The 144,179-nt window shown below is 45.0% G+C and overlaps 4 protein-coding genes and 1 long non-coding RNA gene across 5 annotated transcripts; 3 read left to right on the top strand and 2 right to left on the bottom strand.

Annotated features, from left to right (window-relative positions):
- Positions 1-29,699: 29,699 nt before the first annotated feature.
- Positions 29,700-32,988, bottom strand: LOC125745813 (uncharacterized). The gene is made up of 2 exons (XM_049019038.1): positions 32,169-32,988; positions 29,700-31,422 (listed from the first exon to the last, which is right to left on the bottom strand). Exons 1-2 carry the CDS (start codon positions 32,174-32,176, stop codon positions 30,708-30,710), a joined length of 723 nt encoding a protein of 240 aa, XP_048874995.1. The 5' UTR covers positions 32,177-32,988; the 3' UTR covers positions 29,700-30,707.
- Positions 32,989-51,465: 18,477 nt separating this feature from the next.
- On the top strand, positions 51,466-70,752 carry LOC125745817 (uncharacterized). The gene is made up of 19 exons (XR_007398769.1): positions 51,466-51,655; positions 53,868-54,602; positions 56,107-56,504; positions 57,047-61,850; positions 62,030-62,195; positions 62,393-62,517; positions 63,376-63,589; positions 64,891-65,046; positions 65,148-65,231; positions 66,048-66,128; positions 66,515-66,607; positions 66,683-66,886; positions 67,059-67,269; positions 67,859-68,070; positions 68,291-68,503; positions 69,011-69,177; positions 69,267-69,746; positions 69,977-70,213; positions 70,600-70,752. It is a non-coding gene; the product is annotated as an uncharacterized LOC125745817 (long non-coding RNA).
- Positions 70,753-70,851: 99 nt separating this feature from the next.
- On the bottom strand, positions 70,852-76,629 carry LOC125745815 (phosphoglycerate mutase 2-like). Its single transcript, XM_049019040.1, has 3 exons — positions 75,339-76,629; positions 74,533-74,713; positions 70,852-71,021 (listed from the first exon to the last, which is right to left on the bottom strand). The coding sequence occupies exons 1-2, from the start codon at positions 75,753-75,755 to the stop codon at positions 74,669-74,671; spliced, it is 462 nt and encodes a 153-aa protein (XP_048874997.1). The 5' UTR covers positions 75,756-76,629; the 3' UTR covers positions 70,852-71,021; positions 74,533-74,668.
- A 55-nt stretch (positions 76,630-76,684) lies between these two features.
- On the top strand, positions 76,685-82,749 carry LOC125745802 (neurofilament light polypeptide-like). The gene is made up of 4 exons (XM_049019016.1): positions 76,685-80,306; positions 80,436-80,560; positions 81,328-81,599; positions 81,926-82,749. Exons 1-4 carry the CDS (start codon positions 79,299-79,301, stop codon positions 82,489-82,491), a joined length of 1,971 nt encoding a protein of 656 aa, XP_048874973.1. The 5' UTR covers positions 76,685-79,298; the 3' UTR covers positions 82,492-82,749.
- Positions 82,750-92,999: 10,250 nt separating this feature from the next.
- Positions 93,000-139,791, top strand: LOC125745803 (multiple epidermal growth factor-like domains protein 9). The gene is made up of 6 exons (XM_049019017.1): positions 93,000-93,612; positions 109,297-109,498; positions 125,606-125,745; positions 126,327-126,476; positions 133,592-133,861; positions 134,629-139,791. The coding sequence occupies exons 1-6, from the start codon at positions 93,204-93,206 to the stop codon at positions 135,105-135,107; spliced, it is 1,650 nt and encodes a 549-aa protein (XP_048874974.1). The 5' UTR covers positions 93,000-93,203; the 3' UTR covers positions 135,108-139,791.
- The last annotated feature ends 4,388 nt before the right edge of the window (positions 139,792-144,179 follow it).

Genomic DNA, 144,179 nt, shown 5'->3' with positions numbered 1-144,179 from the left:
GGCATTCAGAGGTCTGTACCAAAAGGCACTGCAGGACGCGCTCCCTAAGCCAGTGAAAAGCAGGCTAAGGCAAGTTGTGGGACTTATTACTATGCCTGAGGAGCAGTACCGTGAGCAGCTGATTCACGCTATTGACTTGTACAGAGAGGAGGAGGACTCTGCTAAAGAGCGTGAGAGGGAACTGACAAAGAAGTTAAATCAGATGCAGCTGGAGGAGCTGACCGCTAAAAAGAAAAAAGTCCATGCACCAGTGGTCTCTCCGGACCCCAGCCCCCGGGGGCAGCCTGTGGACAGCCGACAGTCTCCTGTCGCTGGGGCCCCTCAGAACACCAATTGGCCTTCGGTCCCTGATTGGAATAGAGAGAATAGATATGATAGGTGGGGGGATGACCAGAGAGTACCTGATTTCCCACAAATTAGACGATCCCAGTCTATGGAAAGACTGGGGAACAGGCCACTTCAGCTGGTGTGCTGGAACTGTAAGCAGCCCGGACACACCTCTAGAGTCTGCCCAAATCCACCCTTTCAGGGGGTGAGCTCGAGACGCCCTATGGGCCCGGTTAATCCAGGAAGCTCTGTGGGCCCAATGCCAAATAGAGGCAGGGGTGGCAATCCGCAGTTGCAGAATAACAGACCACGAGGTCCGATCAACCCGTGGGCCCAGGGACGTTTATTCTAGGGGTGCCCAGAGAATCCTAAAGGGGGATCTCAGATGCCAATGTTGAGTAAGGGGTCTGAGGCTGAGCCGATGCTGCAGGTTCAAATAAATGGCAAAGTAATACCAATGATGATAGACACTGGAGCCGCCTACAGTTGTGTAGGACTAAAAGATGCCAGTCATATCCCCCGGTCCGCTGAGAAGGTCAGGACCATAGGATTCTTGGGAGAAGTGCAGCATATTCCTAAATCTGATCCAGTGGAGATTAAGATAGGGGACAAAAATGTAAATATGCCCGTACAAATATCAGAGCATATCCCAGTGAATTTGTTAGGCAGAGATGCTTTGTGTCAGCTGCAGATAGACATAAAATGTACAGAGGGGGTGTAGAGGTGCTCAGTGGACAGTATAGCCTTATGCGACAAAATTTGTCTTTCCATAGAGAGAAGTGTAGTTTATATGGGATTGAAGATGTTACTGGAAAAATTTGGGAAATTTTAGAACAGTGGGGCCCATTTATACAGGAACAATATAGCAATAGTTTAAATTGGACACATGACAAACATATTTGTTTGTTGCGATGGGGAAAATTCAGTGATCCTGAAGTAAAGGGTAAGTGGGGTCAGCTGATAGAGTCTCTGCCTGGCCGGGAGAAAGAAAGGATGTGCATGATAACAGACGGGATAATATTAGGCTCTGAGGGAGTAGCCATTCCGATACGGAAAACGAGAATAGTTGGAGAATGGTACAACATACCAGACACGGAGCCCCACATAACGATGGCTTATATTCAGTCCATGCTGCATCTGGGAGAAATTATGCGGCGAGCAAAGCAGGTGGTTTGGGTGCCGACGGTGTGTGTAGGCGTGCAGGCAGCGGCAGGAGAGAAGATGTTAAGGATTCAGGGGAGTGCAAAGGTTGTAGGTGATTTGAAGTTAGACAACAGAGATTCGTGGCTGTGGAGCATGATAGGAGTACAGTGTGATGCAAAAGAAAGTACAGAGGAATGTTGGCAGGAAATGGAAAGAGAAGTGCCTGAGGAGGTGTGGACTGCTCATGATACAGATGTAGGCCTAGTAAATTCAGCTAGCCCAGTGGAAATTTATCTTAAACCAGGGTGCACACCACCCTGTAAAAACCAGTATCCCTTGAAATCTGAGGCCGAGGAAGGTATAAGGGAAACGATAGAGGGATTACTGGATGCAGGGGTGTTGGTGCCTACCATTAGCTGCTGCAACACCCCTCTCTTGCCTGTGCCAAAGACAGGACTTGTGCTTCCGTCTGCCAGGACTTGTGTCCTGGCAGACGGAAGCAGCCATTGGCATACTACAGCATGAAGCTGGACAATGTGGCTCAGGGATACCCACCCTGTTTCCAGGGAGTGGTGGCTGCCTATTTAGGCTATGAAAAGGCCACTGCCATCACAATGGGTTATCCAGTGACAATTTATACTTCACATAAGGTGGTGGACCTTATTGACAAAGGCAAATTTGTGTTGACCCCAGCAAGGCAGCTAGCGTACTTTGCATTTCTCACTTACCCGGATGTGACAATAAAGCGCTGCACTACAGTGAACCCTGCAGACAGCATTCCCCTGGAGGATGAGGGGCAGCCACATGAGTGTGTGGCAGAGTCTTTGGTTTACACTAAACTGAGAGCAGACTTGGAGAGCTCGCCCACTGAAAATAGCGAGATGGTGTTGTTTGTAGACGGCTCATGTTGGAGAGATGGGGATGCCTTGAAGGCTGGGTTTGCTGTAGTTCAGGCACAGGGTGATGATTTTCACACTCTCGTTTCAGAGCCAGTGGCACAACCATGTTCCGCTCAATTAGCGGAGCTAAAGGCTTTGACTGCAGCGTGCCGGCGAGGACAACATAAGATGGTTACAATCTACACAGACTCTGCATACGCACACGATGTATGCCATCTGTTGGGAGCTGTCTGGAAGCAAAGGGGGTTTCGCAAAAGTGACAGCTCTCCCATTCAGCATCATAATCAGATTTTGGAGTTGCTACACACAATGATGCGTCCCAAGCATTTGGCTATTGTTAAGTGTCAGGCCCACCGCAAAGGTCGTGATTTTGTTATTCAAGGCAATGCGGCCTCTGATGCGGCAGCGCAGGTCAGGACTTCTCATCTTTTGCCTATGGTGATTGTAGAGCCTCATACTGACCTTACGGTTTCTGATCTGTGGCCCTGCAGGAGCGTGTGGGCACCTATGAGGCCTCAGTGTGGCTAAAAATGGGGGCCTCTAAGGATGCTAATGGTCTGTATCGCAACCATGAGGGACTTTTGACCACACCTCTGTCTTTGGTGAACATTTTGATAACGGATGCGCATGATCTTGACCATTGTGCAAGGGGGGAGGTGTTACGGAAAATTACACGACAAGGTTTCTGGGCACCACAGCTGCAAGCAATGGTGGATGCAAGGTTGTCAGAATGTGAGGTGTGCATTAAGAACAATGTACGCAAAGCAATCATGGCCCCAGTAGGGCACATTCCAGTGCCTGAGGGACCGTTCAGACACTTGGTGATGGACTATGTGGACATGGGAAAAACAGCATATGGAAAGCGATATATGCTTGTGATTGTGGACAGGTTCAACAGATGGGTGGAGGTAATTCCGTCCAAGGACATGGGGGCGATGACAGTGGTGAAATTCCTGATCAGAGAGGTGATTCCGAGGTTTGGGGTACGAACTGAAATAAGCTCTGATAATGGAGCTGCCTTTGTGGGGAAAGTTACTAAGTTAGTGGTTCAACAGCTGAGAAAAAAACAAAGGTTGGGATGTGTGTATCACCCTCAGTCGCAGGGCATGGTGGAGAGAGTGAATGGCACACTTAAGCAGTAACTGAATAAGATTTGCGCCACCACGAAAATGAACTGGGTAGATGCACTGCCAACAGCCTTGATGGCGTATCGGATGGAAACGCACAGGTGACGCATTTGTTTCCGCATGAAATGCTGACAGGGAGACCAATGCCTGGATCGACTTGGAGGGGTCGTATAAGGGACCCAGCCTAGATCAGCTGGGGATGAATTAAAGTTGTACATGAGGACGTTAACCAAAATACACAAAGCTATTTCCAAACAGGAAAAGGAGAAAGCACAGAAAGAAGACACAGACCAGGAGGAGCCAGTCATCTTTCCAGGAGATAAAGTCTACCTGCGAGTGTTCCGGCGAAAGTGGCACAAGCCCCGACGAGTGGGACCCTTCAAGGTGACACGAGCCACAGCAACAGCGGTACAGGTAGAAGGGAGTAATACGTGGTACCATTTGAATCACTGCACTAGAGTACTGCACGAAAGGCAGATAGTCACTGAAAACGACACAGAGGATGCAGCTGCCCTTGACTCAGATGGCCCTGATGGAACTCCCAGAGGAGCTCCACAGCTTGGAGAGGAGCCAGTTTCAGGTTCAGAGCAAACTGAGGGTCAAGAGAGAGCATCGCAAGCAGACCAGCCATGTACTATAATCAGCAGAGGTTTACCAACTATACTCAGGAGGCACTCGCATCTCTGGGGGAGCAGCTTCAGGCCACCAGTCTGATGGCCTGGCAGAACAGGATAGCCCTGGATTGGCTCCTGGCAGAAAAAGGGGGAGTGTGTGTGCTGTTCGGGGATCAGTGCTGTACGTTTATTCCTAATAATACAGCCCCGGATGGTTCCTTTACTGAGGCTATGAGATAGTTGCAGGGGTTACAGGATGAGATGGCAAGTAATGCAGGACAACATGACGGGTTGTTTGACTGGTGGTATGATATGTGGGGAAATTGGCAGCAAGCCCTTATGAAAGCTGTGCTCATTTTTGCTCTGCTACTAATCTTTTGTTGTGTAGTTCCTCTTGTTTGCTCCCTAGTGGGGAGAGCACTGTCCCGGCAGGCGACTATAGCTGCAATGTCTAGAGTGGTGGGAGGACCGTTTGGAGCGGCATCCTCCTGGACCAACACGGAAACGGATGGCGACATAGACACCTTGGATGCAGTCCTGCCCATAGCTGAAGTTCGGCCGTACCGTGTGTGAATACTCCGGGTGGGAGACCTGCAGCATGCCTGCCTCCCACGACATCTGGGATTTTCTGATTATGACAGACTGTCCGTTATAATAGTCTGCAATGTTGTTAGTTAACCTTTTACTTATCTTTGTATTAGATATATCTGTTTTTGTATTGGGTTTGTAATAGATTTTATAGTCCTGCTATACATGCAATATATATATAGGTCATTTTATGGCGATCCTCCCCTCCCTTCCTGATGTACCCCCTGTGCTGCTGTTGGTTGATTCTCAGTGTTAGTAGTTTGTGAGCCATGCCTGCCATGGACCCCGAAGGGGAGGCGCGCCTGTGGCGGGCTGGGAGTGGAATTTCCCTGGGTGATAGGGTTTTTGCCCTCCCTCCTGGGCTGGATGGACAGGATTGTGTGTGGGGGAAATATATTGAATATTATTTAGCACTATATAACGTAGAATACAAGTATTATGATATTATTAAAAAGTATGCCAAATATCCATGATATTATGTTTACAATGTAAACATTATAATGTAATCAACACAATGTAATCAACTGAGTATGTATTTGCACCTTTTGTTAGTCTGAGTTTCTGTTTATATTACTTTGTTAGTCCTGAATCTATGAATATTCACTTTTATTAGCGTATATTTTATCACTATGTTAAAGGACAAATATATTATCAACCTTCTAGTTAGACAATGTGTAACAGGCTGAAACTGCCAAGGTTTACTACTGAAGGAAGGGATTCGCCTGAGTTCACCAGAAGTTCACGGCTGAGCATTTTTAAAAAACCAAATGGAGATGGTCGCGCCACCATTATGTTCAGCCGAGGGACCAAACGGTAAAAGAAATGATTGACAAACTTATCACATAGGGGTGTGGATTAAGGGAAAAAACAATGATTGTGAATGGATGAAGGAATGATGATGCTTAAGTAACGAGATATTGTAAAATGATAAGAACTTATATAAAAATTGGTGTAAAACAGTACTGGACACACTTTACGTGTCCAGCCTTGGTTGTAACTTCATTGTTGCAATAAAGACTGAATTCTGGATACTACACAAGCGGCCCTCTGACTTCTGATTTGGCGGGGAAGGAGAAAAACCACGACATAACCCCTCAGAACTGGTGTAAGAATCAACTTTTGGGTGTTTATAGTTTCCTGATTCGGGATACAGCAGTGCATTCTGGGAGCCGTCTGTATCTCCCACAGTGAAACACCCAGCGAAGTTAGGAAAAGAACTTATCCCTTGTTCTTTGGTAACAGATGGAGGCGTTTCATCATCACTTCCCTCCTTGCATAGGCATAGGATGAAATGATCCATCAAGGATGTCAACTGGGGTACTAAGGGCAGGGCGTAGCTAGATCTTGGGTCAACCTGTCTGTCACAGATAGATGTGATATTAAAAGTATAATTGCAAAATAATGGTAATATTGCTGTTTTCTGCTAGATGTAGGTGTTGAGGCTCAGAGGGAGGGGGATGAGTGACAAGGGGGTCCAGATCAGTGATCACGATCAGCTTCAGGGGTTGAGTCTGGACCTGGTTGCCTTTCACTCTGTAGCAGGTTTGCAGAGCAATTTAACCTCTAGCTGGGCTTGTGGTTTCGATATCCGGCCCAGCTCTCTGTGGGTGTGATAGGTTAACTTTTATTTGAAAGCTGTATCACAGTAGTTTTGAAAAAATAAAACGGTCATTGAGGAAAGCAGAATTCATTTATTAATACATTAATAAATTCATAATTACAAATATAAAATGTATGATAAAAACAAAGCCTTATTTAAAAAAGGTTAAAATGCCAAAGCTCTGAGAAAAGTTAAAACGTTAAAAATGGGCTGACGGGGTTAAAAGCTTTTAAAGAAAAAAAATGATACCTGCCTGTACATCCATATTTAACTTGCGGTTTACCTGTTGAGCCTTTCTGCTTACAATGGGTTGATTAGTTATGTCTGCGGAGGCCGGAAAGGGGAAACATTCAGCGCAATGCCTCATTCTCAGTAATGCTACCACGGAGGAAGCGTCGTGCCTGGATGTGTTTATTTACATTTCCCCTTTATTCAGGGTGTTACATGGGCAGTTTGCATGGTATCCACGTTGGATTCCTCTCAGTTCTCTGGTTTCCTCCCGCAGTCCAAAGACATGTGGTTCAGGTGAATTGGTGCCTCTAAAAGTACCCATAGTGACTGTGCGTGAGTGTTTCCCCTGTGACAGACTGGCATCCTGTCCTGGGTGTTCCCCTGCCTTGAGCCCTGTTCTGCCTCAGATCAGCTCCACGCTCCCTTTGCTGTACTGACCCTGTACTTAATAAGAATGTTCAAGATAGATGGCTGAACTAACATACATTGAAATGCTTTTTGTATAAGTCATGTCAAGTGATTTGTATTTAAAAAGCACATTAACAAACAATACATGTTGTGCCAAAATGCTGTAAATAGAAAAGCTACAATAAAACTGTCACGCCCGGCTCGTCCGCTCCTCGTGTGTGCCACGCCCCCTGATTACCTACGTGTACTACCCTGATCGTCTCCTGCTGTGTTCGCTTCCTTTGATTAGTCTTTGTGTATTTAAGTCCTGGTCTGACCTGTTCTCCTTGTCCGTCATTGTAGTTTATTGTGGTCATTGTTGTTAGCTGTGCTTATCGATGTCTCCTGTGTCTGAGCCAGCTAATAAACCCCTAGTTCGCCCCGTATTTTGCCTGCCTGCCTAGTCCTTGCACGCCTGCACGCACGATCTCCGTTCCGTCCGGCACTGATCGTGACAAAAACCATGAAATACGTAATACAACCAGAGACATTGGACAAAGTTACATATAATATATAATTTTAGTAATTCAATGGGGATAAGATAAAAGCAGGAGTAACTGTCTCCAGGTCTTTGGCTGAAAGGTGTGATTTAAGCCTGGCTATTGAACTCAGCTGACAGAAACACCCCTTCACAACAGCATTTATTTGTTTGTCAGACTCAATGATGAATCAAAGATGAAACCAAGATTTTTAGTATGTGATCGGAAGTTTTTTGAATGAGGCCCTAATTGTTCTCTGAGATCATGAACAGACCCTGAGTGACCAAAACTCATTACCTCTGTCTTGTTTTCATTAATCTAGATGAAGGTCATTGCTGTCCTGTTCTTAATGTCCTCCAGACAGTTAGAAAGGGCCATCAGAGAGCAGCAGTATCCAGGTTTTAATGGCAGATAGAGCTGCATATCACTGGCATAGCAATGATATTTTACATAATAACATTCACAAATAGAGCCCAAAGGAATCATGTATAGAGGGAATAGGAGAGGGCCTGTATCACAGGACTGGATCTGTTTACAAGTAAGGCCATAGTACTGAAGGGGTGTGGCCATCCCACACAGTGACAAGCCCATTCATTCACCTCATCTAGGCCTTTCACTAGGGATTTAAGGTCCTGGTTTTCCTCTCAGACCTTAGAACACACTGCCAGGCTCAGATTCCCGATCCCACATCCTGCTGAAGCCCTTCCCAAGATCAGACACTAGTTTTGTTTTCCTTGTTCTTATAGTGAAATGATGGTCTTTGCCTTTTATACATCATCACTGTTCTGTTAATTACACATGACCTAAGCTAAGTATTATACAAACCAAGCGTCATTACTTAGAGATATCATGATGTGGAAAATCCTTATTCAGTTAATTATTTTCCCCACAGGTGCTGACAGTGTGTCCACAGTGAAATGGGTCTATGTACAGAGAGGATGATCTGTTACAGTCCCATGTTTCTATGGGATACTAAATACTAGACACAGAGCCTCTGTCTTCCCACCCCCACGTCACAGGAAAGACACAGCTTCTGTACTGACACCAGTATATATTGCAGTTCATTGGCTATAGTTCTTGACAAATATATACAAGATGCCTGTGTGTATAGACCTGCCCTGTCTATAGTTATTTTCCCAAAAAGGAGGTAAATGGATGTTCATCTTTCATATTACCGTAAATGTAAAAAAAAAATAAAGTATCTTCCTTGTCTGGAAAATGTATTGTGTACAGTTCATTGTCTATAGTTCTCTACAAGTCTATACAAATGCCCGTTGCTTTGGATAAAGGCGTCTGCTAAATGCTTAAATGCAGTAACGGTCCTAGCTGATGAGGCGCCCTAGGCGAGCATCAGCGCCGGCACCCCCCCCCCCCCCCCCCAGGCGTAGGGAAACTATAGCGGAACTAATGTTGCGTTTGGGTTTAGGTCTGGTCAGTTTTGCTGGTAACATTTTCGTTTTGCTCAGTTATAAGTGCAGCATTTGTTATGCGGCTGAGAAAGTGTTTTAAGTTATAACGTCAATATTCATGGATATTGGAGTTATTGTATGAGCTGCAGTCATAAGTTAATGGCGTGAGCAAGCTGTAGCCTATTTAGGTTTGTGTTTGGTTATTTTTAGGAAAATGCCTGTGTTTTTACTGATTCATTTTTTGATGTATGTGCTTTATTTTATCTAGTTCTCACGGCATGCTCGACCGGATAGATATGTGAATAAATGCCCGTGATCAGAGATCAACTTGTGTTCGTTATTGAGGGAGGTTACAAGGGGGGGGGCGGCTCATAGGAAAGTTACGTATCATCATCATCATCATCATCATCATCATCATTATTAATATTATTACTTAATAGGCTTTGCTAAGCAGGTAAATTCATGTGGGCTTGTTCTTTTCATATTAAGACGCATTAATACCAACTAGCTTTAAGAATAGTGGAATGTTACACTTTTTTCTTCCTCCGTTTGTGGCACCCACTGGATGAATGGCGCCCTTAGCATTTGCCTATATTGCCAATGCCACGGGCCGGCCTGCATAAATGCATGAGTGGTAACGCAATGGGGCTTATCATGGAGATTACCAGGGTCTTTCAGCTAACATTGCTGGCCTTTTTTGTTGTGTTTTGTATTTGCATTGTTCTGCATGTAGTAGGAGAGTAGTGTATGTTTATTTCGAATGGAAGAATGAAAAAATACCTATATGTGCATTACATTTTGAACATAAAAGTAGGCTGTGTTAAGAAAACCCGCTTCTCTGTCGATTTACTCGTGGCTCGGTCGTAAATACATGTCTGACATTTATAATGAACCAAGACAATAAAAATCGCTTCTCAAATTTGCCCATTTATGGTTCTTTATTTCTGAATGCCAGCTTGTCCCTGATAGACGTTCATTCATTTAAAAGGAGCTCTACCCCGTCCCATGATGGCGGCTCTGTTGACGCATTCGCTCCCATAGACGGCTGTATTCAACGCGACATCCAGTGTTTATATCTCTGGTACTGATCTAGCTGTAGTTAGATTAAATACAGTACAACTCTTCACGTAAACCCGCATTAGAAACAGAGGTAAAGAGAGAGTGTAAGGAAGCTAAACTTAATCCATTATTATAAAAAGAATAAAATACATTACTCCAGATTGCAGTGTTAGTTTGGCCTCCTTTACATATTTTCCTTTCCCTTCACAATTCATTTAGAAAAATAGATCCAGAAAGAGGAATAATTGGAATGTTTCCTTATAGAAACAGTGGGACAAGATAACACTGTGGCCGTTATGAAGCCAGGCGCCGAAAGTTGGTGACGTATCCCAGCTAATAAATGTTATTTATGAGAAAACTACAGTAATGTGGATGTCAGTTCTTCTTTATGCGTGAAGGATGGCGCAATGGCCCTGGTGGACGGCGTGGCCAATGCTGCTGACAGCCTTCGGCTATGATGCAGTCCCAATGACCGAGCTGGAGCACACTTCCACTTTTAGGATTGGATGGAGAAGCAGCATACAAGATCGACAGCAAGACAACTTCACCTGTCCAGCAAACCAACCATGCTGAACTGGCCCCTACTAATGGAAGTGAGATGTACTTCTGCAGGGGGTGTTATAGGGGGAAGAACATCCTTGCGTCTGCCGGAGTGCCCCCTCAAGTGGCTGTGACCGAACTCGATGGATGAATTGGACTGCATGTACTATGGCTATGTTAAATGCCAAAATACAACGAAATAATGTTCAACGAATGTTATTGACATCTAATCATAGTGCATGGAAGCAACTGTGGAGTATTAGTTCTACTATGTGGTTACATCTAAAGCCTGAAATACCTCAATGTAATGATACTTTACGCACTGGGGAATGTATAATGTAACTACACACCAAGCTTAATGTAGATTCCACGGGTTGCCCATAATAGCTGGAGGGGCATAATGGTGTCGTGGATCGCCCAGGGGAAGCCCCTATGATGTCACGCGGGACTCCCCTGCCACACCCCCGCCGGTTTCCCTAGGAGGGAGTTGAGCAGCGGCTGTAGCGCTTCTACACCGGTCCCGAGAACCGGCAGGACCGCTTACCGTTTGCCCTCCTCTACCAGCTGATGCCCGTCGGGGTAATCGGCGAGCCTTTTTATTCGTGTCTGGCACACCTGCCGGTCTTCAGCCCTCCGTGCTAAGTTCCAGCGTTTATTCCCTGACCTGTCTCCACCTCTGTTCTGCCTCTTCCGACCTTTGCTTATAGCCTAGCCCTCTCACTGCCGATGCCGATCGCCTGACCACCTGTCTGTTTTCACTACCTCGATTTTGGATTTTTTTTGTCTCTGTCCTGTTGCTCTCTCTCCCGGAGTTGACGGAGAAGATAAATATTGGACTGATCCGCTATAGCGTCCTCCTTATTTTCCGCAACCCCCGCCGTGATTAATGGACTCTACAGGTAAAGGGAGAATAGCTAGATACCTATACTAACAAAAGGTATGATATACGAGATTGTGCTAAAATTGATAGAGGATATATATGCTCACTACGAACACGTCATACTAACCCATGTTTTGATACGAAGGGAAACGTGTGCTAATAGTACTATTGGCCCCCCCGAGATATGCTATTTGAAGTCGGTCCTCACATCCTTTGTGTGAGTACCATCTACGTCCATGAACATCTACCATACGTGCAGTATTCCGGATGTTAGAATAACACATATATTTGGAAATGGCAAAACAAAACATATTGGTTAAAAATTCGAAAACCTTATGAAAGTATAAACCAAACGCAAATGTCACAAGCAACGCAGTTACTGAATATTTTTGAATGTGTGAAACTAACGTCAATATCTGTCACTGCTTGTTGCACATGCTTGAAAATCAGTCCACTTAAAACTACGTAAATAAAGTCTCACAAATAACACAATAAATCACAACACGCTTAATTTTTCTTTTAACATTTGCGTTCATGGCGCTGTTCTACATTAAACATTTTGAAACGGAGCGACTGAATATTCCAGGTTTCCACTCTCATGCATCTGGTGTGACGTGTTTTCAGACTCTCAGGCTGGCGCAAAGAAATCTTACGGCAAGTTTATTTTACACTAGTATAAACGTAAAATCAGCGACACCAAAGGCGTTGGAATAGTTTGCAAAACCTACAGACTATTTAAAAGGTAACACAACTGTTACATAGGTTTTATATCCGTGTGTCTGGGTGTGCAGACTTGTGGCGAATTGAACGTCTGACTCCGGTCAGCTGAGCAAAGTTGGTAACCTTGGTATTGTGTGTAGGAGATTCGGTATAACTATAATTTCGTTCTCCATTTACATGCCGGAAGTGTCTTTAAGTGTTATGTAGTTTTGCATGAAACGCAAAAATAAAACAAAGCAATTAGAGCCAAGCAGTTGCTGCTGTAGTGATTGAAGAACTTTTGTCGGAAGTGGGATTCGAACCCACGGCTTACAGAATACCCCTTACTTTGGAAAGCCATTTACATTGTGTTTGGAGTCTGAGACCGCTCGGCCATGGGGAAGTTTCCAGTTGAACCCTAAGGAGTAGGTTAAGTCCAGCCTTGGCTTCCAAGCTGACGTTTTTCTACATAGTAGCATATGATGCTCTGCTGCCTTCAGTGAAAGTCCTGACATAATGTCTTTTAACATTTGCGTTCATGGCGCTGTTCTACATTAAACATTTTGAAACGAAGCAGCCGGACTCGTGCCAGCGGTACGAAACGCGTCGAAGTTTCCAATAATAACACAACAATTGCGCTGAGATCACATATACGTAAAAAAAAAAGATTGAGTCAGATAAATGTACCAAAAATTTTATTATAATTATCATTATTATTTTTTACAACCAGTAATGCCGATAGCCCCATTGCATGAAGAGCAATACACCAAAATATTAGGAACATTATACACTCAGCCTATCCTCCTGCTAATATGAGTAGTCACTTTATGTATTGCCTGTGTCAGAACAGTACGGATTAGAACAATCTGTATTACAATCTGTAATGCGATCCGGGCCCTTTAAGGCTGGCTCGCTGCGAAGAGTGGGTGAGTCCGAGTGTGCGTTAGAGCGGGGGTAGCGATTTCAGTCAGAAATTTCAGGGTAATAGGGGCGAAAAAAATGGATCATATTGCCAATGTTGCTCAGAATCGCAGTAGCCTTCCGATGGTATGCGGTGCGTTGCGGTAGATTACTGTGACAAGAAAGCAAACTTTCATTATTACCATTCTGTTTATATTAAATTACGATCTTCCATATTAATCAAGGGATTGTAAAACTGAGAATATTTCAGCTCCAGTAGTTTATATTAAAGTTGCCCGAGTCACAACATGGTCTTTAAATGGCAAAGACAGACATAAATCAAATGTATATGAGCAGCAACATAACTTAGCATCCGGACCCCCCGCGACCCAATAGGATAAGCGGTTTGGAAAATGGATGGATGGATGGAAATGTGATGTGGTGGCGAAGTCGTGCAGAAGTTTTACAACTGCACTATCGATTTATCACTTTATTTAGAAATATAAATTCAGTTCTCATCATTTTTAAAAGTTACTTTCTGTCACATTTGAATTTCAAGGTGTCCCTCACAGTGACACTGAAGGGCGGGGCTACGGGGGGCGGAGGTGGGGGACGCGGTCAGAATGGTATATTAAGAGGAGACCTGCACATGTAAAGTCACTCTACCTCTGCTTCCAGCGAGACAAGAGCTCCAGATTCTGTTGAAGATTTCATCTTTTGTTGAACAACTTCTCAAGAATGGCTTCCAAGTTGTAAGTTATGATCAATTTATTATTTCATTTGAATCTGTAGAAATTGTGGATAAACTTGTTCTACTTTACTGACACTGTGCAAAAGTCTCTGACCACTGACTGCTATTTTTAAAACTTAAATTGCATCCATTACAAAACTAAAACAATATTTTGAAGCAACTTAAGTTTAATTAAATTAATTAAATTAATTAAAGGCGATTGGCTCAGCTGAGCAGTGCATCAGACAGGCCTCCAACATCCAGTCTCTGTTGAACAGGGTTGTGAAAGCAGATGTAGGTTTTCAGGATATATTTAATCTTTGTGATCACATTGCTGAAACTCAAGATGGCATTGGCAACCATCACTTCAATTTAATTTCACTTGTCTTGCTTTCACAAGTTGAGAGAAGACCATGTGGCAAAAGTACATACTCTCCAACTACAGACCAGCAGTTTGAGGAAGAAACTGTGTAAAATAGTATTGTTATAAGGATACTAAATACTAGACACAGAGCCTCTGTCTTCCCACCCCCACGTCACAGGAAAGACACAGCTTCTGTACTGACACCAGTATATATTGCAGTTCATTGGCTATAGTTCTTGACAAATATATACAAGATGCCTGTGTGTATAGACCTGCCCTGTCTATAGTTATTTTCCCAAAAAGGAGGTAAATGGATGTTCATCTTTCATATTACCGTAAATGTAAAAAAAAAATAAAGTATTTTCCTTGTCTGGAAAATGTATTGTGTACAGTTCATTGTCTATAGTTCTCTACAAGTCTATACAAATGCCCGTTGCTTTGGATAAAGGCGTCTGCTAAATGCTTAAATGCAGTAACGGTCCTAGCCGATGAGGCGCCCTAGGCGAGCATCAGCACCGGCACCCCCCCCCCCCCCCAGGTGTAGGGAAACTATAGCGGAACTAATGTTGCGTTTGGGTTTAGGTCTGGTCAGTTTTGCTGGTAACATTTTCGTTTTGCTCAGTTATAAGTGCAGCATTTGTTATGCGGCTGAGAAAGTGTTTTAAGTTATAACGTCAATATTCATGGATATTGGAGTTATTGTATGAGCTGCAGTCATAAGTTAATGGCGTGAGCAAGCTGTAGCCTATTTAGGTTTGTGTTTGGTTATTTTTAGGAAAATGCCTGTGTTTTTACTGATTCATTTTTTGATGTATGTGCTTTATTTTATCTAGTTCTCACGGCATGCTCGACCGGATAGATATGTGAATAAATGCCCGTGATCAGAGATCAACTTGTGTTCGTTATTGAGGGAGGTTACAAGGGGGGGGCGGCTCATAGGAAAGTTACGTATCATCATCATCATCATTATTAATATTATTACTTAATAGGCTTTGCTAAGCAGGTAAATTCATGTGGGCTTGTTCTTTTCATATTAAGACGCATTAATACCAACTAGCTTTAAGAATAGTGGAATGTTACACTTTTTTCTTCCTCCGTTTGTGGCACCCACTGGATGAATGGCGCCCTTAGCATTTGCCTATATTGCCAATGCCACGGGCCGGCCTGCATAAATGCATGAGTGGTAACGCAATGGGGCTTATCATGGAGATTACCAGGGTCTTTCAGCTAACATTGCTGGCCTTTTTTGTTGTGTTTTGTATTTGCATTGTTCTGCATGTAGTAGGAGAGTAGTGTATGTTTATTTCGAATGGAAGAATGAAAAAATACCTATATGTGCATTACATTTTGAACATAAAAGTAGGCTGTGTTAAGAAAACCCGCTTCTCTGTCGATTTACTCGTGGCTCGGTCGTAAATACATGTCTGACATTTATAATGAACCAAGACAATAAAAATCGCTTCTCAAATTTGCCCATTTATGGTTCTTTATTTCTGAATGCCAGCTTGTCCCTGATAGACGTTCATTCATTTAAAAGGAGCTCTACCCCGTCCCAAGATGGCGGCTCTGTTGACGCATTCGCTCCCACAGACGGTTGTATTCAACGCGACATCCAGTGTTTATATCTCTGGTACTGATCTAGCTGTAGTTAGATTAAATACAGTACAACTCTTCACGTAAACCCGCATTAGAAACAGAGGTACAGAGAGAGTGTAAGGAAGCTAAACTTCATCCATTATTATAAAAAGAATAAAATACATTACTCCAGATTGCAGTGTTAGTTTGGCCTCCTTTGCATATTTTCCTTTTCCTTCACAATTCATTTATAAAAATAGATCCAGAAAAAGGAATAATTGGAATGTTTCCTTATAGAAACAGTGGGACAAGATAACACTGTGGCCGTTATGAAGCCAGGCGCCGAAAGTTGGTGACGTATCCCAGCTAATAAATGTTATTTATGAGAAAACTACAGTAATGTGGATGTCAGTTCTTCTTTATGCGTGAAGGATGGCGCAATGGCCCTGGTGGACGGCGTGGCCAATGCTGCTGACAGCCTTCGGCTATGATACAGTCCCAGGGACCGAGCTGGAGCACACTTCCACTTTTAGGATTGGATGAAGAAGCAGCATACAAGATCGACAGCAAGACAACTTCACCTGTCCAGCAAACCAACCATGCTGAACTGGCCCCTACTAATGGAAGTGAGATGTACTTCTGCAGGGGGTGTTATAGGGGGAAGAACATCCTTGCGTCTGCCGGAGTGCCCCCTCAAGTGGCTGTGACCGAACTCGATGGATGAATTGGACTGCATGTACTATGGCTATGTTAAATGCCAAAATACAACGAAATAATGTTCAACGAATGTTATTGACATCTAATCATAGTGCATGGAAGCAACTGTGGAGTATTAGTTCTACTATGTGGTTACATCTAAAGCCTGAAATACCTCAGTGTAATGATACTTTATGCACTGGGCATGGGGGAATGTATAATGTAGCTACACACCAAGCACAATGTAGATTCCACGGGTTGTCCATAATAGCTGGAGGGGCATAATGGTGTCGTGGATCGCCCAGGGGAAGCCCCTATGACGTCACACGGGACTCCCCTGCCACACCCCCGCTGGTTTCCCTAGGAGGGTGTTGAGCAGCGGCCGTAGCGCTTCTACACCTGTCCCGAGAACCGGCAGGACCGGTTACCGTTTGCCCTCCTCTACCAGCTGATGCCCGTCGGGGTAATCGGCGAGCCTTTTTATTCGTGTCTGGCACACCTGCCGGTCTTCAGCCCTCCGTGCTAAGTTCCAGCGTTTATTCCCTGACCTGTCTCCACCTCTGTTCTGCCTCTTCCGCCCTTCGCTTATAGCCTAGCCCTCTCACTGCCGATGCCGATCGCCTGACCACCTGTCTGTTTTCACTACCTCGATTTTGGATTTTTTTTGTCTCTGTCCTGTTGCTCTCTCTCCCGGAGTTGACGGAGAAGATAAATATTGGACTGATCCGCTATAGCGTCCTCCTTATTTTCCGCAACCCCCGCCGTGATTAATGTACTCTACAGGTAAAGGGAGAATAGCTAGATACCTATACTAACAAAAGGTATGATATACGAGATTGTGATAAAACTGATAGAGGATATATATGCTCACTACGAACACGTCATACTAACCCATGTTTTGATACGAAGGGAAACGTGTGCTAATAGTACTATTGGCCCCCCCGAGATATGCTATTTGAAGTCGGTCCTCACATCCTTTGTGTGAGTACCATCTACGTCCATGAACATCTACCATACGTGCAGTATTCCGGATGTTAGAATAACACATATATTTGGAAATGGCAAAACAAAACATATTGGTTAAAAATTCGAACACCTTATGAAAGTATAAACCAAATGCAAATGTCACAAGCAACGCAGTTACTGAATATTTTTGAATGTGTGAAACTAACGTCAATATCTGTCATTGCTTGTTGCACATGCTTTAAAATTAGTCAGAAATCTGTCCACTTAAAACTACGTAAATAAATTCTCTACTTGATGGGCTGGTGCTGAATGAATAGGCCAGCTGGCCAACTTGTGTCTGTGCCACTGACTGGCATCCTGACATATAATGACTTTTCCCCCCTCACTGTAAAAAGTCCAGACAGCAAATTAGTTAACAGTAATTAGTAATCACGTGTAGTTCTCATTTATCGTGATGTAAACTTCAAAACCTTTTCTGCACATTTTAATGATTTAATTAATATTACCTAATTTGTTTATCATTTTCTGCAATCACTGTATGTTAAAGCAAGTTTTAAAACTAGCTGTAAAATTATTGATGCTGTTGTTGAGCTGAAATTTGTTGCCGGAGCCTTAGGATATGCCTCTATACACAGGAGTGAGGGGATGGATACACTATTCTATGGATGCCTCTGAAGAGAATAATTATCCCGATTTTATATTGAGAGAGATGGTTAATTCCATTTTAATGCAGACTGGGTTCACAGCCCCTGTTCTGCCCTTGATCTTTTGCATGCATGCTATCATGTATTAGTTTACTCTGAATTTTGATCACATGTCAAACTAAATAAATTTTGGACTGGATTCCATGTTTTTACGCTGTAAGTTACATTTTTATTTCAGCATAATTATAAGATCCCGCAGGTAGAAAATAAGTCTGTTACTTAATAAATGACCATAAAGTAGTTGCTGCTGTATATATTCCATAAATATACTGAACTGGAGTTCTATGCATCCTTACAAAGTAATAACTGTAAGCGTTCTTTAAGTATGAAAGAGTTTAGGACATTGTCACCTGCAGTGGATGGCCACATGTCCCCATAATTATAACTTTAGATTATATTTCTGCATGACTGAGTATTCACTGAGTAACTGGTAGTGTTGGATGGTATTCACGCCTCATATTTACCATTTATATCAGTCTTCAAAGTGTTTAGATTATTAAGGCTGGTCTTGGTTGTTTTCTTGCCTGGAGAAACAGAAGTTTGATGCCATGACGCCACAGCAGCTCGCCGTTCCTGTCAGTACGGTGGAGGTAAGAGTTTGAAACGTTCATCAGCCTGTCAGCTACGCATCTCGCCTGGATACAGGACTCAGCTTTTATTCTTCCGTAATACGCCCTAAGCCCCTCACTCTACTCAATCTCAGTGCTGTTTGGTAGTAAATAAGTCATTGTCACTGACTGCCACAGATTACGGAAATTAAATGGCACAAGTGTAACCCTGTCATTTTAAAGAGGGTAAACTCTGATCAGGAAATTTACGATGTCAGAATAAACTGATTTTTTAAAAGAACTAACTAATGTGCCCTAATAAGGAAATGCATACAATCAGAATAAAATATCTGTGGTTTTTAACAGTGGTACAGTAACAGTCTGATAAAGAAAGGTATCAGATCAATATATCTATAGCATGTAATGGAACTTGCATGAATATATTCTCCCCTCCGGAATTCATAGTTCCAGTAGTTATCAGAAATTGCCGTTATTCGGAAAATTACAGACTATGAACAAAAACGGACAATGCAAGAAAATAAAAGAATGTGTATGACGGAACTCTAGAGTATTTTTGCAAGGGTGGGTACTAGCTGGTTTATGTACTAGCTCACATTCAAGAAACACCATAAATGCTACTCATACACAGTTGGGGGGCAGGGGTCAATACATAGACCAAGTCCTTGTGCCTGTAATCGGAAGGTCACCGGTTCAAACCCAGCCTCAGCACGTCTGCGGGTCCTCGAGCAAGGCCCTTAATTCCCCCCAGCTCCCTAGACGCCCCAACAGGTAGCTGCCCTTCACAGACAACTTACTCCACAAAGGGCATGTTGAGGGAGACACAAAAAACGCAATATCCCCACAGGGATTAATAAAGTATTGATTATTATTATTATTATTAGAAGTTATAGACGATGAATTCCAGCTGAATGATGTTAATTTACACATTGCTGAAACTAAAGTGGAACACCTCAACATAAATGATCTAGAAGCAGGCAGTGTGAAGGTGTCCACATCACATGGCGATGTGGTGAAGGGGCCTCTGCAAACAACGTATGGGAAACAGAAGAAAGGAAAGAACCGGCAAAATTACACCCCACTGTCAAAAACGAGAGCCGGTGGCTGAAGCTGAACATCCTTCTCAGCCTGTTATTTGAATTTGTCAAATTGTTTTTAATCATTGTGGGATTAGCCCCATTGAACCCTTCACATACATACTTACAGCATCTCTAATATACTTTGAATTGTAAACATGTTTCTTCTCTACATCCATTTATCCATCCATCCATTTTCCAAACCGCTTATCCTATCGGGTCGCGGGGGGTCCGGAGCCTATCCCGGAAGCAATGGGCACGAGGCTGGGAACAACCCAGGATGGGGGGCCAGCCCATCGCAGGGCACACTCACACACCATTCACTCACACAGGCACACCTATGGGCAATTTAGCGACTCCAATTAGCCTCAGCATGTTTTTGGACTGTGGGGGGAAACCGGAGTACCCGGAGGAAACCCCACGATGACATGGGGAGAACATGCAAACTCCACACACATGTGACCCAGGCGAAGACTCGAACCTGGGTCCCAGAGGTGTGAGGCAACAGTGCTAACCACTGCACCACCATGCCGCCCCTACATCCATTTATTTCTTACCTATTATGCAATGTAAGGGGAATCTTACTAATGCTAATAATTACAACTAATATTGTAACTGTGTTTTGCTTATGTTTGGAAGTCCTGGGTTAAGGACGAGGAGTTTTGTGCGTGCATGCGTGCCTGCATGTGTGCATGCCTGTGTAAGTACCTACCTGTCTGCGTGCCTGTGTACATGTCTGCCTGTGTGAGTGCATGCGTGCTTGTGTGGGTGCGTGCATTCCTGTGTAAGTACCTACCTGTCTGCGCGCCTGTGTGTGTCCGTGTGTGTGCCTGCCTGTGTGTATATGTCTGTGTGTGTGCATGCCTCTGTGCATGCCTGTGCTTGCGTGCCTGTGTCCGTGCATTCCTGTGTGCTTGTATGCACCTGTGTCTCTGTGTGTCCTTGCATGCATGGGTGCCTCTGAGTGCCTGTGAGCCTACCTGTGTCTGTGCCTGCCTATGTGTGTGTGTGTCTGCGTGCGTGCCTGTGTGCGTACATTTGTGCGTGCCTATGTGTGTGTGTGCCTGCCTGTGTGCGTGTGTGCTTGACTGTTTGGAGGAGTGCCTTTATGCATGTGTGCATACTTGCCTGTCTGTGTTCGCGCGCGCTTGCCTGTCTGCCTGCCTACTTACATGCCTGCCTACTTACATGCCTGCCTACTTACATGCCTGCCTGTGTGCACCATTCACACTCATGGTAAACTTGTTAACTCCAATTAACCGCAGTATGTTCCCAGAGGCGGGTGGCACGGTGATGCAGTGGTTAGCGCTTTCGCCTCACACCTCTGGGATTTGGGTTTAAATGTGGCCCTGAACAGGAGAAGCCCCTGCGGCCCTGAACAGGAGAAGCAGTTTCAGAAGATGGATGGTTGGATGGTCCCAGAGTTGTGAGACAACAGTGCTAACCACTGCACCACTGTGCCATCCCCATGTATGGGATATATAGGAGAAAACTGTAACAGGTTATCCAGTGTGTAACATGTCAAATCATATGACCCAGCCTGTTCCTAAAGGGGACTCGAGAGATTCTGAGTTTAAGAGCCAATAAGGCACAGTTTAAGTCTCTGTAGTGTAAAAATAATGTAACAACAAACAGTTCTATCAACCTGTATGAAGCATATGCAAAATCAATGAACAATGCAAAAATAAGTGTAACTGTCCTGCACTATGTAGCGTATAGTATAGTCATATATACTTAGTCAGTTAATTTTTAATTAGTTACAATTTTGATACAAATTACTATACATTTTAGAAGAAAAATGTTCTATCTATAATTTCTCATGTGTCAGTAATGGCTGGCTGCTTTTGCCAGGTTCCATGTATAAAGTAAATAAGGCTGAATTTTACTTAAATATATGTAGTGCAGATATTAGGAAGAACCATCATTCTTTAGAATTCCACATCCTTTTAAGTTTGGTTCTAATTGTGGTTGAGGAATACCTTCTCTTAGCATCCAAGAGATAGCTTCATTTTCGATTTTGTATTTGTCGCTCCCTCGCTCAGACCTTTGTTCTGTAAACTGCTGTTCAATACTCTCAGCTGTAAGCTTTTCGTTGATCTTTGTAAATACCGTTCTGAATACGCCTGGATGGCTCTGGATAGCATCCAGTAGTCCACAGCTACGAAGCCCATCCTGGAACCTATAAAAAATTTTGATACATTGATCAAAAGAGAAAAAAAACATCCACTAATTTTGAATGCCCTATAAACTTTGAACATGGATAATACATGATGAGGAACATGCCTTTCAAAGTGTTTCCTTATCCTGAAGGACAAACCAATTAATGACGTCTTGCACCACTTCATTTTTATTACTGACAGAGATGCTTCGCAGACATCCAGCCAGCATCAGGTGGGTCTCACATCTTTCAACAGCTTTGTTCAGGTTTTTCTTAAACTCTGAAGCCACAACTTGACACTGGATTGAAAACATTTATTTTTACAGTGAATTATTTGTTCATGCAAACATTAATATCAAGCTTTTCAAACGCACATGAGCATAAAGAGAACTGACAAAACGTACTAAAGAATACGTAAACATTGCTATAAACACCATTTTAAAATTGTACAGCAGTCTGAAATGCAATTATTCACGTTCTTCCCCTACCTCTGACAGCAAGCTTTTTAATTCATGATCATGAATGTCCTCAATGTCTGCACTTTCTGCACCTGACACTATGGCTTGATACAAGACTGGAGCAAAGAAACGTGGGGATGGTCCTCCTTGAACTATGCCCATTGCAATCAACTCTCCTGCATAAAAGTAGCTGTTTTCTTTTAAAGCTACCAGAGAAAGATGAGAAATCATGCAATTACATTCTCAACAGTAACCAAAGCCTGACATATATATGAAATGTTTGATGGTTTCCCTCTGCAACACTTACACACATATATGGCACTCCAAAACTCGCTGGTAGTCAGAACCTGTGAACACTGGGCTCTGCCTTATATGTTGAAATGCAAGTCTGAAGAACTCCCTCATTGGGCCACCCATATAAACTGCTTCTACAGAATTTCCCTCATAAGTGAATTTGGCATCAATTCTCTTTCTGGCAGAGAAATTTGGTCTCCTCATTGTGCGGACAGCACCATCCTAAATGTTCTTCCGGTTGATGTTGAAGCGAAGAGCTTCATCCTTATCAATATTCCTTTGCAGCATCTGCAAGACATCCTGCAGCCTGAAAAGACAGTCACACAACCAAACATAAAAAAACACTACATAACAAAATTGCGACATTTGAACATTAAACTCACTTGACATTTCTATCAATGACTCTTCTATAGCTCGACTGATTTGTTCATCCTCTGACTCACTCACATCAGAGCAAACAAGGTCCAAATAGTCCCTGAAAAAATGTGCTCATTTGAGGTTGTTCTTACATTTTCTATCTTTCTGAGACCTCATTTACATTAATCATACCTGTATGTACAAACAGATGGACTTTCTGTGTCTATAACAGTGGAGGTTAAAATCTGCGTGGTGATATCAGCTTGGATGTTAGCTAGTGATTGTGAAGTACAAGGTGCTTCCTCTGCCTGGCATCTGGTATCTGGCTGTTGGTTTTGCTTTACAAGAAGAAGAATATAAAGACATTTTCATTTAAATGATACATTAAAATCACTCAGCATACATCTAAATACTTTAACAAATGCTCAGCGAGTTTTAAAGTCCATTTAACACACATTCAAATAAAGTCTCAGGTGATGCAAGACAAAAAAAGTCTAAATCATGTATTTTACCTTGAGCACTGTTCAACATGCTGAACTAGAGACTGCATGGGAATATAATTTCTACAGGTCTGACATTTTTCCAGCACCAATGCTTGGCCCTTAAGGTAGAAAGCATAACAGTTAAACACAGCATAATACAAACAAGACATATGTAAATCTCTGAACATAACTCTATTTAGTAATTATTTGTAGTAGTTTAAAGAAATTGAAGATATTTCGTAGGAGAAGTGAGATGCTTTCATGAAACATTTACAAGTGTACAAAAAAGGCAAGATTTTTTGTGACTAACCTCATTAAGCTTACACAATCCATCTGTGCTTATGCTAACTTGGACGGAGTGGACGGATATAGTCGACTGCCTGATTCAAACCACTCTCTGTTCTAAGGTATTTCACGCTATATCCATTGGGTGGTATTGGCAGAGGTTCCAAATATATTGATCTAAAACATGCCAAAATTTGAAATCCTCCAGAAGTATTAAGTGGTGGATAAGCTGCATACAGGACATCTCAGAGGTCTTTGTAATTGCCATTTTTATCTGGGAATGTTATTCGCTTCCTACCTAGGCCACAGTTCTGTAAATGACTATGTTCTTCTGGCAAAGGATGGACATCTTTTTCCGCAAAACAGAAGAAGTCATGTGTCCATGACTCTGTTGTTATACTTGCTCTCTATTTCACCCTTTGGTATGGGTCCCTTTGTCCTCTTAAAACGGTCATACAACTGGAACAGCTGGACTAGATTTCTTTCAATCTGGTCCTGTCTAGATGTGTTAAATTCAGAATGTGCAACAAGTGCAGAAAGACTGGCTGAGGTTGACACCCCAGGTGTTTGATTTGACACCAGTGATGTCGCTTCTGCTACAACTATGTCTGAATTTTCAGACTGTCTCATTAATATCCTTGCAGCTTGATGCAGAAGTCTGGCTAACTTTGGAGACTCGCCACTGGGAAAAAATGCACAATACAGTATGTACTCAGTTATCCAGACATAATTAGTCTAATGTCTGTTTCAGCAAAGAGTAGCTGTAACTGGTGATTGTGATCTCACACACTACTAAAACAAAAGTTTAAAGAATAATATAGCATTAATAAAATAATGTCATATTAAAGTGAAAAAAGTACTTTTAAATCACATAGCTTTCTAAATTTTAACGTCAAGATATAGCAAGTTCGACCCAATGAAAAACATAACTTCTAAATACTAAGAAGTGCAGGGTGCTGACTACTTGTCATCTACTTAGATTTCCAAAAGGCTTTTGATGTTGTCCCCCACAAGAGGCTCCTACTTAAACTCAAAGTGACAGGTATTTTAGGTACCGTAGCGACCTGGATTGATAACTGGTTAACAGATAGGAAACAGCGAGTAGTTATAAGAGGCACAATGTCACAGTGGGCTTGCGTTCATAGTGGGGTACCGCAGGGTTCGATTTTAGGACCACTATTGTTCCTAATTTACATAAATGATATGGATACCAATATATACAGTAAACTGGTGAAATTTGCAGATGACACCAAGGTGGGTGGTGTAGCAGATACTGAATTAGTGGCTCAGCAGCTACAGCAGGATCTTGATTTAATTAGTGACTGGGCCGATACCTGGCAGATGAAATTTAACGTCGATAAATGTAAGGTACTCCATCTAGGGAGCAGAAATATAAAGTACAGGTATTTCATGGGTGTCACTGAAATAAAGGTAGCTGATCATGAGAAAGACCTTGGTGTGTATGTTGATGCTTCCATGTCCCATTCTCGCCAGTGTGGGGAAGCAATAAAAAAGGCCAATAGGATGTTGGGGTATATCTCCAGGTGTGTGGAGTTTAAGTCAAGGGAGGTAATGCTAAGATTATACAATTCCTTGGTGAGACCTCACCTAGAATATTGTGTGCAGGTTTGGTCACCATATCTTAAAAAGGACATTGTGGCCTTAGAAAAGGTGCAGGGTAGGGCTACAAAAATGATTCCTGGTCTTAGAGGAATGTCATACGAGGAACGGTTACTTGAGCTAAATCTGTTCAGTCTCAAGCAAAGGAGATTGAGGGGGGACATGATCCAGGTATATAAGATTCTAACAGGTTTGGATGCTGTTCAACCAAATAGTTACTTCAGCATTAGTTTAAATACACGAACTCGTTGCCATAGGTGGAAATTAGCGGGAGAACATTTCAAGCTGGATTTAAGGAAGAACTTCTTTACGCAGCGTGTAGTCAGAGTATGGAATAGCCTTCCTGATAATGTAGTGCAAGCTGAATCCTTGGGTTCCTTTAAATCAGAGCTAGATAAGATTTTAACGACTCTGAGCTATTAGTTTAGTTCTCCCCAAGCGAGCTTGATGGGCCGAATGGCCTCCTCTCGTTTGTATAGTTCTTATGTTCTTATGTTCTGATTACTTCTGTTGCTTAGTTCGATGTTATTTTATTTCCAGGTGTGATGTGCCGAGTATGAAGCTATTCGCCGCATTATAAGTATGAAAAGAAGACAGAATATCAAAAATATCGAGGCAGAATTAATTCAACAAAGTATCAAAAATATTATTCAAGAAAATGAAACACTTCTTGCGACTGAAGGCGTCTGTCGTCGAAAAGCGAAGCATTACTGTCGCCTTTAAATGATGTCACATTTGCGACGTTTTACAGGAGGTAGTTAATCTTAACTTCAGGTTTGTCTGTAAAATATCATAATAAACAAGTAATGTGAGTTTTCAGTCTGCTTAAAGCAAGATAAATGAAGTTACACTTCCTTTAAAATGAAAGATTACAATCCGTGGCAGAGGGGCAGTTTGCAGCACAACACCGGCATTAAACATCAGCATAATTAAAGCCAAACTAAATGAGTTTAGCGTCATTCGGTAATTACATAGCACAATTATATAACTTAATACATACATATAATGTAAGGACTTCCATATATTGCTGACCAGGAAAAACTTTAAGTTCTAACACGCTGTCAGCGCGTGCCTCGGTGTCCCCACAGTGCACCCACAGTCCTTTGCATGCACCGGTGCGCCCTTAAAACTGCAGGAGCCTTCTTACAGGCATGATTTTTATGATCGCGCATTGCATTTGTTTGACTTTATTAGGCTAAAACTTTTGTTCTAACTCAGACTTTCAGTTTCATGATGCAGGCCCCAGGTGCTACACAGTTAATGGTCCCTGAGTGCACCACAGCTTTCGCTATAAAACAATCTCTCTACAGCCATATTTGGGGGCTGCCACAGGGGTGGCCAGAGGTTTCCAAGGAGGGATGTGGCCGCCCCTTGGAGGCGCCCTTGACATTAAGAGGTGGGGAGATACAGTATATTGTCACACTGGGCCTCCTGACCCTTTGGGCCAGTAAGGCCAGTGTCTCTCTCCGGTAGGCGATCACCTCTTTATGGTGTCTTTCATACTGCTCCATCAGGGCTGCCGGTTCCTCCCGGATGCCCCTCAGAACAGATATTTTTTCCACCTTCAGACCTGAGGAGCTCTTCACTACATTGGCAGCGAATGTTTCTGCACCAGTGGGCTTGAGTGCGTGGGGGGAAGGAGGGGCGTGTGGTGACAAGGAAGCAGGATGGTTGGGGTTTGGTGATCTACCAGACTGAAAGGTATTCTGGGGACTCAGGGGACAGTGTCGCCCTGATGTAGAGGGGCCTATAGGAGGGATGGCTGATGTAGAGGAGCCAGGTGTGGAGGTGCCACACATTGAGGAACCCTGGTGATCACACTACAGGGGGACAAATGTTGGTGGGCCAAGAGGAAGTGGCTGGGGAGTAGAAAGCACAGATGTCTGGGAGGTGGGTAGACTACAGAGATTTATGCACCCCGGGACTCCCTCAAGTGCTTCTGAGGTCTAGGATGGCCAATACTCGGTCCTCCCCAGGAGTGAGAGAATGCAGACTGGTGCTCCCCCCAGCCCACCTCACCTGCTCCCTCCAGAGTGCTGCAACCATCCTTTTGGTGATGCTGACATCGTCCCTGCACTTCCTCCTCATACCCTCTGCCAGGCGGCAGCAGCCATGGCCCGCAGAATGTATCTTTTTTCTTTCATCTCCTGCTATATATTTTCCTGATATATATTTGTCTTTTGCAAAGTGCATCGTGGTATAGGAAACGTACCCCAGAGCAGGACTTCAGACTAAACCATTTTCGGGAAGGGTAGGTGTGCTTGGGGTGAAAAAACTTTACATTAACTGGTGAGATAGATTAATTTTATCTGTACTTTTTTGAATATGAAGAATTATATTATTTTGGGGGATATCTCCCTATTTTAATGCTGGAGGGAGCCCCTCCCCCCAAATTTATGCCTGACCCACAAACCCACACACTGTTCACAGATGAGAACAGCGCAGACCCTGCACGGTCATGTTTGGCAACTCCTTCCAATTTTATAGCCCAAACCAGGAGTAAAAGACCGAAATCAGACCCTTCATAAACTTTTCTATCTTCAATGATACTCCATAATGCTGCTTAAAATGAAGCAATGCACGCACAAGTTAAAGCTCTTTTCGTTTTAATGAATGAGGAAAGAAATAGTTTTGGATAAAGAAATGAATGTCTTTTTTTTTCCATGTGAGCATCCTCCTGCAGCCTTTAAATATGGAAAAGTGGCTGATGGATGGACTTCTGAGTGAAACTCATTACCCCAAATTTTCTTAAATTGGCTTATATATTTACAACATGGTGACTGCAACAATAATACACCTACGACTGTGGTGTTCTACCTAGAGCACCACTAGAGGGAGCTCACACATTCTATTGTACTTGCCACAGTAACAACAGTGATGTACAGGAACAGTTAGAAGCCGGTAATTTATATATAAAAAATGTAATTTCATTAATCTGAATGGGTGGGCCCAGCTGTCAATCCCACCCAGGCCTATCCATAGCTCCGCCTCTGTGTCAGTCCATCTCTTTGCAGTCCAAGTTGTACATCTACCAATCTGGACAGCAAATTTACAACCGTTCTGTTTCGGTGGTTATATTTAAGGAATGTCACATTAGTAAATTCACGCTTTACATGAACATTTGAAATGGGCAGAGACAAAATCTGCAGTACAGGCAGACCAATGTCTTTAAAACTCCTTTTTCCTTCAGCACCCTCATACTGCAAAACCTCAATCCAAAGTTCTCCATGTTGTTCATCTCTGTGAAACTGCAACAGGAGAGCTCTCTCCACTGGTTTTCTAATTCACCAAGGGAACAGGAAAGGCCCTCTTTTGGTAGGCTGCCTACTGCAGGTAATCTTACCCGGGGATGTAGCATCTCCAGCTTACTCAAGTGACTCTGGAAGTCGCATTTGATACTGTGTCCGGAAGCAGTCCATGCTGCGCTTAGGAATGACGTCTGTTTTAGTGTAGAATTGACTGTAAATTCCTAGCAAAAAAAACTGCCAGAAAAGTATTGCAAAATTGCTGTTAATCACTGTAAAACCCCCAGCTCCATGGGTGTCCCTACAGGTGGCTGCCCTTTGCTGCCAGGCTTGCTGTCACCTTCGTCTGTGCCCATGTGTCAAGTAGGGCAAAATGGGGTAGGTGAAAATAGAATTTCCCCAAGGGGAGTAACAAAGTACCTTCATTTCATTTAGAAAAGAATTCCAAAATGTCTTTTACAGGTTTTGTCGTATGTAAATTACAGCAATTGTCTTTTTTAAACAGAAAAATAACAATTAACTGTAATCTAGTTTAAAATGTTATCATGTATTCTATTCAAATTATTGAAGTTACCTGGCAACTGGAATTGGCAAATACTATTGATTCCAATGAAATATTTGAAACCACAAAATCACATGAAGAAAACGCACGCTGACCGTTACTGAAACGACCTGGTATCTGTTTCATACCTCACTTTACAACACACAGGACTTTTTTTTAACAATTTAAAGGCACAAGTTATTTTACGTCATGGCCAAGCCACCTTTGCTAGTTTAATGGCAGAAAAATAGTCAAAGCCAGGCGCCTGGTCCACAAGGGATGTACTCAGTCACTGCTGTGTTTATGCTGTAAACATGCTATAAACTAATTTTTTCTAACATTTTCTTTAAGAGCTAGGTGCACTTGCACCTTGGTGGATTGCTATTATATTTGTGGATTTGCCAGGTAGAAGAAAAGAATGCTTCTCTACAGAGATACAGAAACAAATCTGCTTGTACACAATGTGAAAGCGTTTGAGCAGACCATCTACAACAACAGCAGGATTCCACCAAAGTAGAGGTCTGCATTCCCGTAGAATCCATGGCAATTAAGTGCAGGGCAGGACAAACTTTCATTTTTGAATGCAGGAGCACAAGGGAAGTGACTGATATGCTCGCAGTAAAAAGAATGAAACAAGTGCTTTTTGTTATCAAACAATTATTTATTTGCATGAGTAAATAGAAAATTACACAACAAAGTATAGCACGATATCACAACATTACATTGTCTCAAAGCGCTTTAGAGCACCCCCACCCAAAGCCCCCAGTGAGTAAGCCATAGGCGACAGTGGCAAGGAAAAACTCCCTAGAAGGAAGAAACCTTGGGAGGCACCAGACTCAAAGGGGAAGCCCAAACCTCCAGGGGCCGGCAGGGAGAGTGAAAAACACACACATCAGATAACTGCAACAGGTATTCTTCTACATATCCTATACATATGCATGGTACAGTGGTTAGCACTGTTGCCTCACACCTCTGGGAACATTTATCCATTTTCTAAAACCGCTTCTCCTGTTCAGGGATGTGGGGATCAATTTGCCTTTTGGAACAGGCGGTCAGATGGATCCCAGAGGCTACAGGCACGAGGCAGGGAACAACCCAGGATGGGACACCAACCCATCACAGGGCAGGCTCACACACACAGATCATTCACACACAAACACACACACAAAAACTCACCATTCATTCACACACCATTCATAAACACCATTCACACACCAGTCACTCACACAGCATTCACTCACACACACACACCATTCATAAACACCATTCACACACCAGTCACTCACACAGCATTCACTCACACACACACACCATTCATAAACACCATTCACACACCAGTCACTCACACAGCATTCACTCACACACACACACCATTCATAAACACCATTCACACAGCATTCACTCACACACACCATTCATAAACACCAGACACACACCAGTCACTCACACACCATTCACTCCCCATTCACACACACATAGACCATTCACATACACCATATACTCACACACACCATTCACTCACACACGCCATTACCACTCACACACACCATTCACACACCTGTCACTCACACACACCATTCAATCACCATTCTCATACACACACACACCACTTACACACACCATTCACACCCATCATTACCAAACACACTCACATACCATTGACATATACCACATTCCCATTTGATGTGGACACCTTCACACTGCCTGCTTCTAGATTATTTATGTTCAGGTGTTCCACTAATAATTTGTCCACTTTAGTTCCAGCAATTTCCCAATTAAGAGCATTCAGCTGGAATTCACTGTCTACAACCTCTATCTCCACATCCATAATTTCCAATTCAAATTCTGAATTAAAACCCCTCTCTGCAGTCTCCTCCAATTTGACCTCTCCAATTTGTATTTCGACAATTTCAAATTTATCATTTACACCATCTAGCTCAAACTGGCAGAGGTCGACCACTACGGCTCCTATTTTCAGCCTGTCTTGGTGGTCATCTGCAGGCTTTATGGAGACTGTCCTTTCATTTAACACAAAAACCTCTAACCCATACATGTCTAACCCCTTATCCCTCCCAGGCTGGTTGATGGGTGGAGTTGCTGGGGAGCACTCTCCTTCACCCCAGCAGATGATCTCATCCCACTTGTCCCAGGCTGCCCAATACACATCATCCGTCCAGCTAACTGCCTTGGCAATTGGCTTTCGGGTGTGTGACACGATGGAACGGTCAGCCTGGTCAGAGGGTGATTCGGCTGGGGAGCACAGCTCTTCCTCATCTTCCCAGTCAATCACTTCCATCCACTTGTCCCAAGTTGCCCAGTATCGATCGTTGCTCCAGCTGACAGCTTTTGCAATTCGTTTGTTTCTGAATGAGGAAAAACACACAGGCAATACAATAGAGCTGTCAGTCACTCCTGGCACATGGAATTCAGTTCTGCACTGACACCTTCGCAATGAACAACTGCATTATAGCATAGGAAACTAGTTAACTTTCACATACAATTTACATATAATCAAGACAGAAGCCTGGAACAATTTTAAATTTTACTAAATGGCAATATACTGATTTTAGTCACCAAACAAACTTTACAGGTCTTGCTTCACTACTTTTATCTGTGTTTGTTGCAATACATCTGCCCTCTCCTGGTCTGCTGGAATATCATTGCTGTAGGCAGCACCGAGCGCAACCACCCGCATCCTCTTCCGAATGCAACATGAAAGCGCGGGAAAGCGCACGTGCAAAAGTGAAATATCATCTAGACTTTGCGGCACAGGAAACTAGCCGACTTGCACATAAAATTTAAATATAACCAACACAGTAGCCTGCAACAATATTCACTTTATTTAAAAGCAATGAACTAATTTACTCACAAGCAAGCGCAATTATTTACTTAAGCGCAGTAAAGCGCACGCGGAAAAGCGAAATATCAACTACACTTTGCGCATAAAATTTAAATATAATTAACATTGTACCCCGGAACAAAATCACTTTATTTAAAAGCAATATACTGACTTTACTCACCAAACATATTTTAATATACATGCAAATTTGACAGATACTAAATAATAAGAAAAATTATCCGATAAAATGGGAGCAGAAAAGCAACGTACCTCGTCATCTTGGTGCAGAAAACAAGTGAAGCCGCGTCTTTCAAACCGGCAGCGTCCCACGTGCCGAAGAGTCAAATGTAATCAAGCAACACGGCCCACACAATTAAATAATAACATCATAATAATTATAGCTCTTGTATAATTATTCTATATAATATTCTATAATTAGAGGAACAGACTTTTATAAGTTAACTTGTACACCGAGAATAGTATACAACACCGTAAGCATATAACCCTTAAAGGATGATTAATTAAAATTCGCACATTCATCCTGCATAACATAAAACAATGACTTAAAGAGACTTAATATGAAATGAACGCTACTGTCCGAGGGCATTTATCTCCACAAATCGCTATGTAACATAATGTCTTAAATACTCAGATTTTCAGAATGACAGAATCTTAACATTTAAAACTTTGTTTTGCGATACCGATACGTAGTGATATTGGTATGTGGAACAACGTTATGTTACACACGCCTCCCACAATTCAAGAAGCTGTAGTTAGATTAAGAGCGTATTCACAATTTACCCGTTTGCCTTTTACCTTGACTGAGCACGATCCCCCACCCCAGCTGGTCTGCATTCCCCACATTGCAATTAACGATCCTGGCCTCAGCGCTTTTGTTACCGTGGGACTTTGTTATGTTGAAGAAAACATTAGAAGGGAACTTCTGTCGCACAACTGAATGAAATTTATGATTAATGCATGGCAGCATTCTCCAAGTACAGTGGGACGGACTCCCCAACGGACCGAGAGTGCTTGTGATGTAAAATACACTAAGATAATTCAGTTCCTTTAAAGAGCGGTTCTTTTAATACTCTGTATTATAATTTTCGTGTGCTGTCCCCTTAAAAAGCATATCACCAGTATTCCTTATTCAAATTGTCCCATTAAAAACTACAATCCCCAAACGTCAAATTGCATGCTTCTGCATGTCACCTACACTTCAGACTTCATCCTCAAAATCAAAGCAGTATTAACACAAGCGACATGTGCCATCACTTAAAGCCAATGTAACTTTTTAAAAATAAAGTCTGTTTCAACTGGATTTTTACCTAAGTAAAACAACCATTTTATGTTCTATTTATCTTAAAACTACTGAAACAAATAATTGGCTACAATGCAGTTCCGCTGTTTTGTTTGGCACCGTAAATTATGTCCTGCATTCTGTGGAAAAAAATGAAGGCTGAGGAATGTTACGTAACACAGTTAAAATGCAAAAGTTCTCTCTGGTGTAATTCACTGCATAAAACCATGGTCTTAAGTGTGGTGTCTTCTTCATAACACTCCCTGACTTTTGTATCCGTGACCATGAGATAGGGTGGGCTGCTTTTCTTCCTTCATTTTACTAGTGTTCCTCCCTTTCCTCCCAGCCTTGGCTGGTGGTTCAGGCAGCATCACCTTCTTTTAATGGACCCAGGTGTCATTTATTTTGAAGTGCAGAAAATGTTCTAGCAGAGGTCTTAGACAATTTCTGAATTACACAGAACTCTGACTTCTTCTGAAGCTGTGAGAAATTGTTCATCTGTAATTGTTGCATTGATATTTGTTGATGTGCGTGTGCCCTCCTTGAGCAGTAAAGGGGAGATCACATGCAGAGCTGATTTTCTGTAGTTTCTTAGTCTAAATAAAAATAAAATATTCTCTTCATATAGTCTGGAAGAGCCAATTAGTTATTTCTAGAAAAATAAATAGAGCCAATGAAGGAACCAGATGTCACAGTAACACAGGTCACTGTCTGTGGTGCTGGGTGTTGGGCTGGCGCTGAAGAAATAGGATAACTGGCCAAAGTGTCCATGTGCCTCCACTGATTACAGGACATTAGTTAACAGTAATTAGCAATCACTTATAGTTCTCATTTATAATGATGTAAAATTATAAATATATATATATCCATCCATCCATCCATTTTCCAAACTGCTTATCCTACTGGGTCGCGGGGGTTCCTGAGCCTATCCCAGTTCCCAATGGGCACGAGGCAGGGAACAACCTAGGATGGGGGGCCAGCCCATCGCAGGTCACACTCACATACCATTCACTCTCACATGCACACCTATGGGCAATTTAGTAACTCCAATTAGCCTCAGCATGTTTTTGATTGTGGGGGTACACCGGAGTACCCGGAGGAAACCCCACGAGGACACGGGGAGAACATGCAAACTCCACACACATGTAATCCAGGCAGAGACTCGAACCTGGGTCCCAGAGGTGTGAGGCAACAGTGTTAACCACTGCACCACCATATATATATGTAAATATATATATATATTATGGACAAAATATAATCGTGATTTAATGTATCCCTTCTGCTCTTAAAAAAGCGCAATATGTCTGAATGACGAATATGTCTATTACGTTTTAATAATCTTGTTAATATTTGTTTACCTTTTTTTCTGTAATCACTCTATGTTAAAGCAATTTTTAAATCTAGCTGTGAAATTGATGATGCTGTTGTTATTCTGACTGTCTGAACATAAGTGAGGGGATGGATGCACTATTCTATGGAGGCCTCTGAAGAGAATAAATTATCCCAATATTATATTGAGAGAGATGATTAAATCAGAGCTAGATAAGATTTTAACAACTCTGAGCTATTAGTTAAGTTCTTCCCAAATGAGTTTGATGGGCCGAAAGGCCTCCTCTCATTTGTAAATTTCTTATGTTCTAAGACATACAGTACTGTGTGAAAGTCTTAGGCAGTCCAAAGAAATGTTTAAAGCTGTTTATCTGGGTAGCAAGTGTACTTTGACTTAGAATAAATGACACAATTTAACATTAGAACATGTGCAAATTAAGAGTAACACAATAAAAACTAGTAATAACTTCTTCTGTTTTCTAAAGCGTTACTGATATCTAGTTGGATGGCTAGATGAACACCGCTTCAGTTCCCAAACTTCTCCCCAGGGGCACCTCAGCCGTTCCATGATTTTGTTAAATTTCACCAACAGCTCAATTAAATAATTAATTATACTGGTTTAAAAAGTCAGTGACAGATTGACTAGCTGTACTGTATGAGGTGTGCTAGTGGCCAAGTCAAAAAATACATGGCTGCACTGGATGGTCGTTACAAATACTAGGATGATTTCAGCAGAGGTTTTGAAATGGCTAAGCTGACACACTTTGACAGGCATAATGTAGCTGAAGTTCAGCCTGTAGCTGAAGACCCTGCCCCACTGCAGAAGTTCAAGGGAATTCTGCTTTTCCTTCTCCATCACTTCCTGGATGGCCTCTTTCGAAGACCTCTTCATGCACACCCTAGCCAGATGCACTGAGAGGCTTGGCTGTGTCTTCTTGCACACGGGGCAGAGCAGGAAATGCCTGCTCGAAGCACTGGGGATAAAATAAAATAAAAAAAAGTCATAAATAAAGATTAGATTTGATTCATTACTTTTAGTTGAATAAAGAAACAGTCCAGTCATCATCAACACTGTTCGTTTCACAGTGGTTTGGATAAATAACATTTGCATATCCTGATGGCTCCTAGACTGAGTAAAGTAAATAATCACAGCTATTGAAACATGTTAACTAATTACCTACATTTATATTAAAATAAAATTTAATTAATTAAATTAAACTTAAGCTGCTTCAAAATATTATTTTAGGTTTGTAATGTACATAATCATAGCTATTGAAACATGTTGACTAATTACTTACATTTATATTAAAATAAAATTTAATTAATTAAATTAAACTTAAGTTGCTTCAAAATATTGTTTTAGTTTTGTAATGGATGCAATTTAAGTTTTAACAATAGCAGTCAGTGGTCAGAGACTTTTGCACAGTGTCAGTGAAGTAGAACAAGTTTATCCACAATTTCTACAGATTCTAATGAAATGAACAGTCCATTATTGGGATGGCTGAGGTCCTTCACGATCTTCTTGGCCTTGGTCCAGCACCGCCTGCTGTAGATTGAGTGCAGGTCAGGGAGCTCGGTGCAGATGGTGCGCTCAGCTGATCGCACAACCCTCTGTAGAGCTCGTCTGTCCTGCATGGTGCTGTTCCCGAACCAGGTTTCCTCCCAGAGTACGTGCAGATCAGTTGCATTGGGGAGTCCATACTGTGATGCTGAGTGAGTGTAGTAGGAGTTTGAGAGATGAAACTCCTGATGATTTACTCCCTCGGCTAACTAACCAGAACAGGATCATACCAATACCAAAATTATAAGTTTATAAATGTTTTTCACTACACTGATTCATTCAGTTATTTCTGTTTGTTAATTCCACCCCCCAAGCAAATACATAAACAAACAAACAAACAAACAAATATTGAGGGGGGATGTGTCAGAGGTGATAGAATCAGTGGATGAATCTAAAAAAAAAGTCATGATTTTTTTCTCTCCAAAACATAATGCACAAAACCCTCAAGTTAGGTAAGACATTGACATGTTATGACAGTAGCATGATGCAGAGGAACAAACAGAAGGAAAAATCAAACTAAACCTGAGTCAACTAGGACTAATTACACTAAATTAAGTGGAACACACAAAATACCTAAAACCACTTAATAAACAAACAACAAATATTGCATTAGATAAAGTATACTGATGCCTGAGAGAAGTTGTTGTGCAAGCTGCAGCAAGTACGTAGGGCACAGGTGCAGAGACACTACATATAGTGCAAACTAATTTAAAAGTATACAGTACACACAATGATTCCTGAAAAATCAAAATACCGTGGAATACTAATGAAATACTTATCAGGATGATGATGATGATGATGATAGAAATAATAAAGAATTAGTTTAAGGTATTATGCAATTGACATGTACAATTAAAAAAGAAATTGCACCAGACATTTCCTGTGGCAAAGAAGGGTTGCTTTGTGGCATGTCGCCGACAGGATGTCATGGGCAGGAGGGTAGGCAGGCAGGGCAGCACAGGCAGAAGGGCTGGCGGGCAGCCAGAACTGTTTTGCCACTGCAGTTTGTTTTACAGTTTCATCTGCATTTGTTTCCCCAAGGTATAACAGCAGCTAATTTATGAACATGCTGCTTTTCAGAAAAGAAGTTTAATTTCCAGGAGCATGACCAGTGCACACATTTAGTGTTGACGGTTCTTTGTAAAATGGATGTCCTGTACTTTTATTGATCTGTCCGTCCGTCCATCCATCCATCCATCCATCCATTTTCTAACTACTTCTGATGAAGTTCCGGGTTATGAGGTATCCTGAAGCCCAGGCAATATGGGACACACACACACACATAGGGTATACCTATCTTTATGGGGCGAGCTCATTCACATCTATGGGATAAATGCTAACACTAACTATGACAAGCTTAACCCCCACCCTGCCATAACCATAAGTAACCAAGCAAAATACAAGAGATTTTGCATTTCTAGTTTTTCCATAGCAGTCACAGATTTTTATAAAATAGAGTTTTCCCTTATGGGGACCAGGAAACCAGTCCCCATAAGGGAAAAAAACGGCTATTTATCACGTTATGGGGACATTGTGTCCCCATAAGGACAGGTATACCCGCTCGCACACACACACACACACACACACACATACACACACACACATGCACACAGATGGATAGATAAACACAGTTACTGTGGATGTCGATCCTGTATTAATAAGACAGAACTGTCATACTTAATAGGATCATATCCCTAGTTCTACATATGCATAATTATATTTAATACAAATGACACTTTAATGTTAATTTCTACAGCTGAACAGAAGACGCTTCAGAGAGTGGTGAGGATGACAGAGAAAATAATTCTCCAGGCTCTCTCCCATCGGTTCAAGAACTTCACTACTCACGTTGCCACAATAGATCCATTAAGATCGTAAAAGATCCCACGCACCCATAAGCTGTTTGAACTTCTGCCCTCTGGTAAACGTTACCGCAGTATGCATTGCAGAACAACCAGATTTAATAACAGCTTCTACCCCCAAGCCATCAGAATACTAAACGCTAATGAACATAAGTTTATGTGAAGCCCTTCTCTCTCTTACTCTCTGTGCACTTTATTACCACAACTGGTATTAAGTTTACTTTTTATTTATATAGTGCAATAATATAATCAGGAATGGTGCGTCAGTGTGCCCTGTGATGGGCTGGCCCCCCATTCTGGGTTGTTCCGTGCCCCGTGCCCAGTGCTTCCGGGATAGGCTCCGGACCCCCCGCGACCCAGTAGGATAAGCGGTTTGGAAAATGGATGGTGGGATGGATGTATACGTAACTAACAAGGGGACTTTGCGGGTGGTTCAAGAGTATGCCCTAGGTGATACTGCTTCACTGCGTTCAGTTGGCGCTATCTGCAGACATCGTAACACTGTATGGCTCTTGTTCCGAAAAAACATTATCAAAAGAAGGAAAAAAAGAATATTTAAAGAAGACAAAAAAAACATCCAAGGGAAAAAAATTAACAAAAAAATAATATCCGAAGAAGAAGGAAAAACATGCAAAGGAAAAAAAACAAACTTTGTCCAAACAAACTTGACACTGTTGATTTAAGGACTTCAAGACACTGTAAACACAGCGCAGATACCTGTCCACAGTGCATTTCTGCTGATATCTTTCAGGTAAGAGCAGTGCTGATAAATGTCATCAATGAGGTAACCTTTCAAATATGGCAGTTTAAAAAATCTCCTGATATATCATGAACATTGGCTTATCAATAGTCTAAATTGAAATAATTTCTGACATAGGTTTGTTTGATGTTTAATTTTGAGTATTCCATTGGGCTGTGCAAATTAAGTATTTAATTTATAGGCACTGACAAATACTGATTTAACAAATATGTAACCTTTCTACAAAATGAACACTTGTTTGCTAGTTTGAAAATAACAGAATAAACACTGAATATTTTGTAGTTTAATTTAAAGGCACCAACATTTAAACACGGTGAAATCTTTCTTATCCAGAGTTACAATAAAAGCAAATCTGCTGAGACTGCGACTCTGTTCTCAAAACTGTAAGTTCATCAGAGGTGGAGACTTCCAGTCCACAGGGTACAAATCCAGACCAAGATTTTGTTTCAACCAACCAGTAGTATAAGAAGTCACATTCACAGAGCACTCAACTGGTTGGTTAAAACAAAATCTTGGTCTGGATTTGTACTCTCTGGACCTAAAATCTCCAGCTTTGAAGTTCATATGCAAAATAAGCCCACTATTTCACTAAAGCTTCAGGAAAGTCTGTTCAATATAGTACTGTGTTCAAAACCAAATACACAAAAAGACATTTTGCAAGCAAATCCAAACACAAGTGGACACATACACCGGTTCACACTAAGCCATTTCCACACTAATGAATTTACAGCACCACTGGGTAGGAATAAGGCTTGATGCGATAAACCACCTATAACATTATATATCACAGACCTGCTCAAAGAGAAGAGGCGGAAAGCATCAAGGGAAAACTTTCAGAGTGAAGGAACCAAACTGGGCAGGGAATATTGCCCCTCCCCCTGCTTCCCGTGGGCCATAGATATGGGGGCTGAACTCATATACCTGATGTCAGTGTCATGCTGAGAAAAGTTCTGTTGGGCTAAAGAGACGGGAATATGGAGGCTCATGGACTCAGTTCTTAATTAGATTGGCCCACTGGAGCGTCCCGAGGTCCCACGTGACACAGGGTATTTATGTCCCGGCCTCACCTTCTTGCGTGACGCAAGAAATAAAAATAGAATAGAAATAGAAATAAAACTTTATGTAGGTAAACTCAAAACGCCTTCACTAGTCACACTGGCTGACTATCTCAAACGATTATAAAGCAGCATTTTGAAAACTGCTTTTTTAAAATAACAGGTACAACACTTACCTTGGCTTCTGGCCAAATGCCTTTCACAGCTTGGCACTCCAACGAAACGAAATTTGTATTTCCCCCTACCTCGTTGTCCCTTCAGTTCTTCTTTTTTCCCTTTGGATGTTTTTCCTTCTTCTTCGGATATTGTTTTTTTTTGTTAAGTTTTTTCCATTTGGATGATTTTTTTTGTCTTCTTTAAATATTCTTTTTTCCTTCTTTTGATAATGTTTTTTCGGAACAAGAGCCAGACAGTGTTACGATGTCTGCAGATAGTGCCAAACACATAAAGTGCAAAGACAGACGCAAAAATAAAACGAAGCAATTAGAGCCAACCAGTTGCTGCTGTAGTGATTGAAGAACTTTTGTCAGAAGTTGGATTCGAACCCACGCCTTACTTCGGAGAACAGAATACACCTTACTTCGGAAGGCCGTTTACGTTGAGTCGGGCGAATGAGACCACTCGGCCATGGGCCAGTTTCCAGTTAAACCCTAAGGAGTAGGTTAAGTCCAGCCTTGGCTTCCAAGCTGACGTTTTTCTACATATGTGCTTGTGTATCATGGACAGTAAGAGGGGGCAGGCAAGGAGAGAATTTCTCTTTGGTGATCAATAGAGTGTTATTATTATAACGTCTAAAACGTATGATGGTCTGTCGATAAATCAATAACAATATGAATGAAGTCAATGTTTATCTAAAGAAATCAGAATGACAGTATATGTTATTTAACAACCTGAACACAACACGAAACGTTAGCAGTAACATATGATGCTCTGCTGCCTTCAGTGAAAGTCCTGACATAATGTGGTTTAACATTTGCTTTCATAGCGCTGTTCTACATTAAACATTTTGAAACGAAGCAGCCGAACTCGTGCCAGCGGTACGAAACGCGTCGAAGTTTCCCGACTCGACGCTGGAAAAGCCAGGGGCCGGACTGTGGGGGGAAATCAGAGTACCTGGAGGAAACCCCACAATGACACGGGGAGAACATGCAAACTCCACACACATGGAACTCTGGCAAACCACTGCACCACCGTGCCACCCTGCTACAATAAATACATTATAATATGTTAATAAAATCATTTATCTCACCTGTTCACTATCAGTGCCCTGGGATGTGAACACTTCTGCTAAAAAGATGCACAAACTTCTTGCAGTCTGTCATTAGCAAATTTACCCATTCATTTGCGTTCAAATACAGATAATATGTTTTTAGTCTTGTTGTGTGTTGAGAATGGTTATTCCAAAACGCTTGAAGTCAAAGTTTTTTCAGAGTTGTTGGAAGATCTGAAATCTTTGGAAACAGATGGATTAGATGTAGATGGAGAAATAGTAAAAAGGGGTCAGAATTGAACTTGGGTTCTCATTGCATAGGAGGGTTTACAGAAAACTTCAGCTGCTCTCAATATTTTTGCAGGTACTGTGAAGTAACACGAAGTGAGTTTTATGCTGATCCAAATGCCTGTGGTCCTCCACGCACTCCGGAGACGTATGACGCAGCTGTTGCTGATCTCCAGGCTGAAACTATCCAAGACGTTAGAGGAATAAAGGTAAACTCCATCTTCAATACCCTTCAGTCTCTTCACGTATCCCAGCCTGGTCTCCCACCTTGCCTAGGTCATGACCTCTTTGAAGGAGTTGTGTCATATGATCTAGCACTGTACCTGAAGAACATTATAAAAAAAAAAAAAAATGGTTCACATACTCCCTTTTAAACAGGCGCATTAAACAGTTTAAATATAAAGGATCCGAAGCACTTACAAAGCCATGTACTGTCAAACCTGACGGATCCAAATTATCAGGGCAAGCCGTTCAAAACTGGAACCTTTTGAGATTGCTGCCAGTTTTGATTGGTGACAAAGTGAAAAACCATGAGGATGAAGTATGGCAGTTAGCTCTCCAGTTAAAAGACATTGTGGATCTTATTTGTGCTCAGAGCATTTCCTTGTCCCAGATAGCATTTGCTGACATTTTGATCCAAGAATATTTGGAGATGTTGTTTCCTGAAATTCAACTAAAACCCAAGCACCACTATTTGCGGCATTATTCAGCACTGTTGTTGAAATTTGGTCCATTGATGAGGTTATGGACGCTTAGGTTTGAATGTAAACACAGTTATTTTAAAAGATGTGCCAGACACTTGAAAAGCTTCAAAAATATTTGTCAAACTTTGTCAACACGTCATCAGATGTATCAGGCTTATCTTTTAGCTGGGCAAGAATGCCGTGAACTGCTGCAAGTGAAGGAGAGCTGTGTGTTTTATCCCAACCTCTACAGTGACACTATTCAGCATGCAGTCAGGGAGTTAGCTTTTTCAGAAAGCAATACCACAGTTACCACAGACATTCACTACAAGGGCACTGCATATAAAAAGGGACAGTTTCTTGTGTACAGAAATGATGAGTGTATGGAGTTTGGTGAACTTCTACTCATCTTGATTCAAAATGACACATCTGTGTATGTTCTGATGGATATCCACAAAGGCATCTTCCTTTCAGAATACCATCTGTATTCTGACACAGGACAGTCTTGGGTTACAGTGTATTAACATTAATGACCTGCCTGATTTCTATCCTTTGGTATCATACATTCTTGAAGGACACCGAGTCATTCCACTAAAGCACAGTATTGTGGCAAAATAACGTCTAATTAATAGCTCAATTCTCACTGTAAATAGTTTAACATTAATATAAGTGTTACCTGATCCATACCCTGCTCCATTAGAACATAAGAACTATACAAACGAGAGGAGGCCATTCGGCCCATCAAGCTCGCTTGGGGAGAACTAAACTAATAGCTGAGTCGTTAAAATCTTATCTAGCTCTGATTTAAAGGAACCCAAGGATTCAGCTTGCACTACATTATCAGGAAGGCTATTCCATACTCTGACTACGCGCTGTGTAAAGAAGTTCTTCCTTAAATCCAGCTTGAAATGTTCTCCCGCTAATTTCCACCTATGGCCACGAGTTTGTGTATTTAAACTAATGCTGAAGTAACTATTTGGTTGAACAGCATCCAAACCTGTTAGAATCTTATATACCTGGATCATGTCCCCCCTCAGTCTCCTTTGCTTGAGACTGAACAGATTTAGCTCAAGTGACCGTTCCTCGTATGACATTCCTCTAAGACTAGGAATCATTTTTGTGGCCCTACGCTGCACCTTTTCTAAGGCCACAATGTCCTTTTTAAGATATGGTGACCAAACCTGCACACAATATTCTAGGTGAGGTCTCACCAAGGAATTGTATAATCTTAGCATTACCTCCCTTGACTTAAACTCCACACACCTGGAGATATACCCTAACATCCTATTGGCCTTTTTTATTGCTTCCCCACACTGGCGAGAATGGGACATGGAAGCATCAACATACACACCAAGGTCTTTCTCATGATCAGCTACCTTTATTTCAGTGAGACCCATGAAATACCTGTACTTTATATTTCTGCTCCCTAGATGGAGTACCTTACATTTATTGACGTTAAATTTCATCTGCCAGGTATCGGCCCAGTTACTAATTAAATCAAGATCCCGCTGTAGCTGCTGAGCCGCTAATTCAGTATCTGCTACACCACCCACCTTGGTGTCATCTGCAAATTTCACCAGTTTACTGTATATATTGGTATCCATATCATTTAAGTCCTACCAGAACTTCAAGCAGTGAACAAAAACATCCTGGAAGAGCACTTGCAGTCCATCGGAGTTGAGACAAGTGATGATCTACGCTTCGTAACGGAGGCAGATTTGATGACAGCATTAAGACCTGTACAAGCGAGAAAGCTTCTTTCTGCTTGGAAACAGAAATGTAAGTAAAAACAACAGACAACTATTCAAAAACAAAAGTAGAGATGGTCATGGACAGACATACAGTGTGAATCATAATTGTAATTTAAAGACCAAACTCCAGAGAACAGCTGGCTATCATCTGTGGAAGCCTCACCCACCCAGTCGCTGTCATTGCTCTCTGTTTCACCCCAAAGTCTATCATCAACCTCCTCCAGCAGCCCAGGACGTGACACACATTGGGATGACAACTTCGAAATTCCATGGAGTAAACTTCCTGCAGAAGTTATGCATTTTCTTGAGAGGGGGAAAAGGCCTCGCCCAAAACTGAGGAGGCAAATGGTCCGGATTGTTGTGACTGAGATGATGGAAAAATGCCCTCATGTAGGTAGAAAACATTCAATTGACGTTGCAAAAAAAATGGTAGCAAAATATCCAAATTCTCTGCAAGATGTCATAGAGGGTGATATTGTTGGTGCAGGCTACCTTTCCCTTGTCAAACAGTTGCAGAACAGAATTGAAAATGTAAGGCGCACTTCAACACCCAAAATAAGAAAAAGAAAACATCAGACTGACTCAGACCACACAGACGAGATCCCATTAGAAGAAAGAGCAGCAATGCAGGATACATACGGGTGCCTTAAATGGAATGTAGAATTTCTGCCTCTTTAAGAAACTCCAGAGAGCCAACAGCAAAAGATGGAGAAACTCAAGGTGATGTTCCAACATGCTGACGCCAATCCAGAAGAGGTAAAAAGTCTAATGAAGTCCACTTATTACACACAGCGTCAACATGTCAATCAGGGGAAAAGTATCAAATGCCTTAGAGAGGAGTGGCGATTTTGGTTTGATGAACTTGGCATGTCGGTCCACTTCAAGGAACTTCTTGGGATTGACCTCAAAGAGTCATTCACATGAAATTTGGATTTGAAGGGGAAAAGGCTTCTGGAGTACATGACCACAGTTGCTGTCAGCAAAAGCAAGACGTTCCTTCAGACTTATGCAAGGCTTCATGGACCGAGGATACGGGGACCGCAGAGTGGCTGCTCAGATGATGTGAAAGAGATGGTCCTGCTTCTGCTCAACTACTTTGATGAGAAGGAGGAGTACATGCTTTTCCATGTTGAAGATACATGTCTGGCAGATGAGGTACAACTGGAGCAAGTGCCTCTGACACCCACTATTATTGTGTGTGGTAAGTCTGATTCATAGCTCTCTCTTTTTTTTAATTGCACTTTTTATAGAAAGTCATGTGACTGCTGTGCTTATTAATATAACCTGTTAAATAATTTGTTCACAGGACAGTCCTGCTATTCCTCAAGAAGATACATGCTGAGTATTGATCGGAACCTCGTCAGCACAAACATATCCTCCTTCGTTTCTGCACTGTGCCTCATGTTCGGGAGCTACTACAATTTTAACATCCATTATCCATCTGAGCTGGCTTCCACTCTGGAGTTTCTTCAGAGGTGAGCAAATAAGGCTTTCTTATTTCTAAGACCTGAACTGATAACTGAGACTCTGGGATCTGGAGTCTGGCTCTGATGTGGTTGGAGTTCAGGTCTGGCACTGAGTCTCGGTTCAGTTTGGACCCAGATTCAGAGTGTTTTTTTTTTTTTATAAAATAACAGTCTGAATCCGGGTCCAAGCCTGGCCAAGACTCAGGGCTAGACCAAGGGTCAGCTGACGTCTGACTGCTTTGGATTTTAAAATGCAAAAGTGTGATTTATCACTGCAAAAGATACTTGTGAAGGGTGCCAATACTTTTGACCATGCATTGTTCACTTCCCCACAGCATTTTGGTTATATTTTGTCTTGAACGTGGTGAAACCAATTGTTGTTTGCAGTTTGGCCATGACTGTATATATATACGTATGTACTTAATTTTTACTTACTTAGTACTTATATTTTAACTGATCAATTACAAAACGCTTAATATACTTTTATATGTTTTTATTTTACAGGTGTTTCTTCTCCATAAACCGAAAAAAAGGAACCAAAGTAGAGAACAAAAACTCGAAGCATCATCTAAGTGTGAACCCTCGAGTCCTCACCCTGATTCAGGATCTTGCCGACCACGAGTGGCGCTAAGCCTAAGTATTGACTCTCTGTGGACTGTTTGTTTTACTTTGTTAAATCCACAATGTGTACTTAAACCTTTTTCTGGTCGAATACATGAAGCCAATTCATGAATGAATTCATGAAGATGTTCTTGCTTTGAAGGATTGTTCCAGTTTTGTTTGTTTTTTTAACCATGCTGCTACTGCAGTGTTTCTAGACCACCTGTATAGGTTTGTTTCACCACAGGTGGTTTTCCTGATGTGTTCTTTGACCAAGGCCATGGTTGTGGTGACAGCAGGGTGCGTGTTGCATTGCATGGTGATTATGATGATTTTAAAACAAAAATGACATATTGTGCCAAAATTTTAACAGGTTATTTAACTTTTTCTGGTAGAGTGTCTAACAAATGCTTTTTTCATGAACATGGTTCTTGCTTTGCAGGAATGTTCAACAGCTTTATAGCTTTTGATTCAATTGTGTAGTTGCTGTGCGCCTTGCATATTATGTTAGTTGGAAAAAATGCATCCAACTGTTGTCATTTGCTTTATTGGCTGCAAAATACATTCCCCAAAAGTGATATTTTCCTCTCTTGTCTTCTCTCAAGATGTATTTTTGCATGTTTAGCTATAGGAATAGCAGTAATTAGTTTGTTAATTAGGTTTATGACTAAAATTTTACATTAAAACATAAAATACAGCATGTATGTATGTATGTATAATATACAGAGCAGCTCCATTTAATATGCACAGTTTTGACGTTGTTCTACCAGTTTAAATTAGTTTTTTGTTTGATATTTCCCTGTTAATTTTACAATTTGTAAAATGTAAAAGATACAGGAAATAGTCTATTTATACATAACATCATTGTGTGATTAACTTCTTTTTGTAGATTTAAGTTTTTAATGTGTTTCATTTACTGTAAATCAATTTACATATTGCATCTGTAAAGCGAGCTATTGTGCTGCTGTATTTTTTACAGGAAGTCCCTGGTAACCCCAGCTGCCAGCGTTTTCCTGTAAAAACAGTACTTTTGTTTTTTACAGTGTATGGAATATAAAGACAAAATTATGGAATGCCACAAACATTGATAAGTAGTCGAAAGTGATACAAAATTACGAAATATCATAAGCATTGCTAAGTAGTCCTGTCATGAAGAGTGAAGACGACTGTTGGTGTCGGGAGTGGTGGGCGGCGAGTGCCACCTTGCGGACCGCGTAGGAACTGTAGTTTTGAGTTTTAGCCCCCTGCGGTATCTGTAGCTCGTTGTCATAATTAGTGCAGCTTGTTCAGTCCAGGAGCCGTACGTTTGTATTTCGTTAACGTTTGCTCCCTTTACTGTAATCCTTTATTACGTTTATGATTTAAGTTCTGCATTTTAAGTTTTTAAATACCTTATTTATGAAGGATGGCAAAACATTGCGTTCTTAGTGCAGTTAGCCCATGCTAAGTCGGCTGCAGAGCTATTGTGCTAACTCGTTTAAATATCGTTTAAATATAAAAGGCTCTTAATTTATCGTTCCGGAACAAGATAATTGCTGTTATTTGGCGGTGTGTGATGTTTACCGGGAGTTCAATTTGGTTGTTGCAGAACCACACGTATATTCCCACGAAAGCAAGTTGCTGCTGTTAATAAAGGCTGGTGAAACGACGGACTGATGCATTCTGACCGATGCACACTCAGGGCTCATAACGCCATAAGCAAGCAACATTAATAGGCGGCACCTCCTTCTTCACAAGTCCCTCTAATGATTAAAATGCATCAGCAGCTGCAAAGCTATTCACAATCGGACGTGCCATCAACACCCACCTTCACACACGGACTGGGGAGCCCCTTTCAGTCCTGGCAGGAGCCCAACACTGAGTCCTGATAAGTGCCAGGCGATGCACGCTCTATCCCACGGCTGAGCTCCGGTTAGTACTGAGTTCTCCCCCTTCCTTTATACTAAATTGGTGAAAGCGACTGTGTGCGTGTGGGCAGTAAATGGGCTGGCCAAGCTCACCCCTTCCCTCAGGCAATGCACTCTCAGTTCTCCAATTCTCACCTAAGTGGAGTGAAATGGCCTGCAGCTGCAGAGCATACCAAATAACACTTTCTCTTTTAATTTCTAGAAAAACAAGGCAAATGTCCTTGGGTGACGCTCTTTCTTCTTAAAACCAAGATAACTGGCTCAGGATGCGATAAGCGTTCCGCCAAACCAAGTATTGGTAAAAAAAATAATAATAAAAAAGAAAAAGTTATATACAGTAAGTGGTCAGTGAAAAAGATGTTTGTGCAGTTCGACCTTGGCACAATAATATGGTGAATCATGGACGACGTACTTGAATCTCGGGATGATTAGTCCATACACCATCAGAATCAATCATTACCTCAATCTCCTCATATGTATGTCTGCTAGGTGGAGTTGAACAATCACAACTTCCTAGAATATTATAGTATCAGGAGGACAGCGAACGACTCTTATTAATCCTATAATCGTCCGCGAGTTCGTCCCGATACATTTGGTGCCTTGGCCATGGTTCACCATTATATGTTTTGTGCAAGACGTTTACGGTATAACCTGCGGGCATAGATACATAAGCAGGTGTCCCATATGGATAATAATGTGACAATTAAAATTTTTATTGCCGGATGTATGATCACGTCCAGGAAGCGTCGGGCCTTTGGGGACCAGCTTTCAAATATGCTCCACCAGGCATTCTGAGCCGTGGATTCAATAGTTTTTCCCAAAGCTACCAATATCCCTCCGACCACGAAGGTATGCACAGCCAATTAAGTAGTATTATGCTCGAGGTCTTCAGCCATTGGCATTACTTGCAGAGATTCATTTAACAGTTAAGCATGATCCCACAATGATATTCCTATAACGGAATGTAGTGGGCGCCACTGCGCTGCCGTCAGCATATCTTCTGAAGTGTGATTTATTAACACTAAAAGCGCCGTGCTGGTTTGACCTACTTATAGCGCGGCTAGGCGGTCAAAAGACCGCTAAGTCTTTAGAGAGGGACACTGTTACTGACACATAATGACCGCTAGATGGCGCTTTTTGCACAAAGCAAACGATTTGGTTATAAGATCGGGGTTGTTATGAGATCAGGTATGTTGATAGTTTCTGATTGAGTCGACTGAGAAAATCTTCTGAAAAAGACTAGTTTCATAGTATTTGTTTTTAATCTTTATCTTATCTTGTGAAGGTTTGTCACAACTTGGCTTTCTTTTGTATTCAGATTCACCCACTTCAGAGAACTTTGAGGAAATTGGATGAATAAATTTATATAGGCATTATACTGAACATATTGAATGATACATTAAAGAAGCTCATTAAAATTTACGGTCTATAATATATGAAGGCTTTGCGCTCTATTTAACGGTATGAGAAAATTACATGTCACAGCACTAAACATTTTAAACACCTTTAAAGGAATTACTGTATGATTATATTCCAGAGACAGTGGTTCATTCGTTGGTTCGTTCTGACAACGTTAAAACATCCACATTAAAAAGCTGAAGCTCTTAGTCTAATCATTTTTAAGACTGTTATCGTCTTCGTGCTGTTTCAGATTTGGTTCACTGAATATATTTGCTTAACAGTGGGACCACGTAGGCCTCCAAAATGATTTTAGATCGATTACCGTCATTGACAATTAGCACTATACTAACACCTAATGGGAACTGCCATGAACAGGCTAATAGAAATTAGCATCACCAATTTTTAACGTTTAACATGTGGCCTGGGTCCACATCAGACGGTATGATGTCCCTAATGGAAATTCTCCATAAAGAGTTCCAGGCTTTGCGCGAGTCAGTGGAGTACAGCCAACAGCAGGTGGAATCACTCGCTGCAGAGAATGCGATCCTCAGGGAATCGGTAAAATCCCTAACACATGGAATGACGCGCCTTTCAGACGAAAATAAAAGAATAAAAGAAACTATCATTGATCTCCAGGTCCGCAGCATGAGAGACAATTTAGTAATTTCAGGCATCCTGGAGAAAGCAGACGAGGATCCAGAAACAATGGTGAAAGAGTTCATTCTAACTCAGCTAAAACTCCCAGAGGACACAGTAAAAACCATCAGCTTCCATCGAGTTCACCACCTAGGAGGGAAGAGACCCGACGGACGGAGACCCAGACCAATAGTGGCTAAATTCGAGCACTTTAAACAAAAAGAACTGGTTAAAAGCCGTGGCCGGGAATTAAAAGGAACGAACTTTAGCATCAACGACCAGTTTCTCAAGGAGATCCTGGAAAGAAGGAAGATCCTGTTCCCTATAAGGAAAAAATTCTTCGCCGGAGGCTCCCGTGCTGTCATCGCGGTCGACAAACTGTATGTCAGCAGACGGCTCTATTGCCACCAGAATTCCACCCCCTGGCTGTTCTTGATCTGCAACAGGTGATCTGTATCCACACCAACAATCTCGACGTTTTGCAGATAGATCTAGATATAATAATAATTGCCAGTCTAATAAGCTTAAGGTATTGTCATCGTCTCTCTTCTTTTATTATTATTATCCTTTTTTTCTCTTTTTCTTTTTGTCCCTTGATTGCTGTTGTCACTTTGCAATGTTGCTTTGGCTCCTGCACTGTTTTAATTCACTTAAGGCTCCTCCCATGTTTTCTCACTACTTTTTCTCTGCATCACATTTCTGTTACCTTCCCATTTTCTCCATGTTGCCATATGCTCAATGCACAGCATAAATAATGACACAAAGTGTACACAAACATTTAGCAAACATCAAACATCTTAACAGGTAATATAAATATGTCCACACTGAGATTTGTCACATGGAATGTACGTGGAATTGGTTCCAGGAAAAAGAAGCTAAAAAGGGCTAATCGGTTACATGACTTGAAGGCAGACATTGTCTTTTTACAAGAGACTCATATGGCCAAAACATCTGAATATATGCATACCTTCCCACAGTTCCCTCACCCGTACTCAGCCTGCTACAACTCAAAACAGAGGTGTAGCCATATTGATTAACAAAAGGATTAATTTCACCATTAGCAACACTATAATAGATGCAGAAGGTAGATTTATAATACTAAACTTATCTATTCAAAATATTGATTTCTGCATTGCAAGTGTATATGGACCGAACGTTGACGACCCCTCCTTTTTCATGCTTTCTTCACTTCACTTTCTGATCACTCGGACACCACTCTCATTATAGGAGAAGACTTCAACTTGGTATTGAACCCAGAAATGGACAGGCTCAGCACGGCAGTGAACCAAAGGAATTGGCTATCTGTAGATATTGTTACGATCCTCAGTCTAGGGTTGAGGACCATCAGAAAGGTAAAGGGAAAGGAGAGGGGAAAACGAGACAACCAGGGGATGGGAAAAGGGAACACGGGACACAAAGGGATCTTTTTTGTATTTTTTTATATTTATTCACAACACTTTCACAAACAGTAGGGTAAGAGACTTCGGGAGTGACACGGCCAAAACAATAAACAAACGGCACTAACGAACACAGACAATTCCAGCCGTTTACATATTTCGTCGGGTAGCCGAACTGCTACCACGCAAAAGATTTGAAAGCGTCTGGAGCGTCTGCTGCCGTAATTTTGTCAGACGCCTACATGCTTACAGCCGCTGATTTGCAGCACTTTCAAGAGACCACTTTTCACTCCGACGAGAAATCTCATGTTGTAATATCGCGAGATCTCGTGACGCGAACTCGTTACACCCCTGTCTTCCAGTTAGACATCCGTACGTAGGGCAGTGACAATGTTTACCCCGCTGTCTTCTCACAGTGGCCATGATGCCACCGTATCTTTCAGTCCTTCCGCAATGATGTCGCCAGTGTGATCTTCTGGGAAGTAGGATATTTGCAAACAGAAGCTTTGAAGTTGCCAGTGTTCGTCAATGAAATGCACCGTCAGGGAGAGGTATGGCTCAGATGTTCGGCTTGACCATAAATCTGTTGTTGTGGGCAAACTGTGAAACCTTTTGCAGTTTATGCGGCAGAGTTTGGCAACACGAATCATACAATTTAGGCAGTGCTGTTTGACTGAAATATTTTCGGCCAGGCAGTGTGAACCTTGGTCCTAAAGTATCCAAAAGTTGTTTAAAACCATCTCTCTCAAGCACTTGAAATGGCACCATATCTTTTGCGATGTGATTGGCGACGGCGTCACGCCATCTGCTGCTTTTCTTGTCCCAAGGCACTTGTCTTGTGGAATGAGTTCGCTAAAGTTTGCTGAGTGTGTTTTTGTGCTTGTTCCTTGGGTAATTTAGACTCGTGCTGGACAGTTGACTTCTTAAGCTTTTCGTATTCTTCGTATTCTGTGAGGTGGTTAGTTCACAAATGGTGAAACAGGTTAGTTGTCGAGCTTTCACGGCAATCGATTTACCACATAGTCTGCAGATTGCTGTCTTTTGAAAAACATCAGTCTTTTCAAAACCAAACCACTACCACGCCAACGCGAATGAACCACGTCTGGCAATTAACTCTAACGACATAGATTGCGAGGCTGTTTTATCATCTGGCGCAGTTTGTTCAATCTTCGCACCCTGGTCTTGGATTACCCTCATCTGTTCCTTCATATTTCTTGGATTTTTGTTTCCCAGTGTTACTATAGAAAACTATTTTTCTTGTCCTAGGTTTTCCCTGCTTATGTTCTGTTTTGTTCCATTTTGGTTCTGTTTAATTATGCTTGCATTCCATTCGTAATGTTTAATGTTTACTAGTTTTTGGAATTTGTAACGCTCCATAGTTTCTGTGTTGACGCCATACTGCCTTGGTAGAATGCGCTACACAGGTTTGAGTTGAGCATTGCTCTCTTTAAGTTTTTATTTAAGAAATGCAGTCGTTGCTCTGCACTCTTACTCAAGTACAGTTAAGTACTTGATGTTAAGTAAGTGGTGTTGACTTATGACCTGATATTTGTGCCACTAAAACCTAAATATGAATTTTGTATATTTGAATCTGCATTTGCGTGTGGCATTATTTTTGGTAAGATGGGACACTCGTGCTGTGTGAAAGGCTGTCATACTAAATCACATGGTAGAAATGGCAGAAAGATGGACTACAACATGAGATTTTTTTGGTTTCCCACTTGGAAAAGAGGATATGGGCAGCAGGTAGAGGAGGTAACGAAAAGGCGTCGGGTGGCCTGGGTCGCAGCAATGAGACCGAAGGAGATCACTTTCAACAGGATATCTCCGTTAATGCGTGTTTGCTCGCTGCATTTTCACAAATGCGAGTAAGATGTTTTTTAAGCAGTATTACTGAATATGCATTCTAAAGTTCTAAAGTCTTAAGTTGGTGTTTTCACATTGGTTAACCTACGCTAGCAAGCTAACCTCACTACAGAGGGTAGCAGAAATGAGATAATCTGTTCGTGTTAAACTAGCGTTACAGAGTGAATGCTTTTAAAAGACAGAAGTAAACAGCAGAACTGTAATGACACGTTAATCAGTGCATGTACAGTATGTGTATATTCGCGTGCATGGATTATAAGCCACAATGCTGGGTAAAGCTATCACTGTGTGCTGTGTCCTTTCTTAAACATTTAAATTACTCGTGCGTTTTGGTAATGAAAATTGCCTATTACTGATTACAGTTAGACACCTCAAAGCACCAGCCCATGATACGGTTTATTATCATGATATGGTCTGCTCCACCTTCAGTGTATGCTTTTAAATCTAACCAGCAGATCTAACCAACAGATCGATCTTTCATTTTCCACAAAATAATGATGTAACATTATTCCACTAATCTTAAAAAACGTATTTATTAATGCTTTTAATGTCACTGAAATACAAAATAGAATTAATCTGCTCGATTTTTGTTCCACTTCTAATTGTTTTCCCAATATTTTTGTGTAACTTAGAAGTTAGAGTGGGGGATTGCGGTCAGCCATCTGGTAAGTTTATCAGTATAAACTCCACTGCAGTAGATACTAGTTGAATGAAGTACCTACCCCAGAGCATGAGCTAAACACGGTTCAGGAACTACAGTCAGATTGAAATCCGGCGGTGGAACACAATGGAAGTTCCTGGTTCCTTAAAAATGTTCCTATGATGGGAAAGTGACTCTGTTACTGTGTATTACTCTGTTACTGTGTATAATCCTTGTTCCTGTTTTTTCTTCATCAGATTGTGAGGATTGCCAGTCCTCCTTCACTGAGCAGTGTGAGGTCCATGGACCTCCTGTCTTCATCTCTGACTCTCCTGCAGTCATGGGGATCCCTGGCAGGGCCCTCCTTACCTTACCACCTGGTTTAGAGGTTCTGCCATCCAGCATCCCTGAGGCAGGTCAAGGGGTGTTCAGCCAGGGGCAGACTGTGCCCAGAGGAATGCATTACGGTCCCTATGAAGGAGAAGTCACCTGAGGATTCACACAGGAGAGAAGCTCTATCATTGTTCACAGTGCGGGAATAGCTTCACTGAATTACGATTCCTAAAGAGACACCAATGGATACACACAGGGGAGAGGCCCTACCAGTGCTCTCATGCCCTGTGTCAGCAGACATGCAAGGCATGAGAAGAACAGCACCGCCAAGAGGATATACTGGGCGATGCATGCATACCGATCTCCCTCAATGAGGTGTAGAAGGCTGAGGCCACAGAGCCCGAAGATGGCGGTCAGCATCAGCAGTAGCGCCGTGACCCTGCTACGCTTTTCGCCTTCTACAACACCCGACAAGCGGCAGGTCAGCAGCAGGGCCAGGATTAGCGAGGCCACGGCTGTCCCTCCCACTGCCGTTAGTATCGCCACGCCCCACCCAATGCCCAAATCACAAAGGGCGGCGAAGGGCCTCATGAGGAGGGAGCTGCAGCCTGCAGGAGCAGCTTTATCCCAAAGAAGCCAGCCAGAACAAACAGCAGAAGGTTCGGGAAAGCCATTAGTGCAAGAGATGCCGGCAGTGCTCAAAACGCAATGCTGAGTTCACCTGTGGTTTTTGTTTAAATAGGCAAATTTTTTTCATGTCTTACGTAAAAAACCAAGTGATACGTAATCACCAAAAGTTCTAGAACTTTCAAATACAACGTGTGCAAAACGTGTGGCAAGCGTAAAGTTGAATGATAAATGAATTATTATTAAATATTATGCCGCAATGTTATGATAAATTGTGATTTATTCGTCCTCTGATATTTTACAGTTTATTCATTCTGAAGCTCAAAGTGTTGCTAAAATAAATAAATCGCCATAGTCCGTGATTTTGAGTGGCGCCACTATGCATTTGTGTGACGGGGCACAAGATGGCAGGGAAGCCGTCAGACAGCAGGGAAGCTGTCACCCGCAGGGGGGCCAGACACAACAGTGAAGACTTGGTGCATCAGGGGTAGAGGGCAGGATGGTGTGTGTACTGCGTGGCGTGGCATTGTATGGCGGAGGCTGGACAGTGAATGCATTGCATGTAGTAGCACAGCACTGCGTAACAGGCCAAGGATGGGTAAGATTCCTGTGTGTGGACAGGGACAACCTAAATCAGGCGCTGTCATAGACCCCTGACGCCAGGCTGAGGGACTGTTCGGGGTTTGGTCCACTCTCGGTCCCATAGCAGTATAAAGGGTGTATGGTTTTAGAGAATGTGTATGTGGTAAAGGATGTGGGTCTCCCAGGTGCAGTATCCTCATTGAGATAAATTGATACATGGAATTGATTTTGCTCCACATTGACGCATGCAGGTGTCAAAAGTAAACGAAATAGAATTGTTTTTAGAACATCTAATGTTTAGAATTACACTTGGTTCTTTTAGGGTTTTGTCACCCAGTAACAAGTTGTCTTGTTTAGTTTAGTGGTCACCCAGTAGCTGCGTGCTTTGTACAGACGGCAGCTACCTTGCAAACCTTCGCACTCCCCTGAAAGGGACTCAGAGATCGAGAGGGAGATAATGAGGGAATGTAAAAAAAAAAAAAAAAAAAAAAAAAAGGGGGGGGGAAAAGGGAAAACCATCCCCAAGGCAAATAATGGAACGGGTGGCCTGAGACTAAAGAAGGCTTGTAAAAATTGGTATCATCAGACTGGGGTAGATGACCAAAGGAGGGCACTCTAAACATATTGGAGATAGAATGTTGTGAGACGTTATTGGAAAGAAGAGGGAATGTTTGTTGTAGTATGGGAATGTACAAGCCAGAATATTATTTTCGGTGGAAGTCTGTGGCCTTGATGAGGGCTAGGAAACCTAGAGAGCAGCTGATTGATAAGGAAAGTCGTGTAATGGTTAGCAGAGAGGACAGGGGGGCCGATCCGACTGCTGCTGTTTCTCCGCCTGTGGCTGATGCTGATGCTGAGAAAAGGAAAAAGCCTAATGCAGATCTCCTGTATCCGGTCCTGCCTGAAGTGTCCCCTCTTCCACCGCTGATACCTGCACCTCGCTCTCCTGCCCAGGTCCCTCCTCCTCCAGGAAGAGGTGAGCCCTCTGCTCCTGCTGCAGAAGGGGGGGCAGTGGGTCCGATGCCACATCCTTCTGTCTTCCCACGATGAGGAGGATGAGGACGATGACCAACGGAATGATGATGAGGAAGAAGAACCTGTACCCAAAGGCCGGGACAGAGGCTTTGGGACTGTTTTGCTTATTGGAGAAAGAAAACTTTGCCACTTGGTGGCTAGGCAATTCTGAGAGACCGTATCCCTGAAGGTCAAGAACAGCCTGAAAGATTGCATTGCACTGCTTAGTTTTATGGAAGAGGAGGGGCTGCAGGAAAACTGGGAGAGACTGTTGTGCTTGATTACCTCTATGTGGCAGAAGACATGCATGCCGTTTGTCAGCCCAGCCAGGAGAAGAGGTATGTGGGAGGTTCGGTCCCCCATATATCATATAGGGAAAAGGGGTCATTAGAATAGAAGGACTTAGGACCCTGAGTCGCAGAATGTGAGAGAAGGACCGTGTAAGTGTATGTATAGGATGGAAGGTGGATGTGTGGAGATGGACAGGTGCAAAGGTACAAAGTAGATCACTGTGTAGAGGTACAGGGAATGGGGGATGCAGAAGAAAGTAAGGAGAAAAGTGTTCATCCACTGCCAGACTGGTTAGGGGAAGCACCTGATTGCTTATGGGCAAAAGGGAAAAAATGACTTTGGCAGAGTGGTATCAGCTGAGCCTTTGGTGGTCCACCCCAAGTCTGACTTTCAGCCTCACAAGGCCTAGTATCCCTAGAGATGCAGAGAAGGGAGTGAGAGAAGTACATGCAGATCTGGTGAAAGGGGGGCTATTAAGGAAATAGCCTATTCTCCAGTTAATTCTGGCTTACGATTCTGGCTTCCATACCAGCGGAGGCTAAATGGTTCTCTGTCATTGATTTGGCTAATGCTTTCTTTTCTATTCCAGTAGATCCAGATTCCCAGTATTGGTTCGCCTTCACCTTTCTGGGGAGGAGGTGGACCTGGACAGTGATGCCCCAGGGCTACACAGAGTCACCTAGCGTGTATGGGCAGGAGCTGGCAAAAAATTTGGAGGGGTTTACTGCGCCTGGGCATAGCACACTGGTACAGTATGTGGATGGTTTGTTACTTTGCTCTCACACTCCCAAGTTCTGTAAACAGGACACCATAGCAATGTTAGACTTCCTGGCTGAAAATTGGCACAAAGCCTCCAAAGAAAAGCTGCAGCTAGTGTCATAAAGGGTTAAATACCTTGGACATGTGTTGACAAGTAAGGGAAGGTCATTAGGACCAGATCGAGTGGCCTCCATACAGAAGATGCCCAAACCAGAGACTAAACAGCAATTGCTTTCAGTCCTAGGAATGATTGACTATTGCAGGCCTTGGATTCAGGACTATGCACAGAGGTCACAGCCCTTGGTTGATTTGACAGTTGGGCTGAGACTGACTGACAGACAGACTGACGTGGACGTCCGAAGCTGAAGACAGCCTGATTGATTTAAAACAGGCGTTAATGTCAGCCCCAGCCTCTTAGGGGTTGCCTGATTATAGAAAGCCGTTTGTGCAGTATGTGGATGACAAAAAAGGGTTCATGATTCCAATTCTGATTCAGTATCACGGGGAACTACTCAAAGCGTTTGGTGCCTCGAGCATTACCCCTTTGTCTTCGAGCAGTGGCTGTAGCAACTGAGGCGATGATGGCAATTGCAGATCTAGTCCAGTTACATCCACTGAAACTTTGAGTTCCCCATGCAGTGCACGCAATCCTGACACAGGCCAGGACATCTCATTTGACGCCTGCGCGATCGGTGCATTATCAGAATGTTTTGTTAACACAAATGTGACTGTGGAAAGATGCTCTGCTTTCAATCCGGCGACCTTCCTTCCCACGGAGGCGGACGGGGAACCGCATGATTGTTTGCAGGTCATCGACTGTGTGTGCAGACATAGGCCAGATCTGACTGACATCCCACTGGAAGGAGACAACATCCTGTTTGTCGATGGGAGTTCGTTGAGGCTGGAGGACGGATCCCCAGCGACCTCCTATGCCATGGTGATGCAAGACGGATCACTAGTGGACGGAGGGCTTCTGCCCAGACATTGGTCCGCACAAGCGGCTGAGCTGTTTGCACTGCAACAGGCCTGCAAATTGGCTGAGGGACAAAAAGTCACTATCAACACAGACTCAAGATACGCCTTCGGGGTGTGTCATGATCATAGTGCATTGTGGAAGCAGAGAGGTTTTCGCACCAGCACTGGAAAACCTATTCAGCATCATGAGTTGTTGGAACAATTACTGGACGCTCTCATGCTACCTGAACAGCCCACACAAAGCAGACTGATGAAATCAGTCAGGGGAATGACCTCACAGACCAGTGGGCTAAAAGTTTAGCCCAGGACTCCACTGGGTTTGGGAATAAGGTTTTGCTGGCAAAGGATGTTGATAAACCATGTGCTGAAAATGACCTTGTTTTGATTCAAACAGGTGCAACGGAGGCTGAGCTCCGCGGATGGAAACGGAGCAGAGCATGGAGTGATAGAGAAGGCGTGTGGCGACATTCTGGGACTAACCAACCTTATCTCCCTAGATCTGCGTATCCAGGGATGGCCAAAGCCGTTCATGGCCTGGATCATGTGTCCCGTGATAGGATGGTGGCGGCTGTGACTCGGGTGTGGCATGCCCCTGGGTTTGCCGCAGCTGCTGCCCAGTTCTGTGGGAAGTGTATGGTGTGCATGAAATTCAATGTGGGAAAGCGCATTCCAAGTGTCCCTGCAGTGACCCTGAGTCCCCAAAGCCCATTCGATCACCTGCAGATGGATTTCATTGAGCTAACTCCGTGCAAGGGATATAAGTATTGCTTGGTGATTGTGGATCTGTTTTCCAGATGGGTGGAGGCATTTCCTTGCCATCGCCCTGATGCTCTGAGCGTGGCTAAATGTCTGCCAAAGGAGGTGATTCCACGATGGGGCATTCCATCTAAAATCACCACAGAGAACGGTCCTGTGTTCATCGCAGAGACCCTGGCTAAATTGTCCCATTGGATGCAAATTGATTTAAAGCATTATTGTGCCTATCACCCCTCGAGTGGGGGGATTGTGGAGAGAGCAAATCAGACACCTAAACTGAAATTGGCGAAAATTTCAGACGATGGGCCTGCCCTAGGTGGATGCCCTGCCCCTGGCTTTGTTATTCATGCGAGCCAGGACACACCGCCAGACAGGGTTGACAGGAAGGCCGATGCGTGTTTTGTCTCACTCACGATATGTCACACTGGAGACTGTGGATGGGGATTTGCTGACTTATCTTACAGGTTTGCGGCAAGCGATAGGTGCAGCCTGGGATCAGGTTCGTGCCAATTGGAGAAATCCAATTTGCAGTGATTCAGTGACAATATGTCAATACGTTAATCATTAATCAAAGGACAACCAAGTATTTACAGTGATTCAATGATGGTACCAAACTGTGGTAGAAAAATTTTTAATATAACACTTAGAATAAAAGTCGGACCTCTCAGTTTGATGAGGTAAAGGAAATCTTTTATTCTAGCAACTCCTGTCACACTCTGGCACTTGGTACCAAGTCACTCGGAGCACACAGAGCAACCAGTTGATAAACCATAACTCCTAATTCCCAATAAGGACTTCTAAATCCTGATTGGTCACGAAACACCAACAAACCGAGCTCAAACGTATAACAAACACAATTCTCCTACTCTATTGGTTTACCTTGGTGGCAAGGTAAAATCCACCCATCTAGCTCAGTTTACCAGAACATGTCTCGACTGCTAGGCTCCTACTTGAGATATGAATATAGATATTGATTACATGACATTGATTACATGACATTGAACAATACTTGGTTGTCCTTTGATTAATGATTAACGTATTGACATATTGTCATTGGATCACTGCAAATACATGGTTAACATATGATTAATATGAATAACATAATTACTTATACATTTGCACTACCGCATAGCTTGCTATATTTGTCTGCCAGAATTATTTTATAAAGCTATAACAGGCTGTGCACCAGTTGGGGCAGCTTCGAATCTCTTCCTGCAAGTGGTTTCTTCCCCCCCTTGGTTCCGCTGTCTGCCTCTCCAAGGTCTGAGCTTTCCTCTGGGTCTGCGGAACTTACTGCAGGCAGCTATCGCGAAGCGGGGTCACACAGTATTCAAAACAATCTCTTCTTGCCTAAGGCCTAAGACATAACAGACCCAATATGCCAACCTCCCGGGCCTACCAATATACAATTTTACTTCCACATTCCCCCCTTTTGAACATGCGAGATCCGCACAGTTCACAAACAATCAGAGTCCGCAGCGTAGTAAAATTCCGGACAAATGCGTGGTGGGTCGAAGCGGGCTGGTGGCGGCTGGATGGAACCAGCGGTGTTGGCATTGCTGCTCACATTGATAACAACCTGGGGCTGAGGGTCGTAGAGCCAGGCGGGAACAAGAGGATCATCCACGTAGGGAAGAGGGGGACCCCGTAGGAACATACCAGAATTTGCCTGGAAAGACAGAATACTAGAACAACACCTAAACAGCAAGAAGATTAGTAGCAACACTACAAGCAAGATCAAAACATGAAAAACTAAGGTCTGAACACCCCAGATAAACTCGGAATCAGTGAGGAGAACCAATAGTCCCAGCTGTACTCAAACAGGCCATGCTCCTCATGTATAGCAGACATCTGCTTGTGCACCACGTCCACTAGATCCTGCACAGCCTGAGTGGAATCAGGGATGTACGTGCAACATTCTCTCCCCACAATAACACAAACTCCACCTTCAAAACAGTTCATCAAATAAATTACTGAGGAAAGTGTTTGCTTTTACTCCTATTTCTTAGGGTTTTCATCTCTAGTCTCCAGCTCACCATTCTCCAGTACATTTCCGTGGCCATTTTGTCCGATAGTATTGTTGGATTTTTCTGTGCTATAATTTTTTTTATGTTTATATTTAATCCTTGTGTGTTGTATAAATTATTAAAGTAAAAGTTTCTTTTACTTATAATTCCTTTTATTTTTATGTGTGTGCTATTTTGCACTCTCGGTCGGGAGTTGGGGGGTGGCATGGTGGTGTAGTGGAGTTTGCATGTTCTCCCCATGTCATCTCCTGTTTCCCCCCACAGTCCAAAGACATGCTGAGGTTGATTTGAGTTACTAAATTGCCCGTGGGAGTGCATGTGTGAGTGAAAGGTGTGTGCCTGGCCCCCCATCCTGGGTTGTTCCCTGCCTCGTGCCCATTGCTTCCGGGATAGGCTCCGGACGCCCCGCGACCCAGTAGGATAAGCGGTTTAGAAAATGGATGGATGGATGGATGGATGGATGGATGGATGGATGGATGAATAACCCTGCATAATTAGCATGCACTCTGCCTCAGTAAAGTATGGAGCTGGCGCCTGTTCAAACCAGGGATTCTTTGTATAAAAGCATCTGGTACATAAATGTTATCCTCTTTCCTGAGCTGTGTCCTACACAGCGGTGTGTTCACAATGTGACCCCTTTGGCTCTCTTCTCTCCCTACCCTCTTCCACAAGAGCAGCAAGGACCTGGTCCAGCAGGTGGAGGAGCTGAGTCGGTTGCTAAGCGATGCAGAGGCAGTCAGCCGTGATGCTAAACGGGACTGGGCAGTCCTGCGGCGTGAGAAACTGGGGCTGCAGGAGAGTGTCGCAAGTCATTGTGGAGTGTCTTCGGCCTGGACGCGCTGGGGGATGCCTTGGGACACACTGGGGGAGAGCATCGTGAGTGGGTCGTGGTGTATGGTGTCGCAATGCTGGTACCCAGTGTTTGATACTCTTCTATCAGAAATCACCCATTTTCTTACAAATATGACCTGCTGATTGGTGGCAGATTTGAGTTTTGGGTTTTGTTTTGGGTGTATATTGCAATGCTTGGGCATCTTCACACTTCCCCTTCTCAGTCAGCACTAAGAGTGGTCTGAAAGTGGAGGTGCAGACTCTGCGTGACCAGCAGAGGGCAGACAAGGCCCACTTCAAGAAGATGCAGGCAGACTACCAGAGAGCTGCAATTAGCCTTTGGGGAAACTGCTAAGCTGATGGCCCTGCTGGACGGGAAGGTTCCTAGAAGTATGAGTGAGCTATTTGACAAGGAAATGATCTTTGAAACTACAATCCTTGTACTCCCTTAGGAGGGTGATGTGGATTAGATCCACGTTAGACTCATTCTTATGATGCTGTATTGAAAGCAGAACTCAGAAATGTAACTTGATGTGTTAATGGCATGGTGACCACAGCATCACATGTCACTGTGTCCACACTGCCAGGTCTGACCGACAACATGTTGAAACGTCAGGTGTCCAGGTTGAAGAAGGAGCTGGCCCAGGAGGAGGTGAAGAAGCTGAGCACATTCGGGGAACTCCCTGTCAAGGTGGAGCAGCTGATGCAGCAGGTTAGGCCCAGTCTCCTTCAGAACCGGATCCTGGAGTGACCCAGTTCCAGCTGTCTACTCCAGGCATCAGTCTGAATGTCAGAGGTAGTTCAGTTAAACATCTGAGATTTTCAAACAGGCGCAAACAATGTTAAATATTATGGATTATCTGCTTTGCTTGTTCATTGCTTAGGCCAAAGGGGTCTTCCAGTTGCATTAATAAATCTGAAATGGAATTTGATTGGTGGAAAAACAGGGCTGTAGCGTGCGACTTTCTCTCACCATGGTTCTGTGGAGCGTAGTGCCAGTTCACTTGACTTGTTTCTCCTTCCTGCCTTAGGCCAGTGGCTCTCAAGCTTCTACACCATGTAGTACCTCAGATAATATCTGAAGCTTTTTGCATACTGTAGGGGGCTGTTGTGTGGCTCAGCAGGCTGTTTGGATCCTCCAAATTGAAATCTCCATTTATAAACCTCATACCTTGATGGAATTTGTTTAAAAATAACTGTTAATTATGCAAGACAAGTGTTTAGGCTATATAATATTCAAATATTTTATCAGTATATCATCCATCCCTAACTTGCACCATATGGTACATTTTCTTGTTATACCAGTTAAGCAAGTATCTGGAAGGGGTTTGTTTGAAGGGATTTCTGGGTAGGGGAGCTAGCAGCTGGTGGCGGTGTGTAGGAGTGAACACGAAGTTTGTTGTGAAACCTGAATTTTGTCTTTCCCTGCCAGTCAGTGGTCATGATTTGTGACACACTTTGTGCACACTTCTAAGTGTCTTTCCACTTCTGTAGTCTGGAGATCTTTCATCTCTAGCCCAGTATTATGTTATTCCTCCTGGACTCCTCACATATCGGCGACCTTACCCAGGACCTGTGCTCCTGCCGAGCTGAGGCGGCGCTGGTGGCTGCGTGGGAGACCAGCGACACGGCGGTTCAGAAGCTGATCGAGGATCTGCGGCAGGCCCAAGTTGGGCAGGAGCGTGCAGTAGACAGAGGCTGAGCTTGGAACACTTTGCGCTGATGCATAACACTGGGCCCGGGAGGAGCAGCTCCTTGAATCATTGGAGAGCCTCAAGCAGGAGGTTAGTGGTGGTGCTTGTAGGTTAGAGAGCCAGATTAGCTTAATCTAAAGTATTTCAGGCAATGTGGTACTCCAGCAGGAGCCCGCGGAAACCAGGACTAATGGCATGTGGTAAGTTCATTATCGGCTAGACCACCTGCCATACTAAAGGTGGCAGTAGCACACAACGTATTTGATGCTGGTCAGGCCACTGCACCTCAGCATGTTTGATTAATTGGGGATTAGGGATCCCACTTTTTCTGTCCCGATACAGACACCTGAGCTTTGGGTATCGGCTGATACTGAGTACCGATCCAATACCAGTGTTTTAATAAGTAAGCTGTAGGCTTTGCCTCACTGAAAGAGACTGATCATTTTTTTTTGTGCAAGGGAAAACGTGTATATATAATTCCGTACATTTAAACTATATATGCAGTGGAAACTGCTTATAGTGATCACGTCTGTCTAGGTGAAATTGAGCACTATAACTGGATGAACTTTTTTTTTTTTTCCTATGGCTCGACAGATTATCATCTAACATTTGTATATTACCTGACTATAAGGTAATAAAATGGACAGTATTGCTATTTACTAAATTTTACTGACACTTTCAAAATACAGTATAACTGTTTCAAATTATAGTACTATACAAATAAAATGACAATGCATATAATTAAAATATGCCATAGTACTGTACATGTAGCATACTGTAGCTTCTCTGCATCTCATTGGCTTGTTTTTGGAAGTTTGAGTCTCTCTGTCGTTTTTGATTCTGTCCCAAGCTTTGAGTCATACGAGCGGTTAATCACTATAACCATGATCACTGTAAGCGGTTTCCACTCTGTATTTAATTACCTTACTTGATATTTGAGCTTTCAACTTAACTTATTTAATGTTGGACATAAATATCACTAGTTTCATTTTCTCTCGCTTCTCCAAAATTTGGTTTGTGGTCTTTCTCTGCTAGCATTAGGATATTCCATGTACTCTGCACTATGGAGCGTCGTTTGATCAAATTGCTTGTGTTAAGTGATGGTTGTCCCTTCCTCCTCTCAACAGAACAGACATTAGTCTGACAATGTCACGGCTTTGAGTTTCAACATAATGTTGCGTTTAAGTGGTATCTGACAATTTTTATGAGTACGAGCGTCAGTGTGAGCGCAGTATCACCCCGATATCACTATCAGTGCATCCCTACAAATTAATCATGAAACTAGTATGAGAAGTCAGTCTTCAGGTGCTTCTGTATTCAGGCTGTTTGAATGTGAATGTGTCCATCTGTGAATGGAAGTCCAGTGTTTCCCTTTAACTGTGACTGACCAGGTGCAGCAAAGGCAAGAGGGTGAAAGTTCACTGAAGCACAAACTAGCTGAACAGCAGCAGCTGGTGACGGACCTGCAAATTATTCTGACTGAATCCCAAGAGACCAGCAAAAGGAACCAGCAGGCCTTCGGGCAGAAGTCCGATCAGCTCCAGAAGGTGTGTAATTCAGGAATCCAGAATCGCTGCTATCAGACTAACATTGTTATAGTGCAGTGATCAATATAAGGGTTTGAGAAATGACTGAATGCTGTGCCCAGGGTCAACAATTATAGGAGGAGCTGGAAGAATTGAAAGCAGAGAGGAGCCAGCTGAGGAGGGACCTTGAGGAAAATGTCCAGCAGGTAACGCAACTAACTGAGCAGATGTTCCTTTGGGTGAAAATAATATGCACATCTTTCCATTGGAAGATGCATTACCAGAATAAAAGGATTTCGGCCCATATCTCTCCTTTCCCTCCTTATGGTGGGCCTTGATTGACTGTAGTTTTATATCCATCTTATAAATATAAATGTATATGTTCTATAAATGGTAAAGATTTTAACATTGTTCATTTTAAGAATCGATTTCATTCAGATCAAATGAATCTATTTCAATATTTGATCTGCACATTCCTACAAGTCTGTCTTGACAAAAAGGGGTGTGAAGATTTTTGCAGCTATTGTGGTTGCTTGTTCCTTAATATTTACGTTTCATAATGTCTTGTACTTAAACTATTTACTATTTCCAGCTAAAATCAGTACTGTTATCTCTGTTCCTGTAGTTATTTGGGTAAGTTGATGCTGCTGTCATGTTTCAGTATTAGTTTTGCAAATCGTGATGTACCACCTGAATCCGTCGTCAGGTTTCCTAGAATTTGATGTATTCAATATCTGCCTTTTCACTTGTTTGCTCAAAAGAAATGAAAACATGTCTCTGCTGCTAGTGCTTGTCGCTAATTTGACTTTCTTCAATCAGTTGAAGTTTTTGCATCAGGTTTGGTGTAAAAGTTGTTGATCCTTCAAATTCCGGCGTTTCGTAAATTTGTGTCGTTTTTCATGTTGCATTTGATGGGAAATAGCCTTAAGGCAGGTGTCCCGTCTAAGCTGTGAAGTTAATTAATAAAGTAATTTGGAAGTGAAGGGCACGGGTTTCCGAATGTGACCTTCTGACCTCTGCAGGTAAAGCAGCTCGGAGAAGAACTGGAGGAAGAAAGACAAGTGAGACAATTCAAGAAGCTGCTGGATGAGGCTTCTGCCAAGGTCAGTCTTGGTCTCTGTGTCTCATTTAGGCTGTTTAATCATTAACTTGTGCCTTTCAGAAACTTCATTTTGCTATGTTGACTAAAGTAGGGGTGGGGAACTTGTTCCATGGTGGGTAGGTGTGGGTTTTGGGGATGGCCTCTCTTAGCCAATAACAGTGGGTACCCTGGAGTTGAGAACCTGTTTTATTATGGGCTGATGGACAGGTCGTCCCGAAAACCTACACCGACTCGCCATGGACCAGGTTCCTCACCCCTGGTCTTAAAGAGCTGAAGCCATTAACAGTAAAGTTATACTGTGTGACTCGTGAAGCAGACTAAGCTAGGTAATCAGCACAGTGTCCCAAAAGGGGCTGTTCACTAACCCCTGGGTCTCACTGACTCCAGCTTCTCCCGGAGACGAGTCAGAGAAGGAGTGCAGCTGAGGAGTCCAGGCAGCTTCTTTATAGGAGACTCGAGGAATCCGAGAGCCTCCTGCAGGTAGGTGGGGAGCCTTGGCTGGTTGCCTGTGGGAGCCCCTGAAGTCTGGCCTTGATCGCTTCGTTGTCCCATCAGGGTCTGCTCGATCGCTGCCAACTCCTCCGGGAGCAGGCTCTGGGGGCCAGTACTGAGCTGATGGCCCAGCTGGATGAGTCCTCGCTGGTGCAGAATGAGCTCATCTTCCGCACGCTGCTTTCCATCCCCAAAGCCACACGGCAGATCTACAGGAACTTCCGCAAGAACACAGATGACTTCAATGGTTTTGTCTGCCAGACTGCGGTAAGAATGACCTGGCATGGCTGTGGACTGTGTGCTGCACTACATCCCCTGAAATGTGTGAAGTGGGCAGTTCTGTAAGGTGACTGGAGTTGGGCTGAATGTTAGTCGTCACTATGAGGAGCTGTAATGTGCCTTTGTCCTTTTGACGTGCTGCTCATTTGCCTTCCACCAGGGGGTGTATGCTGACCTGGCTACAGTACAGACAGCAGTTTGAGGCTCAAGCTCGTCACGACCTGGCCTGCATGGAGATGTGTCTGCAGGATCTGCTGCTCCAGCAAGTCCAGGGCCCGACACCCATTCAGGGCCTGGCCGTGCTGCAGCTGCTGGATTTGTGGGACCAGCGTGCATCTGAGCTACAGGAGAAGAGGCAGGGCTGCATACAGGTGTGTGTGTCTGGCTTTGTATTTACCACATTGTGGTAAAAGCTGCTGCATTTTTTAGTCTTGGTTTGTATTTTGTTTGGTTACTTGTTAAGGTTAGGGCTGGGTAGGGGTTCAGGTTATCTTGGGTAGGGTTCTGGGCATGCCCGTATAAATGAATGGAGTCCCCACAATGATAGAAATAAACTCTGTGTGAAACCCCAAGCTGGTCTCTGCTGAAAGCAAGTATTAGAACATTTTGGGTTAATAGACCTTAATCTGTGAGTATAGCAGCACCTTGTGGTGCAGCTGGGTACTGAACACAGCATGAGTCAGACAGGGGGGTAAGCGAGGGCCACCACCTGTCCCTTATAGTACAGGATCCTCCTCTATATTACAGGAGGCAGCAGTTTTATTTTATAAGGGGCGGGTGGCGGCCCTTGCGTAAACAGGCCAGGCCATTGGGTTGCCCTCCCATATTTGCGCTTTATACCCCAAATCTCGGTATGGGGGTGCAGCTGTCCCATAATTCCTCAACTGGTGCCAGAAGCGCTTCATTGCTGGGCAGCCATTGATTGTTACTGTATCCTGACCCTGCATTTGGCCCTTCCAGAAGCTGCAGAGTATTCTTGGAGACCGGAGTCAGGTTTGGCCCAGAACTCCGCCTCTGTCCAACCGGAGCTGGCGGAGCAGCGGCGCACCAATGAGGAGCTGCGGCCGCTGTGCGATGGCCCCTCCCCCGACTCAGCGGCGCTGGAACACCTGCTGCAGCGTCAGCTGTCCAGGCGAGCGGCAGCCGTGCAGCCCAGGAAGGAGCTCTACCAGGTTAGTCTGCTTGGAGCCCCATGGGCCACCTAGTGGCGGACTTGGTTGTGGCTATGTAAATACAAGTTATCAGCACTTTCTTTATAATTGGAGTTTTGGTCATTTTTGATCTGCTTTTGTGCCTAGATTCAGGGTCAGCTTTCTCTGCATTTGCTATGTATGTATAGTGTATACACTAAGGGGTGTAACCCGTCTCTGCCATCTCCCTCGCCCCTCCCAGCACCTGCAGGCAGAGTACTTTCAGGCCGATTCTGGGCTGCAGGTGTTCAAGGCCGATGCACAGCGTCAGCTGATGAAGTACCGGGGTCGCAGCTCAGCCCTGCTACAGTCCATACAGACAGACCTTGCGGGCACACAGACGGACGGCACAGGCAGCCTGCAGAACTACCCCCAGATGGTTGTCCAGCTGCAGCAGGCTGAGCAGATGGCCATGGTAAGGATTGGGGTGTGGACATGTTTTTTTTTTTTTTTTTTGGGGGGGGGGGGGGGGGGCTGCACGAGGGTGTGGCCCTGCCCTGCTTGTATGACCTGGTTTAGACGTGAAACCCTTTTTACTGCACGTGCAGTAAAAGCTAGGTTAGTTTCATTAGCTTGGGATGGGTAATTGCAGTGGAAAAGAGCCATTATTCTGTCCAGATCACACTAAAAGCTTGGGTATCTGTCCAGGCACCTGTGAAGTCTTTTTTTTTATTCTTCATTTATCATTGTTTTTGAGTTCATAACTATGCTTTGTCAGGATGCTGGATGTAATTTATGGTTATAAAATAACACATTTTGCAAGTTAAGTACTGAAGTACCAAAAAGAGACCCTTTTCAGGTACTGGTGCCTGACCAGAATTCACTGGAAATAGGAAAATGCCAAATTTTTAGTGCCGATCGTACAGTATGTGGTGCAGTAAAGAAGCGCCTTTGGAGTCCAGCTGCGTTTGTGTCCGTCAAGTCCTGCAGGCCTGTCTGAAGCCCCTTGAGGAGATTCATGAGGCTGCCTGTGACAAAGCCTCCAAACTGGCGGAGAAGGTCCTCGTGCTCAAGCAGCTGCTCCAGGATGTGCAAACCCAGCTTGAGGAGCGACAGAAGGCCATCAAAAGCCTGAAGAAGCAGCTCCAGGTTGGCGTCTCCTAACCTCATTCTGGGGCTGCTGTTGAAGTGAGACAATATTGCCCCTGCTAAGGGGTCACTCTGCTCCTATGTCCTAGGCCCAGGTGAGGAAGGGCGTAGCCCCCGGTACGGAGGAGCTTCAGATGAAGGCGAAGCTCTCCAGAATGGAGCTGGAGCAGAGCGCAGGCCAGCAGCTACCAGGAGAAGTAAGCCAGACACCTCGTCTGTGGTGGAACTTGCTGCTAATTGGCAGTTTTGCCAGGGTTTCCACGATGACTGCACTGCTGGATCACAGAGGATACCCTCAGGAAGCTAAAGGAGATGCTGGGAAACGTGCAAAACCAAGGAGATGAGTCCTGTGAGGATGACGAGGGGAAGCGGGCTGTTTCTTAGCCCCCTCCCCCCAGGTCTGTTCTCATTCCCCTTCCACACTGGCAGTCATTGCAGGAGGGCTGCCCAGTGCCAAGGTTTAGAGTGGAGCTGGTGCTACCCACCTAGTCCAGAGCACTGTGCAGCTGGAGCGAGCCAAGCTGGAGAGTGACATGAAGTACTTGCAGCTGGAGGTAGAGATTGGAGAGGTAGGATAGCCAGACCCATAGGGGGTGCTGCAGTGTCATTAAGATGCTTAGAATGACGCGATTGGCCATGAGATTGAATTGAATGAGGCCCCGGTTAACAGAGCCGCTGTAGCACTTGGGGCCCCGTTTACTTGGCCTTTTGGGATGCCCCACTCCTTAACCAGATGCTCTCCCTGCTGACTCTGGTTAAGTCTAATGTATTGTATGTGACCCCCCCCCTCCCCTCCCAGCCTGGTTTCCAGCCAGAAGGAGATCGCCAAGTGGAAGGGGCATGCCATGCGGCTGAAGGAGACCCAGCGTGATCTGAAGAGGCACGAGCGGCCTTCCCCTCACCCCTGCAAAAGGGGCCAGCTGGCTGCTACTGACGCCCCCTCCCCCATGAAGAAGCCGGCTGCCAGACGTGGCCTCCCCGGGCCCTAGTGTTTGAATGGTTGTGGTTCCAGACACTGCAGTTGGTGTGGGCACGGGTACGTGGGGGTGCACCTTCTCGGGTTGGGGTCACCATGGGGTCACAGCACTGTCACTTTTTCAAGACCTGGCAGCACGACAGAAGACAAGTGCAAAGATTGGTGGCCGATGTCCCCCAGCCAGGCCGACAACTGCATGGCTCAGTGAGACGGAGCCCCTCTCCGTTTCTTTGTGTGTGTGTTTCTTCTGTGTTGAAGTTAATAATAAAACCTTACCACTTTTTCTAATTTACCTTTGTGTACTGTATACATTATATATGGTCATATTTTTTCACTTTTACATGTACCTTAATACTCGTGTACAGCCAGAAGAGGGCAATCTCCCTCCTCAGATGTGGCCGAAGGCTTTAAACAGCGTCTTTCCCCTTTTCTGTGCCCTAAAGCAGCTTGCGAAGCCTGAGGCCCTGATAGCCTGTCCCTGCAAAAGGACACTCTGCTGTGACACAGTAACCTCAGCTGTTGGGTCATCTTCAGCTATTGCACATAGACGGCACCAACAGGAGCAAGTCACGCACATCCATAAAAAAAGGCTTTATTCTTGGACGGCTCTGGCTTGGCTGAACTTGTGCTGCCTGCTCCGGGCTCCCAGTGACTGTCGGGCCTCAGGACTAAACGGCTCCTTCCAGCCCTGAAGTGACTCACTTTTTGACTTTGCCCTGCGCTGCCACAGCCTCCATGGCCTTGCGAACAGTCTCCTCGTCGCCCAGGAACTGCATGGGCTTAACGGGCTTCATGTCCTGGTCCAACTCGTAGACAATGGGGATACCGGTGGGGAGGTTCAGCTCCATGATAGCGGCGTCGGACATGTCTGCGGGGGGGGGGGGGGGGGAGCAAGGATGACCCAGTTAGAGATCGACATGGTCCAGTTCTGACATGGGTGGAGGATTTGCAAAGCGCTTTCCCTTCGGATCATAGACCAAATGGCTGAACCTGTGGCCTTTTTCCTTTAGGTGGCCGCCCCGGCCTGCTGGACTCTGTGACCTTTGTGTGAAGGTTGTTACGTGCCGTAAGGTTCAGGGGGAGGGGTGGCTCTGCAGATCCTGATCGTCGCCCAGCTCCCTTCGACTCCGCCTCCCGGACTTGGTCACGCCCCGAGCTTCAACGCTACTTCCGCATTTATGACTTAAAACGCCATGGCGGGAGAGTAGCAGCAGCTCTGCTCACTGTTGGTTTTGTTATTGGATTGCTTGTGTGTTGATTGCTTGTGTATGACAGATTTCTGGTTTCCTGATCTCTGACTCTCGCTTTGCCCCTTCGGTACCTTGCCTTTGGTTTTGATTGTTTACTGATTTTGATCTCTTGCCTTCCTCCTGACTACTCTCTTTGCCTCGCCCCTTTGGTTGCTGTGTTGCGGCTTTGTGTTCTGTGTGTTCATTTCTGTTAAGTGCGTAGGGAGTGACTTTTGTTTTGCGTACGTGTGGCTTATTCTGTGTTTTGGTTAGGGAGTTAGGCTTAGTCTGTGTCCTTTTGTTTTCTCATCTTTTCATTTCGTTTAGAATTAGTTCGTTAGCGCTGTGTTTATTGTTTTGGCCGTGTCACTCCCGAAGTCTGTTACCCTATTGTTTGTGAAAGTCTGTGTGAATAAACATAAAAAAATACAAAAAAAGATCCCTTTGTTTCCTGTGTTCCCTTTTCCCATCCCCTGGTTGTCTTGTTTTCCCCTCTCCTTTCCCTTTACCTTTCTGACGGTCCTCTACCCTAGACTGAGGATCGTAACAAGGTCGCCTGTGCAACCTGAAGCCTCCCTCGGGCTCCAGTTGTGATGCCTGACCCGTCCGCTCCTCATGTGTGCCACGCCCCCTGATTACCCACGTGTGCTTCCCCGATTGTTTCCAGCCCCGTCTGATTATGTTGCCCTGCTTTAATGTATTTAAGTCCTGGTCTCCCCTGTTTCCATGTCTGTCATTGATGTTAGTTGGCGTGCGATGTTTCCTAGTCCTCGTTGCTTCAATAAATACCCGTTTACCCTGTTTTTGCCTGATCGCCTGCCTCTCTGCCCGTCACCCCGTCCGTGCACCTCACCCGCTATCGCCAGCCGTGACAGAATGACAGACCAAAAGAAGAAAAGTAAGCGGAGAAGGAGGAAGATCCCGGAAAAGCCGATCCGCCTGGGAGCCTGCTCGCTCTCCAGGCTTTGGATCTCGTCGGAGGACGAGGAGGAGGTACCCGTCCTGGCCCCAGCCCTGGGGACGATCCATCGGGGTACCTGCCCCGTGTCCATGTTCTGGCCCTCGAGCGAGGACGAGGAGGAAGAACCCTTCCTCTACCCTTACCCGGAGCCTGTTCTCTCGCCGTCCGTCTTCACGGACGTCGCGCTGCCTCCCGCCACCGCCGTGCGCCAGAGAAGGAGGAGGAAGAGACCAACGATCGCCCTGGGGGCGAGCACCCTCGTCCTTGCATCTCTCCCTGCAAGTGATCGGGAGCGTTTCCTGATCATTGCGAGGGTCCCCGGCGCTGCTAAGCTGCCTCCCCGGGCAGCTTCCCCGGTCCGGAGAACTCGCCGGGCCGCTGCGATCGCCTGGGCGGAGGAGCTCCCTCCGCTACTGCCCGTGGATGTCGCCCCAGGGCAGCCGCCGCAGTCAGCAGACCCTGCTTCCGGGCAGCCGCTGCCGTCAGCGGACCCTGCTTTCGTGCAGCCGCCGCCGTCAGCGGACCCTGCTTCCGGGCAGCCGCCGCCGTCAGCGGACCCTGCTTCCGTGCAGCCGCCGCCGTCAGCGGACCCTGCTCCCGTGCAGCCGCCAGCGCAGTCGCCTGCCCAGCCGCCTTCTCTGCCTGCGCAGCCGCCTTCTCCGCCTGCAGCAGCTCCCGAGGCGCCCCCTCCGCCTGCAGCAGCTCCCGAGGCGCCCCCTCCGCCTACAGCTCCAGTCCCTTCTGCCCTAGTCCCCGAGGATGTCCCAGAGGACTCCATCTTGGCTCCTCCCTCTCCGGAGGTGGAGGAGCTTGAATGGGACCCCTCGGGGAACTTCTTCGTGACTCCTCGTCCCTCACCCCGACGTGCCCGACCCTGACCAAGGGGCCTTATATCTGTGTCCCGTAGGGGGAGAGGGCATAGACGAAGGGCGGGGGTCCCTCCCGCCCGGCCCCCTGGTTTTCCCTCCCTCGCCTGCGCTATGGCTCGCGCAGCGCCTGCGGGTGCTTGCCCGCTGGGTCGGCAGTCGCCTGCTGGTCCCCCTCCAACACCTCGTCCCCTTGCCTATGTCCCTCGTCCGGCGTCTCGTCGGGCTCCTGCGGGCCCCCCGATGGCAGCTCCTCGGTCGCCTACGGGGCCTCTACCTTCGGCCCGTCCCTGGACGGCGCTGCCTGCGGCAGCTCTCCCCTCCTCCGGGCCTTCGCCGAGGTCCCTTCCTGCTTCCTTGTCCCTTTCCCCGGTGGCCCCTCCTGCTCCCTCCTCGGCCCCTGCCTTGGTCCCTCGCCCGGTCTCCTCGGCCCCTCCGGGGTCCCCTCCGGCTCCGGCCTCCCGGCTGGCTGCGGCCCCTCCGGCCGCCTCCCATCGCCCACTGGGGCTCCCTCGGGCTCCCCTTTGTTCCCCCGCCTTCTCTCCCTTCTCTCCTGCCTCTTTCCCTCCTTTCTCTGCTCCCCCTTTCTCGGTTCCTGGTCCTTTTGTTCTGCCCCGCTCCGCTCCTGGTTTCCCGTCGTTCCCTCCCGTCACTCCCGCTCCTTTTGTTCCTCCTGTTCCCTCTGTGTCCCCTTTCTTGGTTTGTCTCTCTGCTTTCCCTGTCCTGTGTCAGCTCCTATCTTACGTCCTGTCCCTTGCCTTGTTCTGCGTCTCCGTCTTGTTCCCGGTCCCTCGTTGATGGTTTTTGGTTCTTGTTTTCTAGGTTTTGGTTCCTGTCTCCCATTCGTCGCCTCCTCCCTGGCGCGCCTTTGGGGGGGGGGGTTCTGTGATGCCTGACCCGTCCGCTCCTCATGTGTGCCACGCCCCCTGATTACCCACGTGTGCTTCCCCGATTGTTTCCAGCCCCGTCTGATTATGTTGCCCTGCTTTAATGTATTTAAGTCCTGGTCTCCCCTGTTTCCGTGTCTGTCATTGATGTTAGTTGGCGTGCGATGTTTCCTAGTCCTCGTTGCTTCAATAAATCCCCGTTTACCCTGTTTTTGCCTGATCGCCTGCCTCTCTGCCCGTCGCCCCGTCCGTGCACCTCACCCGCCATGACACCAGTAGGCAGTGCTTATTAATAGAGTTGCCGTAACCCCGGAATGATACGGCAGCCTCTATGCAGCTGCAGGCCCTGCTCTTCTCTCGCCCTCATACGCCGTGTGACCTCTGACCTTTCCCAAGCGCTCCCCCCGAATCGGCCCTTGGCATCGGCGTCACCCACTCTCCAGGTGCTTGACGATGCCACGGAGACTGTTGCCATGCGCTGCGATGAGAGCATTCTTCCCAGCCTTGATCTCCGGCACGATGTGCTCGTTCCAGAATGGCAGGACTCGTGCGATCGTGTCCTTGAGGCTCTCTCAGCTGGGCAGTTCCCCCTCCTTCAGGCTCTTGTAGCTCCTCGACTGGGGGTAGGACAGAATTATAGCCGATTCACTCTGGTTGTCTGGAGCTGATATCCCAAACCGCTATTGCTCACCCGGTTAGTTAACAAACGTTTGGTTTAGTTCTGAATGCCAGTGACACTCTGGCTCCCAGGCTGTTACGCAGCATTCGGTTGAAATGTACTTTAAGTCCCGTAACCTGGAATCCAGAAAGAGGCGATTTTACACTTGTTTCTGGAGTTATGGTCTTGTGGGTCGCTGTTGTACGGATGACAGCTGTGTGTTAATCACCTGTACTTACCTGTTAATATCTAAGCAACATATCAGTATTCAGACAACATCATTTTTGAGCAGAGAAAAGGACTTGCTCTCTTTAACGTGGGAACTTGAGTTATTGCATTACGGCTCCCTATAGGTACACTGTCCAGACTGAAGCCTCACCAAGATGGACCCCCCCCCCCCAAATGCCTTTAGTTAAGTTCTTCTTGTTGGTTCTTCGAGTCTCTAGGAACAATGATCAAAATGCATTGGTTCCCCTCAGCCAATCCTTGCACTACGGTGGTGTGGTGGGGATGGGGGGGGGGGTGGACGACAGCCAATCCTTAACCAGAAATAATGGGCTGCTGTGCCGGCCTCTCGCTCTTACCTCACTGATGGTCTTGTAATAGGGGTGCTCCTGGTCCATGGAAGGGGGTGGGATGTCAAAGGATCGGTGCCAGATCTTCACCTGCTCCTCTCCATGCTTGGCCGCCGTCTCCGCCTTGTTGAGGCCTGTTAGGCCACCGTAGTGGCGTTCGTTCAGCCTCCAGCTGCGCACCACGGGCAGCCACATCTGGTCCGTGCCCTCCAGAATGGTCCACAGTGTCTTGATGGCGCGCTTTAGCACGGACGTGTAGCAGATGTCGAACTTGAGGCCGGCGTCCCGGATGGCCTGCCCCCCGCGCCGGGCCTCCTCCAGCCCCTTCTCACTCAGATCGGCATCGAACCAGCTGCAGAAGCAGTTCTCCTGGTTCCAGGTGCTCTCACCGTGACGCACGATTACGAGGCGGTGGGCGGTGGTCATGGCTGTTCCTCGCACTTTTACCGTCACGAGCAGAGTGGTGGCCTGACCCTCCCCTTTGGGGCACAGCAAGCTTCAGTTACAGCAGACACCCTCTTTTTATAGCCACAAACATGGCTGGGTGGGGCCTGTGCCGCATCAACCAATCCCAGCTCTCCAGCTGAAAGACTGACAGGGTAGCCAACCAATCCTCTGGACCTATGGGGCGTCTGTGAGCAGGAAGGGACAGAGTTAAAATAGCAACATGACTTTTACAGAGGGAGCTAAAGAAAAAACCTGTTAAAGATCAGATGGAGCCAGAGGCAGAGAAGAGGACGAGTAAAAGACCAATGGAGGGAGAGTCACAATGTATCTGTGCTACAGAATGGGCAGAATGAGCCTGCAGTGAATTAATAACAATGTATGTAGGAGCACCCACTCATCCAGCTGCAGGCACAGAAAATGTGCTGCACAACCTCTGAGTCCAAAACATCTCTGTCAACCAGCTGCTCAAGCCCCAGAGACAGCAGCCATTGTCTACATCGGTATTTTTCAGCCAGTGTGCTGTTAGAGCTGGCCAAGCGTCTATAAAATAAATTTAAGTATTAATAGATACATTTTTAACATATTTTAAGTGGCTTAGATGAAGAAAAAGCTCTGTGTATCAGGGAGGTCTTATTCATTTAATCACCCGGTAGGCAGTAAGCACACGTCTCACGTAATCAAATGCAACCAAAAATAAGAAAATAAGCTGCCGTGTAGTGAAAAGACAACAGTTAGGTCAACGCGAACAGAGGGAGGCACGCTGTATATTTTGCATGTATATTGTATTGTTGGGGGGGGCGGCACAGGATTGACCTGACTTTTGTTCGGCAGAAGACCATAAGGAAGCACATGGGAGGTGGTTGATGGGGGGGGGGTTAGATGGGGCCATGGGGGCGGCCCAGCATTCAGTAGGGGTGAGTAAGCATATCTGCAGTGATGACTCAGGATGGGCTGCGGCAGGAACCTCCCCCTGCCCCCCCGCCCCCAAAGTGAAGGTACCCAGGTGACATTCAGCCTTTCTGGGAATGTATTCGTGCAGCATTCACTCAAGGTAAGCCAACAAGCGTCTGGAAGGGCGTATAAGTAATATACAGTACAGATAGGACCCGGTACTGCAAGCAAAGTGGGGCTCCTCAGGACCAGCAGAGGCTCTGATCTGCTGATCACTTCCTCCTGTCACTCTAGCCAGGGATGCATGTAAATTGGTGCGGTCGAGGTTTTTGTGCCTCTAGTAAGCTGGAAAAGGTGTCTATCCAGCAACCCCCCCCTCCCCACAAGCTGGAGCTTCTGTCTCCGCCCACGCTGCCAGTTTCAGCCCCTCCTGAAAATATCACTGTCTTCTTTCTATTCCACCGACGTGTGCCGTCACTCTGGCTCATGCCATGCTCCTAGGTCCTGTCCTTGTCACCTGATTCAGTCTACCATACCCACCAGAGGTTTAGCTGGATTTAACGAAGTATTTCTGAAGGAAACATTATACTTCAGAGCAGTGTCTCCCAGTCTGGTCCTCGGGGACCCACTGCCAGTCTGTGTTTTTGTTCCCTAAGAGCTCCCTGCCAGACAGTCCACATTTTTGCTACCTTCCAGTTGCTTCCCAGCTCCCTGGACTGTCTGTGGCACCCCGAGGACTGGATTGGGAAACACTGCTTTAGTGGAAAAGAGATTAATATATGTCTGAGGAACTCAGGACATAGGCAGTGTCTAAATGATGCGGGTTAGACCTACCAGCAGGCTTCGGCTCTCCTTCACTCATGGGCAGCAGCCCTATGGCCTTTTATGGCAAAGTGGCTGTTTTCTGACTAGTACTGATTGCTCAGACTTTCGGCAGATCTCGCTCTTCACAAAGGTCACCACACTTTTCTAATCATGCTTTTGTTTCAAGTTATTCCCTGATTATTCTGTTTATGCCTGATCTATGATCAGGCATCTGGCAGGATGTTGTTAGCTTTTATTCCCGGGTATCTAACAGGGTCCTGTCCCTATCTGTGGTTGGATATCCGGTAGGTCCTTGTCTTTGTCTTCAATCGGGTATCTAACAGGGTCCTGTCCCCATCCGCGGTTGAATATCCGGTGTGTCCTTCTCTCTGTCTGCAATCGGGTATCTGATAGGGTCCTGTCCCCATCCAGGATCAGGTGTGTATCTGATAGGGTCACTTCCCTGTCCATGGTCAGGTATTCGACAGGATCCTATTCCCATCCCCAATTGGGTATCTGATGAGATCCCGTGCCCATCCAAAATCTTGTTTACAAGGGGTCCTGTGTCCCCGTCTATGACTGGATATCCGAGGCGGTCGTGTCCCCGTCTATGATTGGATATCCGAGGGGGTCGTGTCCCCGTCTATGATTGGATATCCGAGGGGGTTATGTCCCCATCTATGATTGGATGTCGGACGGGGTCGTGTCCCCATCTATGATTGGATATCCGAGGGGGTCGTGTCCCTGTCTATGAATGGATGTCGGAGGGGGTCCTGTCCCCATCTATGAATGGATATCCGAGGGGTTCGTGTCCCCATCTATGATTGGATGTCGGAGGGGGCCGTGTCCCCATCTATGATTGGATGTCGGAGGGGTCGTGTCCCCATCTATGATTGGATGTCGGAGGGGGTCCTGTCCCTGTATTTGATGGCATATGATGAGTAAATTGCCTTAAGTGGTTTTAAATTCTGTAACTTTTGTGGTATGTTTTCTGAAATATCCTGATCAGCATACTGTAAAGGGGGTATATACCAGTGCCCGCCTGCTTTAGTTGTACTTTACAATAAATAAATCTGTCTCAGTTCTGTCGCACATCTTGAGGAGTTTGTGTGTTATCATGTTATTCTGTGTCGGTTTATATTCTATGTGGGGAAGATGGTCTCCAAATGAGGGCTGTCCTCTTCATTACATGGGTCTCGTCCTGTGTTCTGCTTACTTTTGCACCATCTGAGCATGTGTATGTAGCCCTCTACACAAGGTGACCACACCCTTATTCCTTACAGCACCCTGAAGGTATATGCAGTTGCTGATCATTGGTAAGGAGATATGGATGTGCAGTGACCTACTAAGCCCACTTGGGGCAGCATTGTAGAATTTTGTGTGTGAGAGCGCCTTACTGCTGTCTCCGGTTTTCTGCATTGCAGAATTCACTCTCCTCCTGAAAGCAGGAAAACCTTATATAAATATTCCAGGAGGGATCATGGATACTTTTCTTTGAATGACCTTGGGTCCTTTTGCTGTTCTGGTGATTTCCTGCATCGGACAGAAGGTCTCAGGTTACTTCCTGCAAACCGACTTAAAGCACCCTTAAAGTTCCCTCCTTCCCTCTTACTTTCTATCATTTCTTGTCTGCTTAACTGCCTCCCTCTCTCTCTTTCTCTCTCTCTCTCTCTCTGGGCTCAGGACTGCATGCTGCTATATTGATTCTGTTTCTGCTGCCTCAGAAAATGCATGAGTTCTGCGTCGTATAAGAGTGGCTGCATCCCTCCAGGCAGAGGCACAGACTCGGCTCCCCGTAACAGCAGCACTCCCCGGCGCTGAGTGGCCATGACTTCCAGCGGCTATGAGCCCTTTTTCCCCTCCCTGTCGCGGAGACGCTTCCTGGACACCGGCCCCCGGGTGGCAGCACGGAGCGGCGTGATGCTCTCTTCTCGTTGCGCCGTCCCACAGAGGGCCTCCGTGCAGCTGGGCTGGCCCGTGCCCTCCTCCGAACTGGACTTCAACCGTGCAACGCAGGTGAGCTGCGAGTTCCGGCAAGTGCGCACGCAGGAGAAGGCCCAGCTGCAGGAGCTGAACGACCGTTTTGCCGGTTTCATTGACCATGTGCGCGAGCTGGAGCAGCGCAACCGCATGCTGGAGGCGGAGCTACTAGTGCTGCGGCGGCGGCACGGGGAGCCCAGTCGCCTGCGGGCACTGTATGAGCAGGAGAGCCGCGAGCTGCGGGCGGCTGTGGAAGAGGCGCGGGCCGAGATGCAGGCTGCCCACGGCCGGCGGGAGCGCCTGCGAAAGGAGTTGAGGAGTCTGCAAGAGCGCTATGAGGAGGAGGCCCGGGCCAGGGAGGAGGCAGAGGGCCGGCTGCTGGAGGCACGCCGTGGCGCAGATGAGGCTGCACTGGCTCGCACGGAGATGGAGAAACGGGCTGACGGCCTGCTGGATGAACTGGGCTTCCTGAAGAAGCTGCATGAGAGCGAGATCGCCGAGCTGCAGGTGCAGGCGCAGTACAGTGCACAGGTCAGCGTGCGTGCCGAGGCCGAGCTGGCCGGGCCCGACCTGACTGCTGCCCTGCGCAACATCCGTGCCCAGTACGAGCGGCTGGCACAGCGCAACATGCATTGCGCCGAGGACTGGTTCCACAGCAAGGCGGGAGCGTTGGCAGAGAGCGCCGCCCGCCAGAGTGACGTCATGCGCAGCGCCAGGGACGAGGCGGGAGAGTGCCGGCGCCAGGTGCAGGACCTGATCCTGGAGATCGACGCCTACAGGGGCATCAACCAGGCACTGGAGAGGCAGCTGCAGGAGCTGGAGGACAAGCAGGCTAGCGAGATCACAGCCATGCAGGTCAGTGCCAGTGCAGCGCTGCGGATTCCACAAGCGGGATCCGATCTGTCTAGCACGGGTACTGTGGCTATGTTATGTAGATGTAGCATGTAGATGTAGCACTGCTGAGCATGCCTCCCCTCCCCCCAGGACTCTATCAGCCAGCTGGAGGAGGAGCTGCGTGCCACCAGGGATGAGATGGCTCGACATCTCCGAGAATACCAGGACCTGCTCAACATCAAGATGGCTCTGGATATCGAGATCGCTGCTTACAGGTCAGTAGCAGGATGCCCTCGAAAACTGGCTTTTAAAGGTTTCCATTTAAAAAAAAAATAAACCACTATGAACATAATGGTGATAGTCATTCACATTTAATTGTCTAAGACAATATATTTTCAATACATTTTTTCACTAGCAGCCTGACTACACACCTCAAATCATTACTTAAAAACCTTTGAACAAATGTGAACACAATTTTGGTTTGGGATTAAAGACCTTTAATGAGCATTAGTGAACTCCAGTCCTGGTCCTCAGTGGTGTGGTGTTTGTACTACACTCCTGTTTTAGAGTATTAGTGAATGCCAGTGCCAAAGAGGATCATCTTATTGGTGTGGAGTTTGTACTGCACTCCTGCTTTAGAGTATTAGTGAACTCCAGTCCCAAAGAGGATCATCTCAATGGTGTGATGTTTGTACTTCACTCCTGCTTTAGAGTATTAGTGAACTCCAGTCCCAAAGAGGATCATTTTAATGGTGTGGTGTTTGTACTACACTCCTGCTTTAGAGTATTAGTGAACTCCAGTGCCAAAGAGGACCATCTTATTGGTGTGGTGTTTGTACTACACTCCTGCTGTAGAGTATTAATGAACTCCAGTCCTAAAGAGGATCATCTTAATGGTGTGGGGTTTGTACTACACTCCTGCTGTAGAGTATTAATGAACTCCAGTCCCAAAGAGGACCATGTTATTGGTGTGTCTTGCTGGGGACTCTATGCTAGACACTCTAATAAATGAATTTTCACAATTCTCTCAAACCACGTACAGGAAGCTGTTAGAAGGAGAGGAGACACGCTTTGGTGTGGGTGTGGTCGCCAGCCTGCCTGTGGCACCCTCATTTACCCGCCCAATGTTCACTCTGTCACCTGGCCTGAGCTCTGGCGCCCCCTACCTGTTCAGCACGCGTCTGCTCAGCACGTCCATCTCCTCTGCAGATGAGATCATCAGCATTACCCGGGCGCATCGAGCTGAAGCCAGCCTGCCCCCAGAAGATGAGGAAAAAGAGGAGGAAGAAGAGGTAGAAACACAGGAAGAAGCAGGTCAGTTCAAAGAGGCGGCAGGAGTGGGGGTGGGAGGGGTTAGGATGGGAGGGGTTGTGGTACCCAGAGTTCTGTGCTCCATACTTATTTAAAGATATACATTCTCTTTGCATATCTGCATAACATGAGTTGTGAAATAGGAACATCTTTAATTGTTCTTCCTTTCCCAATAGGCTTATTTTTAATGTGCTTATTGCATATAAAAGTTCTAAGAAATATGTAAATGTGTTAACAACCTGATGATGAATACTCTCTGTCATTTGTTTACTTATTTAGGTTAAATTTACACAGTGATGCAAACATTGACGTTTATATTCCTGCTGCAGATGAGGATGGAGACAAAGGGGAAGCAGGAGCTGAAGAAGAGGGAGCAGAAGAGGAGGAAATGAAAGAGGATGGTGGGGATGAGGGAGATAAAGGTGGGGAGGAAGAGGAAGACCAAGGGGAAGGAGGAACAGAGGGTGCAGAAGAAGAGGCAGGAGAAGATGAGAAGGCTGAGGAGAAATATTCTGAGACAGATGAGGTATTAAAGAAGGAAGAGGAGGGAAAGGATGATGAAGATGTGGGGGAAAAGGAAGGGAAAGATGAGGAAGCAAAGGAGGAAGAGGAAGGAAAAGATGAGATGGTTGAGGAGAAAAAGGTAGGAAAGGAAGAGGAAGCAGAGGAGGAAGAGGAAGGGAAGGATGAGAAGGGTGAGGAGAAAATGGTAGGAAAGGATGAGAAGGCTGAGGAGGGAAAGGAAGGAAAGGATGAAAAGAAAATTGCAGGGAAGAATGAGGAAGCTGCCAAGAAACCTGAAACGGCAGTAGGTGGCGCTGAACAAAAGCTAGAGGAGAAGAAGGAAGGGAAGGTAAAGGAAGAAGAAAAGCCAAAAGAGAAGAAGAAAGAGTGAACGGCCGAGTGCGAAGTACGAATGAATACGAATGAATATTCTCGCCAAAAAAGGCAAATACAGCGAAACTAGATAGATAAACCACATGTAAAATCAAAAGGCGTAAAGTGAGCACAGCCACAAAGGTATGAATGCAGAAACAAATATGCCGCGATGCAGCTAAAGCGCACAGCATGACGCGAGATGGTGTCAATGATACACAAACCTGTAATGTTTGCAATGTCTAAACGGCTGATTTGCTCGGAATAAAGTTCACCTTTACTGAGAACAGTGCGTTTTCTCTTAGTCTTTATTTGTGATATTTACCAGGATAATTACACAGTAACCATTCATAATACGTTTTGTCGCCACTTCATCGGTCCTTCAAAATATCTTCACGAACTTATGTTTTGGGGGATGCTGATCACTGGCTTAGCTATACACGGTGCACAACATGCGTACGCACCCCATGTTACGTAGGTATATTCATAAATATTTACGTTTATGACCTGTGTTCCCCATCATCGTAACATCCCGTGAATCATTAAAACGCATCCTGCACTCATTGTTAGGAGTCTACTTACTTATACGTCACTTATTTTCGCTTGCAGTTACTCCTAAATTCCTTCCACGCTGTTTAGGAGTTATTGCAAATTGATGAGCAATCAATCGATGCTGTTTCGCGCACACGACTGGCAACCAATTGTTCCCATGTCCTGTAAGGAATTTAAAAAGCGCACAGCAAATTCACCATCAATTTACTGTGTTTTCAAATGCAACATCATTCTGATGGATCGGTTTCCAGTAATTAAAAATAAAATCACAGTAATCACAATGAATTAGATATAATGCACAATCATTTAAAATATATACAATTTATTCTGAAAAACGTGTTCTTAAGAAACGCGAAAATAGGTTGAGCCCTGCTGCAATTGGGTGCACTGAGGACTATGAGGCGAAAGGCTGGATGCGCGCGGGACGCCCCCCCCCCCCCCCCCCCGTAGAAAAATCCTGACTACGCCATTAAAAGCTGGTTAAATAAAAAAAAACCACTGACTATTATCCAGAAGCAAATTAAAACATTTAGTTTAAAGAAATAAGAAAAATAAAAATACGCCAGATACTTCCAAGCAAAGTATGCGTATAGAGTAAAGAGATGATATATTTCATATTTTTCCTAATACATCACGAAACGGGAAACGCTGAAACGTGCTCTAAGGAAGCCCCTTGTGTGATTTTCACTGTATCTGGTGTACATGAGTTTATTACAGCGCTGCTTCTGGGCACTATACCCTACATTGCAGTGAAAAGTCCGCAGAAGCTGTTTGGCGGAGCGGCGATGGGACTTTGGGAAATAGGCTATTATTTAAAGGCAGGGGCCGCCTCAGGTCTCAGCCTTAGACATTCTTAGAAATTCTGATCACACAGACTTGATACTCTGAATATTCAACTTAGGTCCAGTAGGCTATTGCTTACTAGGAGAATAAAGCTGGACCTGGCCAGACTCCAAGATCAGGCTAGTTCTAATGAGTTTGCATGCAGTTTGTGTGAGGAACTTGCAGACTTGGGTGTGACTGCCGATTGTAATGTGATGTGGGAGACCTTCCGTGAGAAGACCCTGAAGGTTGCCAAGTGTTGCTCTTGCTGGTGTTTCAAGGAGGAGTTGTTTCTTCTCACTAGGCACCCTGAATATTTTTGAGAGGGGTCACAGCACACGGTTTCATTGAAACTCCAGTCTGTACCGGAAACTAAGGACAGCTCCGAGGGCTCTGAGGGCAAAGAAGGAGGTTGTTAGAGGAATCGAATCTGTGAGCAATTGACATGCTATTTTCTAGCAACCCATGTCCTGCTTACAGAGGAATTGAAGCATTACATATCCAAATCTGCTTCTCAGAGAGTTGCAGTCAGGGTGGGTGATGGAATGGTTCAATTCTACCATCAATTGTATTGTGGCACTGAGGGTTCTCCTCAAGCGCAAATGCAAATATCAACAAAGTTTCTTTGGAGCCTTTTTTTGATTTTTTGTAAAGTGAAACTTAGCTGACCGAGCTTCCCTGTGGGACATCCTGAGACTTTGCAGGATCCCCTAGATCTCAGGGGTGGCCTGTACACTGGTACTGTGAGTGCTGTGCAGAGTAGAGGCAGAACCTCTGCATTCTTCTCAGTTGATACTGGGGTTTGCCAGGGGTGTGTTCTTGCTAATACTCTGTTCAATGCTTGCATGGACTGGGTATTGGGCAGGATTGTGGGGTCCAGCAGCTGTGGGGCATCTGCTGCTAAAGAAACATTCATTGATCTCGACTTTGCTGATGATGCTGTGATCTTCGTGGAGTCAATGGAGGCTCTGATCGGGGCTCTGGAGAGACTGAGCAAGGAGTCTGAGTGTCTGGGCTTGCAAGTGTCCTGGATATAAACCAAGATCCAGGCCTTCAATTCTCTTGGGCTCAGCCATCAGCAGTGCCTTTCTGCAGAGAGAACGTTAATTGTGTAGAGAAGTTCACTTACCTTGGCACTGACATTAATGTCTCTGGTGACTCGTCCTATGAAGTTAGTAGATGGATTGGAAGAGCATGGGGGACCATCAGGTCACTGGAAAGGGGTGTGTGGCACTCCTCATATCTTCATTAAAGGACGAAGTCTTCAGAGTCCTGGTGCTCCCCGTTTAGCTTTAAGGCTGCAGGATATGGACACTATCCAGTGAGCTGAGATGAAGATTGTACTCCTTTCCCACTGTGTTTCTTCGGACAATCATTGGGTACCACTGGTTTAACTTTGAATTTTAAAGTATAGTATTTCAGATAACAGTTTATGCCGACTGGTTTCTGTTCAAATTTTACAGGAGTGCAGTCCATGAGCGAAAGAGCCAAGATGATACAGTCCTCTATAGCTCTCTGGTCAGCCTTCCAAAGTTAAAATATCACCGCCAACATTCCTGACCATGACAACAGTGATTCTGAGCCAGACATAATAAATAATGGACTGCTGGATATTAATTTGTAAGAATTAACCCACAAAAAGGTCTCATTAAACAGATTTTTTGTAAACATACAAAACAATGTAACTTTAAAAAGAAATAATTCATTAGAAATTATATAATTAGCATAAGAATTTGACTGGAAAGTTGAATCTTTGAAAATCTTTGAAAAAAAATTGCATATATTTTTTATGAATTTCTTAGCAATTGGCATGTCCCCCTTTTGATTTAATGATGGTGTGCACTCGAGCTGGCATAAACTCCACAGGTTTGTGCAAATCCCAATGATCCACGATATCCCTACATAACCTCCATCCATCCATTTTCCAAACCACTTATCCAACTGGGTCGCAGGGGGTCCGGAGCCTATCCCAGAAGCAATGGGCACAAGGCAGAGAACAACCCAGGATGGGGGGCCAGCCCATCGCAGGATACACTCACACACCATTCACTCACACATGCACACCTATGGGTAATTTAGCAACTCCAATTAGCCTCAGAATGTTTTTTGGACTGTGGGGGGAAACCGGAGTAAAAACCTGGGTCCCAGAGGTGTGAGGCAACAGTGCTAACCACTGCACCACCATGCCCCCCTACATAACCTGAGAATGCAAAAAAATTCATCTTGTGATGTTACTGAATGCTTGGATTTCTTGAGCTACAAGTGCCCTTTAAATGTGCAGTGGAGCTCTGTTTGATTACTCCTCGCTCTTCAGAGCTCATGCAAAGCTTTGACATATGTTTGGGGTCATTATCCTACTGCAGTATGAAAGCTTCTCCACAAAGATCCAAACCAGAGGAAACTGGATGTATCTGAAGAATGGAGTTGTATTTTTCCTTTGTCAGGGTGTAGTGAATTCACAGCTGTGATTCCTGCTGTGGTGCCCAAGGGCAGTGGAAGTGTAAAGTATGCTACTGGGGCACAAGCAACACCATCATCAGCAACAACCATCAGACTTCCCAAGAGCAGCACTACTGTCGGGATATGGAATGTACACTATGTGCATGCGGAAATAAGGAGGAACTTACCCATAAGCTTGCTGAAGTCAGATGGACAAGTTTTGGTGAGACCATCACAGCGGAGGGTCAGAAGATATGGTGCAGTGGCAATGACAATAAACATTAACATGGAGTTGCCATTATTGTTAACAAAGAAAGAGTGAACTCTGTCAACTGCTCAGCAGTCATCTTCATCTATACTGCTGCATGGCCCCATGACATCAACATCATTCAAGTGTATGCCCCCACATCAGACTATGCCGATGAGTCAGTGGGAAAAAAATTAGGAACTGGAGGAGACCATCGGGAAGATTGCAAAGAAAGATCTCTTCATTGTCACGTGTGACTGGAATGCCAAATTAGGTGAGGACCCTTATGAGCAGTGGAGAACAACAGTTGAACATTTTGATTCAGATGATACTAATAATTGTGGACTGAGACTCTTGAAGTTCACCAACAGAAACAAGCTCACCCTGGCTAGCACACTGTTCCCACACAAACCTCCAGAAGAACATCCTGGCATGCTACCAATGGTGAGAAGCACAACCAGATTGAATTTTTACCCTGCAAACTTAAGTCCAGCATTATCAAAGCCAAGACCCAAACTTCCCCAGAGCTGACATGGGCAGTGACAATGACATGGTCTTGAATTCAGCCTGAAGAAGAACTAGAGACTCAAAAACCCTCAAATTAGAATCAACATTGAGAGACTTCAGACGCACAGATTGCTGCCATTTTTGAGGCAACGGAGGGGGGAGGTTTTGCATCACATCTTTCACATGATGATATGTGTCAGAGTCGCGGGTAAGCGAACGGGCAGGCTGGCAGGAAGGAGGCAGGGAAGGACCAGGCAGGCAGGCGAAAGTTTGGGGAAACGGGGAATTTATTACGGAGACCAGGGAAATAGCGACTAGGAAACATCTGACATTGACTAACATCAATGACGGACAACAAGCAGGGCAAGACGTGGACTGAAATAGACAAAACTGGGCGAAAATAATAGGACACAGCTGGGCAAAATCGGGGAAGCACACGTGGATAATCGGGGGCGTGGCACACACGAGGATTGGACGAGCCGGGCGTGACAATATCAACATTCTGACTGAGGTGTTATGGGAGTCAGCATCCCAGATTTGAGGGAAGAGAAGAATGAAGAACAAGACATGGGTCACTGATGAAATCATGATCCTATGAGGTAACAGAAGGGAGCTCAAGAAGAAGAAAACAGACCCGACCATAGTTCAAAAGTTCTGCACAGTCAATAAGAGCATCAGAGCCAAAATGAAAAAAGGATTATTATTAACCAATGCAAAAATATCAAAGACATAAGAGAGGGCAACAGCAAGAGAGCGTTTGACACTCTGAAAAGAACACAGCGGTCAAGAGCCTCAGTTATTGAAGACAAAAATGGTTCCCTCCTTATCGACGAGAGAGAGGTTCTGAGAAGATGGACTGAGTCCAGACCTGGACAGTACTCAAAATAACAATAAGCACTTCTAATATATTCCTTTACCTGGCCCAATCAAAAAGAAAATGTACACAAAACTTACCTTTCTCCCTAACTAACTTCAAAACAGTGGGAAAACTTAATCAAAGCAAAAGCACTCGCTCTTTCCCCAGTTACACACAGTGGACACAATATTTACAGATATATAAAGGGTAATCCAAAATCCGAAGTAACCAAATCCAAGAATGGCTAAACAAAATCAATGGACAAAAAACAGCAGCGGCCAAGAACAATGAATATCAGCAATACAAGTACAAAGCAAATTCCAAAGCAATACCCTGCTGTTTCTGTCAAGACAGGCCTTATGAAGGAAGAAGATGAATGAAGAAAACAGTCAATCAAAACAGAGAGGTATGAAATGTAAGAGTGGGCGGAGCCAGGAAGAAATATGTAGAGTAAACTATACCTGGGGGCTGTAAGAGTGCTGCTGATAATTTGCATATGTTCTAAGCTTAAATTGTGTTTTTCTTTTCCTAAGCAAATGTACACACAACCCAGATAAATAGCTTTAAAAATTTTTTACTTCTGCACTTTGCTATATTTGTATGTATGAGCAATGGCTTAGTCAGCCAAACTGTAGGTGAACAGCTACATTAACCTACATAGTAATAAACTGTCATGCAGCCTCTGAGTTGAGTCAATCAACACACTGAACTACGTCAGTCACTGATCTTGAATTACAGTTTCTTAATTGCTTTGGCACATTTCATAAAACATACTTATAGTCTTTCTTGATTGTTTTGGAGCGTTTCTCAAATGACAACATTTGCAAAACAACAACTGTAACCCCACATCATTGTAATAATTACACCAAAAACAATTTATGTTTGTGATCATTGTGTTAGACACCATATACAAATCAGTTAACCAGATTTTTAAATTATTTTGAAAGCATATTCCATATATCCTGCTCAGAAATATTAAACTAACACTGTTTAATCAGAATATAGCATCAAGTGAATTAAACTTCTGGGATATTGATATAGTCAGTTAAGTAGCATAGGAGGTTGTTAATCAGTTTCAGCTGCTTTGGTGAAGTTAACAGGTGCACTAGAGGAGTAACAATGAGACGACCCCCCCCCCCCCCCCCCAACACAGGAATGGTTTAACAGGCGGAGGGCACTGGCATTTTTCCTTCCTCATCTTTCTTGACTGTTTTTTCACTCTTAATGCTTTAGCATACCAAGATATTTTGGACAACTCTAAGCTTCCAACTTTGTAGAAACAGATTGAGGAATGCCCTTTTCTGTTAGTGAGTTTGGTGTGAAAGAACTTGACTGGCCCACACAAGGCCCTGACCTCAACCCCATCGTACACCTTTGCGAATTGAGATTGTTAGCCAGGTCTTCACGTCCAAGCTCAGTGCTTGACCTCACAAATACTCTTTTGTATGAATGGACAAAAATCCCTACAGACGCACTGCAAAATCTTGTGGAAAGCCTTCCCAGATGAGTGGCAGCTGTTATATCTGCAAAGGAGAGACCAACTCCATATTGATGCCTATGGATTTAGAATGGGATGTCATAAAAGTTCCAGCTGTACCAATTATTTTGTCCACATAGTGTATCTCCAACACAAGGTCCAAACTAAATGCTCTTTTGTCACATTGTACTGAGTTTATGGTGCACCGCCCTAGGGCACTCATTATGTCTTTGGAGCCAGACCTAGTAAATTACTGGTGATTCTTTTTCAGCAATGTTATCTATTTTTATTTAACTAAAACTGAAGCAGGAACCCTCACCACCAGTCCTCATGAAATTAATAATTGCTTCTTTTGCTTTTACTCTGATGTATTCTCTCTGTCCCCCTCTTCTGTATCTCCAGATGCTATTTCTCATATCGCACCACATCTCCCTGAGCTCTCGGAGTCAGAAGTATCAGCACTTGAGGCTTTTAAACCTTGCAACGTCAAAACTGGTGTCTTTGACATGAAGTTTGATAAAGAAAATTCAGTCAGTGAGAGTAAGAAAGTGGGAACGTCTATCATTCAGAATTCTGGAGCTCAGGAGCATGCTTACACTGACATCCTGACAATATATCTAAGCCTTTTGATTGTGGTAGACCCAGTTTTTATAAACAGATTGGCTTACAAGTGCTGAATAATACTGTTCAGGAAAGTCTCAGCTAGTAGTATGGAATATTATTTAGCATAGCATATTTAGCATTTATCATAATGCATAGAAAATGTAATCATTTTCTGATTTAAACTGATGTAAACCATATAGAGAGTGACCTTGTAATCTTTAGAGAATGCAGACCAATTGCTGCTGTGCACAATGTGATGTAAAACAAGTATGAATTAGCACATTGTGTTGGTTTAGAAGTTCCTGTATCTATTAGCTATTTTGTTAGATTTTGATGTATGAATATGTACTTTATTAGTGTTGCAGTTTATCACTATGTTGAAGGACAATATATATTATTAACCCTCTAGCCTGACAACGTGCAACAAGCAGAAGCTGCCATGGTTTGCTACAGAAGGAAGGGATTCGCCTGAGTTCACCAAAAGTTCACAACTGGGTATTGAAAAAAACTGAGTAGTAGATGGTCAGGCCACCATTATGTTCAGCCGAGGCACCAACCAGTACAAGAGATGGATTGACCAGCCCATCACAGGGCACACTCACACACCATTCACTCACACATATGGGCAATTTAGCAACTCCAATTAGCATGTTTTGCCTCGGTATGTTTTTGGACTGCGGGGGGAAACCGGAGTACCCGGAGGAAACCCCACGACGACATGGGGAGAACATGCAAACTCCACACACATGTGACCCAGGCGGAGATTTGAACCCAGGTCCCAGAGGTGTGAGGCAACAGTGCTAACCACTGCACCACCATGCCGCCCCACATTATGGGTTTATGGGTTTTAAGTCCTACTTCTATTACTAACTTGTCCAACAGTAGCAATACACTTTGCACCACTTAATGTTTCCCATACTTTTTGAAGATCACTTGAGGTCACCTCCAATTTATGAGGCACTGATGGATAAGTCGACTGTCATTTCTGGCATTAGAAAGTTGCTTCTGCTCTCTACTGGCTGGTCATTCCCAGTGTCTCCTCCTTCACCTTGTTCTTGTGTATTGATATCTTAGAAATTTTGAGTTGGAAGCAGCCTGCCTTGCATTGTAGCCTTCTGCCAAAATTGTTCTCCAAACTGTTCCCACAAAGTTGGAAGCATAGAATTGTTCAAAATGGCTTGGTATGCAGAAGCATTAAGAGTGCCCTTCACTGGAACTATGGGGCCTAGCCCAACCCCTGAAATACAACCACCAAACTTTATAGTTGACACAATGCAGTCAGGCAAGTAGTGTTCTCCTACAATCTCCCAAACCCAGACTCATCCATCAGTCTGCGAGACAGAGAAGTGTGGTTCAACACTTCAGAGAACACATTTCCACTAGTCTGGAGTCCAGTGGCAGCTTGCATTACACCATTCCATCTGACACATGGCATTACGCTTAGTGATGTGAGCCCTGCATGCGGCTGGTTGACCATGGAAGCCTATTCCATGAAGCAGCCAGTGCACGGTTTTTGTGCTGGGGTTAATCTTAAGGGAAGCAGGGAACTAAGTTAAATCTACAGAGCATTGGTGACTTTTACATACTATGCACCTCTTCACTCGGCAACCTCACTCTGTTAACTTGCCTAGTCTACAAATACATGGCTGTTCACTTGTTCCTAAATGCTTTCACTTCCCAATAATACCACATACACTTGACTCCGGAATGTTTAGCAGGCCGGAAATTTCACAAGCTTAAGATGGCATCCTATGACAGTACCACGCTTCATTTCACTGACCTTGTCAGAATGACCCATTCATTCAAATGTTTGTAAGTTTGACTGCACATTTAGGTGCTTGATTTTATACACCTTCGGCAATGGCTTTTTATGAAACACCTAAATTCAATGATTAAGAGGTGTGTCCAATACTTTTGTCCATATAGTGTACTGTCTGTGTATGAATCTGAGTGATTTATTTTCAATATACTCATAGACATTAACAAATCTGAATTATTCCATTGGCAGATAGATCTCATATGTGCTCGGGTCTGGAATCGGCGCCACTTCCGATTTACACTGTGCTGGCAAACGGTACGTCCGCCGTTCTTTTCTCCAACGCGTGGTGACGCTGTTGTACTAAATTACCACATATCCTAAATTAATCCAGAGCCACCCAATCGGCTCCCTCCATTACATTAAATGAAAGCGTGTGGCGGTACCTGCTTACTATTGATGTTTAGGCAGTAATGGGAAAGCCCAAGGGAATTGTGTCGGATAAAAACACATAGGTCATGATAGAGATTCATATGCATACAGATAGTGGAGCTGCGAGCTCATTTGTAATCGTGCTGGATCTGCAATTTGTTGAAATAATTCAAAGATTTTCGGTCAAGCACTAAACCATGTTAGACACCCTCGAGAGGATGACTGCCTCCGTGACATTGCTGTTAATCCTACAAAATATGAAATCATTACGAGATAACGCCATTTGGAGTACCAAAGCGCATGTGTAATAGATATTCAGTGACCGAACCTCCAACTAGGGTAATTTTTTTTAATTCACTCTACGCCTACGCGGTGTTACGGATATGTCCTTTAATAATATGTAATACAAGTGAGTGCCACCTTTACGCATGTGAAAGATTAGTTAGGTATTATCAACAAGTAATCTTATGTAAATATGAAATGACGAATTGACGTACAAGAGAAGCTGATGAAGGAAAAAAAATGAAATAGCCTATTACATGATCTGGTTTGATTTATATATTAGATTAACTGCCCGATTAAGAAATGCACTTTATATTTTTAATACAATAAATTATAAGAACGCTGCGTAATGTTTGTATGTAATACGTCACGTTCATCATTAAACGTTGTTTTTTTTTTGTGCATACTTAGAACCAGTCACACTAACCACGTCCTACTGCTAAATGGATTTGATGGAAAGCGCATGGTGTGTAGCGGCCCTTTCCGAGCCTTGTGATTGGTCCAAACTAAAGTCAATCATGGGCGTTGGGCGGAGCCCACTGTGGACTCGCTCAGCAGAGCTGGGTGGACCTGTTATTCCCGGCGTCGCAGGTGTCGGGATCGTCTTTCCTATCTGGAAAGTACCTCTACCGTGGAGCTCTGTAGAACGACTCGCCTGTCGGCTAGACGGTCCGCGGCTCAGCATCGTGAAGCGCGTCAGATGGGCGCTGCACAGGGGCTGAAAACAGCAGCACGAAGCGCCCACCCCACCTTTGAGGATGACTGTGTTTCTGGTCGTGGAATTGGCTCTGTTATTATGCAGCGCCGGGACAGCGCAGCCGGCGCCGAGTGCAAGCGCATCACCGGAGGCGCCTGCTGGAAGGAGCCCCCGCTCGCCGTCCGAGCTGATCAATGCCACCATGCTTAATCATCTACCGGAGGACAAGGTTGGGGTGGAGTTGGCAGCGCTCCTGCGATCGGCCGGGCCCGATACCGGCAGTGCACCCTCCACAGCTGCAGCTCCCGGAGTACCTGAGGCGGCTACAAGAATAACAGGCAAGCCGGTCGCCAGATCCGCATCTGTTGCGTCGTCTGCTGTCACCGCTCCGGCTACGGAAGCGGCCCCCGACATTACGGCCAATGCAGCGTCCCTAAGAAGCGCCGCTTTCAGCACAAAGAGCCGACAAGGTGAGCCCTTAGCCCGGTGCGTGTGTGAACCCCTTGATTGCATGAAAACCGTTTCTAAATCAAACCACTGCAAAACCGACGTCACTGGCGTGTATTTTTCGCATTTGACTGGGATGCATCGCTAGATTATTGCGTTCAAGTATTTCTTCTTTTCATCTGTCTGACGGCAGCTGGTAAGTGCTCATTGGGGGGGGGGTCGGATGTCCTTGACTTTTAGGGACGCGGAATGCTGAAATACTGGTTACAGTCATGAACCGGAGTGCTTCTGGATATGAAGCGACCATGTCCAGACAATTGAGAGAAAAACACACACAATACCCTTGTTGGAGATCGGCAGGTGCTGGTCTCCACTTTCAACTGCAGTGCTCTATCCTGAATGCAGGCTAAATTTTTCGACTAAAATGTTTATTAGGTTTACGAGAATATGCATTCTTGTTATTATCGTTGTCCAGTGGTCTGCACGATTTTGGTCGCATGTTTCTTTTCTTACTTGCAGTCGATGGATGTAATTTTGAGTATTGTTTTACTTATTAATTTTATTCGTGGGAGATATCCGGGGTGAAATTCATTCTTGATTTACTTTTGGCCTCGGAATTGAGGTGTTTCATCTGATCCCTGGTGATTGCGTGGGAATCGCGTGTATGGTCAGATTTGCATGGTGGTTTTAGCGAGCCTTGCGGAAAACGCGATTTCCTAAGCGCTACGGGCATCCGGGTGATGCTGGGGGGCGGTGTGTGGACTACAGGCGTGTTCTCTGCCTGTGCCTGTTTTTACCCCGGTGGTAATTATTTAATTTTCAGCTGCTTAGAGATGACGGTTGGGTGACGGTTTGTCAGAAGTAATTATGTTATTAATGTTATTTAACATGTGAAAGTGCTCACCTGCTGAAATGTTAAGGTCTGAGCAACTGCCGTGCCAGCGCTGTGGAGTTTAAACAATGGGGAACAAAGGCTGTTGGCTTGATGGATGTCACTTAGCGGTATTTGCGATGTTCGCTGCAGTTCCGCCGCTGAGCGAGGCTCAGGGACTCTCTCTGGCTTGTCTTGTTATAAAACGTATTTTGTCCTAAAACATTAAATGCAGGTGCTTTTAAACCTCAGTCTGGAACACCCATCTTCTTCTGGATCTCTGCCTGGCGCTTAATTTGTAGTCTCCGGGTGCTAAGTGGCTTTTTTTTTTTTTTTTAGTACATTCCCACTCAGTCCCTGATAAACACATACCCCCTCCCCCCCACCACCACCTCCTCCTCTATCGCTACCTGCCACTTTGTCTTACTGTCCCCTATGTCACTGTCTTGACTTGAGCTGAGCTTATACCCTACTACCCAATTAAAAGCTCTTTGAGTCGGTGCAGGCTCACCTGAAAGATGTCCTTGCGAATGCAAAACATTTTGCTGACCGTCTGTAATAGTAGTCAGCTGTGTGCTGCACTTATGCAAAATCCTCTGAGTCCTCCATTTAACGTTAAGGCTAGCACAACTTTTTTGGGTGTTTGGCTTCACATTTATCCTTCTGTGCAAGCGGGATATATTACCATGGAGAAACGCTTGCTTTTAGTGAGGTGCTCGTCCATCTGGACAGACTGTAGGCTGTGAGTTTCCTGACAATGGACCAGAGAAGAAATTAACCAAAAGCTTTTTGTGCCAGAATGAAGTATATAAAGAAACCAATATATGACTATACCAGGACTAATCAAATTTCCCAGCCTTCCTTTACCTGTGAGCCAGGTATGAAACCTCGGTGCCCAATCAGAATCAGTAATTATTAAACTAACTACCTGGTAGAACAGAAAACAAGACCTACCTGGATTTGGAGTCGATGTCCAGATTTGAAGACCGTGTCTAAGGCTCAAGGTGGGTCAGTATCTACATATGCCAAGGCTCTAGGTGTTCAACAAGAGATTATTAGGTTCTTCGTGGTACTCTGGAGCATTCAGCATGCTTTTAACAAAGTTGCAGAATTCCTTAAGGGCCGCTAACGTACATCAAGGGGTGTAAATGAGTATGAGTCAGGCTTCTTCATAAGGAAGGCATGCTGTACCCCACATTTATATGTGCTCCCTAATCTGAAGCCTTTATCCAAAGTCGCTTATGGCATGTTTGTTTTGTTGGAGATACCTCCTTTGCTGGTTAACCAGCCTGGAAAGTTCAAAATGCCTGTTTTGCACAAATCGTACATCAGCTGCATATACCTAACAGCCATAGGTTGTGAGACCTGTGAGGCTAACTGTTAGCTTGATAATGTTGGGTGGTCATTACGAGTAGAAATAGGCAGCGACTGAGTGGGGATCCAGCCTTTTTAATCCCATAATGCCGTGTCTTTGTGTGACTTCGGTATCCTTGCCGTTTAGTAGCCAGCCCCCTGGCTAGATAGTAAACATGTAGCCTGTATCATTTAGGCCTTTCTATTGGGATCGTCAGTGTTGTTGCGATGCAGTGTGTTTGCTCTGTCTCATAGGAAGAAAGATTTTTATATACAAATCTACCCCACATGGTGCTGAAAAACTCATTAGAAACATAATTTTGGGAAGTGGTGGGGTATCAGTACTAACTTGGGTGTAGTTGTGTTTTGTTCTTAGTGCAAATAGCAAAGGGCATCTGTAGTTCTGTACAATGAGATCACCACCCATTGCAAGAATTACCCCCCCCCCCCCCCCCCCCAAACGATAAATATGTAATATGAATAAAGAATGTTTCAAGAGTGCTTTTGTAACTGAGCCATACGCCAAGTTGTGATTTGTTGTAATCAAGCACACTCTGACTCTTGGGAACTCTTGGAGATTCTTTCCTGTCATTGTGAACATCTGACAGGAACAGAAACAAAAAGTACAATTGGTAAGAGAAGTATACAGGCTCCACTTCTACACAGGAACAGGGGGGTATTGGAGCAACACACACACACATTCACTCTTATATGTAACACACTTGTATGTAACGGGTCATGCCAATAATGTGTCACTAGACTGTCCACTGTGTGATTTGTTGTTCCCTTACACAATGATGATAATATAAAGGGTGGATACAAACACCTACCTCGCCACAGTATGTATTAAGAGTGGTGAGAGCATGCAGTAGTACAAACGTTTAGGAGAAAAGGGGTGGGGCCCATATACCAGGGCCATTCAAATCGCGGTCCTCAAGGGGTGAGCACTGCTGATTTTCCAGCCTTCCTTTATCAGTCATGTGTGAAGCCTCTGTGGCCAATCAGAATCAATAATTATTAAACTAACTGCCTGGGAGAACTGAAATGGTGCAAAGATGTTAATCAAAAACCGGGCGAGAGTTCGAAACCAAATGGCAAGTAAACCCAAACGAAAGTACAGATAACAAAATTAGAAAATCATAAATCCAGTAAACCAAATATATCATACACAGTAACATCCATCAAAGAAAAGCAAACCAGCAACAATAATCAATAAGCTCCTGAGACATCTTGGGGTTGGCTTTTCACTTCGGAAGACTGAAGTGATGAATGCCGCATACAGACAGTTGTGGGCGGAGTCTGCACGTGGAGGTGGAGTGAACGTCGAATAGAGAGCGAGCTAGGACGAGGCTGTGGGCGGAGCTGAACTTACAGCGGCACGTAAAACTGTGCAAAATCCATGTCTTCAAAAAGGAAGCGTAGTGTCACGTCCCTCCAAAAGAAGCTCGATATCATTGGAGATACGAAAAGGAAAATCACACAGAATTGCTGCAGACCATTTTGGAGTGGCTAAGTCTACGGTAGGCGATATTTGGAAGAGTAAAGAAAAAAATCATCCAGCTCACTTGATGCTGGTTAAAAACTTGATGACCACTGCAAGAATAAAACGGGATGATTTGGTAGCTCAGACTGAAGTAACATCCTATTATAAGCCTTGCACCTCATAAATGTCGTAAGAGCATAAGAAATTTACAAATGAGAGGAGGCCATTCGGCCCATCAAGCTCGTTTGGGGAGTACTTAACTGATAGCTCAGAGTTGTTAAAATCTTATCTAGCTCTCATTTAAAGGAACCCAGGGTTTTAGTTTGCACTGCACTAGCAGGAAGACTATTCCATACTCCAGCTACACGCTATGTAAAGAAGTTCTTCCTCAAATTCGTTTTAAAATGTTCTCCCACTAATTTCCACTTATGGCCACGAGTTCTAGTATTTAAACTAATATTGAAATAGCCATTCGGCTGAACATACCTGGATCATGTCCCCCCTTAGTCTCCTTTGCTCGAGGCTAAACAGATTCAGCTCAGCTAACCTCTCCTCGTAAAACATTCCTCTAAGACCAGGAATCTCGTAGCCCTATGTTGCACCTTTTCCAAGGTAGCAATGTCCTTCTTAAGGTATGGTGACCAAACCTGCACACAATATACTGGGTGGGGTCTTACCAAGGAATTATATAATCATAGCATCACTTCCCTTGTCTTAATCTCCACACACCTAGAGATGTAACCCAACATCCTATTGGAATTTTTTAGTGCTTTCCCACACTGGCAAGAGTGGGACATAGAAGCATCAACATACACACCGAGATCTTTCTCGTAATCAGCTACCTTTATTTCAGTGGAACCCATAAATTATCTGTACTTTATATTTCTGCTCCCTACTTACATTTATCTATGTTAAATTTCATCTGCCAGGAATCAGCCCAGTCGCTAATTAAATCCAGATCCTGTTGTAGCCTCTGTGCTGCTAGATCAGTATGTGCTACACCACCCACCTTGGTGTTGTCTGCAAATTTAACCAGTTTACTATATGTGTTGGTGTCAATATCATTAATGTAAATTAGGAACAATAGTGGTCCTTAAATTGAACCCTGTGGTACCCCACTATGAATGCAGGCCCACTGTGACATTGTGCCTCTAATAACTACCCGCTGCTTCCTGTCAGTTAACCAATTTTCAATTTCCGCTACAGTTCCTTATATCCCTGCAGCTTTGAACTTAAGCAGGAGCTGTTTTTGGGGGACATCAAATACCTTCTGGAAATCTAAGTAGATGACATCAAGGCCTTTTTGTGATCAATTTCTCTTGTAGCTTTCTCAAAGAACTTAAGTAAATTCGTTAAACAGGATCTAAACGCTCCTAAATGATGACTATCCCTCAGAATGTTATTTGTATCCAGGTAATCTACCATTTTCACTTGGATTATAGCTTCCATTATTTTTCCACTAATGCTAGTTAAACTGATTGGCCTATAGTTTGCTGGATTACTTCTATCCCCTTTTTTGAATATGGACGTTATATTAGCATGCTTCCAATCAGAAGGTACCACACCTGCAGATAACGTTTTCTGGAATATTAAAGTTAAAGGTTGGCTAAGAATATGCATCATCTCTTTTAAAACTATAGGTAAGATGCCATCAGGGCACTGCAATTTATTTATTTTGAGATTAGCTAGGCTTAGTACTACATCAGCCTCAGTTATACATATATTGGTCAAAGATGACGCTGTATTTATACTAAATGGTGGTAATGGTTTTTAGTTTCAGTCTCATACCATTAAAGTTAGATTGTATACTTTTATTTTGGACTTTGCTCTTTGGACACTAAAATTAACCTCGAATTTAACAATTTAATGATCACTACCGTCCAATGGTTCTAAAACCTCAAATTTTTCAATCCTACCGTGGTTATTAGAGAAAACAAGATCAAGGGCTTCTCCCCTGGTAGGGGTGTTAACAAACTGAATAAAAAAACAATCCTGTACTAATTCCACTATCTCAAGTTCATTTACAGAAGAGCCAGAGACTGTGTCCCACTGTATCCCAGGTAAATTAAAATCACCCTTAAACACCACATAATTTTTGTTACTCATAATCCTGATATCATCATATAATTTTCTGCTTTCCTCTGCAGCTACATTAGTTGCTCTATAACAAACCCTGACAATTAGACAATTTTAGTTTTTAGCATCTACTTTTTTTCCATACAGCGTCTGTACTTTTATCAGAGAGTTCTCTTGCCTGCAAGTTTTCTTTTACATATGCTCCGACAACACCTCCCTTCTTGCCTATTCACTCTCTATGGAACAATGTATAACCATCCATATTATATTCTTCACCATCATTGTCACTCATCCATGTTTCTGTTATTCCTATAATGTCGTAAGTGTCTGATGAAATTAAAGCCTCTAAATCATGAATTTTGTTTCTAATACTCCTAGCGTTTAAGTACAGACCGCAAAGGGTAGGCCTTTTACAGTGCCCACTTTTAATATTAATTGGGGCTTTCCGTCTCTCCCCACCTGTACTCTTAACTAACCTCCCTGCCCCCCCCCAGTCCCTAGTTTAAACATTCCTCAACTACTCTATACATACGCCTCCCCAACGCACTGGTTCCCCTCTGGTTCAGATGCAACTTGCCTGGCTTGAACAGGTCCCACCTGTTCCAGAAGGCCTTCCAGTGCCCCATAACCCTAAACCCCTCTTTCCCTTTTAGCCACGCATTTAATCTCCTTATCTTAGCTAACTTAGCCTGGCTTGCACGAGGCTCGGGAAGTATTCCAGAGAATACCACCGTGGATGTTCTGCTTCTAAGCTTATCTGCGACTTCTATAAATTTATCCTGCAGAACAGCCCTCCTACCCTTGCCTATGTCATTGTTGCCAACATGCACCATGACCACTGATCCACTCCTGCTGGGGCCAAAAGCCTGTCCACACAATTCGGAAGTTCCCCTACCTGGGCACCAGGCAGGCAATACTCCATACGGGACCCTCTATCATGGGTGCACACATAACTATCTACACCTCTAATAACTGAATCCCCTACTACCACAACCTCCCTTCTCCTGGGGGTAGACGGCTTTTTGCTGCCCAAGGGCCCACCTGCCTCCCCAGTCTTCCGGCTCTAAAGCTGGAAGCACCTGAAAGCAGTTAGGCACCGTCACTTCAGGTGATGCTGCCTCTGTGAACTATGTACGCCCTGTTCTACATCTACGACCTACGTTCACCCAGCGCTCTCGACCTACCTGTTTATCATACTCCCCCCTTGTGACGTACACACAGTCTCCCTAAAAGGCATATTAGCTCTCTCCTTTAACTCATTGTTGTGTTGGATGAGAGCCAGTTGCTCCTCGAGGTCCTGAACCTTGACGATGAGTGAGTCCACTGACTTACATCGATCGCAGATGAAGTCCGACTGGACGCAAGCTTCCAGAAGGGCAAACATCTTGCAAACACAGCACTGAGCTGGCCCATAATTAACTAACTCACTATGACCCCATCCTTTACTCCCAGCCCAGTATTTTTATATAGCGTATTTAACTTTTACTTGATATAATTAATATATAGTTAATATAATAAAACACTAAAGACTTGTGTTAAAATGGAACTTTTTGAAGTACCCAATAGGGTCAGAGATAACAACTTTAGAAATTAAACTTTTAAAATAACCAAATGAACAATTACCTACCCGAGACTAACTTCCTGTTGAACCATGTTTAGCTAAATTAAAGCTAAGTTGCTCTAGAGAGGCCGAAAAACCACAAAATCAAAGCAGGCTACTGCCCGAGCGGGAAAAAAGTGGAAAATGTCCTCCTGGCCTCGGCTGGCGACGGAGCAAAGCTCAGGAGCAACTGTCCTTTTCCAAGTTAATGTTACCGACGTTAGATAATATTACCTTGCGGGTGTTTTAGCGAAGGTACGCGGACAGAAATGCCGTTCACGCGATACCCGCAGCTATTGATAACACTCACACTGTACATTAACAAGGACAGACAAGTACTCATGCAGACCAAGAAAAAAAAAAGTAAAAAATGAAATGACAACCACCTACATAACCGTACTGGCACAGAAACACTCAAATATACTTCCAAATAATTCCAGTCAACTGCTTCAACAGGCGCACAACACAACACAAGTGCACACAGCGTCTACACCACTCCCTCACAGTGCAGCAATCCCAGCAGCCTCTTGACCTCATGTAATTTGCATGTGTACACATGTACATATACGTTTTACTGTACTGTTCATGTATTTCTAAGTTACGGGCATTTTTTTTTACTTACGGGCACCCCTCAGTCCCATTCTGCCTGAATAAGGGAAGTTTGACTGTACGCATACAAGCACATACAGGGAACATCAGTCAGGTATGGCCAGGGGTGGAGCCAGGGGGGTGTGTTTATGGATACCTGTAAGAAGCTGGTCAGAGTGGGGAGGGGAAGACACAATGTTTACGTTTAGGCGAGGGGAGGGTGCAGGCTGCAAGCATCTGGGTGCTGGTCCTTCTCCTCTCCAGGGTGGGACTGGTATCAATTCCTCTCACTGTGTTTGTGGAATTTGATATTTGCTATATGAATTTGATATATGCTGCCAGTGGAGGGGGGTTTTCCCCTCCCCGCTAGTCTCTCCCTCTCCCCTTCCCCTTTGGTTGTTTTACGTGTTTCATCCTTGCCCCAGCACTGTAACATTTACGCAATGGTGCTTTTATCCAAAATGACATGTTGTAACAATTCAATAACTTCAAATTGTTATACCTTGTTGCTCTTTTTAAGCCCCCATGCTGGTTGCACAGTTTAATTTAGTTTAGGTACCCCTGTGTAGTAGTGTAGCAGGTAGGATCCCCTTTGGTGTTAAACTGCTGTGTGTTCTGCACACCAGACTTCTGGCCTTCCTGTTAGCTTTAATGAGTCTTGCCATTCTCTTCTGACCTCCCTGTTTATCACGGTATTCTCAGCTGCATAACAGGCCCTCAACGGAGGTTTTTTGCTCAATGCTGCGTTCACTGTAAAGTCTAGACACTGTGGTGTGAAAATCCTAGTAAGGTGGTTGTTTCTGAGATGCTGGAACCACCACATCTGGTACCAACAGTCACACCACGTTTAAAATCAATGAAATGTTCTTATTCTTAACCCTCTGGGATCTAGGGGTAGGAAACACACTTTCACTGACTGGGGCATGATCACACATTTCTTCAAATATCATAAATTTAATTCATGGCAAGTTATTTCTTATATATTTGTTTTGCCATTACATTCATCTTTATTTTAATGTATATTGTAAATATGTCAGATTTTGTATTAAGTTTATAATTTGAATTCAAAGTATATACAATGCAAAATACAGTTTGGAACACTTGCAGAAATATTGTAAAAGTACATAGTAAGCAATGCTGGCAGTTTGTTTTGATCCCAGATATCTGATCACAAGAGTCTTGGCTACATGAAGATGACATGAACATTCAGTTGGATAAATAAATAAGAAAAAGCTAACTCATGTCACTCTTTCTGGTCTCCTTCCATTGAATATCTAGGAGCTCTTATGTGCATGCATGAGCCATTCACACCTGACCACCCTTTATTCTACATTAAGATTTCAGTGAGATATGAACTGAAATAGACGCAAAAAGTACGCACGCACTCAACCCCAGAGGGTTAACCAAACAGTCACGTGATTTGCTGTTTGCATTAATGAGTAGGTGTACATAATGAACAAATTGAGCGTATTTGTAAACAGCACCTGAAACAGTCATAATAATCCTGAAGGTAGCCTGTTGCTCTTCTGACCCGGTGGGTTTTGGGGGGGGGTCCCATTGGCAACTGTTCGAGTGAGCACTTATGATGCCAGCACACACTCAGCAACCAAGCACTTGAGCCAGGGCATGGTTACCCGGACAACCAATATGTGGGGACAAGATTGGATGGCACTGTGCCGGCCCCCAACCAGCAGCAGGCTGGGGTTTTCTCCCTTCTCAGTGCACTTGCCCTCCTCGTCCTAGAAAGGGGGAACAAGTGAAGTGATAAAATTTGTGACCAAGGAGCTGATGGTTGAAGGCTGATGGTTGAATAGTTTTAGTTTTTTTTTTTCATTTTGTTGTTCCGCTTAAACAGTCACTGGGTTCACGTCAGGACAGTCAGGGATGCGTGTATTTGGTCGATGTGTGACGCCGTCCCTGCAGCCAATGAAGAGACACCTTGCGGATAGCCAACCACACCCACTCCTTCCACATGTTGAGTACAGTGTGACCTCTGATGGCGTTATGTTGACTTGTCTGGTTCTGCTCCCAGAAACCTGTGCTGGTCTCTTCCCTCCCCCCCCCCCCCCCCCCCCCCCAGCTTCAGATTACCCACCTGTGACCTTAGGCGGGGTTAGAATTGTGCTTAGTACCGAAAAGCAGAAGCAAGAAACAATCTGGAGTCCGGAAAATCCAACAGTCCCTTACTGAGTCACTGTCGAGTTAATTAACTGGCCAGTATGTGCAAGTACATAAAGCCAAGCGTGTATGTGTCTGTGACAGTAAACATCCAACAGTCAGTAAAAGTAATGCTGACTTACTGAATCACATGGGCTGTTCTCAAGGGCAGGGTAACATTTAAATCCCTGTCTAAGAGATTTAAATATTTATTTATGAGAGATATTGTTTTAAAATGTTGATTGCACAACACTGCAAAAATTCTTAATGTGAATCATTTAAGAAGAATGGCATTTTACTCCAGTGTTGTGGGCTGGGAAGATGAAAGATCTGAAAAAGTAGCTGATGTTCAGTCCCCAGCCCCCGACCACAGGCCTGATTATGATGCCCACCCCATCCAGCTAATTCATCATTGACCGTCACTGTACAGGCTGTACGTGAGTTTCTGATAGCAGGCACTAAATGATGTACTGTACCTGTTGACCACCATTAAGCATTCTGTACTTGTGATGCCTGTAATCAGCTCCATTCAGATTGAGTTCTATGTGCAGCTTGCAGCCAGCCCCGAATTATGCAATCCATCCATCCATCCATCCATTTTCCAAACTGCTTATCCTACTGGGTCAGGGGGGGGTCCGGAGCCTATCCCGGAAGCAATGGACACGAGGCAGGGAACAACCCAGGATGGGGGGCCAGCCCATTGCAGGGTACACTCACACACCATTCACGCACACATCCACACCTACGGGCAATTTAGCAACTCCAATTAGCCTCAGCATGTTTTTGGACTGTGGGGGGGAAACCGGAGTACCCGGAGGAAACCCCACGACGACATGGGGAGAACATGCAAACTCCACACACGTGACCCAGGCGGAGACCCAAACCTGGGTCCCAGAGGTGTGAGGCAACAGTGCTAGCCACTGCACCACCATGCCGTCCCGAATTATGCAATAATTATGTTAATTATTTTATTTTTTCTTTTATCTCTTTTCCTAATGGCATCTTTGGGGGCCTCCCAATCCCCATTTCTACCTTAAGGTCTTCTTCAATGGAGTCCCTACAGCACCTGAGTCTAGAGAAAGCCTGGTGGAGCCTGCCTCTCTGTACCTGTCCCCTTCCTCAGTCAGGGTATTTGTGGACTAATGGATGTAATGGAAGAGCAGAATAATCCTGCTCTCCAAAGACTCGTGCCATTAGAATCGATCTGCAGAGGTTTCACAGTATTAGCCACAGCTGTGGCCTGACCTGACTCCTGCAGATCTTCCCAGTGTTTAACGTGACACTTTCTAGTCCTACATGCTGCTGGGGGAAATGGTATGGGAATGCAAGGAATGTGCAAGCACCACACACTAGGATGCGTCAGAGGGCAGAAAATCATATGATTTTTTCCTCAATGACTACTGTTGGTTAGTCCTAGAGTAACCTGCCTCACTTCTATCATCAACTGGCAATTATCTGTCAATGCAGGGTTTGCAAGACAGTCTGAGGGAACGTAATTTAGCAAGAAACAGTGATCCGTGATGGTCAAGGGTAATAGAATAATTTTCTGCCACTCATCATGGTGATTGCATTTTAAGAGTCAATGTCTCTCCTCCATTTATAATCCAGCTGTTTGTTTACATAGCTGGTTCCTTTCTGTTTCTCATGAAGTGTAAGCGTAAGTAGGCAGACCTGCTGCTTGCTTTGTAAGTTGGAATGACTAACTAGTTCTGTCCAATGCATGAGAAAGGGTTTCTGTGTAGGGTTACATGAATGAGGTCTGGGTGTGTCAGTCTGGGCTGGGGGAAGTGGTGAGTTTCTGGGATGCAGTGCTTGAAGCAGGTCCGGCCTGCTGTGAGTCATTTGCTTTCAAAATCGCCATCCCCTCCAGCTAGCCATCACCTCACCCCCATTCACAGACTGCTGAGAGCTCCTAGCTGACAAAGTGACCTCACTTGGAACCTCAGTGACTTTCTGTATTATGAATAGTGCAGAGGGTGTGGTAGGACAGAGATATCAACTAAGCGATTGTGAATGTCCCAGTCAGGGAAGGAAGCACGTCTTTTCAGGAAAGTATGTGTGTGAAATCCCTGCCTTTGTCAAACCTAGTCCCAGCCCTGATACAGGCAGGCTTTGGTGTTACCTAAGGTGATACCCAACGGTTGAGGTCAAGCTGATAGGCACAGTACTGTAGTTGGGCTAACTACCCATGTAGCCTTACTGTGGTTCATCTTTCTTCATATTTCTTGCTCCATCGTGTATCAATTCCACATGTGTGCATGCATTCACCTGAAATCTACCGCTGTTGCCTGTGCATAGATGATTTTCTCACTTGCAGACGATGTGATGTTTGATGACTCCACTCTGAACCCGCGGGTATCCAACAAATATAATGCTGCTAGTGAAAAGAGGTGTGGTAATTGAGTAATTGCATTGAGCTGGTTACCATACTCTCACATGGTTGGCAGCAGCCAGTGTGGCTGTTGAGGGCTGGATTTGCAACCAGAAGTGGTTTATTATTCAATGGAAGGTTGTACTTATCCATTATTGTAAGATTTTGCACTTCCAACCGAGTGTATAAACTTAACTTCAGCACTGGATATTTTGACACTCTCATCCATGAGCTGCATGGCAACGTTGTGTTATTCTGTATGTATCTTGTGCACTGCAGAACCTGGCAAAATGTTACACATAGTTTATTGTGGCAAAATGCAGTTGGTCACAAGGTGTGGTCAAGTGAACTATGAAGAAATCTGACAGATTCAGAAGAATTGTAAACTGCGGCTGTCATGTTCTCTTTTCGACATGCTGCCCCCATGGAAACCAGGACCTTCTTTGAGGAAGGTGAACCTTTTCATATCAAGCTTCACTTCCTCGGCCCACATCAAGGAAAGTGGATGACGTCTTTTCCACTTTAATACACTGGTTTTGAACTTAAATGAAATGCTGCACCATGAGTTTTTGTTTCTCAGATTGACAATCCATGGTCCAGTAAGATGACACGGAGTGCTTGGTGAACTGAAGCAGACATGACAAACTAGCACAGAAGACTGGCCAGGAATACCCCTGACAATACAGCCAACCCTTGTTGCTCTGTCTCGCATTCATGTTGTGCTAACACTTCATACTACTCTTGGCACAGGTGACGAAAGCTGCACCAACTCCAGTATGGGCAGCCCATTACCTATGTGCATGATCAAAAGAAACACATTCAAATAAAGTGATTAAGTAAAAAAAAATAAAGGTGGGGTGTAATTGGTCACTCATGTGCACAACAGTAATTTCATCCTGGTTTTAGTTTTTTGTTAAGTTAGCCCCACTTATTCTCAGCAGGGGGAAAAGCCGCTCTAAACTAACTGTTGGATAAAGAACAGATGGTTGAGATAAAACTTGTGTGACTTATGGTAATAGGAAGACAGATTCTCGCCTGTCCATGCTGCTTTTGTGCTGCATAGACTCACAACTTGCGTCCATCACGGTCAAAGCCTGGGAAGGATGTTACAGGGTGCTTCGACGTAAATATGACTAGGTCAGCTCATGGTGACAGGTGGTAGTGAATTAAAATTGGCCACATGGCTGGATGTACCCGTTTAAATGTCACCCCCCGCCCCTGACATGGCCTGATTCTGTACCTCTGAGTTTGCTTTTAACAAGGGCAAAGATCTTAAGTTTAGCCATGATTAAACTCTCAGCACAAGTGGATCTGTGTAACAGGAGAACTGCTTTGTCGGCCTGTGTCGGCAGTCCCTCATCAGCGTAGCTCAATGGTTCTCACACTCAGTCCTCGGGACCCACTGCCCTGCTTGTTTTCCTGCTATCCCTGCCCCACACACAAGTCCCAGCTGTCTTTCAGCTTCTGATTGACTGAACACACCTGATCCAGGTAATCACAGTGTGTAGGGATAGCTGGAAAACAAGCAGTGAGATCCACTGACGTAGCTGGAGGCGAGGTGCTGATGGTATGTTCCTGGTCATCTGCATCTGTGAAGTGCAGACTAATTCTTATTAGGTACTTTTATTTCAAGTACTCTTATTTCCAATGAAATAACACGATGGGAGAAAATGCCAGCTGATATGAAGCAATGACTTTGGCAGTGCAGAGGATGAGAGTAAAGCTTATTTCCACCAAAATCTGCTCCCTGTGCTTTTACCCCATCTCCTTACCCCCTTCTCTGTCCTACATCACGGTTTGCTCTCAGGTATGACTGTCTGTCAGAAAATCAGAGGTGGGCACACTTCCTTTTAGAGCACTTGGTTTGTGTACTCAGACTGTCCTCAAGGTCACTACTGAATGTGTGTGAGTTGTACCATCTCCCCGATGTAGGGGGGTGGACAGCAGGTTAAAAATACTCACCATGTCCCGCTTACCATCCCTAGAAGAGCCTAAATAATGTGCCAGAGGAGTCATTCACCACGGCCAGATCCTTTCAGAGGTCAGTTGAGGTCTGTGGGATGAACAAAGATTGATAAAAGCCAACGAAGATGCCACAAGATGTAGCCGTGAGACGGAGAAGGGAGTCTTAACTAGGAGGGTCAGCCTGGTCATCCCAAATGTGCACGGAGCTCGATTGGCTTTATGAGACTGAAAAATTTATTGCTGTCAGTCACTGCTTGGTTTAATTCAGTACGTGCCCAAGAGGTGCCCAATGTTTGTTGGTTGACTGATAGTAAATGATCATTCCACCTTTTGGTAAGCTTCAAATACCTTCTTTGATTAGAATCTTGACTGCGTGTTCCCTGGGACTGTTTAGCACAGTAGCTTTAATTAACATCTGGAAACCTCTGACACGCATGTTGATTTGTTTTATGTCCATTCTCCAGAACAGCTGTGTGTACCAGGGCATGACAGACCAGTTGTGTCCAGACTGGCCGCATGCTGCAGGTTCCGAGGAAGGCATGGGTTAGAGAGCAGGGTGTTACAGTTTCCTCTTGGGAACAGTGCTGGCAGCTGCTGTGTGATTTGTCCCTGCTTTTAAAATGCCACGGAAATGCATGCCGTGTCAAGCGGTGTGGATGGAACCGGGTCCCGCGGGGCCGAGAGAAGTTTTAGGCCAAGAAACTGATCTTTTATGCTGTTATCTGGTTGCCTCTATTGCTCTGAGATGGTGTTTTAAAAGCTGTTTTTTACCCTTCCAAGGGTCAGCTGATGTCATGTACCAGTTTTAGATGGAAACACAGGCTAGCTCACGAGGGACTCATTCCACAGTGATTGAAAATCAGCTCTCCCCTCCACACTGTGGCGATGACAGGAACACCCGCTTCGATATTTAACGAGCCCTCTCGCATGTGGCAGCCCGCCTCTCAGGGTGTACAGTTCCGTGTGTGGATTTACCAGGGTAATTGACACAGGATCACCACCACTGAAAGTGAAACAACAAAGCCTCTGGCAGTGAACTTGATACCACCCAGATGTACCCGTAGTTGAGGAGAGACGGGGTCTAGTCCCAGGAGGCGCTGTGCTGTTGAGTGCGTGTCCCTTTGGAATTTGATCCTAAATCGAAGGCTAGCTCCTTAATTCCTTCATCCCTATCCTGCCTACTCGTCTACCCCCAGGTTACTCACTCCATCTCTTTCTTTCCCTCCCTCCCTTCCCTCCCTAGCTGAGGTCCCCTGTAACTGCAGTGGTGAGGGGGCTCTAGACCCAGATGATTGTGACCGGGACACGGGTCAGTGCGCCTGTCTGCCAGGGTACTCCGGGACCCAGTGTGACGTGTGTGAGGATGGCCACTTCAACAACGGCTCCACGGGCTGCCTACCCTGTGCGTGTGACTCCTTCGGTGCCGTGGACCACCGGTGTGACAGGTGAGGATGCCCTCTGACCCCAAGGGGATCCTTAATGCACAAGCTTCAATGCATTTTACTGAAGAAATACAAGTTATTAGTACACTAACAAACCTGGAGCTTTCCTGCATGTCAGTGTGATCTGTTTATATTTCAGGCTGTAAACACGAATATACTTCAATGTTTTTGCTGTACAGATGAGTGCTTGATGCTGTAGTTCAAGCTGAATAGTTTGCTAAAGGATAACTAGAACCAGTAACCATTAGGATATGCATCTCTCTGCAAAACAATTGTTCAATCCTGTATACGTGTGCACTTACACAATAGTTTTGGGGCCGAACTGAGCATATGGGACTCATTAACCACTATGTCTCCTGCTATAGGCACAGAAATATCATACCTTGGCTCTTTCCTTTTTGGAGAATAGAGTCGGGTCTGTTCCTTGACTTCAGGCGCATTTGTACCAGCCAGACTGTGATGTCACTAGTTTGAAACCTCTGTGCAGGGGGTAAAAGCATAAATATTTGTGGTATTTTTCCCGCTATTGCATTGCATTTTAAAAGAAACAGGTGTAAGCCCTCAAACCCCCTCTCTCCCCAGGAAGTCTTGTAATCGTTGTGAATTTATGGCCAGCTTATCTGGTGTGTGTTTGTGGTTGGGGGCGGGGGAGGAGTCACTGAACACTCTAGCCTGGAAGAGCTGCTGAATTCTGGGTTCCGCTTGCTCCTCTGGCTGTGACATGTCTTGCTTGCAGAGTGCTCCATTTTACACAAACCCCTAGAACAGGGGTCACCAACCTTTTTGAAACTACGTCACGGGTACTGAGCCATACGAAGGGCTACCAGTTTGAAACACCCTCCTAAACTTATCTAAACTTCATGTATAATAAACATGTTTTAAATGTTTTTTTTAGATATTGTCATTTTCAAATCTATATAAATGCAAAGAATAAAGAAGAATAGCAACAGGATAAAATTAAATTTTAGACTCACTGGTGAGTTGTGCTATTTTTAGAATAGGTCCGCGGGCGACTCATGTGGTCCTTGGGGGCATCCTGGTGCCCACGGGCACCATGTTGGTGACCTCTGCCCTAGAATAACTACCTCTGGTACTTTATTCATGTGTTTTGCCTGCATGCACCACCAGGAGTGAATCATCTTGTTCCTCTTAGGCCATCTGCTGATGACATCCAGGCCCAGACACAGAAACGGCAGTGGGGAAAATAGAAGAATGTACATTTTGTTTTCTCCTGAGAGCTGTCCTCTCTGAAGAGCCATGTTGGCAGCGTGTGCGGTTGTGTCGCCCTGTTTTTTGGAGAGTCAGGCTCTGTTCCTGACCTCTGCTGCTGATCTGCAGGTTCTGTTCTGATACTGCGGCTGGAAGCAGGTCGGGCAGCTGAACCAGCCCCCTGTGGGCCCAAGTGTCACTTCCTTTGGAGCTTCATTGTCATAAGCAGTGAAAATATCAAGAATATCAAAGTGTGTCTCTTTGGGGCTGGACGGGACAGCAGGAGGGAAAGAGGCAGTTTGCGTACTCATTTAAAATAGCGGTAGTATTTTTTACGTGTCGCTTTCCCTGAAGAATGTAGCTGGTTAGAAAGCTGGCTGCAAACAGTTTCCCTTTTTCAGTCATTTCTTCACTGGTGTCCCACATCTTCATTTTCTTACTGCTTGTAATTCATGCTGTTCACCCCCTTAACCCTCTGTGTAGAGCTGGATAGCACCACCTGTTTGCTCATACTACAGCATCTAACTAGACCAGAGTGGTGTGATTACATGTGTCAGTGTGGCGTTTCCTTTGGTACCCGCAGGTTGCTATCCCGGGAACCATCAGAATCTAAAAGCTTAATTTTTTCAGCATGATTTGCAAGAATGTCAGTGTAAGGGCAGAGAAGGTCTGGGTCAAGGCTTCTTCAAGACCTAGAAGTAATTTGCTGGTAGACTTGACCGTGTCTTGTGATCTGCTAGTCGAGAGTTAGCAACTTGACAGGGAGCCAGCACATGACTGCTTTAGGTTTACGTCTCAACGGAGCGCAGTTCCTCAGTGGAAATACAGCATTCGCTTAGCAACAATGCGATATGATGATTATATAGGAAAATAAAAACATCTTTCGTTTCATATTATGCTCTCATTTATTTTGTGGTGTCGCAAAATACACTGTTTATGGCATAATTTTGTCATCATTTGGATGACGGTTCACAAGATAAAATGCTACCACATGGGATGTGGCACTGGTATGGAGGCTTTTATTGGACTTTGTCTTCGGTGGGCTATAAATATTAATCTAAAAATGTGTACCAAGATCCACAAAATTTTAACCATCCACAAATACAGTGAGGGAAATAAGTATTTTACCCCTTGCTGAATTCTTAAGTTGACCCATTAATAAAGAACTGAGAAGTCTGTAATTTCACTGGTATGTTTATTTAAACAGGAAAAGATAGATAATTAACAAAACAAGCAAAAAAAATCATTATGTGACAGCCACAAACCAATTTGTCATTTATATAGGGAAATAAGTATTTGATCCCCTCCAAGCCAGCAAGAAATTAGGTTAAGTACATGTGCACTAACACAACACAAGTAATACTTAATTAAGTATTAACAGATACCAAGCCATCATTGTCATTTAATGGCACCCATTTGTTAAATAGTATTCTTGGGTCACTAACCTGTCTATGTCTTCAACCTTATCACTCTGGGAAATACCAAAGAGACGTCTAAGTACATCGGAGAAAAGATTGTTGACCTTCACAAAGGTGGAATTGGCTGCATTACCATCAGCAAACACCTGGTGAGGAAGTGACAACTGTTGGTGGAAATATTCGCAAATGGAAGAAAGACAAAATAACTGTCAGTCTCCCTCGGTCTGGGACCCCAAGGAAGATTTTATCTCATGCAGCATCACTGATCTTAAGAATGGTGAGGGCTAATCCCAGATATCAATGGGAGGAGCTCGTTGATGATCCCAAAGCAGCAGGGACCACAGTCACCAAGAAAACCATCAGTAACACATCATGCCGTTACGGTTTGAAATCCTGCAGTGCTCGCAAAGTACCCCTGCTCAAGAGGGCCCATGTTCAGGCCCGTCTGAAGTATGCCAGTGAACACCTGAATAATTCCAATGAGGCTTGAAAGAATGTTATGTGGTCAGATGAGACCACAATCGAGCTGTTTGGCATCAACTCTACTTGCTGTGTTTGGAGGAAAAAGAATGCTGACTAGGAAAACCATGGGTACTGTCAAACACGGAGGTGGAAGCATTATGCTTTGGGGGTGTTTTTCTGCCAAAGGTATAGGACGGCTGCACCGCATCGAAGGAAAGATGGATGGGGCCATGTACTGTAAAATCTTGGATGAGAACCTCCTCCCTTCAGCCCACCCCTTCAGCAGGTGGGTCTTCCAGTAAGACAACCACCCTAGGCATACGGATAAGGCAGCAAAGAAGTGATTCAAGAAGCAACACATTATGGTCATGGGGGGCCCTACCCGACTTTAATCCCATAGAAGCCTATGGAGGGAACTCAAGCTTCATCTATCCAAGTTACAGCCTAAAAACCTTAAAAATTTGAAGGAGGTCTGCAAAGAGGAGTGAATGAAAATTCCTGATGATCTGCATGCAATCCTGGTGACCAACTACAAGAAACGTCAGACAGCTGTGCTTGCAAACAATGGTTATTCCGCCAAGTACTAAAGTATGTGTTCTAAGGGATCAAATACTTATTTCCCTAGATAAATGACAAATTGGTTGGCAACTGTTACATAATGATTTTTACTTGCTTGTTTTGTTAATCTATCTTTTGCTGTTTAAATAAACATATCAGTGAAATTACAGACTTCTCAGTTCTTTATTAATAGGTCAACTTAAGAATTCAGCAAGGGGTCAAATACTTATTTCCCTCACTGTATGTGCTTTTTAATTTGTGTTGTATAACATCAAATCCACAAAAATACTGATTGATCAATTCATGCATGTGAGACATGTTTTTAGCTGATTTGTGGATCATGTTATTTGTGACTTCCCTCCTTTTGATTTGCTGATTTTTGTCCAGTTCATACCACTATGGAGCCCCTAGGAGGTCTGGGTGGGAAAATATTTTAATTGTTTTGTGTTCATTCGCAATAGTTTTGCGATCCCACTACACTTGCTCAGTTGCTATAAATTTGTTGAAACATGATAGCATGGATAAAGTAATACAGACATGTCTTGTAAAGTCTGCTTTAAGCATTAAATTACAAGATATTACAGCCGGAAAACTGCACGTAAAGCTCCCCACATACATCATCAAGGGATAATATCAGGAGGGTATTCCCGAAAGTGGGTTCGGGCTTAAACCTTAACTATGACACCGTGGTTAAGTTAGTTTTATATTCAGTTTTCCGACTGTAATATCTTTCAGCAAAAGCAAGACCCCTTGGTTTTCCAGATTTCTTTATTGGTGAATTTTAATTAATATTTAAATGTTTCTGCTTGCGTTTCACCTTCAATAGCCCAGCTGTCTTTCTTAGTCACTGATGGTGAATAGACGCAGTGTAATTACTAATAAATATGTAAAAGAAAAAAATGAATGTATGAATTGTCCATTGTGCCCCATAGTTTAATGCTTAAGGAAAATTTAACTTTATTTAAATTCAATTGTGCATGGTTTTGGTTTATACTTTAGTCCGTTAATTCTACGTTTACTTTTAAATGTACTTTAAATGGACGCAGTACAGTTATTACTTGTAACGGTAAGTATTGTGGGGTTAAATGGACATGGCACAGTTATTAGTAAAGGAAAAGTGTATTGCAAGGGAACGAAAAACTATTGAGAGGGTACTTTTTCACAAAATATTTTTCCACCCAGACCTTTTAGGGACTCCATATACTGATCTTCAGGATAAAACAATCACAAATACATCACTATCCACAAATATGTATTTTTTTCTGTTGTGTAAAATCATATCCACAAAAATGAGTGATTTGTACACCTGAAATGGATTTTGCATATTTGTGGAACGCGACCTTGCTGTCGTTTATTTGCACATTTTTGTCCAACTCCTTCCACAGTTGATCTCAGGAAAAAATCCATAAATATGAGGCACATCCATGATATACATTATTTTCGTGTTATGGGATTACTTATATTGGTATATGAGATTTTTGTCATATTAAACAGTCCTAATTTTGGCTTGGGTAAATTTAAGGCCATTTGAATCAACAACAACAAATTAATTTTTTTATAGTGCATTATCACATTACATCTACCTTACGAATGAATGGCATGTAATGACTGGAATCGCAGGGAAGCGCCTATGATGACATAAAGTATGAGAAGCGAGCGGCAGAGATGGGTGACATTCTCCATGCATGGTATAGCATGACCACATCTCCTGGTCCTCAGATTCATGTATTTATTGGGCCTCTTATGCCTTCAGATCAGGGACGGATTATGGGTTGTGTGGGCCCCTGGGCAAAACATTCGCGAGGGCCCCCCACCACCACAACCACCACAATTCAAGGGCCCTTGGCAGCCAAACGCCCTCCCTATAGGGTCAGGGGCCCTTGTAGGCAGAGGATCAAAGAATGCAGGCCCTCTAAAATAAGACAAACGAAAATACATTGTTGATAAGCATTGCAAATTGTTTTGGGCTAGGGGCCCCACGGGCCCCCTGCACCCCAAGGGCCCCTGGGCAGCGGCCCCGCTGGCCCGGTCCGTAATCCGTCCCTGCTTCAGATCAGTAGGGCTGTACGTAAAGTCAGCTCAGCGAGAGCACTGCATGTAGCCAAAGTCTTTGGTTTGATGAACTGAGCCATATTCACCTCCCAGACCCTCTTGTGCCCATCTGGTGGGGATCCCAGTGGCTTATGCAAATTAGGCCAGAGCTCCCCGCCCACCCCATCTGATTGGAGGGGGTGTTATACAGGAGACCCTTGTGATAATATCGACCAGTGTGTTGTAAACTGATATATCTCTGGAGGATGCGAAAATCCGATTGCTGCAATGCTGTTGGGTGTCATTGAAAACCAGATCAGCACATTATACATTAGGCATCAGAGATGGGGGGGGGGGGTCTGTGACTCAGCACTAGGAATTCTTTCCTAAGATGGGTGTGAATTTACAGTGACATTACTCTGCCACTTTGGAAGACATTTTGCAGAGATCTGAACATATTCCATTCATATTAGTATTTGTAAATGTTTGAGTAGTCCTCCTTGCCCCCCCCCCCCCCCCCCCCCAAACCCTGAATGGATTTCATGCGATTCTAAAGGCAGTATTCTGTAAGAATTTGAACTGGCTCACAGATACCCTGTAATGCCCATGTGACTTGCATTATCAGCAGAGATTGGTGCCTCCTGGTCATTCACATGACACGGTTGTTAATAAATATTAGTCTATTGGGGAATCACTTATTCTTTCCTCTCCAATGGGCATGTAGAGGTGAGATTCACTGCAGAGCTTGGAGATCTTCTGGTGTCATCAGCTGATATTGACGCAGCAGGGAATAAAATAGCTGCAAAGATCAAGCTTACTCTACCTGTGACCTTTAAAGTGCTGCTGTATTGGAGAGCCATTGTTAATGTCAACAGATTCCACATGTCTGTGTGGCATCTCTGTGGGTACCTGCAGGGTACTGTCCTGGGAACCATCAAACTTTAGCGGGAGGTGAATTTTCCCAGCATGATTTGCAAGAATATCAATATAAGGAGGGAGAAGCTCTGGGTGAAGCCCTCTTCAAGACCTGTAAGCTGTTAGTAGGTAGACTTGGCCATTTCCTGCAGCATTTCAACAGTAAGTGTGGAGCGTTAGAAACATGACTTTGCGGTTTGGGGAGTCCATATGTGACTGGTGGTGCCTTTGTGCTGGAGGAAGTGTGGAAGCCCTTGGAATTTCTGCTCCACCCATGATGCTGTGCAGTTTGGGTTAAACCCAACAGATGTCGAGATGTAATTACAGCCTAGGTAGGCCTGTCACGATAACAAATTTTGCTGGACGGTTAATTGTCCCATGAATTATTGCGATAAACAATAATATTGCCATTGTGAGACCATTTTCAACTGATGTAATAATAATGGCATATTAATGCAAGTACTCCCTTTCAACGATCAATAAACTTCTAAAGAAGTTCTAAAGAACATTTAACACTGGGACTGGAAGACATTTTAAATATCCAAAATAAATAAACAAAACAACCAAGAACAATAAATAAAATGGATTATGAAGTCTCTGTAAACAAAATCACCCTTAAAATATTAAACATTAGACTTAAAGTGCTAATTAACAACAAAACACTCCATATGAATAAAAGCAAGTGCTTTTTATTAATGTTTATAGAATTGTCCGGGTTTTTGAGCTGCCTAAACATTACGGACGACAGTGGCCGGAACACGTTGTCTTCCGAAAAAGCCCGCTCACGAGACGGCGTCTTATTTTTTAACAAGCTCAAATCAGGTCACGCTAATCAGCATCAGGTTAATTGAAGAGAGGGGCGGGGTTTTTAAAAGAGCTGTTTAGGAGCCGAAAGAGCTGGCGCTTCTAGGTGAGCTGAGCCAAATGGGCCGGTTTGCTGAAAAGAGCCAATATTCCCATTTGGTAGAGAGAGACAAAAGGAAAACAAACAAGCATGCAAATAAAAATTATTGCAGCCGGAAAAATGATCAACCCCTTTTTAATTATCATGCAATTAATTGATTTATCATTTATCGCGACAGGCCTAAGCCTAGGATGATGGTGGTTGCCATCGACTGGTGGTGCTGAAGTTCACTCTACAAAGTACAGCCCAGATTACCCCTTCATAAACTATTCCTATAAACATGCGTCTGACTTTAACCACATAATGTAGTGTATGTGATTTCCACCATATCAATGATACTGCTCCTTGCTTGCTGCAAACTTGGGAGGTAGAGCAAGGTACTGCACCATGTTTGTAGGACCCTGGAGGCTCCGGTCTGTTACGCTTAAGGCAGGAGGATGCTGTGGACATGCCTGCGGTGGTTCAGCATCTGTCTATCGTACTTAGTACCTCCCTTATCTTCTGTAAACCATCCCCTGGGTTTGTCCTCTCTCCATTTGCAATTAATTGAGAATCTGATTCTTAAAGCAGGTGGTCAGTTTGGTTTGGACCTAACATGAGGCTTGATATACACACACATCTGAGGACGTCCCTTTGGCTAAAACATTATTTAAACTATCTATTTTGATTCTCGCACACGAACATAGTCTCCGATCTATGACCAGCCCAATGGGGAGCACTGACTCCTCCAGTACAAGGGCCCCCCATGCTGGTCAAGACCTGCTCCTCCAGTTTTACCAGTTTGCGTCTGGGCCATGTGTTCGTTTTGACATGAGTGGAAACACCCTGCCTTGTGTGTGTGTGTGTGTGTGTGTGTGTCAGTGTTTGTGTACGCGTTTTGCCGTTCTGCCCTTGGCTTTATCTCCTTCTTATGACCATTTTGTGGAGTCACAGAGATTTTGGACCACAGCCACACTAACACTGAGCCCCTTTGCATAAGGGGCACGTCGCCTTCTGGCTGATTGGCTGGGGGGGGGGTCTCTGGGCTTGGTGAAGCTGGTGTCCCAGTGTATTCTGGGGTTGGGGGGGTCTGACGGGCTCGGTGATTCGGGGATCTCCTGGCTTGGAACGTTCTGGCCTCCGGTCCTTCTCTTCTGGTTTCTGCTAACAGCTCTGGGCTCTTTTCACACTTAAGGGAAGTCACTCTTCCTCTGTAAGCCTGACCTGCTTCACACCTCCAGCTGCTATGCCGCCTACAAATGATCCGTGCAGGATTTTGATTAAAGACGGGTTGACTATGTTCTTTTCACCTGGCCGGCCGTTCTTGTATTAACAAGCACTGGAGACTAACGGCGGGTGAATGAAACATTAATGAGCCTCCGCCCTGGAAGACGCTGCCCCCCCATGTCTGGGGATGGGGGTGCGGAGAAGCAGGCCCCACTGCATTTAGCATGTCTGCTCCATAAATACACCACTGTTAGCCTAATAGCGCTGGCTCTGCTTATTTTCTGCTTTCCCCGGCTCTTTTTTTGAGAATCACTGAGAGCATGTGAGAAGTCCCCCATCCCCCACCCCTTTTCCCCACCAGGCCTCTCCAGAGTTCAACCACAATCCATCTCCCCCCCATGTCATACACACACAAACTCTACTCCATGCCAGTAGATGTATATTTGTTTCTGTTGACCTCTGGCCCAGATTCCATTGGATTGTATTCTCGGGGTAATTGGCCGGCGGCATGAAAAGTGAGTGATTTTAGGGGAACACCGCACGAGTGAAATCCTTATGCATGCCAGTGCACCTCCACTCCATTGGGGGGCACCAGAGGAGACAAACTTGGGTCACTTGGTAATGAAGCTCAGGATAGGGACACTTAATCTACAATCTTTAGGTACAGTATAAGTCATGCCCATGATGGTGATGCAGGTGATTGAGGAATAGGCTGGAAATTGGAAGTTAAAATCTCCTGGTGCCAAGTCAAGTGCATGTTTATCGTCATACCATACTATCATGCTGCTGTTATAGGTTCTGCTGTTGTACCTTTGAATTGTGTATCAGCGTAGATCTTTTCAGAGACATGTATAGCCATTGAATGGCAGGAGGCTGGTAGGTTGAAGCTTAAGCAGTAATGTTGGTGCCAAGATGCACAGGTGTATAGAGTGGAATATTTTCCAGCCAGTCTGTATGGGGAGCACTGTGAAGGCTGGCCACTTGGATTATCAAGTGTTCATCTGTTTGGTTGCCGGATTGTCCGAGGTGACCTTAGCGACGCTGGGGAGGGGGGATAAGGTGTGTCGGTTGGAGAGAACGTGCTGCTTCTGGTCGTCACAGCCAAAACGAGAGTGCACGGCAATTCAGGCGCTGTCGGAATGAGATGGCATTCGGATATGTACTTTTGTTCCATCTCCTAGGGTGACAGGATCCACGGGGGAGGTTCCTGAATCGAGGGCTAGGCTGCATTTGCAATATGATGGGAGATCCGTTGCTAGGCAACGGGAGCCACGAGCACCACGGAAACGCTGCTCTGAGGCGTTGGGTGGAAGAAATGAGGACAGGAGAGATCGTCGGTGGGGGGAGAGCATCGTGGCTGGGGTGTGACTAATGGGGGTTTGGGGGGGGGGGGGTGGCTGAGAGATGGAGAGGTGAAGGCAGTTGAATCTAACAAACCAGATTGAGGTTAAAGAAACAAAGTAATATATAACAACCATACCAAAGCAAAATGAGTCTATTAAAGGGAGAGCGAGAGGGAGAGCAAGAGCATACTTGTATGAGGAACAGACGAGATGGGAATAGAAAATATAATGGCTTTCATAAAGTAAGCAGTTTTCGGAGGGGGGGTGGTGTCTGCTTGAGGAAGTGAGGAGAGGAGGAGGTGGAGGAGAAGGATGTGAGAGACAGAGAAGAGCTTCTTAGAAGTCATCTAAGATTTCCATGGTGGACGTCATATCAAACAATGGCTGCCACTAGCCAACATGTTCATGGGCAAAGCATCCATGTTCCTCCTAGCCACAAGGGCGTGTTCTGACGTGGGAGGCTTGCTGCTGGTGGTAAGGTAAGTGCAGCAATTTTGTGCAGCCGTGGAAGTGAGGCGCAGTGTACCTGTTCACTGGGGAGCCGTGCATCTCCGTCATGGAGTGAACAGCAGGAAATACACCTGGTGTTACTGGTGGTCTTTATTTTGGAGATGTCAGTGCCTCTCGGCATGATTTTGGGTGGTTGTTTGGGAGCAAAGTTGGCCTATCACTGTTTTCGGTCCATTTCCGCAGGAGGGGGCGGGTAGGTTTGTGGCTATGAGGGGAGTATAGGTGTCAGGGAGGAGAGGTGGGGTAGGGTGGCAATGTTCTTTGAATCCCTTGAAGAGCTCCACTCTCCATACCCTGAGATCAGGTGAATTCCGGGTCTCTAAATGATTTTCCAGTAATTCTCCGCTCACAGAGTTTTTTCTACCCGCCCCCCCCCCCCCCCCATCCCAAACCAGTTCCCACCTTATCAGAACAACAACAACAAAGGCTTTCCATTCAGTGGGAGCTGGTGATCAAACAATAGAGCATGCAGGCCATAAGTTTTGTCATGGCGTGGTCATGGAGACCGTAAGCAGTTGACGCCAAGCAAATGATCTGAGGCCAAAGGCTACTCATTCCTGCTCTTGGAGATCCACCACCTTGTAGAGCTTAGGTACAGTCCTAATTCCTAATACACCTGATACCTATAATCAGGCCCTTCAGTAGTATCTCTGTATTAGAGCCATCTATGCTAAGATCTAAAAGGCCACTCCTACGAAGCAAGGGATATAGGATGCGGAGCATCCGGGAAGTGTCCTTGGGCCCTTGGCTTTAGATGTGATGCAGAGCCGGCCAACCGCCTATTCGATTTACTGTTTCTGTAAGGCCAGGAATTGATTGGAATATCGATGAATTCAGACCATAAGCCATGGAGATCCAGTTTCACAGACAAACTTCCGGACTGTCCTCTTGGGATATGGCCTTGGGTTAGCTTTTTGTGGTGGGGTGTTGTGTATGTGGGGGGGCGTGGGTATCATCCCATCAGCTGATTGGATTTGCTGAACGTTTTGAAGCGATATTGTAGCAATTGCACCCAAAGATGCGACTGTAGACTTGGTTCATTAGCATTTTAGCTTGTTAGCAGTTTCACTCATTAACATTTTAGCTTGTTATAGGTTTATCCACCACTGCATGTTAGCTTTTAATGCTAACAGTATTCACCGAAGTAGGTTACATCGCATACCTTGCTCAGCGCCCGTACCACCAAGGAGAGTGCTTCCCGATGCTCAGCCAGTGCAGAGTAAGCTGGAGATGCGGCACCACATTACGACCAGCGTTGCGTAACAGCTAACGCGGCCGCTCCTGATGTGTGTGGGCTGGAGCCTGGCAAACGGGCATGAAAAGGCTGCGTTTCTCACCCACACGCAAAGCTCACTGCCAGCAGAGCCTGGGCCCGAGTATAAAATGTGGGTGCGTGTCCCACCTCCTATGGCTCTCGTCATTCACCTCAAGATAGCTTTTAAATGGGGGGGGGGGGGGTGCCCTGTGTTGGCCTTCATTTTCTGCCCTGTGACACGTCCCTTCCCAGTCTTTGTCACTTATTTTCTCTGCTCCTCTGGCTCAGCTTATCTGGAGTCTTCTCCTTGCAAGGCGTCCCTCCATCGTCCTTTAGGACATAGAGTTGCTTCCTCTTCTCTCAGAGGGCACTTGCATATGAACGGTCTTGAGTGTGTCCTCATTTATTTACGTGAACTGTTATCCTTATGCATTACTGCAGATACAGCAGCTGTACCCATCCTTCTTCGACTTCTTCCGGCTTTGTGTCTGCTTCTGTTTGAGGTTAATGTGACACACATTTAAATCCTCCGCTGCTGGTTCTGTTCCAGCAGCAACAGAACCTTTACCCAAGGCTATTCCCAGAAACCGATAAAATCGCTGCACTTACTGTTATTCTGTCCTCTGATTTAGGCCATGTAATTTAATGTCAGACACTGTGTGGTCTGGCATGGTTGATGCGTACGTATCTCTTTAAGTGCCTTTTGATGTTCAATCACTCTGATCTGCAGGCATCTCATTAATGCTGATTAACATGAGCACGACTGAGAAAAGGCAGCTTTGCGACGGGAGCGATGGCAGCCCAGGGGACATACTGTATTCCGCGAGCGGTTCGGCATCGACATGCACTGTTGCCGTGGTTTCATTGCTGCATGAATATTCTATGCTGAGTTGACATGGAATGGGATTACTGGCTCTCATTATTAAGACGAGCTTCTCTGTGGGTTCGGCAGGTGCTGATTAAGGGGGTGGGTGGGGGGTGGCAGGGGCAGAAGGAGGGCAAGGTGGAGAATATGTGGTGTTAGCAGGCGGGGTGCTTCTGATGGTTCGCAGGCCTGGTTACAGCCTTTGTGGTCATGGCTCATGCGCACGAATGGCGAGACGGAGAGGAAATTGCGCAGTGGGTTGGCAGTCTGTTGCCACAGCGAAGCCAGACCCTGTCCCTGGCAGGGGAACAGCAAGGCACTTTCAGGGTCTGAGGCTGGCCACGACATCCTGCACTACTCTGCTGTGATGCGTCTCCATGTTCCTCACCGGTCCAGAGCAGCACCAGGTACTGGCCTGGAGCATAACCCGCTCTTTTTGTCTGGTGAAATATTCAAAGGTGCTGCTCTGATAAACAGCACCACCTATGGTTTGCAAAATGCATTACAGTGAAGGTGCTTCAGATTGACAGTGCATAGTGAAGTGGTCTTAACTGTACTGAGGTTGGTTAGACCCCCTTCCACCCGGTTAGCCCCATAACTGCTGTGGATGCTCACTGACTGCCTGATGCTTCCTGACCTTGCAGTGGGGGGTGTGTGGGCACAGCACATTCTGTGTGATGTTGATCGCATCAAGGCCGCCCTTCTACTGGGGTGTGACCGACTGTTAAGCAAGCTGGTACCACCGGTCTTGCAGATCTCTCAGGGAGGTGGTGGGGGTTCCAGTGGAATACCCTTAAAAAGTCTTGTGGGGGGGGGGGGTTTCCCTGATAGGATGTGTCCCGGCACTGGCAATATTGTGCCCGTGTGTGTTTTTGGGGGGTGTGTTAAGGCCAGTAGTGGGAAGGGAAAGAGCCTAAAATCCCATCTGTCACACCTTGACTAGCATACAAATGGCAGCTGTGCCAGCAGGGGGTGCCATGTGGAACCAGCCCACTTTGCTGATGGGGTTATGAATTTCCAGCCTCTTTCTCGGAGGGTAGGGTGGAGTGGCTAGGATAAAATCAGGCGAGCAGCGCAGCAGGACGTAGGAAATGGACATCAGATGAAAAGATTTATTGTGGAATTTCCCCCTTCGCGGGACGGGGGCTGTCGGCGGGCCGAGAGAAGCGAGACTGAGCCACGGACCCGCCAGTTTGGTGAGGCGTTGCCATGGTTTCTCTGTATGGGAGTCAGCGAACCAATGAAGGAAAGAGATGGAAAGGAGAGGTGGTGGAACAGACTACACCCCCTTGTTGTTTTACGCAGCCCCCATTTCGTCGTAAATGTTACGCATTAAATGCAGACCTGTGACACCATGTAAAAGCCTCTTACTTCACTCTCCAGTCTTTAAGGTGGAATGACAACGAGCCGCAATGGAAATGTGGTAGAATTTTCAATGCCTGAGTTTGGTTCCTGCCTGTATGTATGGCCGGGCCCAGCTGGGCTGTCGGTTGTGCGGTCCGGCTGCCCCTGTTCCCTGGTACCAGGTGGTTACCGTGGCGGGGGTGGACCAGCGGGCCCACAGGCTTTAGCCTGATCACCGCCCCTGTGCTGTAGCTCTCGCGGTGCCGGGGTTTGTTATGGAAATCGGGGCTCACTGGGCACCCAATTATCCTGCTGCTTTGGTTCCAGTTGACCTGGTCTCTGAATGCTGATGCCCGCTGTGTCGACCCCCTGGCCCCAACGTTGCCCTTGCACTGATAATGCCCAAGTAATTCACTTGCTAAAAACAACCAAATGAAAATAATAAATCATTATGTGACAGGAAACGGCGGGAAGGTGCCCGAAAGCTGACATCCACCTACTCTGCACGAGTTAGATTAGCCCGCACATCCAAATGGTGTAATTAATTAATGGGTCATTCAAAACAAAAGCCCGGAAAATTCGACAGGTCCCCGAGGTACTGGATGCAGAACACGCCCCGTCGCTCTTTATGCAGTGCGATTATTTTTAATTACTCACTGTGAGACTCATGCATGTGCTCGTCTCTGCATGTGCCTGTTTTGGTTTGCAGCCAGCCTCCAATCGTCCTGGCTTTATTTCTGATTATCCCCATCTCCCTCCTGGCTATTCCCCTTCTTCCTCATGTCTGCTGCTCCTCTTCCTCCTCCTGCTGACCATCTGCCCGCTGCGACCCATGATCATTTATTAGTCGTCTCAAACGTGGAAGCTTCCTGTAACACAAGTCTCTGCAAGTACCACACCAACAGATATTGCTGTGCTGGGATGTTTCCATGGAAACAGCCAGAGCTGTTGGTGGGATGTCACGGGAGGGTGGGGAGTTGGCAACACATTCGCTGCAGATGACCGTTGCTAGGTTATACCATTCAGGAAATGACAGAACGGTGTCACCACGTCAGGATTGCCAACCTCCCCCCATCAGTGATGGATCACAGAGGTGATAAAACAAACGGTCATTTTGGCAGAACTGTGGATGACCTGTGCACCCGCATAGACATCACGATGCCCAGTGTCATGTACGAGCCCCCCTACCCCAGCTGCTGATGGGGACATCGTCTGTAGGGCAGACCACACTGCGATCACCTGCACCCTGCTGTATGCTGGACCCTGACCACTCTCTTCCCGGTCACTACGGGGGTCTGCTCTTTGTCTCCGGCTCGCCCCCCCCCCCCCCCCGACCCACGCTGATCATACTACCCATTGACACTCTTAGCAATGTTGCTTGTCTTCCAGCTGTTGTGCAAAATATATTGAAGTAAGAGATAGATCCACCCTTTGCAATTTTGAAATGTTATATGCAGTGTGTTTGTGTGTCGTGTGTAAATCTGACACACGCCATTAGTAATAGACACTCAGGCGCTCCCCCGAGGCACCAAATGGCAGCTCTCCGCTTAAACGACCTTCTCTTATTTGCTCATTATCATTCATTAAATCTGTACCACGTACTACTTATTTGTAGAACTCATTCATAGTACTCATTCGTAGTACTCATTACCATCCGTCATTGTACTCGTCTGCCCTTCCAAATTTCTCCACCCATAGCCATGTGCCTTAGGGTGGCTGTGGCCTAGTCCTGTGTCTTTCAAAGTAAACCTGCTGTTTATTGGACAGTACAGAGCAAATCCCACCCATTGTGGGTCTCTATGAGCTGTTTGGCTTGTGAGTCGCATCCAAGTACAGTAGATGTGTGATTGGACAGATGGAGCCATGAACGACCAGATGGGAGGTGACACTGGGGTTACAGTCCTGATGCAGGGGTGCAGGGTCATTCTGTTGTACCTTTTTGTATGCCAGGCATTAGTAACTGAGAGATATTCCGATGGTGCAGCTCTTGATGTGCAGGAAGCCTCTTTAGGTAGATGTTTCTCCCATCATGCTATGTGGCAGTGCCCCCCCACCCCGTCTTATGGCTCTGTTTTGACCCCCTCCCCCAGCTCTGGGGCCTGCACATGTAAGGTGGGGGTGTACGGGCCACAGTGCGATGAGTGCCACCCGGGCTTCTACCACTTCAGCAACACCGGCTGCCAGCCCTGCCAGTGCCACAACCACTCCAGCTACTGCCACCCACAGTCTGGTGAGTGGACTGCACATCATATGACCTCCACGAACACAGACACACCCAGATTCCTGCACAAACATGGGGAAGATTTATCCCCCTCTACCCTAGCCCTCTCCATCGAGAGTGGTTGTTCTTGGAACCCAGGCGTGATGGAACAGGCTCCCTTTGACCCAGCTGTTAAAGCCGCCTCGCTGATCCTTCTCCAGTCTAGTTTTATTCAGTGCGGATGCCGTGAATCATAAACACACCAGCTCATAATCGATGATTGCTATCCATGTCTGACTTTGTCCTCCTGACAAACATGTTGCCCCCTCCAGCTTGCTGGAGCATGATGGTTCATTTCCGTTCATGCTGAATGGTACGTCCTGTGAGCCTGAGGGTTATTATGAATAGTGCGGCTTACGTCAGAGCCACTTCTGACTCCGTGTTTAATCTAAATGCCTCTTTGCAGGCTGCAGAGGAGGATGGCACAGGGTGCTCAGATTTCCTCCAGCTATATATAAACCTGCCCCTGCATGTACTGTGAAATAGTTTAACTATTTAAATGACAGAATCTAGATCAACCCACTGTTGACTGTTGTATTTTTTTCTGTCAGGCATCTGCTTGGACTGCCAAGGCAACACGCAAGGATCCAGCTGTGAGGAATGCAGGCCACGTTTCTACAGGCCGCCTGATGTTAGTCCGTCAGACGACTGTGAGCCCTGCCCCTGCTCCAGCATCGCCTCCACGGGAACCTGTCATGTTGGTTTGTGTTCCTGCCGTTAATGCTTTGGGGCGTTGCTGTGGACGGCGTTTAACAGACAGGACACCTCCTTTGTGTGCATGTGTGGCCATCTGTGTGTGTGTGTGTGTGTGTGTGTGTGTGTGTGTGTGTGTGTGTGTCTTTCTATGAATCACTCTTCATGCGCATCTCTAAGTGCTGAACTGGGAGACGTGGAATTTCAGTTCACGCCAAGAGAGAGTGAATGTTCCGGAAGCCGGGCTGCAATGATATCAATTGTCCTGTGAAGTTTTTCCTGAAGAACACTGAGCCATTTGTCTGACGGCAGCATACCAAATGTATGCCATTGTCAGAATACAGTTGGGATCTGCTCCCCTGGCAGGAGCGACACCTGCAGGCCGGTTTGAGCATCGCTGGCGATCAGCATGATTGATTGATTCAACTCCCGAGTATCATAGATGCATGAATACTGGCGGTGGGGAGGGGATTAGCTTGAGCTGGCGGTGTGAGAATAATGGCTCTGGTGGGGGGAGGAGAGGTTTCCCTGGCAACCATGGCAACTAAGGAGAAAGCCACTGCTGGATGATATCGCTCGCGTGACAGACTTTTCATGGTGAAATGCACTGATGGTCCCATAGAGAATTCTGTGAAACCACTCTAGCAATGTCCCATTCTAGGTTGCAGTGCACAGCGTGTGTCTGTCTGATGTGTCCAATCAGATGAAGGTCCCGCTTGTGTTAGGGCAGTAGGGTCTGACGTCTTTGGTTCATTTGCTCGGTTTGACCCAAGGAATCACTCACTGGAGGATCACTTGCACGTTTGACCACCCCTTCGATCAGTTCGATGTGCACCAGCACAGCCTTGGAGGCTGCGCTGTCTGAGAGGTGATATGGTTCCTGTTGCCATGGTGGTGTATAGGAGCTAGACTCTGGCCCGTACCTAAGCAGGAGTTAAAGGTCCCTCATGTTACAGTATCCCTACAGACTGTCTGTAGCTCAAAGGGTTAGAAAGCTGTGCATGTGATCTTAATGTTATTAGTTTAGATCCCAGTGTCAGCAGAGTGATTTCACTATTGAGCTGAGGCCCTTAACCCTCTGGGGTCGACGGCATCATCGGCAATGCAACGTATCTAAACAATCGGCAATGCAACGTATCTAAACAATCGGCAATGCAACGTATCTAAACAATCGGCAATGCAACGCTGAAATCCTACAGTACAAACATGAAAAAAACGCTGACTAAATCTGTAATCTGTCTTCTTTTCAAACGTCCATTGTCGGGAATATTAAAGTTTTAAAAATGTGGTTAAATCAGCAAAAAGTAAACCATGTCACCTTTCTTTGTTTTACCTGCATCGGGGGCTTGTAGTGCCGACCTCACCTGAAGATCGCTATTTGCATTCTAAATAGCTGCATTAGCATGTATTCAAATCGCATTCGCACGGTAATTTGATGAGCAATGCAACGGTGAAACGTGATCCAGACATGTCCCCATCAGCACCATGGGGGGGGGGGGGGGGGGGTGTGGCCATGCATGAATGTCTAATGCATACACATGAAAGTTGTTACATATTCAATGAAAGGAGCCAAAAATAGTGACATAAGTTAGGTTTTTCTTATTTATTTATTTATTTATTTATCCAACTGAATGTTGCAACTACACCGGTTAGTCATCTTCATGTAGCCAAGACTTTGGTGATCAGATATCTGGGATCAAAACAAAATGCCACCATTACTTCTTATGTACTTATATAATGTTTCTACAAGTGTTCCTAACTGCATTTTGCAATGCCTATACTTTGACGTCAAATTACAATCTTCATGTACATCTGACATATTTATAAAGTACACTAAGATTAAGCTCCATCCATACATTTTCCAAACCGCTTATCCTACTGGGTCGCGAGGGGTCCGGAGCCTATCCCGGAAGCAATGGGTACAAGGCAGGGAACAACCCAGGATGGAGGGCCAGCCCATCGCAGGGCACACTCACACACCATTCACTCACACATGCACACCTACGGGCAATTTAGCGACTCCAATTAGCCTCAGCATGTTTTTGGACTGTGGGGGGAAACCGGAGGAAACCCCACAACGACATGGGGAGAACATGCAAACTCCAAACACATGTGACCCAGGCGGAGACTCGAACCCGGGTCCCAGAGGTGTGAGGTAACAGTGCTAACCACTGCACCACCATGCCGCCCCCCAAAACAAATATATAAGAAATAATTTATTTGCCATGAATTAAGTTATGATACTGAAATGAAATGTGTGACCATGCCCCAGTCAGTGGAAGTGTGTTCCCTACCCCTAGACGCCAGAGGCTTAACCTCCAGAGACTGTCTGCTTTCTGAAATGTACTTAGTTTTGGTTAGTAGCACTGCAAAATAAGTGAATTGCAAATCATAAAAGAATTATCCTGTCAGGGTCGTGTGGTCTGAGGGTTAGGGTTAGGGTTAGGGTTAGGGTTAGGCTGTGAGAAAGACCACCATAATTAATGATTAAACAGGTGTTCTTAGCCTCAGGAAATGACCTGAAGCTGTCTCACCCCCACCCCCAGAAAAAATCAGAAATATAACTTAAATTAAACACTTTTAATGAGGGCAGCGGGGACCGCAGATATCTTCAATTATAAATTAGTAAATTATAAATAGTCCCTCGGGCCTGCAGGAGTAAGACCGGCTGACAAATAAGATTTAGCGGAGGCCTGGTCAGGGGTGGGATGGGGTCGTGGGAGCTGTCCCAAGAAGGTGTGGGGCACTAGCACAAGTTAAGTTTATCTGAGAAGTACTAATTGTAGCACAATAAATGTACTTTTTGTAAAGGTCTGTGTCAGCAAGGCAGCTTGATCTCCTGAGGGAACTGAGACTGATTCCTTAATTACATCTGCTGATGTTTGTTTTAATAGTCTCCCGGGAGGTTTATGGTGTCTCTGGTCATTAACGCTCCGTCATCAAATACAGCCAGGCACATTAGTGGGCCTACATCTCCTCCCTCCTGCTGTCCTCAGAATGGGCAGAAGTATGTGGCTCATCAGGTTAGGATACTGTACCTGTAATCAGAAGATTGTAGGTTTAAATCCGCAGGCAGCTATGGCCCTTGACCAAGACCATTAATCCCCAAATGCTCCGGGGGCTGGTTGTCTTGATCTTTAATTGAAGCTGTACTTTGTTTTGGATAAAAGCATTTTTATGCTAAATAAATAAAATGTGTCTATGTGGACAGGACCTGTCCTGAACCGTGATCCAAGGAGGATTTGGATCCTCTGATTGGTCAGACCTGCTGCCACGGTGATGGCTCTTAATGAATGAGTCGGGTGGTCATAGTCTCACCCTGATCACTGGCTTGATTGAACATGCTAGTCCAGCCTGTTCTCGGGCTTCAGCCCGTAACTGTTTCTATCCCCGCATGATAGGCTGGCTTGTTGTGAAGACATGTGACGGGAGACAGTTCCAGGAGGGAGGGCCATTTAAATTCCTCTACAGTGATTATTCCATGTATTTACATTTTTTAAGATGGCCAGCACTTACCTTCATCTTTATTCTGGATGGGCTGTTGGGTCTTCAGGTTTACTACCTAGCTTTAAGACATGACTTTGCAGCCTGAACCACTACGGCACCTGCTGGACAGTTAACCATGTCTAGTGCAAGAGGGGAAAGTCCTTAAGGAAGAACTAGGCTGCTCTAATGGCCTTGTGGAGACTCTGACATCACATCGTGTCACAGACACTGCTGTAAGTCCTGCTGTGTACCTGGACTTGTGTCTCCCAGAAGGCATTTTGTTACATCATGTACACTAGGGATGGCCTCAGTCATGTTGAGCATATGGCCTCAGACCGGCTATTCCAGCAGGTAGGGGTTGGTGGTGGCGGGGGGGTTCCATCCTGCTGGGAGCTGGATTAGACTGTTTTAGTTTAGTTTTTCTCATCCAAGTCAGCTTTGCTTTAAAGCCCTTTTAAGACAAAACAAGATGAACTTAATTGATTCCAGGGGGAAATTATTGTGCATACAGTAATGAGTTATATAAAGTGCAGACAAAAAAAACATATAGCACCTAGCTGTACCAGTAACCTCTTGATTATGTATAGATATACGTCTGAGGTCTCAGTTTGTCAGCTCTCGTGTTCCGGTGGCGCATACAGCCGTTGGCCCCGCGGCCTCTGAATGAGCTCTTTGTTATCCTGCTGCCATTTTGTCATTCCCCTTTTGAAATTCTGGAATTTTTGCCCCAGGAATGTCCAGGGATGCTTTTGTCCTTTGTGTTCCAGCAGCCGCCGTCTGTGCTCCATCCGTCATGCCACAAACCGAAGGAGGAAATAACTGGTCCTTGTCACGCCACGGCACGCCGAAGAGGATCTTCTGCCGCTAGGTGGCGCCGGGCATTCCTGGAGCGCCATTGCTGTGGTGGGCGAGTGATGTCTGGCTTCCCCTAGCATTCTGAGTTTCTCCATCTTGTTTGGATATGGGGCCGGTGAGAAAAAGCAGGGCGTTTAACGAGATTACGGATGGGGATGAAAGGGAGAAGCTGGTGGTGTAGTCTGAGCTGCACCCCCTCAGTGGTAGGTGAGCAGGATGCAGCCAGGCCAACGGTGTCCCATCCTGAACAGCTGCAGGGTGGACGGAGACATGAAACTGCCGCGACTCATACTGGAGGGAGGAGATGTGCTTAGGGTACCTGAGAAGAACAGCAGCTAATCTAATCAAAGTTTATTTATCAAACACGCAAGGGCTGAGCACGTCCTGGTGTTATAGATCAACAATTAGAGTGTTGTACTACCAATGCAAAGGTTGTGGGTTCAAGTCTCAGCAAGCACATAGATTGTAATTCCCTGGCATTGAATATAAGTGTCAGGTAAATGTAAATACAACAATGAAATAAGCTTCCCTATAGTAAAGTAATATGAAAAGGTTAAGGATTAAAAAGATAATAGAGGAGAGGAGGGGCAGGCAAACCTGGTCTTGGGTGCTGATATTCAGCAGGTTTTCTGTCCCATCTGATGACTCACTATCTGCCTGAGATCAAATGTGGTTGAAAGTAGATTTTGCAACCTTTTCTTCACTGAATTCATGCTAGTCGCTAATATAAGTCGTGTTTTATTTAATGTGGTGAGTTTCTTTGCCCGTGACTATTTTACCATGATTCTAAAAGGTCAATAAAGTGGAAAAAAACCCAGATTCTTTAGAAGAATGGGTTCATTGACCCCGGAATCAGATTGGCTGTGGCAGACTGGTCAGGGCGTTTGAAGACTCAGGTGCAGTGTGGCATCACGTGGCATAAGTCAAGTCAAGTAGGTTTTATTGTCATTTCAACCATACACACAGTATATAGTGAAATGAGATAACGTTCCTCCAGGACCATGGTGCAACACAGAGCAGGACAAAGACAGAGCAACATCATAAGTGCAGACAGGACAGCATAACAGTACAAATTGACATTTTGAAAACGCTGCTCTGAAAAATTTTTTTTTTGAAAAGTAGAGGGCTGAGCACACAGCCCTGGGGGGCTCCTGTGTTCAGCGTGATGGTGCTGGAGATTTTGCTCCCGATCCTGACTGACTGAGGTCTCCCAGTCAGGAAGTCCAGGACCCAGTTACAGAGAGAGGTGTTTAAGCCCAGCAGTCTCAGCTTCCCGATCAGATGCTGAGGAACGATGGTGTTGAGTGCTGAGCTGAAGTCTATGAACATTCTCATATAAGTGTCCTTTTTGTCCAGATGGATGAGGGCCAGATGGAGGGTGGTGGTGATGGCGTCGTCCATAGAGCGGTTGGGACGGTATGCAAACTGCAGGGGGTCCAGTGAGGGTGGCAGTAGGGACTTGATGTGCTCATGACGAGCCTCTCGAAGCACTTCATGATGATGGGCGTGAGTGCAACGGGACGATAGTCATTGAGGCGGGACACTGAAGACTTCTTTGGCACGGGGATGATGGTGGTGGTTTTGAAGCATGTTGGGATGACTGTGGTGCTCAGGGAGATGTTGAAGATGTTTGTGAGAACATCCGCCAGCTGTTCTGCGCATCCTCTGAGCACACAACCAGGGATGTTGTCTGGTCCAGCAGTTTTCCGCGGGTTGACTCTAAGCAGAGTTTTCCTCACATCAGCCACAGTCAGACAGAGCACCTGGTCATTGGGAGGTGGGATGGACTTCCTCACTGCCGTGATGTTTTGGGCTTCAAACCGTGCGTAGAAGCTATTCAGCACGTCTGGAAGGGAGGCCTCACTGTCACAGGCAGGTGGAGATGCCCTGTAGTTGGTGATGCCCTGGATGCCCTGCCACATGCGCCGAACATCCCCAGTGTCTTTGAAGTGGCTGTGTAATTTCTGGGCGTGGGCACGCTTCGCCGCTCTGATGGTCCTGGACAGGTTGGCCCTCGCTGTTCTCAGGGCAGCCTGGTCACCTGATTTGAAGGCAGTGTCACGGGTTCTCAGCAGCGTGCGCACCTCCTTAGTCATCCAGGGCTTCCGGTTGGAGCGTGTGGAGATGTTCTTGGAGACGGTGACATCATCGATGCACTTGCTGATGTAGCCAGTCACCGATGTCGTGTACTCCTCCAGTTAGTAGAGTCACCGTAGGTTGCAGCCTCCCTGAACATGCCCCAATCAGTGCATTCAAAACAGTCTTGAAGAGCAGAGATGGCTCCTGGGGGCCAGATCTTTGTCTGCTTCTGGACGGGTTTGGCGCGTCTGACGAGAGGTCTGTAGGCTGGGATGAGCATGATTGACACGTGATCAGAGAATCCGAGGTGGGGGTGGGGCTCAGCGTGGAACGCGCCAGGGATATTTATATAAACATGGTTTGTATAACCATGGCAGCTGATTAACAAGAAGGAGGGAGGGTACCCTCTGGTGGCCGTGCTTTGGGCCAGACATCACTGTGGTTTCAAACCTCCATCAGCTTCCTGTCATTTTTCCACATGCTGCGACTGTGCCTGTCAAATTGGGATGGAGAGACTGCTCCTTGTGAGTCAGAATGGTCATAATACTGCCCCCTGGAAGTGAATCTGTGAGGAGTTATTAACGTACTTCTTCAGTTTACACTGGACCTGTCATGGATCAGCACCCTCTTTTGACATTACAAAGTTAGACTCCACCCCCCCACCCCTAATCACTCCATGTGACCCAGCCCTGTACCCTTCCAGGTCTCGATGGGCTCCCAGCATGTGACCAGTGCCATGCAGGTTACGCCGGCACCACCTGCGGGCGCTGCTCGGACAGCTTCTACGGCACCAGCGGTTCCTGTCGCCCATGTGACTGCAGTGGTAACGCGGACCCTGCCACAGCACCCCGTCTCTGCCACCCCGACACGGGCAGCTGCCTGAGCTGTGCCAACAACACGGCAGGGGTACACTGCGAGCTGTGTGCCCCGGGGTACGCAGGCAACGCCCTCGGGGGAGGCTGCATGCTTGCAGGTGAGGCCCATCTTTGTGAGAGATACAACAGCAGGGCTTCCTTTGGGGTCTGCAGCTGCTCTGCATCCAGAGTCTGCCCACTGTTCTTGGATGTTTCCTCTTCCCAGATTAAATCAAACCAACTCACTTTGTGTTACACACCTGCAGCGACAAAGTAGTGCAAATGAAACATTACAAATCAGTAGAATGCAAAACACTTGGCCGGCTCAATCCTTTTCAGGTATTGGGTACTTTACTGGACATCTGTCTTACTTAGTTTTACAGTCATTAGTGGGTTTATTGTACCTTTGTACTTTAAATGGACACATTGCAATTACCTGTAGCAAAATTCTCCTATAGCAACAGTTTTATGAGATAACACAAAAGTATTGTGAGTTCTAGCAAAATTAATGAGGAACTCGACTAAAACAGGATTTCTGTTCACGGAGAGCAATGCAGCTATTCGCACTGTGTGTGTCATCTAGCAACTTGGATAAGTATAAAAACAATGGAATATGCAAATTAAATAAAGGATACTTTTTAATTAAAGCTGATTGGTGGGCCCTAGCTGATTGGTGGGCCCCAGCTGGTTCCACCCTAGCTTGTGCCTTGGGCCGGGCCTACAGATTAGCATGGTTTAGTTAGAGGAGGAAAGTAAATATAGATAGCATTATTTTAATGTGAATGCTCACATGGCATGGGGGAAAAGGACCTTTTGCTCTGCTGAGAGGTTTCTCAAACATCCACCTTCCCACGCTGCTAAGTATCATCTCTGTGCTGTTCTGCAGCGAGGTCCCCACCCACGCCCCCACCTCGAACCACCACGATCGTGACAACGACGGCACCCGTCGCACCGGCCGCTTCCCCCAGCGATCGCCAGGGTGGCGCCTCCAGGTCAAACTCCAGCGACTCCAGCGGCCCATTGATGCCCACCCTGCTGGGCGGCACCGTGGACAACTCCACTGCGACCATTGCCGTGGTCACCTGGGCCCAGTTCAACGTCATCATCCTGGCCGTCATTGTGGCAACTGTAGCTCTGCTGATGGGTGCTGCTGCCGCGGTCTACGCCTACCGCGAGTACCAGAACCGCAAGTTGAATGCACCATTCTGGACCATCGAGCTCAAGGAGGACAACATCAGTTTCAGTAGTTACCATGACAGCCTGCCCAACGCTGATGTGTCGGGTCTCCTGGAAGACGAGGCTGGCCAGGCCGCCCCCAATGGCCAGCTAGCTCTCAGCAGCCCTGCCAGTGTCTACAAGGTGTAGGACAGGGGGGCGTTCCCTTGGCAATGTCCTGCCCTGCCCCAAAGGGGATGTGTGGCTGGCTTTTTAAAAAAAAAAAAAAACATCCTGAGTGCCCAACCAGGGGGTGCACCAGACTAAGGATATGCACAGACCCCCCTCCCCCCCCGCCCCCTCAACCTTTGACACCTTTCCCTGACCGGAGACCTGTGGTATGTGCACCTTACAGGAGATCTGGGGAGGGGGGGGGCTGCCCATTGCCTCCCAGCTGGAAAGGAGTGGCCCCCATGTGGAGAGGCAGGGAACTGAGTGTAAAGTACAAAGGACCAGCTGGAAATGCACACATATGCACATGCACGCATTCTCACATACACACACACACTTATTTAAAACACAGAGGAATATTTTCCTCTTGTGACCTTCTGAACTTTGCATTAATGGGAAAAGGGCAATAAGCAGGACAAGCAAATAATGAAGATGGATGAAAACATTTTAAGCCTGACTAATGTACTGCACTGGTGAATCTTCGCAGAATCTCGGTCTTTTATGAAAGTCTTCATCTAAACTTTTCCCAGGTATGACTTGGACATATACCTTGAAGGTTAAAAAAGCATTTAAAAAAATGGAATTCCACCTGACCTGCAATTCAGCACTTTGACACTAGAGGACAGTGCTGTCTCAATACTCGCGCTGTCAAGCTATGTCGCGCGTTCTGTAAAAGAATATTTACCCCGGAGGAGTAACATTTTTTCGGGGGGCATGGGGGTGATCTCAGACATGTCCATTACACTGCAGGGAGGACGGTGCCTGTCACCAGAGGATAAACAAGACAATGTTGAAATTGAGGAAAGAAAAACATGTTTTAGTGTTAAAGAGCTGAAAAGAACTGGCACAGATCGTAATTTTATTTGCTTTATTTTTATTTAATTTATTGTGATTTTGTTTTTAATAATCTTTCATTGCGAGAACATGTTGCACATTTCTTGTACCGTTCTGATTTTTGCCGTCGTTGGTTGCTGAATGTCCAACACTGTGCTGAAGGCAGACTAAATTGGATATGCCCTCCTCTGTGGGCGCTCTGTGTGGTTTGTAATGGTGAGACACACACACACAGACAGACACACACACACACAGACACACACACACACAGACACACAGTCGTGTGATCATATCTTTTTGGGGACTGCTCATTCATTTCTATGGGAAAAATGCTAATGCTAACTGACAACCTTAACCCCTACCCAGCCATAACTATAACCATAAGTAACCAAACAGAGAGTCTTTGCATTTTTAATTTTCGTTTTTGTAAAGTGGAGTTTTCCCTTATGGACCAGGAAACATAAGGTAAGGTATTCCTTGACCACACACACACACACGGAAAGCCTGTTCCTGAAAAATCTGTTTCTATTGACTTTCTCACTTCGCCTCTGTGTGTGTGTTGGGGGGGGGGGGGGGTCAGACTGCATGCTCTGCAAGTCTGAATTGCACTGTTTGTGTGTGTGATTTCGGTCATTTGTAGGGTGCATGTGCACAGTAGGTGTGCTCAGCAATGTGCATCCTCAGACCACACCCACCTGCCTGCCTTAGGGTCTGAGAAATTACAGCCACTTCAAGTCCCTTGTAGCCTGTAACCCTGGGAGATGTCCCTCGAGCTCGAGGGCGTACTTATTACAGTGAATTTCTCAGGTATTTGGGGTTTTACCAAAACTGGTGTGATTAATCTCATGCTGATGGCCATGATGATTCCATAATGAGTCACAGTCCTGCTACTCGTAGGTTCTGCTTGAGCCTGTGTCTCCATATAACCCTTCATTTCCACGTGAAATTCCTGACCCAAATAGGCAGCCGATGTCTTTGTGTCTTGGGTTTCCTCCTCCTGAGTATTCAGACTGCCGTTGAGTTGTGTGTGTCATGCAGATCGGTGAGGAGATGCGAAAGAATCACAGGGCCCCTCCCCGCCCCCACGGCTGGTGAGCTCTTCATTGGCTTGCGTCTTGGTTCGTCTGTCTGCGTGAAAAGGGGAGATTTAACAACTTGTGTATTCATTTTTGCGGTAATCAGACTCCATGGGTAGATGTTGTTGATATATTGAAAATATTGAATGTTGCACATTTGTCCAGGAGAATTTATTTCAGCTGTGGAAAGTCTGAACAAATATAATTGTAAAACTATATATGACAGTAGATAAAAAAAATTTCCAGCGAGAAACCAGCTTATCAAATGGTCCATCAGTAATGACTGATGGCTAATTCTGAGAACTTGCACAGGTGTGTTGATGTTATTGGGATGTATTGGTATGAGGTGTTATGGCAACATGGAATCTTTGTACATTCTTCAAGCTTAACCAAGACAGACGTTTACATCCATGATAAAATAGTAAATCTCCAAAAAACATATCGTAATATTCAAAGTGAAATTGAATCACAAAGTGAAGATATTCCATTTGCTGACTCCGATCTTTTGGAAAATCATTGACTGATTATGACTGGAAAACAACTGTCTTCCATAAGGGCAAGATATACAGTAGCTGCAACCGGAAGTGTTTTTGGGAGGCAACAATAATCCAAAGTACAAGGTACTTACAAGAGGGAAACCCCCTTCTCCTTGTAATGCTTAACATTCCGGAGATGGAACTGGAAACATAGCCAGTATTTAACAATCAAAAAAATATAACATATACTGATGTCTTTCTAGTGTTAAAAGTAAAAAGGCATATTAAATAATATTTATATATTAAACTAGACTGACATGATTATGAAAATGCCTTTAGCAAAATATTAAAAATAAAATCTTAAGGGAACACAAAAGCAAATAATTCATAATCAGAACGCAGAACAAGAATAGGTCCCCAGCAATTTAATCACAGTGCAACATGGTTTTGGAAATTATGCATAATCTTTGTTTCCCTTGCTGGTGACGCATTTAAGCTTTCTGGCATGGTTAAATCTACGTGACATTTGACTATATGTTGAAAAATCATAAACTCACAGCTTGCAGTAACCTATAGAAAATGAAACAGCTGGACAGGAGAAAGCGGTTATGGAACTCAGAGGACAGTCAATAGATTCATTTCTTGACCTTTGTTTATAGGTTGTAAATAATAATGGGGGGTGGGGGGGGCAGTGAATTGCTCAGTCGGCTAAGCCTCTGTGCCTGTGGGCAGAACGTCACTGGTTTCAGCCTGGCTTTGGCACGTCTGCGGGTTTTTAAAGCAAGTGCCTTAACCCCAGCTCCCTGGGTGTTGCTATGGGTGGCTGCCCTTCACTGCCAGCTTGCTCTCCCCTACAGAGAGGCGTAAAGAGAATTTCATCACAGTGATCAATAAAGTATCTATTATTATTATTATTATTATTATTATTAACTGTTGATCACTGATTTCTCTAATGACAGGTTTTCTTTTCATAATGAAATCATTCTCATGTGACAGTGTTACATTTTGGTGTTACTGAATCCGCTCAATTGACATCTGAACCCAGCATTGGTTCCCAAGCTGGAATCAAGCTTCTGTTCACCCTCTTCATGATAACTGTAGGGGTGGTGTATGGCTGAGGGGGTTGGGACACTGCACCTTTGATCAGAAGGTCATAGATTCAGATCCCAGGGTCAGCAGAGTGATTTCACTATTGGGCCCCTGAGTGAGGCCCTTAAGTCCTCAGTGCTCCAGGAACTGTCTGACTCTGCTTATTCATAATGTACTTTGCTTTTTGTCTGCATAAAAGTGTCTATTGATCCCTGTGAAGGCCAACAATCCCCTCCTCATTGTGGGATTGTGGATCACTTAAATCTGACAGACTTCCCTACTCAATTTTGTAACACTGTGTATGATGCCACTGGAAACATCTTCCATTTGGTTTGGGCTTTGAATCAGGCAATCTTTTAGGGAATCTGGCACACACACGCACACACCCCCCATCGGATCAAGGAGCTCAACCTAAGGAGTCTACCCAACACCCACTGTGGATTCTAAAGAGGGTTAAACATCTGCTGAAAGGAGCTGATGCTGCACAAAACACAAGCTGCGAGTTAATGTTTGGGACTGAGGTTTTCAGCCGTTTGATTAAAGAACTCACAGAATGGATAAACACTCCAAGCTGCTGAATGCCACAAGGCGTGACGATTCCGCAGGCTGGCAAATACACACTGAAGGTTTAATTCAACATGAGTGTAGAGAAAGCTGGTCAGAATTTGTTTAACGTAAATTTTTATTTACTGGTTTTTTTTTATCAAAGGTAATTTTTATAATTTTGCATTTATGAAACTGTAACCTAGACACCTAAACTACTTCTCATGTCAATGATGATAACTTTTAAACTGCAAACTTCCTGCTGATGTGATTAAAAAATGTTTTCGTTAATCTTGTAAAGGCAAAACCTGCCTTTTTCCTGGGAAATCTCCAGTCAGTCACAGTAGGGTTTGATTCAGTGGGAACCAGCAAAATAGGCAACATTAAGATTAACTTGACTGATTCTTGGGGAGATTATGGTGTATTTAGCAGGAAGAACAAAGACACAGCTGGGTACAATTGAGGAAGCCAACGTGGATAATCAGGGGGGGTGGCACACACGAGGATCGTATGAGCTGGGCGTGACACTAACCCAGTGACCACACATCGCACCTGAAGTGGGGGTCACAACCTAATGTTTGTCAATACTACTTATGATTTCCTGTATTAATGTTGTACTATTATTGATATCAGTGTCCATCTACACTTGCAAGGTTGCCACTGGGTCATCTGGAGCGCAAGCTCTGGGACTGGAGGTTCAAATCCCACTCCTGCTCTGTTTGTGTGGAGTTTGCATGTCCTTTCTGTGTTGTGTGGGTTTCCTCCTGCAGCCTGAACACATGCAAAATGGTGAAATGGTGTTTCTGAATCTGTAGTTTATGCATATGCATGTCATGCATGATGGACTGGCATCACTGGAGTCCCCAGCATTGTGACGATCGGACATCGTGCCCAGGGTGTCTTCTGCCCTGTGCCCTGTGATGGACTAGTATCCCATCCAGGGTGTCCCCTGACATGTGCCCTGGCCTGGATGATTGTTGGAAGATTACAGCTGGTGAGGGCAGGTACAATTGTATCATAACATTCAGAAGTTGTCTTGCCTGAACCCTGGGGTGGCAGTGCCACAGGTGTACCCCCCACCAAGCCTGTGTTAGATAAGCAGATGTTGCAGATGAATGGACATAATTCAAAATCAGTTCCTATACAAGAAAGTATAGTTATAATAATTTGCACTGTAGGGGTTTATAGCTAAACAAAATTCAAAGTAAGTCCGACAGGCAAGTCCAGTTAGGCATGAAGAAAAAGACTCTTGGTCCAGAGTTATCAGCCCAGTTGCTGAGGTAAAATGTATACACAGATTTCCTGGGTCAGCAGGCATGTGTCACCTGCAGGACACTCAGCAGTGCTGAAGAATCAGGGTGGGATTCCTAAAATGCATTGTTTTATCAAAACAATATTTTTAAGTGCAATGCTGACAGAAACAAATATATACATATTTTTTCGAAGGCCTCTCTCTTGTCACACTCAGAAACTTTCACATGTTCTAAGAACAGGAAATAGTGAACATGACCATCCCACATAAGTCACTGAATTACACAAAATAATTCTCCCCCAGTTGTTAGACTATAAACTCAGCTGAGAATTCTCACCTTTTCATTTTACTGCTTATGGAAGCAGAATATCTTAGTATGGCTTTGTAGGATAAAGGTCAAATTATGTGTTAGTGGGACTCAGAGCGGATGTATGAATCATGTCCCAGTTTGCCTTCCCCTGCGCGCTACATTAGGAAAGCTATCTTGAAGTTCTAGCATCCTCAAGGGCCCTCAAAACCTCCAGCATGGTAGTCTAAGGTCTGGGAACATGACGACAAGTTGATAAAGGAAGTACCACAAGAAGAGCAAACAGCAGCCCTTTCTTTCAATTACTCCCACTAAAAGGAGCCACGCAAGATGGGGCTCTGTATGACTATGTGGGTTTAACTTCTGATTAGAGGGTTGCTGGTTCAAATCCCATAATTTCCAGACTACATGACCCTGCTTTACCGCAAATTTATATTTGAATTTTGCCAAAGAATACTTGGCCTCTCATATGCGGTATGTATCATTAACGGTTCTGGATCTACTGTTGTCTCTTCACCTGTCAGAATTTTATTTTTTCACCACTTTTAGCTTGCATAGTTTTTTCATGTCACTTAACAGGTATCTTTTATAGAAGGAAATATGTTTTATTGTTAGTTGGTACAGCCAGATATGCTTTCTTGCTCAGGTTATTCAGACGGTGTGCTTTGCCTAGACAGCATACATGCCCTCACTGTTCCTTACCTACTGTCTACCCCTCTGCATGATGGCAGCTATGAGCCATACAGGGTCAAAGTCTTCCTCCTGCATGCTATGTTGATCCCGACAGCCAGAATCAGTACTACACTGAAGGCAGCCAATCTAGAGCTTTTCTTTTGAACTTTAAATCAGAGGTGAGTGTTCCTGTCCCTGAAAGTAGAGCAGAGAGTCTCGTGGCTCCTCTTCTCAAGAGAGCTGCTTTCCCTCCTCGCTGGTGAGTAGGCTTACAGGCCACAGGCTCCCTTTCATTGCGAAGGTCAGGAGTTTCCCGTCGGCCCCAGATAGGTAGGACACCAATCCTGGTACTGCGCACATATTTTGCCTCAGACGTTGACTCAGGGAGTCACATGCTAAACTAGCACAGGAAAGCAAAACACAAAAAAAAGGCTGTATCAAGTGAGTCATATCCTCTGAGTCACATCTCAAGTAGCATATGACAAAATCTGGCATGATCCTCTTGTCCCATGTTCCTCCCAAAACCTCTGGGCCAAGTGTACTGTCCTTTGCATGTAATGGGTCGCTCTCATCTTTCCATACTGATAGACACCCTGAAATCTTGGGGTCAGGGTTCACAGTGACTCCCAATGCATGTATACCAAGATTCCAAAACGCACTGATGAGGTTCACACTCTTCGTACTGAAGAGATTTACTGCTTTATTACTTTCATTACTTTGCAACCCTTGGCACTCACTCTGTGCTGGCCAGTGGTTACGTCACGCTGCACTTGTGATAGTGCCTCATGCTAATTCCTGAGTCTGTGCAGGGTCTTTTCCAGTATCTGGTGATTCAGGGGGAGGCCATGGTGCTTCACTCCATACAAAACAATCAGCCCAGACATGAACGCAGTGGGATAAGGGCTGTTGGCTCGGTCAACTTAGTAGCTCATGCTTGGCTAAGGGCATTGGTGAGTTCTGGAGTAACCCATGTGAAGCCCTCACTGATAGCAGTCTGCAGAGCTCAGAACTTGGCCCCCTTCTCTTTTCCATAAAAAAGATCTAGAATGGTTGCCTCATCTCACAGCTGCTCTCATAATTATGTGGGTCTTCTCTTTTCCATATGCACACCAGAGAGTTCAGTTCAGAGACTGTGGAAGGTTTCGCTGTACCATCTGTGCTACACATGAAAAAATACAACACTAAAGTATGGTCGGTCTTGAATTGTGGTGCTGGGGGGGGGCTCGCGAACGTTTTGCCCAGGGGCCACACAACCCATAATCTGTCCCTGATTAGATTATTGCATTTTGGGCTCTTTCATGGTTTCATATTCCTTTCATGTTTTATTCATAGTCCTTAGGAGGATACACTATATCCAGGGTAGCCAATCTTATCCAAGAAAGGGTTGCTGTGTATCGCTGCAGCTGCTTAATTAGATTATTAATTATAGGACTGATTGGCGGAAGAGTCCTCACACCTGGATGACCTAGGTCACAGCTGACCTAAAGGTTATCCCAAAAACCTGCACACACACATGATAAGATTGCCCACCCCTGCACTATATAAACAAAAGTATTGGGACACCTGGCCATTACACGCATAGGATCTGTTATGACATTCCATTCTAAATGCAAAGACATCAATATGGAATTGGTTCCACCCCTTGCAGTTATAACACCTGCCTCTCTTGTGGGAAGGATTTCCTCAAGATTTTGGACTGTGGGAAAAAATTCCATGGGAATTTTTCTCCATTCAAAAGAACTTTTGTGAGGTCAGGCACTGATGTTGGACATGAAGGCCTGGCTGACAATCTCCATTCTAGTTCATCCCAAAGGTGTTCGATGGGGTTGAGGTCAGGGCTCAAGTTTCAGTCATACTGGAACAGAAAAGGGCGTTCCCCAAACTGTTCCCACAAAGTTGAAAGCATAGAATTGTCCAAAATGTCTTTGCATGCTAAAGCATTAAGAATTCCCATCACTATAACTAGGGGGCCTAGCCCAACCCCTGAAAAACAACCCCACTCCCATATCCTTCCTCCACCAATCTTTACAGTTTGCACAAAGTAGTCAGGTAAGTAACATTCTCCTGGCACCTGCCAAACCAAGACTCCATCACACTGCCAGACAGTGAATTGTGATTCGTCACTCCATAGAACACATTTCCACTGCTGCTGAGTCCAGTGGCGGCGTGGTTTATACCACTCCATTTGACACTCTCCATTGCTTGTGATGTTTGGCTGCTTGGCCATGGAAGCCTATTTCATGAAACTCCAGGTGCAATGAGCTGCCAAACCACATGCATTCACCCTCTCCATCTTCAAGAAATGCTTCAAGACACATCTGGATTTTCCACTAGCCTGAAGTCTATTTCACATGAATGTTCTTAATGTTGTACTTCTTGCTGAATTTTTATTGGCGTCTCATTTTGTTAGAAGTTGTTGTGTACCTCTTGTTCCTATACTGCTTTCACTTGTACCTGACCATACTGTCCATACCAGTTGCTCTAGTGGTTGGAAGAAGGATGGATGGATGGATGGATGGATGGATGGATGGATATCCGAAAAGCCAAGCAAACAAGTTTAATCCATGAAGTCACAAGGCTTTCTTTATTTTAGAGGTGACCTATCTCATCATCCATTCATTCATCATCTACCACTTATCCAGACCCCCTTCTTCGCAGCCACCTCTTCCAGCTCTACCGGGGGAATACAAAGGTGTTCCCATGCCAGCTCGGAGATATAATCACTTCACCCTTTTCCATCCAAGAACCATGGCCTCAGACTTGGAGGTGCTGATCCTCATCCCGGCCACCTCACACTCTGCT

Source organism: Brienomyrus brachyistius, chromosome 7, assembly GCF_023856365.1.
Source record: "Brienomyrus brachyistius isolate T26 chromosome 7, BBRACH_0.4, whole genome shotgun sequence".
NCBI classification, from domain to species: domain Eukaryota; kingdom Metazoa; phylum Chordata; class Actinopteri; order Osteoglossiformes; family Mormyridae; genus Brienomyrus; species Brienomyrus brachyistius.
This window is presented reverse-complemented; position numbering and strand designations above follow the sequence as displayed.

What these genes read in the sequence shown, in the direction of transcription:
- LOC125745815 (XM_049019040.1), bottom strand. Translation starts at nt 75,755, where the DNA reads ATGACCACCGCCCACCGCCTCGTAATCGTGCGTCACGGTGAGAGCACC. An exon ending in ATTACAAGACCATCAGTGAG is followed by an intron (nt 74,714 to 75,338) that starts GTAAGAGCGAGA and finishes TCCTACCCCCAG; the next exon opens with TCGAGGAGCTACAAGAGCCT.
- LOC125745802 (XM_049019016.1), top strand. Translation starts at nt 79,299, where the DNA reads ATGACTTCCAGCGGCTATGAGCCCTTTTTCCCCTCCCTGTCGCGGAGA. An exon ending in ATCGAGATCGCTGCTTACAG is followed by an intron (nt 80,561 to 81,327) that starts GTCAGTAGCAGG and finishes AACCACGTACAG; the next exon opens with GAAGCTGTTAGAAGGAGAGG. An exon ending in AGAAACACAGGAAGAAGCAG is followed by an intron (nt 81,600 to 81,925) that starts GTCAGTTCAAAG and finishes TTCCTGCTGCAG; the next exon opens with ATGAGGATGGAGACAAAGGG.
- LOC125745803 (XM_049019017.1), top strand. Translation starts at nt 93,204, where the DNA reads ATGACTGTGTTTCTGGTCGTGGAATTGGCTCTGTTATTATGCAGCGCC. An exon ending in CACGGGAACCTGTCATGTTG is followed by an intron (nt 126,477 to 133,591) that starts GTTTGTGTTCCT and finishes GTACCCTTCCAG; the next exon opens with GTCTCGATGGGCTCCCAGCA. An exon ending in GGGAGGCTGCATGCTTGCAG is followed by an intron (nt 133,862 to 134,628) that starts GTGAGGCCCATC and finishes GCTGTTCTGCAG; the next exon opens with CGAGGTCCCCACCCACGCCC.